Here is a 144,179-nt window from a genome sequence, read left to right as displayed (position 1 = left end):
CCATTCCTGTTTATTGGTGTTAATTAATGTTGAAGACATCACAGTAGGAACTGGGTATTTACTTTAACTTTGTGTATTGTTTGCAACAGTTGTTACTATTGTTTATTTTGCTCCATTCTGTGAGATGCTGAGAACCTACAGGGAAACTAAAAGTTTACAGGTTATAGAGCCTGTGACTGAAAAACATTTCCTGACATTACTGCAACTCAAAGAATTGAGGAGACCAAAACCCAAACCAACAATAAGGACCCAAGGAGGAAACCATCAGAGAGGGACTTCAGGTGCCACCCCTTGGCATTTACTCATACATCAAAACCAGAGAGAGGTCCCAGAATAGATAAGATAATTTCTCACAAAAAGGACACATGCAAAAAAAAGATGGAGAAATCAATCACAACTGATGCAAAAGTTCAAGACCTCTGAAAACATGAGGAAAAAAGGCAAACAAATCTTCCCCCAAAATCCAAAATCCCCCAACAAAGGATCCCACTGATAGAGAGGTGGATGAAAACCCAGAGAAATATTATTTTAAAAACCAATTATCAAAATAGTCAATGAACTAAAAGAAGATCTAAGAAAGGAATTGAGAGAGTAATTACAGGAGGTGAAAGACCACTTAGATAAAGAAATATAAATAATGGAAAAAAGTACTCCTAGAAATGAAAGATACTCCATCACATTAAAATCTCACTTGAAGACATCATTAACAGATTAGAATGCATAAAACCTAGAACTTCAGCGCTTGAAGACAGACCATCAGACCCTAAAAACAGGGTGTATGATCTTGAGTACACAGAATGCGATAAAGAGGGGAAAATATAGAATGTGACCAGAATATACAAGAACTCTGGGACAACATTAAAAGACCAAACCTGAGAATCATTGGGATAGAAGAGAACATGGAGATACAAACTAAAGGCATAAAGAATATTTTTAATGAAATAGTTACAGAAAACTTCTTTATCAGAAATGAAATAGACATCCACATATAGGAGGCTTACAGGAACCCAAATAGACCTAGTCAAATACATATCATAATCACGATGCTTAAGATAGAAAATAAGTAAAGAATGTTAAAAGCCACAAGAGAGAAACGTAAGGTCACATTTGTAGACAAAACAATAAAGCTCACTTCTGATTTCTCAGTTCAGACTCCAAAATCAAGGAGGGCCCAGAATGAGATATTCCAAGTCCTAACAACTGCCAATCAAGATTACTATGCCCAGAAAAGCTCCATTTTAAATTTGAGTGGGAAATAAAAATGTTCCATGACAAAAATAAATTAAAAGAATTCATGAGCACTCAGACAGCACTACAAAGACTACTCAAAGATAACCTGCACACAAAGGAACTAGAAAACAATTCCCAAAGCTCCCATACAGGGGAAGTTCAACAAAAGAATAATCCACTAAATGAGAATCAAGACAGGATAAAACAGTAAAAAAAAAAAAAAAAAAAAAGGCAGGAAACCACAAACACATATCCATACAAATGCTGAGTGTTGATGGTCTCAACTCACCAATTAAAAGACACAAATTGGCAGAATGGGCCAACAAACAAGATTCAACTGTATGTGGTTTACACAAGACTCATCTTATAGGCAAAGACATCCATAGGCTGAAGGGGAAAGGATGGAGATATATATATCTGTGCACATATGGCCCAAGAAAACAAGAAGGATGTGCACATATGGCCCAAGAAAACAAGAAGGAGTAGCTATTCTCATATTGGACAAGGCAGATTTCAAGTAAAAATTAATCAAAAGAGAAAAAAAAGGTCACTACATCTTAGTAAAGTGAACAATCCAACAAGAAGATATAATGATAGTAAACATTTATGCCCTAAATGTTATGCACCCAATTACAGAGAAAAAATACTCCATGACATTAAATCCCACATAGACCATGACACAATAATATTCAGTGATTTCAATACACCCTTATCACCAATAGACAGGTCTTCAGAACATAAAACCAATAAAGATATCTCCAACCTAAACAACACTATTAGTCAAATGGACGTAATGGACATCTACTGAATATTCTACCCCCAAACAGCTGAATTTACCTTCTTCTCAGCTGCACATGGAACTCTTTTCAAAATAGATCATATTCTAAGATTTACAAAGGTCATATTCATAAGATCATATTATGATCATATTCATAGATTTATAAATATCTATGAATAGATCATATTCATAAGATTTATGAAGTAAACCTTAGCAAATAAAAAAAAGATAGAACCCCAGGTATCCTGTCAGATATAATGGAATGAAACTAGAACTCCACAGCAAGAAAAATAATAGAAACCACATAAACACATGGAGACTGAACAATATTCTCTCAAATGAAAGTGGATAAAAGAAGAAATGAGAATAGAAATCAATAAATTCTTAGAAATGAATGAGAACATAGATACAACATATTAAAATCTCTGGAACAGTATGAAAGCAGTTCTAAGAGGAAAATTTATAACACTAAGTGCCTACATTAAAAAATTAGAGTGATACAAAATAAATAATCTTATGCTCCACCTCAAGTCCTTACAAAAAGAAGAGCAAACTAACCCCAAAGCCAGTAGAAGACAGGACATAATTAAGATCAGAGCCAAAATCAATGAAATTGAGAATAAGAAAACAATACAGGATCAATGCAGTGAAGAGTTGGTTCTTTGAAAAGATAAATAAGATTTCTAAACCCTTAGTCAAACTAACCAAAATAAAGAGTGAGAAGACTCAAATTAATAAGATCAGAGATGAAAAAGGAGATATTATCACAGATCTTTCTGAAATTCAGAGGATTATCAGAACCTAGTTAGAAAATTTATACTCAAACTGGAAAATCTGGAAGACATTGATAAATTTCTAGACACATACAACCTGCCTAAATTGAATCAGGAAGATATAGAAAACCTAAACAGACCAATATCAAGTAATGAAATTGAAACAGCAATTAAAAGCCTTCCAAAAAAGGAAAGCCCAGGACCAGATGGATTCTCAGCTGATTTTTACCAGTCTTTTAAAGAAGAACTAACACCAATCTTTCTCAAATTATTTCATGACATTGAAAGGAAAGGAACACTCCCAAATACATTTTTTGAAGCCAGTGTAACCTCGATACCAAAACCAAACAAAGATGCATCAAGGAAAGAATACTACAGATCAATATTCCTGATGAACATAGATGCAAAGATCATTAATAAAACATTATCAAGCCATATTCCAAAAAGTATCAAAAAGATAATATACCATGATCAAGTGGATTTCATTCCAAGGATGCAAGTTTGCTTCAACATACACAAATCAATTAATGCAATTCACAACTTAAACAGAATTAAGGACAAAAATTACATGATCATCTCAATAGATGCAGAAAAGGCCTTTGATAAAATACAGCACCCATTCATGTTAAATATGCTAGAGAAGCTAGGGATCAAAAGAACTTATCTCAACATCATAAAGGCCATTTATGACAAACCCAAAGACAACATCATACTGACTAGAGAAAAACTAAAAGTATTTACTTTAAAATCAGGAACATGACAAGGTTGTCCACTCTCACCACTTCTATTTAATGTAGTCCTTGAAACATTAGACAGAATAATCAGGCAAGATAATGAACTCATAGGGATACAAATAGGAAAAGAAGAAGTCAAACTATCTCTGATTGCCAATGATATGATCCTAAATATATATCCAAGAAGGATAGGATAAGCAAAATCAACATTCTTGGATAGGCAGAATCAATATTTGTCAAAATGTCCATATTACCAAAAACAATATACGAATTCATTGCAATCCCCCATCAAAATACCAATGACATTCTTCACAGAATTAGAAAAAAACAATTCTTAAATTGATTTGGAAGAATACAAGACCCAGAATAGTAAAAACAATACTAAGCAAGAAAAGCAAAGTAGGAGGCATCACAATACCTAACCTAAAATTACATTATAGAGCTATAATTACAAAAACAGCATGGTATTAGCATAAAAATAGACAGGAAGGCCAATGGAATCAAATACAAGACACAAAACAAATCCACAACCCTACAGTCATCTGATATTTGACAAAGGTACCAAAAATATATTTGGAGGAAAGACAGTCTTTTCAACAAATGATTCTGGGAAAACTGGATCACTACATGTAGAAAAATTAAACTAGACCCCTCTCTCTCTCTCCCTGCACAAAACTCAAATTGAAATGGATCAAACACTTAAAAATTAGACCAGTAAACTTACAAGGGCTAGAATAAAACCCCATCGTATAGGTGTTGGCACTGATTTCCTTAACAAGATGCCCAAAGTGCAAGAAATAAAACCAAAAATCAGTAAGTAGGATGCCATCAAACTAGAAAACTTCTGCACAGCAAAGGAAATGATTAAGAGCATGAGAAGTGAGCCTCCAGAATAGGAGAAAATCTTGTCCAGCTTCACCTCCACTAGAGCATTAATATCCAGAGTATATACAAAGAAACACACACCAAAAAAATAAATAAATAAAATAACCCAATCAGTAAATGGGCATAAGAACTAAACAGAAATTTCTCAAAAGAAGAAACACAAATGTCCAATAACATCTGTATCGATCAGGGAAATGCAAATCAAAACTACACTAAGGGGGCTGGGAAGATAGCTCAGTTGGTAGAGTGCTTGCCTTGCAAGCACAAGGCCCTGGGTTCGATCCCCAGTATCAACAAAAAAAAAGAAAAAAGAAAAACTACACTAAGATTTAATCTCACTCCAGTCAGAATGGCAATGATCTAGAATAAAAGCAATAATAGGGCTGGGATTGTGGCTCAGTGGCAGAACACTTGCCTAGCATATATGAGGCACTGGGTTCAATTCTCAGCACCACATATAAATAAATGAATAAAATAAAGGTTTATCAACATCTAAAAATATTTTTAAAAAATAATAATAAACACTGGTGAGGTTGTGGGGGAAAAGGTAACTTGTACATTATTGGTGGGATTGCAGACTAGTACAACCACTCTGAAAAGAAATATGGAGATTCCTCAAAAAACTAGGAGTAGAACCACCATATGACCCAATTATCCCACTCCTTGATATTTTCCCAAAAAATCTAAAATCAGATTACTATAGCAATACAGCCACCTCAATGTTTACAGTAGCACAGTTCACAATAACTAAATTATGAAATCTACCCAGATGCCTGTCAATAGATGAATGGATTAAGAAATTGTGATATATATATATATCACAATTTCTTAATCCATATACACACACACACACACACACACACACACACAATGGAATTCTACTCAGCCATTTAAAAAAATGAAATTATGGCATTTGCTGGTAAGTGCATGGAAATGGAGAATATCTAATTCGAATAAGCCAAATTCAGAAGCTCAAAACTCAAATGTTTTCTCACATATGCAGAAGCTAGAGTAAAATAAAGGAAAGGGGGAGGGAGAATGGGATAACATAAAGAACCAATCAAATATAAATTAATAACTGAGTGAAATGATGTCTAGTAGAGGAAGGAGAAGGGGAGAGAGGAGGGAGGATGGGAGGGAAAATGGGGGGATCATGAAATAAAATCAGTTTCCATGCATGTATGAGTTTCTCAGGATGAACCCAACTACTTACTATATATAACTATAAAGCTCTAATAAAAAATAGTAACTGCTGATTCTGTTAAACATGCAAATCCAAAAGCTACCAACAATAAAGATCCTTAGTAACATCTTACAATAAAACACACACACACACACACACAATGAGCGTCAAGGGTTGTTTGTTTTTTTAAAATAAACCCTGCATTGTGAACTAATGACATAAGACCAAAGTGCAATTCAGTGAGATCACTGGATCTGAGCTGTCTTGGACCATCATCATTCAGTGATCAGAGTAGCAACAATTTCTAATTGGGTGGGGAAGGGCAGTGGGGGATAAGAAGATTTCTCCTCTTCAACAGTCAAAAGCCAAACGATTAATCTCAGCCTCTATATTTAATCTGGGTCTTAGGGGATAAACAGTGCTTGTATCCAGGTGACGCCATCAACTTCAGTTACATGCATATAGAAATGGATGCTTTTGTCTGCTTATTTGTGCACTTTTTTTATTATGGTTCTTTGAAACCATTAACCAGCACTATAATGGACCATGAGTACTTAGAGAAATGCAAGCACTGGGAAAAAGAAAGTACCCTGATTAGAATTAAAGAATTACTTTAGTAATAAAGTAAGTAGGAAAAGTTTTTAAAATATTCTATCTTGTGTCATTTTGATTCATTAAAAATACTATGAAAAATGGTGAGTGAAATTTCAGACTGTAAGTAAAGAAAGTAGAAAACTGTAGATTATCTGGACTTACCAGTAAAAACAAATTTTGAAATCTAAATTTCTCTCTAAATTTCAAGTCCATGAAACATCATTTATAGGTCTATAACCAAAAGGACTATTGAGATTACCCTGGTCCAGTTGATGAGTATTCTGAAATGTGGTCACTAAAACCTGAGAGTTAGTTTTGATTTTACACTCTGTGTTGTTAACATCCAAGAGTCAATAGAAGATTGCCAGAGAGGAAACTTCTTTCAACAGAACTGGCAGCTCTGAAATGGGAGGATAAACAGTGTCTTTTGACAAGCAGCTGATGATGGAGCCCACAACTGAAACGCATCCTCATCCTTTCAGGGAAGTAGTGTTTTGTTGAATATACCTTCCTAACATAGCCTAAAGGAATACAGTATTTACTACAATATTTTAATTCAGAGACTTCTGTGTTTGAGAGTTCAGTTGATTCTACCTGTGACCTCAAAAGGAAGTTGAGATTCAAACTGAGGCAAATACTCAGATCTAACAACTACAAAGATTTTAGAGGAAAATGATTTGCTGTTCTCACTCTGAATCATCCCATTTTCTCCCTTCTTTGTGGCTGTAGGAACAGTGCATTTGCCTTCCTCATAGATATAAAGGAAGGTTTCATGCTTTATCTTATGCCCACTCTGTTTTAATAAAGTGACAGTACTAATTCCAAAATATAATACAGGAAATAAATCAACATTGGTCAGATAAACCAGGCTCCCAGGTGGCAGGATTGGGCCTACCTTCCCCACCCCTAGCCTTTACACATCTCAGTTCACTCTGAAACGATATGAAAAGCAGTGCTTCAAGCCTGATTGTTTTAAGAACTCTGATTAAGAGGACTATTCTTGGTCAATCAAAGAAAATATTCCTCTTCGATTAAGCTCATATTTTGGGAAACTATATCCGTATAGGTTGAATCATGTCTCCCTCCAAATGCATATGCTGAAGTCCTAACCTTCGGTGTGACTATATTTGGAAGTGGAGCCTGTGAGGAAGTAATTAAGGTGAAATAAAATCAAAGACCCTGAGTCAATGAGAGCAGTGAATTATGGGAAGAGACACCAGAGAACTCATTCTCCCTCTCTGCTATGTGAAGAGAGAGAGAAGTTAACCTTTTATAAGCCAGGAAGGCCAGCACCTTGATCTTAACCTGCCCAGACTCCAGAACGATGTTAAACAAAGCTCATTATTTAAGCCGCCCAATCTGCAGAATTTTTTTAAAACCAGCCCAAGCTGACTACAACAAACATGTGTGAGAAGAAAGAAGATCCTGCACTCAACCTGCCCTGGGGCAACACACCCAGATGTCTCCAAAGATGACTAGGACACCAAGAAGCTATGCGCATGTCATCTGATGAGCCATGAGTACCCAGGCATCCTGGCTGCACAGTTGGGCTCCTTGTATCTTGAATGACTCAGCTCTGCTTTTAAGTTTTCACACATTGACTTCCTGTTGACAAAACAGTATCTACTGTGGATTTCTTCAGTCTTTTTGCTGACTTCCATCAGTCAATTCTAGATTGGCAAATGCTCTTCATCACCTCTCCCGCTATCCTGGGAAATGATCCTGTTCATTTTCTGGTTTTAACCATGAACAACTATATAACAGAGTGTTAGGATCAGTATATGTTGCAGCTTCTCTTGAGAATTTAGAAAAATTAGAATAAAATATCTTCTGAGAGCTAAAATTTAAACTCCCCACAGACAAGATCAGAGCAGAGATACACAAAATCATTCTGAAGAGACATGGAGGTTCCTGAGCCTGTGAGCCTCACTGTCATTGGCTTGAAAACTCAGGCCAGAGTGTCCCTCAGGACAGGAGGAGCACACCAAGGGTGCAGGAAAAAGGAGTCAGCACAGGGAGGGCACCTGCCAGGGGCAGGAGGGAGGCCACCCCCAGGGGTTCTCATCCTGTGACAAGCCCATCTTTGTTTTAGCCTGATTGCATTAGACACTCAGCCTCCTTATCTCGTTGTTTCTAATTCCATGTACCCTAGCTAACTTTTGTGAGCATTTTGCTCCCTACCACAGTTTTTCATTGAAAGTCAATAAACATTTTGATTCTCTACATCTATGACTTTTTTTTATCTCTAAATTGGAGAAATTCACATTTCTTTTTGAGAGATGAATTCAATTTCAATGTGCAGAGAAAAAAAAAAATCAAGTTTCAATCCCTGCCATATTGAAAGTTAAATCCTGAACCCTGGCAAATTTAGCAAGATCATGAATACTTGAATACATAAATCCCAGGAGATTTTTCAAGAGATTGACAGTCTGCTTTTCCCTTAGGGAGTATCCTAGCATCCCTGCTTTGGTGTCTATATACAAATGTTCCTTTTCGAGCTCTGATTATCTCATAACTTAAAAGAAACAGCACAGTCCTTTAGCACTGGTCTATTTGGTTGACTCAGTAGCAGAAACTACTGGTTTGCTACTCAGTCATCTCCTCTTTTTCCTCGTAACAAAAATCTAGTCTTATTGGGTGCTAGCACAAAAGGACTGGGTGGGATGAAAACTTCATGGATCAGCAAAAGCTTTTATGCAGAAATGGAGTCATGTCGCTGACAGACCCACTTTCTGCGTGGAAAATGAGCCACTGGTTAAAGGTGGACCATCTAAGTTTCACTGAGAGGTGACTTAATTAATGAGCATGTCAGTCTGGTCACTCAGGAATTTGGAATCTTTTTACTGAGCAAGATGGCTGGGGGTGGGGTTCTCCTGGGGTCAGCAGTCAGTATCTGGGATTTATCTTTATTGGGCCAGATGGAGGGCCTGGGATCAGCAGTCAGGATCTGTTTGGGGAAGGATCAAGGTTTTGGCCTCTTCCAGAGACTTTATTCCAGACTTGATGAATATCTCTTTCCCGGGACCTGTCTTGTCATTGGGAAAGAATGTATTGGGAAAGGATCAATGTATTGCCTTCTCCCTCATCCCCTCCCCCCAGTCCACACTATTTTGGGGTTGTCATTTTCTATATCCAATATTTGGGGTCACAAATGAATACAGCCAAAAGAGATGCCTCTCTCACTGCCCCTAGGGGTCAATGGGAGAACTAAGTGGCTGGTGATTTCTAGGAAGTTCCTTTAAGGATTAATGATTCAGCAGGAAAAAGTGCCCTTTTCCTCTTCCTATTTCCTAACATCTGGATGGCAGATGTGATGGTTAGACCTCCAGCAATAATGCTGAACCATGAGACAAACTTGAATAGGAGTCAAGTACTAGTGAAAGAGAAGGAGCCTGATGACCAAGGAGCCTTCATGCTAATCTTACTCTTTACTGTGGAACTTCTTTTACATGGAAGAAAAAAAATATATTGGAGTCACTATTGTTTGGAGTTTTCTGTTACATACCAGTCCTTCCTTATTTGAGGTTTTACTTTTCATGGTTCCATTTAGCCATGGTCAATCACGATCTGAAACTGTTAAAAGGAAAATTCCAGGAATAAATAGTCCATAAATTTTAAAGTGAATGTTGTTCTAAGTTGTGTGATAAAATCTCACAGTTCCATTCTGTCCTGCCCAGGACATCCCTTTGACCAGCATTTCCGAGTTGTATGTGCTACCCTCCTGGTAGTCACTTTGTAACTGTCTCAGATCAACTATTGGTATTGCTCATATTGCAGTGCTTGGGTCCAAGGAACCTTTATTTTTACTAAATAATGGCCCCAAAGCACATTATTAAAATAATGCTGGCAGGGCAGGGGCTGTAGCTCAGTGGCAGAGCACTTGCATAGCATGTATGAGGCACTGGCTTCAATCCTTAGCACCAAAAAATAAATAAAATAAAAATAATTATTTCTTTTTAAAATTATGCTGGCAATTTGGATGTGCCAAAGAAAAGCCATAAGGTACTTCCTTTAAGTGGAAAGGGAAAAGTTCTCACCTTAAGGAAAGTTCTCACTTTAATGAAACTGCTAAGATCTACAGTAAGAATAGGCACTCTATGAAGTTGTGAAGAAGAAATCCATGTTGATTTTACTGTCACCCACCAAACTACAAGAGTTATAGCCACAGTGCATGGTAAATGCTTAGTTAAGATGAAACAACACCTAGTTATAGTTACTATCAGTAATTTCAGGCATCCATTGGAGTTCTAAAATCAGAAACCTAAAACTTTTGCCCTTAGGTATGTTCCAAGCAATGACAAGCATGTAGCTTTATGTCCTAATGCCCAATTACTTCCAAATCCTAAATGGCTCTAACTTTCTGCCTCGACTTATTTAAATAAGAATTGGTTCAGAAAAAATAATATTTAAATGTTGCATAATCAATAAGCCATTCCACCTGACTGTTCCATCTATGACTTCACATAAAGCAAATGCCCAGGCCTAACTGAGAGAATAATCTTATCTTAATCACATACTGCAGCATGGCAAATGTTTTTGTTCCTATTATAAAAATAATAAATGGCAGTTAGCAGTCTGTAATAGTATTTTCTCCTTTCGTGCATATTTTGTAAGTGGATCTTTTAGGACTGTTTTTTGTAAAGTTCCATGAAGGTAATGTTCTCTGACATTTGAGGTTATTATTTGTTTTATTATTTCACAATCATTTGAAATAATACAGCAGTTTTTCCATTCTAACTACAAAAGTAACTCCATTGGAAGATATAGGACGCAGTGATGTCCTGAAAGTTAAGTTTCATAGGAAATCAAAGCAATTCCACATGTGTTCAGACCAATCAACAGCATGCAGAGTGACCATGGTAACAACCAATCCAAAAAGACTCCAGGGTCACCACTATGTAGCATCTGGAGACAGATAAAGATTCATTCATTCATTTACTGAGTCAACATGTACCAAGATTCGGCACTTACCAAGGACTTCTATCTATCTGTTAGGCACTCTACTGGTCACTGGAGGGTTCAAGAAGAAAAGAGACAACCTGCCCTAAAGAAATTCATAGTCCAGTCATGTCCATATGGACATGCAAATAAACAATGTTACTTTGCTATGATTTTATAACGGAGACAAAAATTACACTGCAGACATGTACATGAAACAGAACCCTCATTCAAGCAGGAGTCATTCAAAATTCCTGAAAGACAAACTGGGCCTATGAAAGTAAGTCCTAATTCAACAATATCCAAGGTAGAGAAAGGGGAACATTGAGATCACCATTTTTGTACTACTCACCTCTGATCCGAGAAAAGCAAACAAGAGCTTTGCAATTGCTGTAGTAAAACCATATTAGTGAATGTGAGCATGTTAACTCCTTTTAAGAACTCAACTCTTTCCCTAATAAACCCATCATAGAGACATCTGAGGCTAAGCAACAGGCAGAGCAGATATGTCTCAGGAGGAGACACTCATCAAGGATGATTCAGTGTTTTCCATGAATCAAGAATAATGATTCATCTGACCTTTATGAAACTTTGAAGACTGGGGGATCAAAAGAACATGTGAACCCCATAACTTGACATTGGAACTCTAGGGTGTACCCATCCCAAACTTTGCTTGAATGCAATCTCTGTTTTCTTAATCATTAAAAACAAAACAAAACCCACGGAGTGGGCTGATGTATTGGTTTCCATGGGCCTCCATCTGCCTCATCAAACAGTGGGGCTGAGACTGTCGGTCTCCCCATTTGCACAGTGAGATCCAACCATGTTAATCTGCACGCATTACAGGTTTGGGTTGGTCAGATTCAGCAGTATTTACCCAAGGCCTCTGTTTTTGCACGGGCTCTCACCTTCAAATCTGTGCAGGTAAAATGTATTACATCTCAAATTAACTGAATTAAGTAGGAAAAACACATTTTAAAAATCATTTTATCTAAAAATAGCATAATCACAGAAAAGTTACTAGAATTTATGTTGTAGAACTTCCTAGACTCTGACTCCACAAGAGTTGAGACCCATATCTGTTTTGGAACCACTGTATAACAAGAACCTCATAAGAAGTAACTAAATAAACATTTGTAAGTGGCTGGCTGGGTGGGTACATGAATTAATAGAAGAACTTATATTCACAAGTGATTGCATGATAAATTAATAAATTTCCTTTATTTATTTATTTATTTATTTATTTATTTATTCACTGGTACCAGGGATTAAACTCAGATGCACTCAGCCACTGAGCGACATCCCCAGCCCTATTTTGTATTTTATTTAGAGACAAAGTCTCACCGAGTTGCTTAGTGCCTCGCTGTTGCTGAGGTTGACTTTGAACTCTTGATCTTCCTCAGCCTCTGAAGCCACTTAAGATTATAGGCTTGCACCACTGCACCTGGCAAATTAATAAATTTCTACTTCTGGAACCATTTAAGAACATAATAATTATTTGCTTAAAATCATCTTTGAAACTTCTCCATAACAACAATAGGTAGGGATTTTGTAGAGTATAAAGTAGGTGACCCAGATTCTCCCCAATCCTAAATGACTTTAACATTCTACCTTGCTTTATTTAAGTAATATTTGATTCCTAAAATGTAACATTTCAATATTATATAATCTGCAGAGCACGGCAGCTCACACCTGTAATCCCAGAGACTTGGGAGGCTGAGGCAGGAGGACTTAAAATGCAAGTTTGAGATCAGCCTCAGCAATTTAGTGAGACCCTGTCTCAAAATCAAAAATAAAAGGACTAAGAGAGGTAGCTCAGTGGTAAATACCCCTGGGTTCAATCCTAGTACCAAAATACAATCAATCAATCAATCAATGTCACATAACCAATAAACCATGATTAGTTGACTTGATGATTTGATAATGCTTGGAACTTCCTAGTGGGAAAAAAAATACCACATAAACATCAAGCATTACTGTTTGTTTGAAGGTTCCAATGAACCATTATCATTGCTTTCTAACAAGGGGGGGAAAAGGTTAGGAAACTAATTAGTACACCTGGTCTAAAAGAGATTACTTTCCAAGTATTTGTTTTGACCTTGTCATCGTTGTCTAAATCCTACAGCAGTAAACTTTTAGACACATTGAGCCCTACACTGTAAATTATTGTTTTACTTTCAGAAAATACTTTTTCTATTTAGATCATTTTATACTTAAGGACTTAGAGATGTTAATATTTTCCAATTCTGTTTAAAACAATAAACTTCAAAAGAGTTTGATGAATTTGATGTGGTCGATGTGGTCTTTTGAATACTGCATCAGGGTGAGTAAGCCTGAGCCTGGATATAGGTGGGAACCTGACACAAGAGATGCCAGGTAACTTACCTGAGTTTTCTGGTTTTGCTTAAGAATTGGTTGTCAAATGGGTTTGAAGTCTTGAGCTCTGCAGAAAAATGACATTTTGACAACTTTTCCCCTTAAATGTCATTTTATGTGGCTCTGATAATTATTAGGTCTGAATATACTATTCCTTACCTAGTCTTAGGAGATTGCCACAGAAATATCTGAGGCCAAGAGGGTGTCTGTTCTACACTGCAATAGGAGCTAAAGAGTTCCTAAGATTAAATAGATAGATGATAGATAGATAGATAGATAGATAGATAGATAGATAGATAGATAGATAGATAGATAGATAGATAATAGATCAGAAAAATGATCTCTCAATTTTGGGATTGGAATTGCATTTGGATATATGGGAAGTAGAGAGAGGCAGAAAGGATGAGAGGCATGGGAGATCCCAGACAATTACTGAAGCCTGCTCTCTTGGTCCAGGTTCCCCAGAAGCAGATTCTGAGGCACAGATTTGAGTGTACATAATCTAGTTGCAAGGTGATAGCAGAAACTTGATAGAGGAATAGGGAAATGAGACAGAAAGCATAAAAAGTCAAGAAAGGTTACATTTTCGTGCCATTCACCACCATGGGCAACTGGAGCTGGTCTCACTGGAGAACTCTGGGAGATAGGACAGAGCACATCTCAGAGTTAAGCCCACCAAGGGACTTGACCTGAGACACTAAGCCACCAACACCCCACCATCATTGTTGGAGAGCCACTCCAGGGTCATTAAGTTTTCAGCGCTCCCAGCACGGGCTGGATGGAGTCCCACGGCTAGGGGTAGGGAATCCCCTCAGACAGAATTGTGGGCTTTTTAGTAAGAAGTTTTAGTTGTACAGAGGTGAATGCCAACTAGCTGTGGGTGTCAATGGAGCCTGCTATGATGGCTTTGCAGACACTCATCAAACCTCCCTCCACGTGCTGGCTCGGGACAGTGTTTCCCACCACAAAGGTTTGGCTAAATGACTAGTTCTCCCAGATGATGAATGAATTGAATGAGATGTGAATGGTTTCCATGATTGCTTTTGTTCCTTTCTAGATAACACATTTGATTTTTACATAGTCTTTAATGTCATAATCCAGAGCAGAGACTTTCAGCTAGCTACTCTATTAGCTCTGGAATGAAGATTATCATACCCTGAAATTACAGTCAGCAAGTAAGTTCTATTTAAAATTTCCAAGACATTTAATGATCTAATATGCAAGCCTAATGGTCATGCCCAGTGGCTGCTTGCATCCAGTGACCCTTCTAAAGTCACAGACAGTATTTACTGAATAGTGCCAGACGGTGGTCTAAGAATTTTATACTTATATTAACTCATTAAATATTCATACTACTTACATTAAATATTTACAATGAGACCATAATGCTATTATTAGCACCATTTAACAGAGAAGGTACAGAGAGATTGTTAAGTAGTCCAAGGTCACACAACTAGGGAATGTCAGAGCACGGGATCAAGTTCAAATAATCCGAATCTAGGACCTGTTTATCCTATCTTCTCCTTCCTGGGGCCTGGGAGCACGGCCTCATGCAGATTTCTTCACTGTCAAGCACAAGGGGAAGACTCAGAAGGTTCTTCAATCGATTGTGCCAGCTACTTTAAAGTCCCGCTGTCCCACCACCCCCAATGCACACCTTACAGTCCCCTCTCTCCTTGTACTAAAAGGATGGGAAACTCCACAGTGCATTAGTATGTGGCTCAGAAAATTAGTGGCGTAGATTATAGAGTTTATACTGAGACCGAAGAAACAAAAGTGCCACCCCCCCTAATGCACTGAGGTGGAAAGAGAACTGGACTCCAAAACACAATGACATATGGGTTCTCATCCCATCTCTGCCATTAGCTCTGCAACTCTGACCCAATCACTTCATTTCACCAGGCTTCTATTTCTTCATCTGCCACACGAGTGATTCAGACTAGAAAAGCTATAAGGCTCCTTACAGCCCTAAAAATCCATGATCCTGGATTCAGAAATGTCCCTCAGTTATTCTGCTGCTAGATGGAGGCAATATTTTCTGCTGCTCATGTTTGAGCAACTGACACAGCCCTGCCGCTGGAGCTCCCTCCTTGTCAGATGCACATCATTTCCAAGCCACAGTCACAGATGGCCGATGAGTATCAGTATCAGAGACCAAATGGCAGAAGCAGAGCCCCAAAGAGCAAGTCAGCAACCACACAAGGCTCCTCACCCCAGTCTCAGTTTCACAGGTTTGGCAGCCCCCAATTTTTCTTACTTTAGGGGAGCATACGGAAAAAGTATCTCAGCAAAGTCATTTTTCTTTTTGTAATAATATTTGTTGGTATCTAAGGAAACCAGAACCAGATGACTGGTCCTAAACATAGACCAAGCCTAAGTGAAATCAGAGAGTAAAACTTGTGTTCAATAGGCTGCCTCCTTTTGGAATTAACCTTTTATTATAAAAAATTTTAATCATATATAAAAGTAGAGAACCCATTCTAATGAGTCACCCAACCCATTACCTCACTTCCATAATTTTTAATTCAAGGCAGATTTTGTCTCATCTCTACCCCACCCTGTTCCCCCTACTCTAGGGATTTGGAAGTAAATCCCCACTGTCAGTCATGTCGCCTGTAAATAATTCAATAAATAGCTCTAAAAGACAAGAACTTTTTTTGAAAGCATAACCATGATACTATTATTGTGGTTTTAAAAAAATCTTAATTAGCATCTTTTTAAAGAATTAACATTGATTCTTCAATATCAAATAATAGTCAATGTCCAAATTTTCTCAATAATCTCATTTCTTGAACAAGTAAGATTCAATTCAGTATTCAAATGTGGCCTATATATTGAAATTGTTCCTTAAGTCTCTTTGAATATATAGACTTTTTGTCATCATTTTTTCTCCTTTTAAAAACTAAGGCATTTTTCTTGTCATTTTCCAAGGTGGATTTTTGCCTTTGGAATTCCATAGTATCACTTACTATGTCCCCTTCTCTGTTCTACTTTCTGTGAAGTGATTGTGGGTTCTGGAGTTCTGATCAGACACAGGTTCGGTTTTTGCCCAGGATGTGGTTCATATTTCTGTTAGAGGCCCTTAGTAACTGTCTCTCCTGGCGAGATGGGAGCAGTTAGATCATTGCCTAGATCTATTAATTCAGTAGACGGCTCCTGGTTCTTGGATTTGACATTGTTTCTAGACCTTTTCTGTGGACAAAACTAGGGAAGGAGTTTGTTTTTGTTGGGGGTGTTTGTTTTTTTAAGAAAACACATAACAAGTTCTGATACTGCCCATTTGAAATCAGGTCCACAGGATGTTTACTTCATTTCATGCTTGCGGTCACATCTCCTTTCTCTCATGTTGAAATCACAGTTCTCTGTGAAAAAAGCATAATTACTCATTTGCCTTTTCACAAAATACACAATATAGTTTATCAAAGATAACATAACACTGTGCTGGTTGGACCTGTAGTTCATTGATGGAGCACTTGCCTAGCACATGTGAGGCACTGGGTTTGATCCTCAGCACCACATAAAAATAAAAAATATAAAACAAAGATTAAAAAAAAAAAAAAAAAAGATAATACTACCACCAAAAATACAATTACTGAAAACAATTGAAGGAGTTTTTTCTTGTTTGAGGGAGGCTTGTCTAATTGTTTTGCAGAATTTTTTTTTCTCTTTACAATATATCCCACTAAGAATTTACAGACAAATTCCTGTGACTTACAGTCACTTAAGTTTCAGATCAAATCTACAAAACAAATTTTTGAAATATCCAGAGAAGTGTAGCTGTGATCACAGTGTTATCCCTTCCCTTTCTACTAGGTAAATATGTTTGTGCATAATTAAAATTTATTTTTATTTTATCCTTTTTAAAGATTTTATTAACATTGGTTTTTGTCCTTTTACTTACACCTTATGTGACAGCATAATTCACACACCTTTACCCAACTGGACTTTTTTTGTTCCCAGTCAACACTATGTTCTAAAGATGACCAACCACGAAGTAGTGTTTGGAGATGTTCCTCATTTCCTTTTATAGCTCCAGGGTACACATTGTATGAGTGTACCAATAATTTATTGAACCACCTGATGGACATTTTGATTGTTTCCAGACTCTTCAAATTCCAAACTGTGCTTAAATAAACAGGATGTCTAGGTATTTAAATTTATTTCATTTTATTAGAAATTTCTCAGTTGAGGGAGAAATTCTACCTCAATTTTCAATCGTTAATATCTTTCTTCCTCACCTCTATGTCCATAGGGTCTGGTACAGAGTCTGACACATAGTAGATGCTCCTTTTGCTAAGAAAAGAACTTAGTCATTCATGTATACAATTTAAAGGTAAACCAGTTAATTATGTGGATGAAAACTGACAAATACAGGTGAGGCTAGTGCAGATAGCATAAGCTTGTGAATATTCTGTCTACTCAAAGATTTTTAGCTTTAAGGAAGGTGGCTTGCCGTATTGTGATTCTGAACCTTTCTAGCTAAAGCCTTGTGAGAATGCATTTTTTAAAAAGTTACTCTCTGCTATGATTTGGGTGTGGTTCAAGTGTGCCCAAAGGATCCACTGATATTAAATGCTTGGTGTCATGGTGGAGCTGTTGGGGAGGTGACTAGAATTTCTGGAAGGTAGGGCCTAGTGAGAAAACCTTAGGACACTGAGGGAGGAGGGGAGTAAGGTACTTCTTGTGTGACTTCTTTGGGAGCTCTCCTGAAAGGGCTGTCATAAAAATAAAAAGGAAAACAAAAATAGAAGAAGAAGAAAGCCTGGCCCCACGTTCACCTCCCTCCACTCTCTCTGCTTTCTGGCTGGAGTCTATGATCATTGTCCAAACATAAGCTCCCACCAATCCATCACCATCCACCATTCACCATAGGGCTCACCAGAACTGTACCAATGCAGGCACCATGTTCTTGAACCTCTAAAAACCACCACGTAAAATAAACCTCTTTTCTTCTAAGAATCCTGTGATGGGAAATGTATTATAGTGACAAAAAATTGATGAATGCACAGTGTGAATCATAGAATCTTGGGTTCCTTTTCTTGGCCAATTTTTTTACTAAGGGGTTGGAAGCGGCAGTCACCAGAGTGGAAGACAGAATAGTGTCTGGTTCCTAGGTAGGTGTTTCTTTTTGAGTCTACAGAGTTTTTGAATATACAAAACATTCATCAAAAGATTAATGATGTTGTGGTTCTCCCATCAAACTCTGCACTACTTAATAACACTCTAATTGTTTCGTTGTGCTATAAATTATTCATTTCTGTGAAGTCTGCCTTCCCTGTTAGATTGTAAGTTCTTCATGGACAGAGGCCATGTTTACATCTGTCTGGTTCTTACCTCTATCCTCCATGTCCCACCCTGAACCTGGCATATGATAGATATGCAATAAAAATTTGTTGGGGGAAAAAAATGGGTGAATCCTTAACTGGAAACATCTCCTTCTGGTAGAAACCAAAGTGTAGCACATCTGACTTAAAACTTTGTGTTTTAACTGGTTGCCTCTGGCACTGCTCCAGCAAGGGAAGAGGAGACACCTGTCATTACTGCCAGGTGAGGGTGGACCTGACCTTCCCCCTCAGCTCCATTGACAACCACAGGAAGGAGGCCCTGCATTACTGCTGGGCACAGGTGTCAGTTCTGGCTCCTGATGGACCTCCATAGATAATCCCAGACTAGGAAGGTTAGGAGTAACCCATTACTGTTCCCTGCACTCCCTCCATAGACACCTCATGGGGGCAGGCAGCTCCCTACCACTCATGGAAGATGAAGATCCCAGCCCCCAGCAGAGGACTTGGGAAAAGTAAGTCCAGTCTGAGCAGAAGTCAATGATCCCCACTTTGTTTTTGCTGACTTGGTGAGGGGCCATGGGGAACATAGTGTTTTTGGTGTTTTGCTAGGGATGAGTAATTATCATCTAAAAGTTTTCTGTCTTGCCAGGCTGTTCCTTTCCTGGCCCTTTGATTAAAGAGTAGGCATTTGATGACACTTTTTCCCTCTCTGAACATTCCTGTTTCAAGGTTGCCAGCTTCTACTGCAATGAGTCTGGAATATATGAGACAGAAAGAAAACCTCAAGAGATCACCATGAACTGCCATAGGTCCTAAGGTCTGACCCAGTCTGTCTTCTCACCAACTTTTCATCTTCTTATGTTTGTGTTTCACATAATATCCAGGGAAGGAATAGGTAAAATATATTTACTTCAGAAGGAATTTTTTGTTCGTTTGTTTGTTTTGCAGTGCTGGGGATCGAACCCAGGGCCTTGGTCCTTGCGAGGCAAGCATTCTACCAACTGAGCTACATCCCCAGCCCTAGAAGGAATGTTTTAAAAAGTGTTATTTGCTCCATTTTCTAGAAGTAGAAGTCTTGCATTGCATTTTTAATCCCTCTTTGCTAACACCGATATGTTGGGTAGCATTTTATCACTGAAATGGTGAGTGTAGATTTATCCATTTGTTAATTCAGTGAGAATTTATTGAGTTCTTACCACCAAACCAATCCCTGAAGGTACAAGATCCCACTGCCACAGTCCAGTGGACAAGACAGTACAAAATGACGCTGGCTCCAACAGAGATCTGGGCAATTCCCTGGGATGAAGTGGAGGTGAGGGTGGGGCAGAGTTAGGGAACAGTAGGTGTGAGGTAGATCATGAAGGAGTGAACAAGAGGACAGAGTCAGTTTTCCTTAAGAAAAATCCCTGCAGAGTTCACCGCATGGATAGAAAATACTGCACACTTCCTCTTGGGTTGAGCAGAATCGAGTTTCCTCCTATGTTTGGTGGTTAGAATTGCTCACTTTAGATATCTAAAATAGAGTCATAGAATCAAAGAATAGAAAGGTGGTGGTCAGTGACTAGGAGGAGTAAATGGGGATTTACTAATCAACAAGCAAAAAATTTAAGTCAAGAAAAATGAATAAGTTCTAAAGATCTTCAGTATAATATGTACCTAAAATCAACACCAATGTATTAGACTCTAAATTGGTTATAAGGGTGGCTCTCATGTTAAGTGTTTTTAACCACAATAATTTTTTTTTAAATAATACCCTTTTTATCCAGCCAAAGCAGTTTCAGTCAACAGTTTGTGAATTTCAGGTTCCCTTAGGCATCACTACAATCACATCCAAAAAAAGAAAGGATCGTTGCACTTCTTTCAACCAATTAGTGGTCCCTTTGGGTCTGCCAGCAATTTAAAGTCCCAGAAACAATTTGCCATGAAGTTTATTTATGTTACTTTGGTCCTGAAAATGAAAACGATAGAATGAAAGTGTGAGAAAACAAGAAAATAAAAATATTAAGGCTGAAAGGAAGACCTTAAACTAAGGCTCCACACTTAATCTTAACATAAGTGGGAGACCCACATATCAAGAATGTGGGCCTGAAACTGACAGGCTTTGGCCAGAACACCATGTTCCTCTGACAGGCCACAGAGACAGGAGCTGTAATCAAGGACAGAATTTGACACTCCAATGCCAATCAACACTGCTGTTGCAGACTCTCCTGGACTGTCTGTCCCCCATCTGTGGGTTATTTGATAACCCTTAACCCTTTGACCCTAAGGCAGTCACAAACTCCACTTCTATTAGATTTACTTTAATGCCATGCTTTGGGGATAGAGGAGAACAACAAAGACTGCAGAGTGGTCTCCCAAGACTGCAGGCTCAACATCTAACTTACAACCATGGTCTTGGAATACTTGTTGTTCGTACTCTCAAAGACTCAAGAGAAGGAAAGTCTATTGCATTCATTCATATTTTTGTTCACTGTGTTCTTTCTTTCTTCCTGTTATTTCAAGATTCTTTCTTTTATCACTGCCATCCTGTTTAAAGAAATTCTTTTAGTCATTGTTTTAGATAGGTCTGCTAACAATAAACTCTTAGTTTTTCTTCATGTGAAAATGGTTCAATTTCCTCTTCATTCCCAAAAGATATTTGTACTGTATAAAGGATTCTTGGCTGAAAGTTTTTTTTCTTTCAGCACTTGAAAAATATGGTACCACTTCCTTCTGCTTTTCATGGTTTTTGATGAGAAGTCATCTGTTGGAATTGTGTTCCTCTCTTAACTGCTTTCAAGATATTGTTCCTTTGCCATTCATTTTAAAAATTTGTAATATGATGAATCTTGGTGTGGATTATTCAGGGTTTATCCTGTTGGGGGATTTCTTAGTTTCTTGAATCTGTATGTTTATGTCTTTCGCCGAATTGGGGGACTTTTGGGGCATTATTTGAGTACTTTTTCAGGCTCACCTTCCACCTCCTCTTCTTCCAAGATCATGATGACACAAATGTTAGGTCTTTCATTATAGTTCCACAGGTACCTGAGGCCTTGCTCTTCCTTTGTCCATGTCTAATTTCTATTGTTCAGATTGTAAAATATCTGTTGTTCTCTATTCCAGTTCACTTATTCTTCCTCTGTCCCCTCCATTCTGCTGGTAAGCCTAGCCACTGAGATTTCTGCTTATTTTCCTATTCAAAAATATCTATTCGATTTTTCTTTATGATATTTATTTCTTCACTAAGATTTTCTATTTATTAATTTCAACTATTTTTGCAATCTCTAGTAGAGGTATTTGTGATGGCTACTTCAGAATTTTTGTCAGATTCAAAATCTTTTTCACCTCAGTGTAGGTATTTTTTGTCTTTTTTTTTTCAACTTGAGATCTTTCAGTTCTTGGTATGCTGAGTGATTTTGAATTGAAATCTCACATTTTGGATATGGGCAGACTTCTTGAGATTTCACTTAGCTTCAAATTATAATACAGAGATGAATGCAGGATACATTTCATGATCCTCTTAACTCTATTATAAGGAAAATAACAGCACAAGCACAGTAAAAAATGGTATTTAGAGTTTGTTCTCATTATTGGGGAACAATAGGGAGTGATGAGAAATGTGACAAACTGGACAATAATTGCTCTCTTTAAAGGTTATAACTGCCACAAGGCTCCTACTGATTATTGATGAATCTGATGGCAGGCTTAAAACAGTCATACATATTCTTGTTTTTCAGGACAAGGTAGACATTCAGATTTTTATATGTAATATTCCTGTTTTTAAATGATGAAAATTAATTTAAATTATTTAAAACAATATTTTGGTCCACACCGTGAAGGTCAAAGCTAAATTCAACAGTGATCAGAAGGTAGTCTATGTGTTGACAATCCCTTTCTTTTCTTTAGAAAAATATTTTTTCCTAAGGAAGGATTTAGTGCCTGAATATGTTTTTTGTTTTGAAAAAAAGATATAGGTTCCCATGTAAGTTGCTTACAGGATACCAACAGTCAAGATGTGAATCTTCATCATTGCTGGAACTGGAAGTAAGTTCCTCCAGTCCAGAGGAAACTCAGCACTGTTTCTTACAAGTGAGGTAATTTAAGAATAAATTATCCAGTCTTGGAGAAAAAGCACCAATAAAGAGCGTGACTAAGCTATTGGGAGTGCTCTTTGGGGACCTAATGGCAAGACCACCCAAAATAACATGCTGGTGGGGTTTTCCCTGAACAGAACAGGCATTGACTCTATCAACCATGCTGGGAATGGAAGATCCCAGAAAAAGAAATGAGGAGTTGGAGGAGAATGAAGATGGGGAAATGTGGCAAGCTGACCTGAGCCAACATGTCCATTGCTCATACATCAGGTTCTAACAGGTAAAGACGTGGAGCCTACAGTTTTGAGATGGAGGGAGCTGGAGCTGCAGCTGTCCTCCTCACAACCTATCAGACAGAATTCTACCACTAGGGTAAATCTTCAGCAAGCAGGGACAAAAATATTCAACCTCTCCTGGAGGTTCAAGGAAACCCTATTTTCCAGAAATTCAAGCAAGCATATTGCATGAATGGTTTCCTCTTAGGCAAAACCAACAATTATTTGGAAAGCAGTATTAGTAAAAACTCGTACCATTAATTGGACTACACTGTTTGGACCCTATAGTTCTGCCTACTCGTTTTAGGCTCCCTCAATTTGTAGTCCTATTCATGCAAGAGCTGGGGGACCTGCACAGTCTTTCTAAACAATCATGTATCTTAACGTGACTCATTTCTTCAATGAAAATGTATTTTTGTCACCTTTAAATTACCTCAACAGCACTTCTGTACTTTAGATAATGAAATCTGAAGCACTCATTGAAGCCATCTCTGACTGATAAGAACTCCTGATTAGAGTCCTTCAAATGGTAATATCCCCTTGAATTGGATGGCCCCAAAATGTGGATTAATGTTAATATTCACATGCGTTTGCACACACACACACACACACACAATACATATGTGCAGTCATTCATCCTCACATTCATGCATACATACAGTTGTACACACAAGTATACATGCGTACTTATGCATGCATGCATTCCCACATACAAACAGACACAGATTTGCATATGCAATCACTGGTGACTGCACAGGCTTCAGAGTCTGCTTTTAAATATGGATGTGCCCTTAGTTGAGGTTTAACCTTAGATCAGTCACTTATCCCTTCTATATTTGTTTCATCTACTCTAAAATTGAGATAACAGTCTATCTTACAGGATTCTTACAAGACTTAGGTGGATTATTATATGCAATGTTTGAAACAAAACCAGGTATGTAGAAAACTCTACAGAAGTATAAAACATGGTTATCATTATCAATGCTAATTTGTTAGTGATTAATTTTAAAGGAAATAAAAGATAATATAATAATAAAGGACTCCTTACTCAACTACAGAGTTTGGGTAGGCAGAAGGTTGCTGAGAACCTGATCCTAAGTATAAATAAGCTTGATAGAGCTCCCAAGTGTGGGGAAGGGGACATTGGTCCCTTCTCCAGGGAGCAGGTTAGATTTGAGAAGGGACCAAGTAGGAGATCCTGGCCTGTGAGTCCCAAGGGTAGCCACATCTAGAAGTAACTTGTTAAGTCATGCTTCATGTTCTAATTTCCTTGCTTACCTATGAGTCATTAATAAAACCTTATTAACAGGCATAGCCCAGCTGAGCAGTTCCATGTGACTTAAGAGAACAGACATGCTCACAGTAAGGCCAAAGAAATGAAAAGGGCAGCAGTAGCTTGAGGAGTTTGCAGGGAGGAGCATCGATACCACAGGCACATTGATTGGCGTGTGACTGAGCCCACCTCCAAGTGACTGTGAAGGCACAGCTGCAGTGGGAACACCCGCCAAACTATCCTCCAGAACATCAGGACGGTGGGAACCTTGAAAAGATAGACTGGAGGTCCTGCTCTCACCCAGTGAGGGCACTCACACGGCAGCAGATCTTCAGTTTACATGCGAATGTAATTTCCTTTATGTATTCAAATAAGTGAGACCTGAGGGCTAGTTGGTTCACACTATTATCTAGAGCAGTAAACTTAGGTTCAAGGATAATGGTAGTAATAACAGCCGGGATTAACAGCCAATAAATAACAGTGGCAGCATTTGCACCAAGCTGGACCTCCAAATCTGAGTTATGTTTACTAGAAGGGGAGATAAAATTCTGGAAAAAAAATGTATGGTGGACAAGTCCTATTTAGTCAGGTTCTATGAACAGTGTGGAGGAAGCTTCTAAAACTGGACACTCTGATGGTGCTACCTGAGGATAAGACACCGGAAGCCCGCAATTCAGGCCTAGAGTGTTACCAGAGAGCTTATGTTCTGTGATCACAGAACAAGATCATGTATGTTGTTTTAAAATGAGGACAGTCCATTAGGATCAAAAAGTTTATGATTGCAGAGAAAGTGAAAAGCACACTGTATAGAAATCTGCTTGCCAGGTGGGCCCTCAAGAGTTTTGATGGACAAGTTTCTCAGCCTAACCTAAGATTGGCCATGTCATCCCTAATTACAGCTTCAGTGTGGAGAAGAAATTACTCTGAACCAGAGAGTTAGTGCCAACCAGTGACCCCAAAATAGTGGTATGAGAAACCACTAAATGCTAAGGTACTACCTTTAAGATGATCCCCAGATCTCATTAGAGGTGAGATGGAAGTTGAATGCCCTTGGAAGCATGGCAGTAATAGAGGTGCTGGTAAGATGGTTAGCAACTGGCTTTTGGGGGAGAAAAGTCCCAATCTGTATTATTTGCCAACTTTCATTGTCAAATAGCAATAGCCAATTCAAGCTACCAACAAGGACATCATTCCATGTGAAGATGGGAAAACACTCAGTAACATAATATTACATGGTACAGATATGAAAGATGCAAATAGCTTCAGCAACATAGTTATTAGTTAAAAAATAAAATATTTAAGAAGTATAAAAATACAAAGCTTTACTACACCACTGGTCAGTGTCTTATTTTATGAAGAAATATTGACTAAAAGTTAAATTAGTGAAAAGATAGGTTTTTTTACAAAGAGGCAAATCATCCAAGGAAGTAACAGGAAAAAAGCAAAGTAGTTTTACAGAAATCTCAAAATACCCCTATCTGAAAGTTTTAAATCTAAAATGCTCCACAACCTGAAACTTTGGGGGCATCAACATGACATCAGTGGAAAACTCCATATGTGACCTCATGCAACAAGTCACAGTAGAAATGCAGTTACTAAAAATATTGTATAAAATTACTTTTAGTCTGTGCATATAAGTTATATTAAATAACATAAATGAAATTTATATTTAGGCTTGGGGACAAGATATATCTATACAAATATTTCAAAATTCAAAAAATGCAAAATCTGAAACACTTCTGGTCTCAAGAATATTGATAAGGGATATTCAACCTGTATCACATCAGCACTGGTTTCTAAATTTTTATCAAATTTTGCTGTATTGATTTACTCAACATTAATGATTTCTTGAATTGTGACTTCTCCTGTCTACTGAGCCCTCTACAAAATATACCAAAGACTCAACCCATTCATCATAAGAAATATTCTGTATTCATCATAAGAAAACATAATAAGTACCACCTTTATAGTTTTATCTGTCTCAAAAATAACTTCAGTTGGGGGACAGAGTCAGAATGGTTTAGCACCACTTCACTCTCAGAAAACTCTATGTTAAAGTTGAATGCTGCTCCTACAGATCAAAGATGCAGCAGGATGTATTGAACATTAACGATCTGCTTCTGAGGATTTTTTTCAGCAGTGCCCTGCACCCAACAGTCTTCAGCATGTGCACAATAGACAGCAGGTGCTCATGCATTGACCAATGATTCTTCCAACATTCAGAAGCAAGCTCAGTGCCCTCAGATGCATCAAGGCCATCAAGGGAGGAATCAACCCCATAGGACAATTTAGCTCTTTGCTGTAGGGATGCCTCTCACCTTTCCAGAGTCCTAAGGAAGAGGTTCTTAGGTTTATCCTATTGAAAGCTTTACAAGGGGCTTTTTAAATTATATACCTCACTTCTAAACATTAAGGGGTTTTTGGTTTGGGGCTTTTTTGTTTGTTTGTTTGTTTGTTTGTTTGTTTGTTTGTTTTTGGTTTTTTGTTTATTTGTTTTTGTACCAAGTATTGAGCCCAGGGGCACTTAACCACTGAACTACATCCCAGCCCTTTTGAATGTGTGTGTGTGTGTGTGTGTGTGTGTGTGTGTGTGTGTGTTATTTAGACACAGGGTCCCCTGAGTTGCTTAGGGCCTCAATAAGTTGTTGAGGCTGGTTTTGAACTTGAGATCCTCCTGCCTCAGCCTCCTGAGCCACTGGGATTACAGGCATGTGCTACTGCACCCAGCTAAACATTCATGAATTTTTAAGGAATATCAGTTTACTCTCATTTATTTCGTAACAACTGAATGAACAACCATACCAAGATCAGTTTCTCCTGAGACTGATAATGACTTCACCACTGATGATTTTAGTTTTTCTGAGTAAATGTTCACGTTAGTTTATAGGATTGATGGCCACAAGCGGTAGTCAGTCACCACCTGACCCCAAAGATTTAAGGGAAATTGTATCTTCCCACCAAAAGTTACCTCTTCAGGATCTAACTTCTGTTTCAAGGAGATCACCTTTCTTGAGCTCCTGGCTATAAATTTCACCTGCTTTAAACTTTTTTAGTGAATCTTCTGTGAAACACATTGACTGCCAACAGCACCAAAAAGTTGAAAATAGCTCCTTGCCCGCATATATTTTATATTCCACAAAAATCCTCCATTAAGAAATATAGAATGCACCAATCTCCCTTATGCACAGTTTCACTTTTCCACAGTTTCAGTTCCTCGTGGTTAACTGCCGTCAGAAAATATTAAATGGAAAATTCCAGAGAGAAACCAGCCACATAACTTTTATTCCAGTGTGTTATAATTTTTCTATTTTATGTTAGTGTGAATATCTTACTGTGCCAACTTTGTAAATTAAACTTTATAATATATTAAAAAAATAACATACTGTTCAGTGCTATCTGTAGGTTCAGGTATGCACTGGAGGTCTGGGAATTTATCCCCCTAAGTAAGGAGGGAATGCTGTACATGACCTATAGTGAGTCAGAATAACTGGGAGCTCTTCTAGTCACATAGCTAGAAGTAGCTCGTCTAGGGATCTTTCAATCTTCTTCTAGGCATTCACTAAAGTATCATTTAGGAATAAGAAATTTGAAGGAAGATCTACCGCAAGAAAATTAAAATACTGCCCATTACAAAGGCAGAGATCTGATGGGGTGAGATTTTCTAAAATTTTGCAAATGAGACTTAATTGTACAAAAAGGAAAGGCAAAAAAATGCTTCTTTATATAGGTAAAGCTAAGAGACAGAACTTCAAGCCCCACTTGCCTTTTGAGGTTGAGCATAGCTGGAAACAATGATGTCCCCAGGAGTAAGCATGAGGCCACCTTTCCACAGTGATGCTCTGCCCGATTCAGACACATGCTCTGTAACCCAAATCATCTCAGAAGGGCACAAGTTGCACTCTAAGGGTAGCAGGGACACAATATTTTCAAATGTTGTCTATAGCAGGAGGATCAAAACCTTGAGATGCTCAAGGAAACCATTTCTATTACATATACAAATAACTCACAAGAAAACATATAGAATACCTCCACGGTGAGTGGGGGAGGCTGTTTAGATAAATGTGTAGTCTATTGTGAAGCATATTTTCACATAAGCATAATTTTAATCTAGGTGTAGTCTTTTTAATGTAACATTATTTAATAAACTCCTCACCATGTTACAACAAAGTTCATATAATCATTACAACTGTTTTAGGTGAGGTTCCTTCTAAAGCAGATGCTGAGACATGGACATGAGTGTAAAACCTTTTCTAAGAAGCGATCACAAAAAGTACTTGTAGAAAATTCAGAAAGTGAAATCAGAAAGGGAAGGAAGCCAGTGAAGGGTGCACCATTGAACCTGTTGGGCCACCAGGGCTCAATCCCCACTGGGACTGCTGGGAGATGGTATAGAACAATAATTTGGCATTAGCTCCACCCAGGAGTGAGGCAGCTGGGGTATTAATCCATGAACTCCTGTCCATCAACAGATGAGTGATGTTAATCCCCAGCACTTTGAGGTCACCCTGCTTGTAGGCTAAGGGGGCTTCAGTAGCTACAGAAAGCTCACAGGCAGAGACTGGCAGATGCTTCCAATTCTTTGCTGGTTAGCAAGCACAAGAAAGGGGAGTCCTGAGAGCCTGTGGTTAGTACACAGAGCATTAGGCATAGTAACCATGATATTTCATCACATTACTATGCTATTATTTTTATACTTGCTTTGAGAGTAGACTTTAATTATTCAATTTTTACAAAGAAACCAGTTAGCGCAATGTCCACATAAAACTTAGAACTGGTGCCTGAGAAAAAGACAAGAGTTTGTTTTACCATCAAATTGTGGGAAGCCAATATATTATTGTTGTTGTTCAAAAAGCGTTCAATCACTTCATATCCCCTAGGAGGGCTATAAATGAAAGAGAGAGAGAGAGGAAGGAAGGAAGGAAGGAAGGAAGGAAGGAAGGAAGGAAGGAAGGAAGGAAGGAAGGAAGGAAGGAAGGGAGGGAGGGAGGGAGGGAGGGAGGGAGGGAGGGAGGGAGGGAGGGAGGGAGGGAGGGACGGAGGGATGGAGGGACAGAGGGAGGGAGGGAAGAAGTACTGTGAAGAATGTGAGGCCATTGGAACCCTGTGCTATGCTGGTGGGGATGTAAAATGGTGTGGCCCTTATGCAAAACAACACAGCAGATCAGCAGAAAATTAAAAATAGAATGAGCACATGACCCAAGAACTCCATTTCTGGGTATGTATTCAAAAGAATTGAAAGTAGGGACTTGAACAGATATTTATACACCCACATTCACAGTGGCATTATTTATAATAACCAAAAGGTAGAAGCAACCTAAGCATGTATGGATGAATGAATGGAATATATTCAGCCTTAAAATGGAAAGGCATTCTGATACATGCTACTACACAAAACTCTGAGGACATTATGCCAGATAATCCAGCCACAAAAGGACATATGGTTCCACTTATATGAGGTACCTGAAGTAATTAAATTGACAGAGACCGAAGAAGGGTGGTTCCCAAGGTCTAGGAGAGGAGGGAATGGAGGACTACTGCTTAGTGGGTATGAAGTTTCAGTTTGGGAAGATAAAAAAATATTCTGGAGATGAATAGTAGTGATGTTTAAGTAACAATGTGGATGTGTTTGATGACATTGAACTATACACTGAAAATGGTTCGAATGATAAATTTTATTGTGTGTATGTTATATATGATGAAAAATCCTGCAAACATTTTTTTTTTAAATGAAAAGAATGGAGCTGTGATTAAAGCTCCATGATAGAGCACTTGCCTAGCACATGCAAGTCCCTGGGTTCAATCCCAGGCACTTGGGGGAAAAAAATTAAAAGAATGAGTAATTTTTGCATGTAACAACATGGATGATTTAAAAACAAAAAGATATACATTAATTTCTCCAACATCTGCCATGCTGTGCAAACTTCGTTTCTGAAAATAGCACTGAGAGTCTGTGAAAATATCTGAGCAACAGCCATTCTGGGGCTCTCTAATGCTCTTGCCATCCTTACTGTAAATTCATACACCCAAGGATTTCCTCATACCAGAATCAAGGCATCATTAGAGACAAGACTGCAACAACTTCACTTTAGGTCTTTCTCCAAGACTCAGGTCACTTTCAGCTGTGTGGTTTCTAGTGGTTGTAAGGAGGAGCCAGATTAAAAGACCAGAAGGGGGTAGCAGCACAGGTTTACCTGAGTTGCCCATGTTGAGAAGAGCTCTCATCCATCTTCAGATGTTTTCAGAATCCCAGGAGAACTCATCAAGGAAGGCAACTTTAAGATGATCTCCATGGCGGAACTCAAAAGACTCCAGGACAGAGATTATTTTGGTCCCCCACTCCTTTCTCTTTATTACCAACTGAAGCAAGGTTTGAGACAGATGCTCTCTTCCATTTGATGTGGAATTCTTGAAGGTGCAGGGAGTGGGCAAGAGGAAACCCTAGATGGATGTATTTAGTCTCCTTGTGTTCCTGTCAAATTGAATCAGTTGGAGAGATCCAAGATGGCAGACTAGAGGGAGACTGCATTCCTTGTCACTCTGTAACTCAGGATTTCCTCAAGCAGAGGAAATGCTGTTTCTCTGCAAGGCAGTCATCACTGCCTTCCAATCCCCTGCTGTTTACCCCATTCCTCCGCTGCAATCACCGGCCATCTGCCAGCCTATCGCCTGCCTTTTGAGTGTGGCTCACTCACTGACCAGGACCTATCATCCTCCATTTCCCCGTTTGCCTGCCTCTTGCCTGCCCATGGCCTGCCTTTCACCTACTCATCACCCACCACCCAATGTCCACTGCAGATCATCCCCCCATAGCCTGTAGACCACCCACAGACCACCAGCGGATCTCCTGCTGCCTGTGGTTGCCTGGAAGTCCATTGTCACAGTACCCTCAGGTTTGGTTACAGGCAGCTGCTGCCATCTTGGGACAACAGCCAGGGCCTGCAGATTTGCTACCATCTCGGGGTGTGACAATCTCAATCTGGGAATTCAGGCCAGGGTCTGGAGATATACTGGGGTGCCTGCAGGTCTGCTTGCACCCGAGGTCTTTCTGCTAGGTGTGGTAGTGGCCGCCATCTGGCTGCCTCTTTGCAGGGTTGCTCCTTTGTGTGAGCACATCCCTGGTGGTCTCTCTGCAAGTTGAAAGGGCATTGAGATCTTGGGACTGCAGTAAGACAGGGCCTGGGGAAGCTGAAGCCCAGATCCATCAGATTGCATTTGGGTTTGCGTGGGCCAGTCTGGGGCTGGCAAGCCTGTGGAAAGCTGGAGACTAGGGAAGTTCCCTGGGGGGAATAGAGATTGAAGAACCTGGAGAAAACTGGGCTCTCTCCAGCTCAGTGAGTGTGCAGGAACAGAAGGGGCTGCTACAACAGGTGGGAAGACTGGAAGAGGGTGTGAGGGTATCTGGCTATCAGCTCACCCAACCAGTCCAGCACCCACTGGACTGGACCTAACATCAAACTTCAGACAGCCCCACCTGTCGGTTGAGAAGGGAAGCTGAGAAATTTTTTGAAAGCCAGTAGAAGCAATTGTTCAATTTTCCATTGCCACTGTCCTCCCTTCTTTTCTTTTTTCGTCCTCTCTCTCAAACCTCTACCATCTTTGAATCCAAATATTTTCATGCACCAATTTATTGCAGAATGGGATGTCTGAATAGTATATGACAGTTTTGTTGTGCATTTTTATATTTAACTCTTTTTTTTTAATCATATGTATTTTTTTCTCTCACCTACTGGTCTCCCTGGATTCTCTTTCTCACTTCTCTCATACTAACAACCAACCTCTATTAATTCCTCCCTCGCTCTTACTGTAAATTTTTACCTCTATCTTCCCTCCCTCTCCTTCATAATATCACATCTTACCCTACTTCTGTTTCCTCATTGTCCATCATTTGAAATGGTAAACCCTTTTAGCAAACTTACTGTTGAAATTGTAGACAATAATTGAACATTCCATTTCTGTCTATTGTGACAAAACTGGAAACGCCTTAATAGGAGCAGTTTGGTTTAAGGTGGTATGTCGTTTTGCATTGGGCAATGTTAATACTGGTCTCCCCCTTAAAGGTGAGGTACTGGAATCCTTGAGGGACACTATAAGACTATAGGGTACAATCTGTACTGCCTCAGCTCCATACCAGTAGATAAGAACATACACAAACAACATGAAAAAACAAGGGAACAAAGTGCCTAAACAAACCAAGATACTCCAACAATAGAATCCATAGACAACACAGTAGAAGAAATATCAGAGAAGGAGTTTAGAAAATACATAATTAGATTGATCTTCAAAATAAAGGATGGTATTGAAGAGAAAATATAGGTAATGAAAGATCACTTCAATAAAGAGGCAGAGATTATAAAAAGGAATCAAGCAGAAATCCTTAAATGAAGGAAACAATAAAACAAAATTTAAAATTCAATGGAAAGTATCACCAACAGACTAGACCACTTGGAAGACAGAACCTCAGACAATGAAGACAAAATATACACTCTTGAAAATAAAGTTGACCACACAGAGAAGATGGTAAGAAACCATGAATAGAACTTCCAAGAAATATGGGGTAACATGAAAAGACCAAATTTAAGATTTATCAGATTTGACAAAGGCAAGGAGATACAAACCAAAGGAATGCACAATCTTTTCAATGACATAATATCAGAAAACTTCCCAACTCTAAAGAATGAAATGGAAAATCAACTACAAGAGGCTTACAGGACCCCACATGCACAAAGTTATGGCAGACCCACACCAAGGCACATTATAAGAGAATGACTAATATATAGAATAAATTGAATCAATTGCTGTGCCTCAGATACTTTCCCAACTCACTGCATTTGTGCATAAGCCTCCCTTCACCAGGAGGGCCTCTGCCCTCTACCCAATCCCTACACACTCAACACTTATACCAGATGCCTTTCCTGCACCATTCCTTTCCAAATGCCCAAGGAAAAGTAATTTCTTCTTCCTCTTACAGAATTCCATAGTGCTTTGGCAATGCCCGGCTTTTAGTAATTACCATTTTCTACCTTGTTTTTGGGAATTGCTATTTCTGTTACCTCCTTTATTAGATTCTGACTTCCTTTAAGGCAAGGTCTTTATCTGATGTATCTTAGTACCCTGCCCCCTGCCTCCAGAATATTACTTCGGCATCTGTCTCATAATAGGAACCTGGTAAATATCTCACAAATGAATGAATAAATGACTAAACCAGTGAATAAATCATTGAAATCCTACCTGGAAAACCCAGCAAGCCTGGAAAGAGCTGTGGCACCAACCATTAGTTACTCAAATATCCCCACGCCACGCCAGCCGTGCCTCGCTCCTCCCCATCTCTGCAGGAACCAGAAGCTGCAATTGAAGGTCATCACTGTCAAACCCCACCTCTGCCCTTCGAGCATGTGGAACGTGGCATGCAGTAAGCTGCAAGGCCTGCTGTCTCTGCACACTCCCATGCCCGTGCTGTACATCTACTTTGAACATGGGAACCCAGATCATTCCAGTCAAGAAACTTGAGGATAGATGTCAAATTTTCTTTCTGTTCCCTGAAGCCCTGTAGTTGTAAGAAGGCAAAAGGGACATAAGGAGGAGGCTGGAATGGCAAGGCCTTCGGATCCCAGGTATACACACACATTCAAGTTGTTTTACGGCCAGAACAGCTCTAGTATTCATCTGTGTCTTATGTTAGTCATCCACAGAAGATTTCATGAGGAGAAAGTTTCCCCCTTAAAAAAAAAAAAAAAAAAAAAAAGACAGCATTGGAAAGTACTAGTCTAACAGGTGAACTGAAAGGCCCTTTGCACTTAACAAATTTGTACCTCACAGGCCATAATAGAAAGGGAATGATTAGTCATTCCCTCTGAAGCTGGTTCTTCAGAGAAGTTTTACCTAGCATTAACTTTTTTTTATTTTAAAATTTTATTTTTTCTTCCTTTTTGGTCCGTTATAGTTGTACATAATGACAAGAATTGTTACATTTTCATGCTTCTAGGTTCGTTTTTCTGTATATTCATTCTTCTGTATGTGGATAACCTGTTTTCCAAGCATCATTTTTATAGCATTTTTTCAAAAAGAATGAGATGAGTATTTCTGGGGGAAAAAAAAGGAAAAAAAGAAAAGTACTAGTGTAGCCACACATTACATTACCATGACCTTCAGGAAGGCAAAAGATCAGAATTATACTACCATCTCCTGGTATCTTGTATGATGCCATAAGCTTAATTAGGAAATGTACTATGGCATCAGGCCAAGGTCCTAGTCTGGCAAGTCCCTTTTCTGACCTTTAAGTTCCTCATTTTCAATAAAAAAAAAAAAAAAAAAAGATTGACCTAGAAGACTCTAGGACAGCACTGTCCAACAGAACTGAGCAGATGACATTTGAAAAGTAATTTGTATTTGCACTGCCCAGTATGAGAGCCACCAACTACATATAGGTGACTGTTGAACACCTGAAATATGGTTATTGCAAGCAAAGAACTGGATTTTAAATTGTAATTAATTTCATTTTAATTTTAGTAGCTGCCTGACATCAGCAGCTACAGGGCACAGCTCTAGAACATTCATTCTCCCTCAGGCTCTAACATTCTAGAACTCTCTAAATAACCTGCTTCAGTCTCATTCCTCCCACCGCCAGGCCTTGGCAATCGCAGTATTCTTTTTTTTTTTTTTTTTTTTTGCAGTGCTGGGGATAATCGCAATGTTCTTTATACCATCACCACCAGTCCACACAAAACACATGCATTTGAATTGAAAGCACTAAATTAGCCTTCCTCAAAACAAACAGTAGGTGTCTCCATTACCCAAAATATCCACCACTACAATTGTGTCAGAAGCTCCAGTGAAAGCAGCAGACAGGCCTTGCCAGTGTGCTATTGCTAGGCTGTAACCAGACGCAAGAATCCATTTGTTCTTCAGGAAAATCCCAATTGATAGACTGATGGGCAGTTTCCCCAAAAGACAGGGAGTCGGGCAACTCACAGAGTCGTAGGCAGCTGCCCACTCAGTAACCTTGATTGGTTCTCCCCCAGCCTCTGGGACTCAGCATCTATTATTTCTTCAGAGATTCCACATTGAGCCCAAGACAAAGTCACAACAAAGATGTACATCAGTATAGATTTGCCCAAAACTGTGTTCTGCTAAGCAATTTTACAAAGCATTTCCCCAGAGTGACTTATATCTAACTACCCTCCTACCAAGAGGCAGAAACTGCAACTGAAAAGCAAAATAAATGGGTTGAAATGGGCAAAGCCCATAGGCACTAAGAGTCAAGACTGGAAATCAGATTTCCTGACGCTGTTGTGTTCACTGCATATACAGGTCAACAGGTTGACCAGCTCCCTCATGTAGAAATATGGCTCAGACATTGCTATTATATCTCTGTCTCTGCTGCACAGGCCTCACTGTACATGTACCCTTGCATAGACATCACCATTCCATACTCTTGCACAGACCTCAGTATTGCACAGAAATTTGCACAGACCTTCCTGTTACATATCCATCACCATTGCACGGACATTGCTAATGCATGGTGGTTAAGAGCATAGGTTTTGGCCAGGTGTGGTGGCATGTACCTGTAATTCCAGCAGTTTAGGAGACTGAAGCAGGAGGAGTCCAAGTTCAAAACCAGCCTCAGCAATTTAGTGAGGCCCTAGGCAATTTAGCAAGACCCTGTCTCAAAATAAAAAAGCAAAAAGGCTGGGGATGTGGCTCAGTGGTTGAGTGGCTGGGGTTCAATCCCTAGTACAAAAATAAAAACAAAAACATAGAGCATAGGCTCTGGAATCAGCCTGGATTTGCATTCTAGATCACAACTCCCTAACTATGTCAAGTCACTTAACCCCTTAATAACCAATAAGTGGACAGATGGAAAACACTGTAAGAGATCACCACAGGTCCAGGTCTATATATGTACATTTATTATTAAAGAAGAGAAGTTCTGAAATAAAATAAAGTCACTCAAAATAGTTTTTTTAAAAAAGTTATTTCTTATAGCTCAGCTCTAGTTTAAATGCTGTTCCATCTTGTTCTTTAAACCATGAATCAAAATGTGTCTGTAAAAATAAAAAATACTTTAATAAAAAAAAAGGGGGTGCCATCCTGGACACTTTCCTGCACTGACCTCTTCTCATGAATCACCTCATTCGTTATTTTCTCAGCTTAGTTGAAACTACATAAGATGTGGTTTTTAGCCTCTGAATATTTATTGCAGTAAAATGTGGTGTATTTAACACAAACAGCTAAGGAGTTATAACTTCCTGCCTAGCAGCTGTGCTTTCGATTGACTCAGTGCATAACACAAAAACATCTATATTGCTTTCTAGAAGCATTATAAAAAGTCAAATATACCTACACATTCCTTCATTCAGACCCAACAAAATCAGCTATCTCACAACTACCAATAAAAAAAGACAAAGTCCAAATAAACATTAAATGGTAAGCTGGACTTTAAAGATTTTTACATTGTAACTCATTGTAGTTAGTCCAATTCTTTTAGTGTGTGGATGTGGAACATTTGATGAACTGACCAAGACCAATATTATCTGTATATAAAAATGACAAAAATATATTACAAGTCACTCTTCTGTCAAAAATACAATTAAAATGTTGACAGCACAGGTAATGTTTTAAAGCACAGAAAACAATGTGGGACCTCCTAGAGATCTATCATTCAGCCCCCATTAAAGTTATCTGGCTGGGGTTGTGACTCAGTGGTAGAGCACTTACCTGGCACATTTGAGGCACTGGGTTCAATCCTTAGCACCACATAAAAATAGATAAATATATACTTTTATATATATAAATATTTAGTTGTCCATCTATAACTAAATATATATATATATAAAAGTTATCAAATGTACAGTCAGAAAAATGAAAAATTATACTCCATTTACGTATGATCTATCAAAATGTATTAATGCATGTACAACTAACTAGAACAAATTTTAAAAATTTTTAAAACAGGAAAAAGAATTTACCAGTTCCAGGACTTTTGATAGGTAGATTTATAAAAATCTTATACTATAACAGATGTATGTGTTTTCACCAAAAATAAATAAATATATAAATACATAAATCAAGCACCTAGTTGTTTAGGGCAGAGGAAAAAAACTAAATTAAGTCTCAGAGAAATGAGAAGAAAGTGCTATCCCCCAGGCCAAGTGGGGTCTTGACTGCAGTAATGATTCTTTGGACTAAAGCTCTTGCTTCAGGTGCTGAGAAAAGCTGGGAAGAAGGAATTACAAAAGCATGATCCCTTTAATCCCTGGGGGAAAAACTTTGGGCAGCTATCTACCATCTTGGATTTGACTCGCTTGACTGTAACTCCATCCCCCACCCCAGTCATAATAAAGACAAAGCCAACTTCACCCTTGAGGACTCATCTGGCAAAGATTTAGAAGTAATTTCAGGTTGAGTTGGTGGGCAAGAAGCGCACTACATGCTGACTGTCAACTGTGTGCCAGGCAACACTTCATAGGAGCGTGGCTCTACCGTGACAGCCACTTTACAATCACCTGGGAACAGGAGGAAATGCTCGGGACCACCCAAGACCAAGTACTTAATAGTCAAGACCATTACTTTACACGGCAGTCCCATAAACTAGCTTCTGTTATGCTCAGAGAGGATGTAGCTGTTAAATTATGGGGCTGGGATTTAGAGCAGGTCTGACTATTTAATGTGAAAATAAGCACACTATCATGAGCACAGCCTAGAAACTTGTAACCATCAAAGCCATTTGGTCAGTAACTCCCAGATCCGTAGTAGATACTACAAAGCCTTTCATTCCTTCACTAGGGATAAAAAACCTTCACCCTGTTAACCATATTTTCAAATATTCTTCTACCCCCTTGCCTTCTTAATGAGATTCCAGTTATATGACTATTAGTTTTATATTGTCCCACAGCTCTTGAATGATCTACTCTGAATTTGTTTTTGTTTGTTTGGAGATTTTGTTTGCTTTGGTTTTTCACTCTTTTTTTTTTCCTCTTTATGTTTCAGTTTCTAGTGACCTGTCTTCAAGTCTTCTATTTCCTCGACTTATTGAATCTACTACTGAGCATATCAAAGTTATTAATTTCTCATCATGTTGTCATCTCCATTTGGTCCCTTCTTACAGTTTTCATCTCTGTGCTGAAATCCTCTTTATGTTCATGCACACTACACACCTTTTCCACTAGAGACTTAATCAATCATAACTATTTTAATTTGCTTTCTAATAATTCTAACATCTAGATCATATTTGTATAAGACTGTTGATGGCTTTGTCTCTTAACTCTGCTGTTATTCCTTGTCTCCATGCATCTTATAATTTGTAAGTAACCACTAAGGTAGTTTCACATCTGTATATGTGACTATCTTTACTTTTTCTAGAACTCTACTGTGAGGAACTGAGTCACTCTACTCTGAAGTTCATCTTGGTTTGCACTTATTCTTGCTGCTGTTACCCTCAGTACACCGCAGGTTTTCAATTTTTAGCACAGGCCCCAAATGGCTATACTTAGGCTCCCTCACTGAGGCTTCCCTCAAGCTATGTTTTTAGTATGTAGCCAAGGTCATGAACACCCTGATTCAGTGTATGTACTCCAGTTTATGAACATTTGCTTATAAGCATGCTTTCATTTAAGTAACCTGTTGGCAATGTGTCTTCTTTATCTAGACTGTGTTTAAAAAAAGAAAAAAACCTACAGGGGCTAAATGGAATTGATGGGCTAAATGAAATTGCCTGGAGCAAAGTGGGACTGGAGCTGGAGGCTGAGGGCTACTGCTGCCTCTGAATAAAGAATGTCTACTATACCAAGTGCATCTTGCACCTTCTTCCACCTTCCAGGATCCTGAATCTGTTTCCTGCCTCCAAGTATTCCCCTGACCCCCAAAACAATTCCTCTAACATGATCTTGTGCTTACAGTGGGGTACGGTTACCAGAGTTTTCCTCAGTCTTCTGGTCCACTTCAGCCTTAGGCTTTCCTTATGAGATTGCACCCCAAAGAAATTCTCTGTGTGTTTTGGACCCTCCCCTCATGGTCAGCTGCTGCTGTTAACCCCTGTTCTTGCTAGCCTGGGGTGGGCCATTTGTGGTGACCCTGGCTCAGCCTCAGTCTTAGGCCTACACTGGGTGCCTTGGTCTCTCAGGTATGGAAAGACCTCATTGATCCTATGCCTCCTCTAGAGGGAGATCTTTTTCTGTCTGTCCACAAGAATGAAAGATTTAGGGTTTTTCTCTACCCATCCCTCAGTCACAATATGTCTTCACATATACCCTAATCCCCACTCCAGTCTGACAGTGAGATCCACAGAGAAAAGTTTGCAGGTGAGATGCATTTCATTTGTGTCTGTAGCTCCCATGGGCACTGTGTTCTCATGCTGACCCTTAAAAACACTGTTCCCTTCAAAATTCACAATTCCCGGTGATCAGCATCTCTTTGATCTCATGTTTCACTCCAGGTCAGCAAGATTCATCTCTCCTGGAGGTGCCTGCCTCTCCTTAATTCTCTGAGAAGTTCAAGAAAAAATATGATTTTATAGATTATTCAGATTTTTCTTTGTTGTAAGGGTGGGATCAACACTCCAATTTTCTGCATCCTAGGTAGAAATCAGAAGACTCGTTTATGTTTTTAAAGGATCAGTATGGTCCTTGTTGAGGAATAACTGATTGTGGGTCAAGCTGGGAACAGAGACCTAGGGGGAGGCTACTTTAGCATCCAAGCAAAAGATCAAAGTGACAGGGAGCATGAAAGCAGCAGAAGGTTGTGGCAAGTGACTTATTCTGGATATACTTTTAATGTACAACCAACAGAATTTCCTCATAGTTGAAGGTGGATACAAAAAGATAAAGGGGAGTTAAAAATGATTTTGTTTCCTAAGCAACTCAAAGGATAAGCTACCATCGGCTAAAATTGGGGCAAACTATGAAAGGAGCAAGTTTGGGGAAGAAATGCAAGAGTTCAGTTTTAGAGTTGCTACATTTGAAATGTTTGGTAGAAATGTCAAGTAAATAGGAGGTCTGAAATGGAAGTATAAATTTAAGGCCACAAGAAGAGATAATAGCAAACAAGGGTAAGTATGAAGGAAACTGCTGGGTCATTACAGGTTTTCAGCAATTTCCTTCTATGTAAAGACCCAAAGGAATTGGAAGCAGAGATCCAGATTCTTACACAGCATTAACCACAATAGTTGAAAGGTGGAAACAGTCCAAATGCCATCAACAGATGACTGCAAAGCAAAGGAATATTATTCAGTCATAAGAAGGAAGATTTTTATTGTTTGTTTGTTTGTTTGTTTGTTGATACTGGGGATTGAACCCAGGGGCAATTAACCACTGAGCCACATTCCCAGATCTTTTTATTTATTTATTTATTTTAAGTTTTGAGACAAGGTCTCATTAAATTGCTTAGGTCTTACTAAGTTGCTGAAGCTGGCTTTGAACTTGCAATTCTCCTGCTTCAGCCTCCTTAGTCGCTAGGATTACAGGCACATGCTACCATGCTCAGCAAAAAAGAAGTTCTTACACATGCTATAACACAAATAAACCTTAAAGACATTGTGTAAGTGAAATAAGTCAGACCAACAGACAAATTCTATACAATTCCACTTACATGAATATCTAGAAGAGGCAAATTCATAAAGACAAAGAACAGATTAGAGGGTTACCAGGGTCTAAAGTCAGAGGAGGGAGGTATTGCTTAATGGTTAGAGTTTCTGTTCAAAGTGATGAAAAGTTTTTAGAAATGCATAGGAATGATGGTTGCACAACATTATGAATATAATCAATACCACTGAGTTGTATGATTAAAAATGGTTAATGTGGTAATTTTGTTTTATGGAAAATAATATTTAAATTATTATTAATATACTCAAAATCATTAAATTGTACATTTTAAATGGGTAAGTTGTATAGTGTGTGAAGAATATATTAATAAAGTCTTTTTTAAAAAATATAGCCAGGTATGGTGGCACACACCTGTAATCCCAGCAGCTCAGGAGGTTGAGGCAGGAGGATCACAAGTTCAAAACAACTTACTGAGGTCCTACGCAACTTATCGAGACCCTGTCTTAATATAAAAACTAAAAGGGGTGGGGATGTGGCTCAGTGGTTGAGTGCCCCTAGGTTCAGTTCCTGGTACCAAAAATAAATTAATTAATTAATTAAATTTTAAAAAGAAATGGAATGAGGGGTCGTCCTTATGGTCACAGTAGATGCAGCAGCAGTGAGAGGTGGTGAATAGTCTAGACAGTGACGAGAAGATGCAGAGCTGCATGCTGGGGCACAGGGGAGGCAGCTGTTACCAAGAAAACCCACCATATAGAAACTTCTAGCAATAGACCACATCTAACTGACCAAACTGACACCAAAGGATTTGGTGAGAACCCCATAAAAGCCTGTTCTCATAACAAAGTTAAATCTGAGTCCATAGTTCAGAAAATCAAACTAATTGTAATTACCCTTCCCCAGCCCCACTAAACTCCATTCCCACACTTGTCTTTTTATTTATTTATTTTTGACAGGGGACTTAATATGTCACTCAGGTTGGCCTCAAACTTGAACTTTGGATCCTCAGCACTCAGCACCACACTCCATTACTGGTCCCACACCACAAAGCAGGAGAGTACAGGAGCCCATTGCCCTCCACTCTCCATTTCAGCCCCTTTTCCTTGGGCTTGGCCTCCCTGTCCCCAAAATCTGTCTTTTTGAAACCCATTATCACCAAATCCTTCCTTCCCACCCCCATGGACTCTGTCAATTCAGACTTTGACTGCCATGTCTATTTCCCACCACTCCGACACTTGACAGAGTTCTGTTGGAATAGAAGATCTGACAATTGACACGGTTCTGTTGGAATTGAGGACTCAACATTTGACACAGATCTGTTGAACAATTATCCTCCCTCTTGGGGTCATAGGCATGGCATATAGCCATATGCAGTTGCTTTTAATCAATATATCGTTAGATTCAGATTATAGAGAAAACTGGGGAGATTTCATGGTGTTGGGACACAAAATAACATACAATAAAGTTTAACATTAATACTTAGATGAAATCATAAATAAGCATTTATGATTTGCTCAAATTTGTAAGGAGTCTGTGATTTCTTTAGTATACAGATCCTCTAAAAGTTATATATAGATATATGAGAATGTATTCCTCTGAGCTTTGATGTGGTGTTTGGTCTTCATTGCTATCTTAGTGTTTATGATTAAGTTTAAGGATATTTTTCCCACTTAATAAAAATAAATAGGTTAATCATAAGTACAATTTGTATTCTTCCTATGTCTAGTTCTTTAAAGATCAAAATAGAGTTTTAGTTCACCATCGAGTACATGAAAGAGAATAAATATTAACTATAAGCTGATTCCTCTATTCTCTGTTAGTAATAACAGAAACTTTCCACTGTTAATAACTAACATTAGAGCTCATAGAAAGGGTAATTTCTACAGAAACTTAATGATGTATTTTTTCTGGGAAATTAAAACTAAATGGACATGTGCCCTCTATCTTCCTGGGAAGTGGGTTGTTTTGATTTAAGCTATCATGCAGTAAGAACGTGTTTCTTGAAAAAGATCATTAATTATACTCCTAAAGATTTTACCTAACATTTCTTTGTATTAACCATGAAATGATGAAATCAATACCAAAGAGAAAACATACAAAAAGATTCTGTGAATTATAAAGATTGGGATTCAGTCTCAGAACACTTGGTGTCTCTGTGTGCTGTTTCTCCACCCTGCCAATGCCTCCCGTCCACCTAGGACCCCTGACCGCTGCTAGGGCTGGTCCCGGGCATTTGACAATAATTCCCAAGCTAATCGCCTTGTCTCTCTCTAGATTCACCGGCTCTTCCTTCACTGAAAACTTTTAGCTTCTCCCCACAATATGAGTTTCTGCCGTCCCCTCTAATAAGCACCCCATTCTAAATAAGTCTTGCTCTAGGTTAAAACTGGATACTGCTATGAAAGAAATTTCCAACTTTCAGCAGATTGCTGTTCCTGAAAACTCAGGAACAGCCATTGCCTCCGCATTGGTACCAGATTGGTCCCTCTTTAATGAAGACATAATCCTGTGCCCCCTTAAAACCCTTCACTGGCTCCTCTTTGTCCTGTGACAATCCATGGACCTCATTTATCATGGTGCTAAAAGTCTCCATGTGTCCAGCTCTCTAACCTCATCTCCAACTACTTCCCACACCGAGGTTCCTGAAACACTCAGCTGATTTTATAGTTCCCCACATAATCTAGGTCCTGAGGGCCAGGATTTATCTTTTTGTATATATGACTATTATTGTGAGGAGGTTTCATCCTATGGCATGGTTGGTCTCCTGCAGCTTTCTTTTACTCCTGGCACTTAGTCCATCAAGGATCTCAGCTGAAAGCCGGAGTGTTTACCAGGGTCTTTTGGCGGGTCTTAAACTCCAACCCCTGTGTTTTCAGAACTATACATCTGTTAAGACTTCTGCTCAGGTTTTTGGTATTGCAATTGCAGCTTTCTGGTATTTCGTGGTTGTCTTTTTGAGAGTTTGTCCTTCCTATGTACAACTCTGGCATCCAAACCTTCCAAGGGAAAACTTCATGCAAAATTTTCAATTAACTTTTCAGCGATTTCCTCTGCTCTATTGCCATCCCTTTGAAAATTCCAAATACAAAGTTTCTGCTTCTTTATTATGGGGAGTGGGAATTGGCTCTTTCTGTACGACTGCACCAATAATTGGCAGATACTCCTAGGTTATAAGCAAAGGTGGACACAAAGCTCATGTTCAGTTGCTTGCATTCTCTCGAGGATCACCAGTCCTCAAATTCTGGCTGTATTAGATGATTCACAGTGCATTCAATAGGTGTTTTCTATTTTGGAATGGTTTTATATTTTTTTTTAGCAGAAAAGTTATTTTTACACAAACTATTTTGTAATAGTCAAACTGGAAGTCTTCCCACTATTATTTTCTTTTTTTTACTGGATGGTGAGATTCTTGAGTGCAGAGAGCATGTCTTACTTCTGACATTTTTCAGAGTTCAAAATAATCTAACAGGGCTGGAGTTGTGGCTCAGTGGTAAAGTGCTTGTCTAGCATGTGTGAGGCACTGGGTTTGAGCCTCAGCATCACATAAAAAATAGATAAAATAAAGTTATAAAAAAATCCTTTAAAAAAGTAGTCTAACACAGAAATTTTCAATAAATATATGAAAAATAAATATATATAATAAATTAATGTGCAATTGGATGAATTATATAAATATTAGTTCCAGTGTAAATCTTGGTTTAACCAACAAAATATTCAGATTAAATATTTTTTGTCAAATAATGTTTTAGATGTAAAAAGTTCAGAGGTAGAAAGTATAATAACAAGAAAAAATGTTTCAGTCATTAAACAGAATCCTCAGCAACCAAAACAGTAAGTCAAAATTACATCTGTTAATTACACCCGTTTTGAGGTACCTGCATTCTAAAAGAAAGAATGACAACATAAATTATCTACATGTTGAAAAAATTAATCATTAATATTTCTTAAAAACACTTTTATTATTATTATTATTAATTTTTGCCCCTTACCATGCATTCATTGTAAAAATGTTAAACTATAATTAAAATTCTAAAAGGAATAAAATAAACCAACAACTGTAATCACCACCCAGAGATAACTCTCCTTAACATCTGGTATTAAATAAAATATGTTCTCAAATTTTTCCTTCTGAATTTTTACATGTATATGTGTATGTATACAATATAAACAAAGTGATATTAGCTAACCTGTTTTTTATTAGCAATTATCTCTAAAGAACAGAGCCTAAGGCACATGCTCAGATGCTGCTATTTTCTTAAGTAGTGTGACCACAGAGAGACAGGAGGGAACAAGAGGCAGGAAAGAAGTCTCTATGGGGTAACCTGCCATGATGGCCTCCTCTGGTGTGAGGTGCAGTGATATTTTATCTCGCAGGATGATTTCTGGGTTCTATTTGAACAACAGTGTCCCAATTTAGTCCACCCAGGGCAAGTAAATGAGAATTTTTACACTGGCTGTCTCACTTGGTGAGTTTCCTCACAGGGCGCTTCTTGCCCCATCTCCACTTCTGGTTTATGTGTGGGTACTAGGAAGATCTTTTGACATCTCACTTCCCAGTGGCAATGGGGAAACCCAGATGCAGATGATGAGGAATACACTACAAGGGTCTAAGTTACAGCAACATTGGATGGCATTTATGTGATGCTGGTTGTAGCCCAGGAAGAGCTGATTTGCTGCAGTAACAGCTCAGAGGAAGTAAATGGCCTAGGCAGATAAGGCAGAGATCACTCAAGCCATATTCAAAAGGTGTGTGATACAGTTTCTTAGTGCCCTTCCATTATGACTGACCTCTATAATACAACATGGCACCTCCGTTTTTAAAAGAATAAGATTCCCTGGTACCTATGAGGAGACAGACGGCGGTATACACGCAGCCAGAGTCTCCTCCAGGTTTGTGATCAGTTGCAATCTCTAAAAGGACTTAAGGTAGGAGAGCGGGAAAAGCTACAATCTCTTCTACACCATCAGTTAATGAAATACCTCATCTCCCTTCTCTGCCACCCATTCCAGAGTTTTATCAACTTTAGCCAGCAACTTGACTGCTTTTGGATTCTTTCCCTGTTTAATGACCCAGACCTTCATCCACAAAGAATCTAAGCCCTTCACCTCCTTGCACTGCAACTGCTCATTCACCACTGTCCTTGGGCAACGAAGTACCAGTGATATCCTGTGAGTGCCCCTGCGTTCCATGCACACTCTTCCATGTTCACCCAGCTCTCTTCTGTCTTCCTTGTGATAAGCAGGTCCTCTTCAATCACCCCAACCCAGTAGAGTAAATTTGTTCTTTGCCTGCTGCTTCACTGGCATGAGAACCCTAAATTAACCCATTATTCTCAGCTTCCAATTCAATGGAGCTCCAAGTGCTTTATTTTGTCCCAACAGAAAATTCACTAGGACCTCTAAACCTATCAGAACCCACTGTTGTAGAGACAGAAAAAATATGTAAAAGGGTCACAGGGAGTCTTGGTGACAGAGGCCATTTCTGTTTCTTCATCCCTAGAGATTCTTATATTCTAGTTTTGGGAGACACTTCATCATATATTGGCCATTGTTTCAACATCTCAAACCCACCAGAAGTTTTTCCTCAGCTGCCACATTTCTTGGCCCTTTTTAGTTCATTCTTCCATTCCATCATGCTGGTTATTTTTGAATGGTGCCTACATCTTAATCCCTAGCACCTGGGAATGTTAGTTCACATGAAAAAAGCAAGATTATAGGTTGGAATTAATATCAGCTCACCTTAAAATAGGAAGATTATTCTATGCTATCACAAGGGTCTTTAATGCAATCTCAAGGACCCTTAAAAGTGGAAGCAGGCTGGGCACGGTGGTGCATGCCTGTAAATCCCAGGAGCTCAGAAGGCTAAGGCAGGAGGATCACAAGTTCAAAGCCAGCCTCGGCAACTTAGTGAGGTCCTAAGCAACTCAGTGAGACCCTGTCTCTAAACAAAAATACAAAAAGAGAGGGAGGGTGGAGGGGGGTATGTGGCTCAGTGGTTAAGCATCAATGATACCAAAATAATAATAATAATAATAATAATAATAATAATGTGGAAACAGTAGGCAGAAGAATCCATGTCAGGGTGATACACAGCAAGAAAGACTCCACTCCACTGGCCATTGCTTTGAAGGTATGATGGGGCCATAAACCAAGGACTGTGGGCAGCCTCTTGAAGCTGGAAAAGGTCCAGGCCTCCAGAAAGGATCTCTGCCTTGCCAACACCTTGATTTGTGAGACCCAAATCAGACTTCTGAACTATAGACTGTAAAATAATAACCTTAAATTGTTTTAAACCACCAAGTTTGTGGTACTTTGTTATAGTAGCCATAGGAAACTAATACACTTACCCAATCCTTTGTTAATCCATTGAGATTGTTTTCAGCTTTCTTTTCATTATTTTTTATTATGAATTGTTAAATAAATTTTAACAATTTATTTAATTGTTAGATTACATGACCAGTGTAACTTCACATCATGTACAACCACAAGAATGGGAAGTCATATTCCATGGATATATGATATATCAAAATATATTCTTCTGTCACATACAACTAAAAGGACAAATAAAAAAATTTTAAAAGACCAAAAAACTTAATAATCCTTTATATGCTACTCTCTTCCACCAAAAAGATATTAGCAGTTTGAAATACAATCGACACACAAGAACTCTCACCTGCAGAAAGGATTCTTTTTGTTTTTTAACTTTTAAAAATTTGACAGACAAATATAATACCTAAGTGTTTTAAATTGCATTTTTTTGCTCTAATTAGTTATACATGACAGTGGGATGCATTCTGACACATCATACATATATGGAGTATAACATCTCATTCTTCAGGTTGTACCTGATGTAGAATCACACCAGTAGTGTAATCATATGTGCACATAGGGCCATAATGTCCAATTCATTCTACTATCCTTCCTATCTCCATACCCCCTCCCCTCCCTTCACTCCCTTCTGCCTAATCCAAAGTACCTTTATTCTTCCCTAGCCCCCCAACCCCATTATAGATTAACATCCAAACATCAGAGATAACATTCAGTCTCTGGTTTTGGGGGGATTGGCTTATTTTGCTTAGCATGATATTCTCCAGCTCCATCCTTTACCTGCAAATGCCACAATTTCATTCTTCTTTAAGGTAGATAATATTTCATTGTATATACATACAACATTTTCTTTATCCATTCGTTTAGCTGGAGGGCATTTAGGTTGGTTCCATAGTTTGGCTATTGTGAATTGAGCTGCTATAAACATTCATGTGGCAGCATCACTATAGTATGCTGATATTAAGTCCGTTGGGTATAAACTGAGGAATGGGATAGTTGAGTCAAATGGTGGTTCCATTCCAAGTTTTCTGAGAAATCTTCATTCTGCTTTCCATAGTGGCTGCACCAATTTACAGCCCCACCAGCAATGTATGAGTGTACCTTTTCCCCCACATCCTCACCAACATTTACTGTTGTTTGTATTCTTGATAATTGCCATTCTGACTGAAGTGAGATGAAATCTTAGTTTGATTTGCATTTCTCTAATTGCTAGAGATGTTGAACATTTTTTCATATATTTGTTGATTGATTATATTTCTTCTTCTGTGAAGTATCTGTTCAGTTCCTTAAATTCATATTTAGCAAAATGAAATTAAATCCCTCTAATCCTGCACAAAACTAAACTCAACATGGATCAAAGACTTAGGCACTAGAACAGAGACTCTGCACCTAATAGAAGAAAAAGTAGACCCAAATCTTTATCATGTCTGCTTATGACCTGACTTCCTCAACAAGCCTCCTAAAGCCCAAGAAGTAAAATCAAGACTCAATAAATGTGATGGAATCAAACTAAAAAGCTTCTTCACAGGAAAGGAAACAATCAATAACCTGAAGAGATACCCCACAGAATGGGAGAAAATCTTTGTCACCTGCACCTCAAATAGAGCACTAACCTCCAGGATATATAAAGAACTCAAAAAACTTAACACCAAAAACAAACAAATAAGTAACCCAATCAATAAAGGGGTTAAATTGCATTTTTATTGCACAAGGTTTTCTCCAGAAAAGTGATGTTTCCCACTGTGTTATGATGCAGCAAGAAGACCCTTGATAGATAAGGGCCCTTGACCTTGGACTTCCCAGCCTTCAGGAATGTAGGAAATAAGTCTTCATTCTTTACAAATCAACCAGTCTCCAGCATCCTATAAGCAGCACAAAACATGCTAAGACAACTTGAATTCTCAGCTCTGAAATAAGGTCTTATTTGATAGTGAAAAAGTTGTCAAAGGAGAGCAATGTTCTTTTTTGGCCATTTTTTATTGAAACATATTCTTTATACATCTTTATGATTTATATTATAATATTATACATGTCTACAATGTGTAATAATCAAATCAGGATTAAAAAGCACTTCCATTTCTTCAAACATTAATCATTTTTGTGTTAGGAATTTCATACTCTTCTAGTCATTTTTAAATACATAACAGATTGTTTTAACCAGTATTACTCTAGTTGGCTATAGAAAATCAGAACTAATTCCTCCTGTGTTTTGGTGCCTCTAACTAACTTCATTCTGTGTCCTTCCAGTCTCTAATGAACACTTTCTACTCCATTCTGTGAAATTCATTTTTTGTTTCCACAAATGTAAACATGAAGTATTTGTCTTTCTGTATCTGGGTTATTTCACTTAACATAATAACCTCCATTTCCATCCATGTTGTTGCAAATGACAGGATTCCACTGTTTTTATGGCTGAATAATATTTCAGTGTGTGTTTATGCCACATTTTCTTTATCCATTCATCCACTGATGGGCATCAGGGTTGATTCCTTATTTTAGCTATTGTGGTAGTGTTGCAGTAAATGTGAGTGCAGGTATTCCTTTGGTAGCATATCATCTTTGGATGAATACCCATTGCCAGAGCATATGGTATTCTATTTTTAGTTTTTAAGAATTCTCCAGCCCGCTCGCGCGCGCTCTCTCTCTCTCTCTCTCTCTCTTTCTCTCTTTCTCACATACACACACACACACACACACACACACACACACACACACACTGCAGCCTTCTGCACATCCTTCCACCATGATGTTCTGCCTCACTTCAGCCATCTAGCAATGGAGTTGGCCATCTAAGGATGGAGACCTATGAAAATGGGTGATAGCCTTTAGGAAAGCCAGGAGCACTGGAGGACGTTTTCAAAGCAGCACCTTAGGCTATGAGTGAACCAGCAGAGAAACTGGCATCATCCTGGACTGAATTGTTTATGAAACAGCCTTATTCTTCACCTCCTTCTGACCTGGTCACGTTTTCTCTCTGCAGACCAAAGGCTTGGACTCAGGCTTGCTATTTGAGGGTCAGGCAAACTCACCTTCGCCAGACTCCAGACTCCAACCTCTGTTTTCCAGCTGACTCCAACAAAATGCAGATTCTCGACTCCAGGAGGATCCCACCAGGCATCTAATTTTCACCCAGGAATAGTTCAAACTCCCTGAGTCAATGTGCCTGATAATGTTATACATTTACATCTCATTATTTTATACTAAAAACAAACAACATTCCTTCATAGAAATTAGTCATTCTTGAGTGAGTAATACTGCAAAGATCTCAGGGAGCACTGCCTTTAAGGATTTTGTCAGTCTGAATGTCAGAGTAGTTGTCACTGGCTTATGAAATGCAATCACAATTTGCCAATAAACTCTTCAATGCATGCAAAAAAAAAAGAATTCTCCATACCGTTTTCCATAATGACTATACTAATTTATATTTCTACAAACAGTGTGTAAGAATTTTTCTTTCCTCGCATCCTTGACCCCCTTTGTTATTTCTTGTCTTTTTGATGATAGTCATTCTGAGGTGAGATGATATTTCATTGTAGTTTTGATTTGCATTTCCCGGATGACTTGTGATATTGAGCATGTTTTCACATGATTGTTAGCCATGTATGTGTCTTCTTTTGACACGTGTCTGTTCAGATCCTTGGCTCATTTTTTAAAATATTTTTTAGTTGTTGATGGACCTTTATTTTATTCACTTATTTATATGTGGTGCTGAAAATCAAACACAGTGCCTCACACGTGCCAGGCAAGTGCTCTACCACTGAGCCACAACCCCAGACCCTTAGCCCATTTTTAATTGGATGATTTCATTTGAAGAACAGTTTTGTTTTGAATGTTCTTAAGTTGACACAGTCTCATCACTTCACATTTGCCCTTTTATGTCAGAGACATCTAAACCCAAAGGAAATGACCTTTCTTGTGAAACAAATAAGTAATCATACCACAGATTAAGTTTTGTTTTCCAGTAATAAAACATCAAAATCTTCAGCACCACAGCAAAGAAGGAAAGAGAGAGAGATAAAGAACCACATCCTGGTTGTTAATTGTGTTTTACTAAAATCTATACCTGAAACCGAATGCTCTCTATAGTGTGGATAACAGAAACATTGAAAATGCCTTTTCCTTTCTTTCCCTATGATCATCTCTCTTCTTCTACTTCCTGGAGGTAAGATATATTTTCATATGCTTTTTAGTTTCACTCAGGAGAAAGTACGTATCTGTATTGGTTTAATTTATGCTCTATAAAAAGGAAAAATAAATCATAACTTCCAACCATTCTAATGCAACCATTTGTCTTTGCTGTCTAAAAATCACTTCGACTTTTTAAGAAAATGTATCCTATGTATTATAGCAAAAATATGAAAAAGTTAACTGTATCTGGTAGCTCTCATAAATCCATGTCAGATCTACAGAGCAAAGTCTTTAAGAAAAATTGATGAAGCCATTACATTGGGTATGAATAGTTTACTTATTAACTGGACCTCCCAATCATACAAATACAATTACATGGTCATAGCTATCAAATAAACATTAAAACATTTTATTTCAAGATTTGTTTGTAGATATGTCCATTTCTAGCAGAGAAGCAGCATCCATGAAGAAAAACATCAGTATAAAATTATCTACTAAAATATGTGTGTTAATGTTTAATAAAACTCACAATTAAAAATGGTAATATTCTAATATTAGTAATATTCTTTTTGATTTTCATATATTAATTAATCTAATCCTCTTAAGTATTGTTATCAGTCCTATTTTACCTACAAGGAAACTAAGACCAGGGAGGTTAAATAAATGTGCTAATGTTACCAGCTAGCAATTAGTAGGGCTGGGATTTGAACTCAGAATTCACATTCTTTTTTTTTTTTTTTTTTTTTTTTTAGAATTCACATTCTTAACCACATACTATGATATAGTTCAGTGAACCTTCAGAACTGGGATTCCTAATGTGGGATCTATAATTCATTCAAAGCCATGCTTAGGCATTGAAAATTCTGAGTCTCCACAATGAATGCAAATACTTACTTGCATATGTGTATTTTATTTTATCAGATTCTCACAACCTGTATTAAAATGAAAAAAAAAAAAAAAAGAGCCACTACTTTAAGAGACAGTGCTTCACAAGGGAGAAAAATGTGGTGGATTTTGCACTATATACAAGTGGGTTAGAACACCACTTTGCCATCACTAGCTATATGAACTTGGGATAGTTAATTGCCCTGTCTAAACTTCATCTTTTTTATCTACATGAAAATAATAACACCCACTTTCCATTGTAGTAAGTATTATAGCAAGTGTCTAACACTAAGGGGTGTCTGGCATATCTTAGATGTCTTCATTATTATCATTACCATAGTTGCTGATTTTTTTATTTTAATATAACTTAGTAAACTATCATTCCAAATAATAACCTTGCCCTGGAATAGTGAGATTTTAAGGCCAATAACACAGTGTCCAGCCTGAGACTGAGACATTGCTGTCCCTAGAGGGAAATGACAAGCTATGAATGTCAGGATAAGAGGGTTCCTTCCCATTCTGCCCTATGTGATACTGGGTCTTTAATCCTTTGGTTTCTTGATGTTTAAGAAATTCCTGGATGAGCCAGGCAAGGTGGTGCAAGGCTATAATCCCAGCACTAGGGAAGCTGAAGCAGGAGGACAGAAAGTTCAAAGTCAGCCTCAGCAGTTTAGCAAGACCCTAAGCAACTTAGCAAGACCCTGTCTCAAAATAAAACGTAAAAAGGGCTGGGGATGTGGCTTAATGGTTAAGTGCCACTGGGGGTTTGATCCAAAGAAAGAAAGAGAGAGAGAGGGAGAGAGAAAGGGAGAGGGGGAGAGAGAGAGAGAGAGAGGGAGGGAGGGAGGGAGGGAGGGAGGGAGGAGGAAAGAAAGAAAAGAAAGGTCCATTGACAACTAAAATATATTTTAAAAAAAACAAAAAGAACAAAAAAAGCAAAACAGAAAAAAGGGACTGGGAATGTGGCTCAGGGGTTAAGCACTCCTGGGTTCAATACCCAGTTTAAAAAAGAGAGAGAGATAGAAAGGAGATAAATATTACATTAAAGGTGCTTGAATTATTAAGGTACAATTTAAACTGGAGCTTAAAAACAAAAATCACTTTGCTAATAGTTAAAATGTTAAAAACTTGCTGTATTACATAAGGCAAGTCTATCCCTCAAAAGCATCTAAACATGATGAATTATTAAATTCAGTTTAATGTTTCTTGGGCATGATCTGCTTCATTCTCATAATCTCTGACCATGATAACTTTTATTTACATCACACCTAACTTGAAATTTCCTCTAGTTCCACCTGCTGAAGTTTTAAATCACTTTCCAATCTCCTTCAGGGGATAAACAGTTCTCATAAAGACCTCACAACCTCCCTGCCAACAGCATTTTCTAAGCCCTGCAGCTGCCCCAGGGACCCTCTCCAGGCACTTTGAGCATTGCCATTCTTTGTGTATTCGTCCACAGCTTTGTTCTTTGCATGTTTCTACTACCAAAGCTCTTCAACGGCAAGTAGAACGTTTCATTTATCTTCGCACCATTTTAACAGTAGTTACTCAACAACTGTTGTGGAATAATTGCACAGAAAAAATTGAGTGTGAAAATTGCTTAGAAAGGAGGTCCAAGAGTGAATCCTGCCTGGATTAAAAGTGCAGGAGGAAGTGCAGTTAATGAATATGCTATTTGTCTTTCCCTGTTGGTGGCATTCATACACATCTGTTCTTTAGCTACAACATACATCTTATGAACCTACCCCTTAGTTTTAGTTCATCTGCCTTGCCCCAATTTCTGCCTATATAATAGCAAAAAGGGAAAAATTATAAATGTAAGTAAAAGTCATTAAAAACTTACAGCCTTAGTACGAATAAATGGACCATTGTTGGCAGTGCAGATTCAGATTGCTCAGGGAGCTAGACCTACATGGAGCTCAGGAAACCAACACAGTGCTTCAGTTTCTTTATGGACTGATTGTCCCAAAGGACACTTTTTCTTTTTTCAGGTATTAAGATGCAAAGGTGCCTTTACTTACACAAGTACATGTTTTACTAATATGGAATTTTTTAAATCTGCAACGGTCCAAGGAAGTTCTCAATATCTTGGACTCTGAATCAGGGAGTAGAAAGTTAGTTCTCATGCTACTGAGGATCAGAAAGGTCGAGTTTGGGGGCCACAGCCAAGTTATGGATGCCCTACCCAACCCCTTCTAGTCCCTTCCTTCCCTCTAACCTCGGGCCACATGGTCATCTGGTGTCCACACCATGTATCAAGTGGCTCTCATGTGAAATTCCCTTTGCCGATAATGGCGGCAGAAAGGGCAAAAACAGTATAAATCATTGCTTTCCTAGACTTAGTCACAGCCTTATAAAGCCCATAACTACTCTGAGGACCACCTGCATCAGAATCACCTGGAGTGCTTATTAAAAATGCCAACCTAGAAGCCCTTCAATAGATGATTGGATAAAGAAACTGTGGTATATACACATAATGGAATATTACTCAGCCTTAAAGGAGAATAAAATTATGGCATTTGCAGGTAAATGAATGGAATTGGAGAACATCATGCTAAGCAAAATAAGCCAATCCCAGAAAACCAAAGGTCAAATGTTTTCTCTGATATGTGAATACTGATCCACAATGGGGAAGAAGGCAAGGGAAGAATGGAGGAACTTTGGATTGGGCAGAGGGGAGTGTCGAGAGGGGAGGGGGCATGGGAGTAGAAAAGATAGTGGAATGAGGCAGACATCATTACCCTTGGTACATATATGTTAAAACTCTACATCATGTACAACCAGAGAAATGAAAAGTTGTGCTCCATTCTTATGCAATGAATTGAAATGCATTCTACTGTCATGTATAACTAATTATAATAAATAAATAAATAAATAAAAATGCATGTTCCAGCTGGAAGTGATGATGCACATCTGTAATCCCAGCAGCTGAGGCAGGAGAATCACAAGTTCAAAGCTAGCCTCAGCAATTTAGCCAGGCTCTAAACAACTTAGGAAGACTCTATCTCAAAATATAAAAACAATAAACAGGACTGGGGATGTGGCTCAGTGGTTGGGCACCCTTGGGTTCAAACCCCAGTACCAAGAAAAAAAAGAAAAAGAAAAGGAGGAAAACATGAAATGCAGGTTTCCTGTTACTAAACCAAACTCTCTGGGGATAGGTCTAAATAATCTAGATTTTATGAAATATTCAATTATTATTACACTAACGTTTGAGAACATAATATGGAAAAAGGAACATTTCTATATGTTTACCATTTTTACCCTAACATGACAGAGATCAATTTGAATATGTGGCAGCAAAAATAATTTAAAAGTCTAACATAATAGGAACATATGCTATAATAAAATTAACCCCAAAACCAAGTGCAATACTCAGTTTACAAACACTGTCGCACATGAAGTGCTGTGGGGAACATAATCACAGAGCAGAGTGCTGCAGAAAAAAGCACCTTCCACCACCACCTGGATTGCTTGGTCCTCTTAGGAGAGGACCAAGTGCATGTCTATGAACTCGCACGGAATCTGTTCCTTATGGCCAAGTTTTCTCAGGATAAGGATGACCGTGCAAGGTAACATTTCACTCTGGATCACTCTTTCAGTTTTTCTGAACCCTGCCAGGGAATCATAGGAGGAAATGAAGTATCACCTCATGCAAGATGCTATGTGACTCTAATCAAAGGGTTGGAAATCTGTGCAGGGGCTTTGATCAAAGAGAGCTGGGTGCTGATAGCTGCTCACTGTGATCTGTAAATAATCTCAGTCCCTCTCATCCTCAAGCTGATGTGGAGAAGTGGCAATGACTGTCAAGTCCAAAACCAAAATTACATTAGGATGGAGAAGAAAGCAGGCAAGCACATTCAGTGTTATGTCTTATTCTGATATTTAACTCTGAGCAAAAGCCAGAATCTATAGAATAAGAATGAAATGCCTGACCATTTTCTCATATTATGTTATTTTAAAATTATAAATAACAGCATTATTAAACTATTTTAAATAGGAAAGGTTTAAAAAAAAAACACTCAATCTCATCAACCCCACACAATTACTGTCAGTATTTTGCTATATTTTGTCCCAGACTTTTTTCATTAGCATAATTTACAAGGTTGAACAAATTAAATGCCATCTACGATTACAGCTGGTTTACTTACTATTATGTCATTGGTATTCATCCCTTGGTGTTATGACATTTACAGTGATCCATACGAAATTACTGCTATTTGACTGTTCAACTTTAAGAAAACAGTAATTTCCTATATTTTTCCTAGTCATAATTGGAAAGGCAGAGTAGTGTTCATCATGTGGATATGCTGCTGTTTTCTTAATCAGTACCTGTTATTGGTACTGATTAAGTACCAATAACCAATACCTGTCATTAAGTACCAGTAACCAGTGCCTGTCACTTCCCTCTTCAATCCTACACAAATTCCATGAACAAAAAAGAAGGCAGGAAGGTTTCAAGATGGCGGCCTAGAGGGTGGCTGCATTTCATGTTGCTCCAGGACTCAGGATTCAAAAGAGGAGATATTGAGAGACTTGGGACCAACTCAAAGCAGCCGGGTGAGTCTCTCCCGTTGGGGAGGCGTCCCGGATGGGGTGGTAGCCCCGGAACGCAGGGAACTTTGTGAAGTAGAGCTGCCGGCGAGACACCCTCCCCCCGCTGGAGCAGTGAACTCGGACAACTGGGAGCGTCATAGAGGAGGCCGCTCAGCACAGCGCTGGGACTCGTAGCAACCACTGGGGCTCCGGTGGCTGCCCAGGGGAGGAGCGGCGAGGAGAGCTGTGTGGACTCAGAACACCGGGGCCTGCCCTGAGGAGGAGGAGCGTGGCCGCTTGGATTTGGAGTGACTATACCAGACCTACAGGCGGTTGCCAGAGGAGAAGCTGCGCGGCGAGCTGTTTGGACTTACAGCGACCACTTCTGAACACCGGACCTGCCCTGAGGACGAGGAGGAGGAGGAGCGCGGCTGCTTGGATTCGGAGTGACTATACCAGAGCTACAGGCGGTTGCTGGAGGAGAAGCCACGCAGTGAGCTGTTTGGACTCTGAGCGACTGCTTCTGAACACTGGGGCCTGCCCTGAGGACGAAGAGGAGGAGGAGCGCGGCCGATTGGATTCGGAGTGGTTATACCAGAGCAACAGCCAGAGGAGGGGCTGCGTGGCGAGCTGTTTAGACTCAGACCACTTCTGAACACCGGGGCCTACCCGGAGGAGTAGGAGGAGGAGGAGGAGGAACGCAGCGGGTCGTTTGGACTCGCAGTGACTGCATTACAGCTCCATGCGGCTGCTCAGAGGAGGAGGCGATTGGTGAGTTGTTTGGACTTAAAGCGACCGCTCCTGAACACAGGGGGGCTGCCTGGAGGAGAAGCCCGGTGGGTCGCTTGGTCTCGAGTGGCCGCACCAGAGCTCCGGTCGGTTGCCCAGAGGACCCGTGCAGCGGGTCACGTGGATTCAGAGCCACTCAGAGTGACTGCTCCTGAACACCTGGGGGGTTACCTGGAGGAGGAGGAGGAACAGGGAGGGTCATTTCGACTCGGAGTGATTGATTGCCCCGGGCTACGGGTGGTTGGTGGGAGGAGGAGGCACGCAGTGAGTTGCTTGGACTCCTAGTGACCGCACCGGAATACTGGGCGACTGTCTGGAGGAAGAGGCGTGTGGCGGGTCTCTGGGACTCAGAGCGATTGTACGGGGCCCCAGGTGGCCGCTCAGAGGAGGGGCCGCATAGCCCGGCGATTAGGTGCAGAGCAGGGTCCCAGGATCTAGGAGGCTTCTTGGTGGAAGAGCCCCACAGAGACACACTAAGGGGCTGAGCGAAGGTTCCAGGACTGCGGGCAGATTCTCTGAGGAGGGGCAGCCTAAGGAGACTCGTCTGCGAATGGTGAGGCTCCCAGGCCCAGGAGGTAGGGCCGGCCCCTGGGAACTTTGCAGAGGAAGGCAACCCAGCCCAGGCGGTAGCTGTAAATTGAGGGGAACCTCTAGGAGCGAACTGAAGAGCGAGACCTCCCCACCGGGTGAGTCTTCCCTGCCGGGTGAGGTTTCCCCACAAGGACGGTAAAACCAGAGACTCAGGCCCAAACAGGCCTTGCCTCAGCCCGCAGCCTAGTTCCCCTTTGGATGACCATTGGTCAACAACTGGAGGCACCTCTGCCCACTAGCAGGGAATATACACCACCGGAAGGCCACCACTCCTAGAGAGGCAACTTCCTTGTGGAGCACCGCATTATCAACTTCCTCCAAGACTTCAGCCTACTGAAGGCTAAGAGGGGATATATATAGAAATCTTCAGGGACATTGTAAGTCAATAGAGGAAATCTGCAATATCTCAGTGGTCCACTGATACCTGAACAATATGAGAAAACAAGGAAAGAAAATGCTGCAAACAAATCTAGATGTTACATCAATAAAACCCAATGACAGCATGGCAGAAGAAATGACAGAAAAGGAGTTCAGAATGTACATAATTAAAATGATCAGGGAAGCAAACGATGAGATGAAAGAACAAATGCACGCACTGAATGATGAGATGAAAGAGCAAATGCAGGCATTGAATGATCGCACCAATCGACAGTTAAAAGAGCAAATACAGGAAGCAAAAGATCATTTCAATAAAGAGTTAGAGATATTGAAAAAAAACCAAACAGAAATCCTTGACATGAAGGAAACAATAAACCAAATTAAGAACTCCATAGAAAGCATATCCAGTAGGATAGAACACCTGGAAGACAGAACCTCAGACATTGAAGACAAAATATTTAACCTTGAAAACAAAGTTGAACAAACAGAGAAGATGGTAAGAAATCATGAACAGAATCTACAAGAACTATGGGATATCATGAAAAGGCCTAATTTAAGAATTATTGGGATTGAGGAAGGCTTAGAGAAACAAACCAAAGGAATGAACAATCTATTCAATGAAATAATATCAGAAAATTTCCCAAATCTGAAGAATGAAATGGAAAAGCAAGTTCAAGAGGCTTATAGGACTCCAAATACACAAAATTACAACAGACCCACACCAAGGCACATTATAATGAAAATGCCTAACATACAAAATAAAGACAGAATTTTAAAGGCTGTGAGAGAAAAGAACCAAATTACATTCAGGGGGAAACCAATACGGATATCAGCAGATTTTTCAATCCACACCCTAAAAGCTAGAAGGGCCTGGAACAACATTTTTCAAGCCCTGAAAGAAAATGGATGCCAACCAAGAATCTTATACCCAGCAAAACTTACCTTCAAATTTGACGATGAAATAAAATCCTTCCATGATAAACAAAAGCTAAAAGAATTTACAAAAAGAAAGCCAGCATTACAGAACATTCTCAGCAAAATATTCCATGAGGAAGAGATGAAAAACAAAGAAGCAAATCAGCAAAGGGAGGAATTATCCTAAAGGAATTGTCAAATAAAGGAGGAAACAAGTTGTGTCAAACAAATAAATAAATAAAATTTAAAAAATGAACCAAATGACCGGGAAACCAAATCATATCTCTATAATAACCCTGAATATTAATGGCCTGAACTCATCAATCAAAAGACATAGACTGGCAGATTGGATCAAAAAGAAAGATCCAACAATATGTTGCCTGCAAGAGACTCACCTCATAGAAAAAGATACCCATAGACTAAAGGTGAAAGGATGGGGAAAAACATACCATGCACATGGACTCAGCAAAAAAGCTGGAGTATCCATCCTCATTTCCGATAATGTGGACTTCAAGCCAAAGTTAGACAGAAGGGATAAAGAAGGTCATTTCATACTGCTTAAGGGAAGCATAAATCAGCAAGATATAACAATCATAAACCTCTATGCCCCAAACAGTGGCTCATCCATGTATGTCAAACAAATCCTTCTCAATTTCAGAAACCAAATAGACCATAACACAATAATACTAGGTGATTTTAACACGCCTCTCTCACCACTGGACAGATCTTCCAGACAAAAATTGAACAAAGAAACCATAGATCTCAATAACACAATCAATAATTTAGACTTAACGGACATTTATAGAATATACCATCCAACCAAGAGCGAATACACCTTCTTCTCAGCAGCACATGGATCCTTCTCTAAAATAGACCATATATTATGCCACAAAGCTAATGTTAGCAAATACAAGAAGATAGAGACACTACCATGTATTCTATCAGATCATAATGGATTGAAGTTAGAAATAAATGAAAGAGTAAAACACAGAAACTATTCCAACATCTGGAGATTAAACAATATGCTATTATATGATGAATGGATAACAGAAGATATTAGGAAGGAAATTAAAAAATTCTTAGAGGTAAATGAGAACAAAGAAACATCATATCAAAATCTCTGGGACACTATGAAAGCAGTACTTAGAGGGAAATTTATTTTATGGAGCGCATTTAATCAAAGAAGTAAAACTCAACAAATAAACGACCTCACACTACAGCTCAAAGCCCTAGAAAAAGAAGAACAGAACAGCACCAAAAGTAGTAGAAGACAGGAAATAGTTAAACTCAGAGCTGAAATCAATGAAATTGAAACAAAACAAACAATACAAAAAATTGACAAAATAAATAGTTGGTTCTTCGAAAAAATAAACAAAATTGATAAACCTTTAGCCACACTAACAAAGAGAAGACGAGAGAAAACCCAAATCACTAAAATTCGGAATGAACAAGGAAATACCACAACAGACATGATTGAAATACAAAACATAATTAGAAGCTATTTTGAAAATCTATACTCCAACAAAATAGAAAATTTCGAAGACATCAACAGGTTTCTAGAGACATATGAATTGCCTAAACTGAACGAGGAGGACATACACAATTTAAATAGACCAATTTCAAGTACTGAAATAGAAGAAGTCATCAAAAGCCTACCAACAAAGAAAAGTCCAGGACCAGATGGGTTCTCAGTCGAGTTCTACAAAACCTTTAAAGAAGAGCTCATTCCAATACTTCTCAAAGTATTCCATAAAATAGAAGAGGAGGGAACCCTCTCAAACTCATTCTATGAAGCCAATATCACACTGATACCTAAACCTTACAGAGACTCATCAAGGAAAGAAAATTTCAGACCAATATCCTTAATGAACATCGACGCAAAAATTCTCAACAAAATTTTAGCAAATCGCATACAAAAACATATTAAAAAGATAGTGCACCATGATCAAGTGGGTTTCATCCCAGGGATGCAAGATTGGTTCAACATCAGGAAATCAATAAATGTCATTCACCATATCAATAGACTTAAAGTCAAGAATCACATGATTATTTCAATAGATGCAGAAAAAGCATTTGATAAAATACAGCACCCCTTCATGCTCAAAACACTAGAAAAAATAGGGATAGTGGGAACATTCCTTAACATTGTAAAGGCCATTTATGCTAAGCTCATGGCTAATATCATTCTAAATGGTGAAAAACTGAAAGCATTCCCCCTAAAAACTGGAACAAGGCAGGGATGCCCTCTTTCACCACTTCTATTCAACATCGTTCTTGAGACTCTAGCCACAGCAATTAGACAAACCAAAGAAATTAAAGGGATACGAATTGGAAAAGAAGAACTCAAACTATCCCTGTTCACTGATGACATGATTATATATTTAGAGGAACCTGGAAATTCCACCAGAAAACTCTTAGAACTCATAAGTGAATTTAGTAAAGTAGCAGGTTACAAGATCAGTGCTCATAAATCCAACGCATTTTTATACATAAGTGATGAATCTTCAGAAAGAGAAATTAGGAAAACTACCCCATTCACAATAGCCTCGAAAAAAATAAAATACTTGGGAATCAATCTCACAAAAGAGGTGAAAGACCTCTACAATGAGAACTATACAACACTAAAGAAAGAAATTAAAGAACACCTTAGAAGATGGAAAGATCTTCCATGTTCTTGGATAGGAAGAATTAATATTGTCAAAATGGCCAAACTACCTAAAGTGCTCTACAAATTCAATGCGATTTCAATTAAAATCCCAATGATGTACCTTACAGAAATAGAGCAAGCAATTATGAAATTCATCTGGAAGAATAAGAAACCCAGAATAGCTAAAGCAATCCTTAGCAGGAAGAGTGAAACAGGGGGTATTGCAATACCAGATCTTCAACTCTACTACAAAGCAATAGTAACAAAAACGGCATGGTATTGGTACCAAAATAGAAAGGTAGATCAATGGTACAGAATAGAGGACACGGACACAAACCCAAATAAATACAATTTTCTCATACTAGACAAAGGGGCCAAAAATATGCAATGGAGAAAAGATAGCCTCTTCAACAAATGGTGCTGGGAGAATTGGAAATCCATATGCAACAGAATGAAACTGAACCCATATCTCTCACCATGCACGAAACTAAACTCAAAATGGATTAAGGACCTTGGAATCAGACCACAGACCCTGCAGATTATAGAAGAAAATGTAGGTCCAGATCTTCAACATGTCGGCTTAGGACCAGACTTCCTTAACAGGACTCCCATAGCACAAGAAATAAAAGCAAGAATCAATAACTGGGATAGATTCAAACTAAAAAGCTTTCTCTCAGCAAAGGAAACTATCAGCAATGCGAAGAAAGAGCCTACAGAGTGGGAGAATATCTTTGCCAATCATACTTCAGATAGAGCACTAATCTCCAGAATCTATAAAGAACTCAAAAAACTCTACTCCAAGAATTCAAATAATCCAGTCGACAAATGGGCTAAGGAAATGAATAGACACTTCACAGAAGATCTACAAGCAATCAACAAACATATGGGAAAATGTTCAACATCTGTAGTAATAAGAGAAATGCAAATCAAAACCACCCTAAGATTCCATCTCACCTCAATTCGAATGGCAATTATCAAGAATACGAGCAACAACAGGTGTTGGCGAGGATGTGGGGAGAAAGGTACACTCATACATTGCTGGTGGGGCTGCAAATTAGTGCAGCCACTCTGGAAAGCAGTGTGGAGATTCCTTAGAAAACTTGGAATGGACCCTCCATTTGACCCAGCTATCCCACTCCTTGGCCTATACCCAAAGGACTTAAAATCAGCATACTACAGAGATACAGCCACATCAATGTTCATAGCTGCTCAATTCACAATAGCCAGACTGTGGAACCAACCTAGATGCCCTTCAATTGATGAGTGGATAAAGAAACTGTGGTATATATACACAATGGAATATTACTCAGCCATAAAGAATGATAAAATGATGGCATTTGCAGGCAAATGGATGAAATTGGAGAATATCATGCTAAGTGAGATAAGCCAATCTCAAAAAGCCAAAGGACGAATGATATCGCTAATAAGTGGATGATGACACATAATGGGGGGAGGGAAGCGTTAGTGTTAGGTTTAGAGTTAGGGTTAGGGAGGGGGACAAGAATGGAGGAAGGAAGGACTGTATAGAGGGAAAAGAGGGGTGGGAGGGGTGGGGGGAAGGGAAAAAATAACAGAATGAATCAAACAACATTACTCTATGTAAATTTATGATTACACAAATGGTATGCCTTTACGCCATGTACGGAGAAACAACATGTATCCCATTTGTTTACAATAAAAAATAATAATAAAATAAAAAAAAGAAAAATAATTATAAACATAAAAAAAAAGACGGCAGGGGGTTGGGGCAATAAGAAAGAACAGAAGTACTTTGGCTTAGACTAAGGGGAAAGAAGGGAAGAGAGGGGTAATGGGAATAGGAAAGACAGTAGAATGAATCGGAGATTGCTATCCTATGTGCATATATGATTGCACAACCAACATAATTCTATATCATGTACAACCAGAAGAATGAGTAGTAATATTCCACATATATATAATATGTCAAAATACATTCTACTGTCATGTATAACCAAATTTTAAAAATATTTTTTTAAAAAAGCACTAGTAACGCACCCAGAGTCAAACAGCTTTATATGTACTGATGCTAGCAAGGGCACAATCCCCTCAGAAACTGTTGGGGGTGGGTACTCAGTAAAAGATTGTGAGAAGGGGCTTAGCATAGGATTTGAGCTTGTGTCTAGCAATCTGGGGGAAGGTTCAAGGAAGTAGCAGTTTTCTCTGAACTTCAGGGTCTCAGCAAGTGGGACTATTCTATGATTATGCATCTCAATAAATCTTACTTATCCAGGAGGCAAAAAGAACAGAAGAAAGCTAACGCTGTAATTGGTAAAGATGCAATAGTCATGAATTTCAACCGAGAGTGGCGTTTGGTCATTTTTATGATGTGGACAATGATGTCATTTCTGCCCATAACTCAACTATGACAGCTTTTTTTTTTTCCTCCTATTTTTCTTAGGGTCACCTTGTTTGATAGTGACGATCTGTGAGTGGTTATGAGCAATCAGAAAAGCAGAGATCCAGTTCTGAGTGTTTATCTCTTCCTCAGGAGATAAATAGTAATCAGAACTTCCCCTGAAGGCACTCAAATCTAGAGGGAAAGAGAGACTAATGAATCACCTGCTCTGATCTGATGATTCTGATGGCATTTTCATCAGCAGTGATATAGTTAGAGGGCTCTATGGGGGTATCTGGAGAGAGCAGGGGGTCAGAGAAACTTCCTAGGCAGCCAGGAAAAAGGGGAAGAGGGCCTTCGAGGCAGGAAGAACAGCATTATAAGTGGGGTCAATTGGAAGAAGAGGAGAGAAAAGGGAGTCAAACTTTTGAGAAAAGGGAGTTAGTAGAATATAGACCACAAAGCCAAGCCTTGAAAACCTTGGTAAGAGTCTGAAAGTTATGGGGAAGGAAATGGGAAGGTGTTTCAAGCAGGGCAGTGACATGGTCAGTCTTGTTAAAATAATTGTTCTGGCTGCTGTGCAGAAATTGGAACCAAAGACAGCCCTGGAAGATGCAGCGTGGTTAGCCGGGGGCTGTGCACCCTCATCCTCAGGATCATAGAGGGCACTGGGCTCGTGCACCTCTGACAAAACTTCCACATTCCTTGCCCCCAGTCCTGACAGCCTAGCCCTCCTCGCTACCTGCCTGGAGACCATCAGACCTGGCCTCGCCCTAGGGCCTCTGCTCCTCCTCTATTGCCCCCCAGATGCTAACTCCCACCAGGCTTCTTGGCTAGCAAAGACAGCTTCCTCCCCTCCCACAACTGGTGTCAATCCTGCTGCATTTTTACCCAAGTATTTAATACCCTCTGTTAGAGTTTAGGCCGTGTTGTTCCTCTGCCTCTGTCACTGGAGCATAAGCAGCTCCATCTCCTGTCTGTTTTCTAGCTGGAAGGTAAAGCAACCCTGAGCAAAGCTGTGGGAATACTTCAGCTACCCAAGAGAAGACATCAATCCCCACACCAAGTGTCATGTGGCAGGATGGGGAAGCACCAAAAAAGACTCTTGCAAAATTTCACATGTCTTGAGAGATGTCAATGTCACCGTGACAGACCGGAAAATATGCAGTGATGCAGAGCACTATAATTTCAAACCAGTTATTCAAAACAGCATGATCTGTGCTGGTGGTAGCAAAGGTGAAGATGATTCATGTGAAGTAAGTAAATTAATGATTTTTACCAGGAAATAAAAGGGTAAAAGACTGCCTAGGAAGGATGAGGGAGACAGTTGTTACTACCTTTAATGTACAAGGCCTGAGGACTGTGGTTTGGCACTGGTTTGGTAGTGTGCTCCTTTGGTGCATTGTGAAACCCTCTGCTTAGAGGGTGTTCCCTGCTTACTAATCATCACTTTCAGTATATGGTTTAACCACCTCTGTGGATGTTCTCCAGCCATTCCAGTAATAATCATGACAGGGAACATTTTTTTCTCCTAGGGAACAGTTCAGGTGAAAGAGCAAAGAACTATACCAAATTCGATAACACTTTTGTTATGTCACTTAATTCTCACATAACACCATAAGATAGGCACTAATATCATCTGTGATTTAAGATGAAGAAACAGGAGTAGAAAGTTACTTAACTTCCCCAAGTTAAATAGCCCAGCTATCAGAGGAGCTGCACCTGGACTTGACCAAGGTTGTCCATCTCCTGGCTCCTGCTCTGTCCTGCCTCTCACTGTGCCAAGAACAGACGTGACCCATGTTTCAACCTATTTAGAACTCACCATTCACAAGTGCTTGTCATGTCAGAAAGAATATGTAAATGGGAGCTAACAAATCTCCAGACAATTCCTAAAAATTGTCTAAAATATCACAAGTACTCTCTGTCTGAGCTGGCTTAGCTAGTGCCCTCCTCAGAACAGGAAGTAGTTGAGGCTCCAACTCAAGCCTCCTAGTAGCTTCAGATTCCTTCTCCAGACATCTGTTGACCAAGAAAAAAGGATATGCGTTAACTGAAGGAAACACTTATTTTTCACCACTAAAGGATTCCTTTGTTTTTCTTTCTTGGTTTTACTGATGAAAATGAGTTTGCCCATCTCCAGAAATGCCTTCTTCAAAAGGAAAAATGATTGGGTAAAATAAGTATATTTATGTTAATTGATGCTGAGGACAGGCAGGTAATAAGAGATTTAAATTAGGTTTAAATAGGAAAGAGAAATAGAAGGTATGGGTGAAGTGTGAATGAATGAATAAAATAAATACCTACCTCAGAAAAGCACTTGCATTTAATACATGACTTTCTGTTTCAGGGGGATTCTGGAAGTCCTCTGATACGCAATAACATTTTCAGCAGTGTCACTTCCTTTGGGAAATGTGATAACCCCAAGAAACCTGGTGTCTACAATTCTCCTTAAAAACAAATATCTCAACTGAATAAGGAAAACCATTGCAGGAGTCATATGACGTAGCTTCTTCAAATCAGACACCTGAGGTGGCCTCCAGGAGACTCCAAGCAAAGGGGGCTAAGCCAACTTGACCTGTCCCAAGAAGCACTGCCAACTTTGTGCACAAATTATAATCTGTCTGAACAGCCACTGATGAAAGAAGTGACTTCCTGCCGTCGCTCCTATATGCTTTGCTGAAACTGCATCTTCTTCACACTTATTCTCTTTCCATAGCAAAAAACATACCCTTGGGGAAAAGTTCCTCTATTCAGGAACTCTGCTTTACTCAAACTTTGAGGGCTATCACTATTGTGTTTGCCGTTGAAAAGAATCTGATTCCAGAAAAAGTCAGAATATACTTCCACTTTCCAAAATATCTGTGACCCTTAGAATTTATAGTTTGAGATTCTATTCCATATGAAAGAATGGAAGAGAGGGAGGGGATTTTTATTTCTTACTATATACTTCTATATATTTAAACTTTTTATGGAAAATTCTAAATATAAGACAATGAGAAAGATTCAGTGTATGTTTAAGATATTTGAAAAACGTGAAGTTTCAGGCTAGCATTAGTTCAGGGAAATTGCATCATTTATTCATTACAGATAGACTAAAGTTTCATCTGCCAGTAGATCTCAGTTTATTCAACCTGTAGAAGTGCATTGTGTCTTGCGTCTACACGTGAACACCACACTTTGTTCTGTTATTCTTAGTAAATTGATACACAGCAAAGAAAACTGACTTCTATTACCATCTAACATTTGTACCTCGTCTTTTCGATTTGTTTTTTTTTTCCAAAGAGCTGAATTACAATAAAGTTATACTTTAATGATTCTGATTTGTCCTATTTAATTCATCAAACATTTCTTAAGGGCCCATGTGTACCAGGCACTGTGCCCAGCACTGTAAATACAGAGGGGGCTAAGTCATGATCACCGTCCTCGAAGTTCTCGGGCTAGCAGAAGATGAGGGGGAAGTCATAAATAAGAGGATACCTACTTCAGCTTCTGAAGAACATATAGCAAAACATTGCATTCACTTCCTCAGATCATATATGTTATAATGGACTTATATGTGAGATGTAATCATATATAAATAAAGAACACAGAATATGTAAAAAAGAGTATACAATAATAAAAAGACAAAAAACCCAATTCTGAAACAGACAGATGATTTGAATAGACATTTCACCATAGATATCTGAATGCAAATAAACACATGAGAAGAAGCTCAACATCATTACTTATCAGGGAAATGTAAATCAAAACCACAATGAAATACTCTTTCACACCCTGTAGAATAGCAATTATCAAAAAAATTTTAAAATAGTGGTAATGATGTAGGGAAATTAGAATCTTCATAGATTGTTGATAAGAATGTAATATTATCAGTCACTTTGGAAATCAGAAGTTCCTCAAAACACTAAACATATACTCACTATGCAATTACTCATATACCCAGTAATTCTATTCCTAGATATAGACCCAAGAGAAATAAAAACAGTCTTCATTATAAACTTGTACATGATTTGCATTTCTCTAATTACTAGAGATGTTGAACACTTTTTCATATATTTATTAATAGCCTGTATATCTTCTTCTTAAAGTGTCTGTCCAGTTCCTTGGCCCATTTATTGATTGGGTTCTTTGTATTTTTGGTGTAAAGTTTTGTAAGTTCTTTATAAATTTTGGAGATAAGTGCTCAATCTGAAGTGCGTGTGGAAAAGATTTTCTCCCACTCTGTGGGCTCTCTTTTCACATTATTGATTGTATCCTTTGCTGAGAAAAAGCTTTAAAATTAGCATACTACAGTAACACAGCCACATCAATGTTTATAGCAGCTCAATTCACAATAGGGAGATTGTGGAACCAACCTAGATGCCCGTCAACAGATGAATGGATAAAGAAACTGTGGTATATATACACAATGGAATATTATTCAGCCATAAATAAGAATATTATGATGTTATTTGCAGATAAATGGGTAGAATTAGAGAAAATTATGCTAAGTGAAATAGCCAATCCCAAAAAACCAAAGGCCAAATGTTTTCCCTGATAAGTGAATGATGATATATAATGGGGGGGCAGAGGTGGGGGATGAGAAAAGAATGGAGGAACTTTGTATTGTGTAGAGGGAAATGAGAGGCAGGGGGGATATGAAAAATGGTGGAATGAGGTGGACACCGTTGCCTGGTGTATATATATGATTACACAAATGGTATGAATCTAAATGGTGTACAACCAAAGAAACAAAATGATAAAAAAAATATTTTTTTAAAGCAGACCATTTTTCTAAAGCATTCTTTGAGATTTGAAAGACTCCTTGAATTGTAATGCTAAATGTTTGGATGTTTGGATTAAAGTTTATTAGCTTAGGTCAGTAAAGCTGATCACATCAAGTTAAAAAAAAAAAAATGACTATCACACTAAGTGAAATAAGTCAGTCCCAAAAAGTCAAAGGCCAAATGTTTTCTCTGATATGCAAAAGTTAATCCAAAATAAGGTGGGTAAGGAATAAAAGAAAGAGAAAGAAAAGGACAGAAAAGGGAGAAGGAAGTTCATCCAAATAGAGGAAAATTCAATAGAGTGGATGAAGGGAGTTAAGAAGGAGGAGGAGGAAGAACAGGAAAAGGGAAAATCAGTGGAATGGTTCTTACTGAACTTTCACATGTACATGCATGGATGTGACACAGTGGATCGTGGCACTGGGTGCATCCACAGTACACAAATTTTTAAAAACAATTAAATTGTAAATGGATAAAAGAGGGATTGGTGAAGTGGAGGGAAGGGAGCAGGAGGCAGGGAAGTGCTGAGGACTGAATTGGGATGGGTCGTGTTTCATGGTTTTGTGATCATGGCAGGGTATGTCCTGGTGTTGTATATAACTAAAAATATTTTTCAAATGGAAAAAATATTTGTCCATGAATGTTCACAGAGGCAGATTCATAATAACTAAAAAGTAGAAATAAGCCAAACATTCATCAACTGAAGAATGAAGAAATAAAATGATGTTTCTATACAGTGGAATATTATTTGTCAACAAAAGGAAATGTAGTGATACATGTTACAATATGAATTAACCTCAAAAACATTATGCTAAGTGAAAAAAGTCAGTCACAGAAGACTACACACTATATGATTCTATTTATCTGAAATGTCCGAACAGGCATATCTACAAAATGGTAGGTTAGAGGTTGCCTAACAAGAGTGACCACAAATAGGTGCAAGGCTTCTTTGCCATAATGAAAATGTTCTAGAATTAGATGATGGTGTTTCCGTATATTTACACAACTCTGCAAATATACTAAAGTCCATTGAAATGTGCACTTTAAATGGATGGACTTTATGGTATGCAAATCATATCATAAAGCTGTTCAAATCAATGTAAACTGAAGAATGGCAACCACAATCACATAAAAACAAGATTGTCAATGTTTCCTTTAAGAAATTTTTAGTAGGGACAGTCAATTAAAGTTTGACTTCTTTAAAGGTGCACTAAAATTACTCATCAAAACCAGAAGAAGGGTATCCCACTGCTTTTACTGAAAATGATTAAACTTTGATACCATAGTAAGATCTGGGAAAAGGAAACAGGGGTCTCAGAAGGGCTCCCTTGTAAGGTCATGGTTTCTGAAAAAGGAACCACTAGATCTGAAGTCATGAGGGTGTTGATTTCTTTATGAGAGAGAAGAAAGAATTAAGAAATGAAAGAAAGAAGGGGAGTGACCACTGGGTCTGAGGTCGAGGGTGCTAGCTCGACATCAGCAGACCTGACAGAACACAACCACAGGTATCACAGTAGAGACCACATCCTCAGCCTAGAAAAGGCATATTCCAGATGGTTCCTCCAGGCACTGAAGTTGATTCTTTTTAGAGCGAGACATTCTTCAATACTGAAACAAAATACTCATTTCTCCCATTTTCCTTCTCAGCTAAATCTGGAAAGAAGGAGGGAGGGAGGACAGAAATGAGAAAGAGGGAGGGATGAAAACTCAACATACCTTCGATATCTAGAGTTGTGACAGTAAACAACCAGGGGACACACAACAGGAGGGCTGAAAAGGACCAGCAGTCCCTATGCCACCATCCCATGACCCGTGCCTGCGGCAACTCCAGGTGGAAGCACAATAAACCATTACCTACAAAGCAGGGGAGGGAAATAGAGGCAAGAGCTTAAGTGTACGTTAAGTCTCCCCCTGACCTCCTCTTGCACTTGACCTACTAATTGTTATATAACCTAAGGAGATAAATAGGGAAAAAATTGATTAATGACCAATTTAAGGATTTTTTTTAAAGCTCTGATTTTTAAGTCATTAAAAAAAAGTATCATTCTTGGATACTGAAGTTAATATTGCTGCTGATGGAAAAGACCTTAAAATCTTAGCTGGGACATTTTAAAGTCCCTTCTGGTGTACTGCATTCTGATGGGAACACAGCTCCCTGACCACCCCCACCCCTCTGTGGAGTTTCCATGCTCTCCCTTGGCAGCGTGACCACTGGCCACCATCACTGGCTGCTCTCACTTGGGTTTCATTTTCTAATGTAAACTTCGAAATTTCAAAGAAAGAGAAGGAAGGAAACCACATCCTTTGTACTCTTCTATATAAGATAGAGGCAGTCGAGAGCTGATAACAGATTTTCGTGTTGATTGATGTGGGACACCTGCCACAATGAGCAACTCCCATACCTTTCTCGCAACTTCTCTCTCAATTGTCACCTTTCTCCTGCTAATTTCTGAAGGTAAGATTGATTCTTGTCATTTCCATCATAACCATTAAGCTAAATGAAGCAGAGAGCCTTTGATAATATTACCTAATATATTATGCTGAGAAAAATAATTCCCCCAAGTTCTTAATGTTTAGCATTCTTGTGTGTGTGGGTGCATGTGTGTATTCTAAATATTTCTTTATTTTGAAGAAAAAAATTATTTCCTCTTTATAATTTCTTTTAAAAAAATGAGACAGACCCACTAATGTTTATTGCTGCCAATTTATAGTTTGGAAATTGCCAAAACTGACAATGTAAAAATGAGCAAACAACTAAACAAAATACTCTAGAATTAGGAAAACAAGTTGTGTCTTTTGGGAAAAGAATAGTGGTACATTAGACAGTTCAGCCTTTCTGCAGAAAAAGCACAGATTAGTCTTAAAGACAATTAAGACAAAGCTGCCCTACACACAGAGGTGAATCAGGACTGATTAGAATTTGGTAGTTATTTCTCTAGACTAGTCTCCAAGGTAAGAGATCAGGATGTTGGGAAAGTTCTTGCATCAGCTGTTCTGGAGAGCTGCAGTGTTCTATTTAGTACACCTCTTTGGTAATCAATATTAATGGTTTTGCATGAGTTCCACACACATTGGTGGTAATGCTGTAAAAAGTATAGTGTTGTCACTGAAAGGCTAATTGCTCCTGAGTAGTTCTGTTGCCAAAAGCTCAGTCCTTGTCCCTGATACCAATTCAATTACAACAACACAGTTTTGAGAAAAAGAAGTTTTATTGCTTTGCTAGCAAAGAAGAAGCACAAGGGACTCCTGTCCCAGACTGTGATTCTCCCCATCAGGAGGAACGGGGATTTTAAAGGAGCTCTTCAGAGGCTACATTCAGGGTGTGCCCTGACAGGGGGTCCCAGGACCACCTGATGGTGTGTTAACATTCACTTGTTAATCTGGGAGATATTCACTTCCTCGATCCCCAGGCAGATATCTCCTTCCTGTGGAGCACAGATAACTCAAGGTCATCTTGTTCCCCACCCACAGGTTAGGGAGGGGGAGAGGAAGAACAGGAAAAGCAAAACAAGTCCCTTTTGAAAACAAGCCTCAGCGCTATACTCAGAAGGTGAAGTGGACCACTGGTAGAGTTCTAGATGTTCTCTGAGGAACCGAAGTGAGGACTACCCCAGGGCCATTGGCAAATATGGAGGCAGCCAGTTTTACCCCAAAGTCCATCAGCTTCTGGAGGAAGATATGGGGAGGAGGGGCTCATGTAACAACCTGAATGCCAGGAATTCCCAGAGAAGTTCTCTGGTTTATCTTACACCTAAAAATGGAAAGAAAAAAAAAAAAAAAATCAAAGATAGCATAGTTGCAGAACATTTGGGACCACACAGTAGGCATATTAAAAGAATGGGATAGTATGACCACACTCATGTTGCATGTTTTAAGCATGCAACAGTGAAAGCAGGACAGATTTTTTTGAATCCATTTCTTTTCTTCAAAGGAAATAACAGAAGCAACTTTCTCTACTCCACTCTGTTTCCTGTGTTTACAGAGCATAGTATTGTGTGCCTGTAGAGGGAACAGATACAGCAGAGCAAACCAGTGGTCTCAACCCTCCTACACATTAGAACAATCTGAAGGGTTTTTTAAAAATATTGACTTCAGGGGCTGGGGCTGGGGCTCAGTGGTGGAGCACTTGACTCGCACATGTGAAGCACTGGGTTCAATCCTCAGCACCACATAGAAAAAAAATAAATAAATGGATAAAGATATGTCCATCTACAACTAAAAAAATATTTTAAAAAAATACTGACTTCATACCTGCAGTCTCATAAATTCTAATTTAATTCATTCTGAGAGGACAGAGATTCCAGTATTTTAAAACTTCCCACCTACTTTAACCCCCACCCCATATCCTTCTAAGAATTGGTGGTTGCAGAAGAGGATATACAGTCGATCAACAAATATATGAAAAAGTGTTCATTATCTTTAGCAAGTAGAGAAATGCAAATTCAAACTACACTGAGATTTCATCTCACTCCAGTCAGAATGGCAATTATCAAGAATACAAGCAACAATAAATGTTGGTGAGGCTGTGGGGGAAAGGTACACTCATACATTGCTGGTGGGACTGCAAATTGATACAACCACTATAGAAAGCAGTATGGAGATTCCTCAGAAAACTTGAAATGGAACCACCATTTGACCCAGTTATCCCACTCCTCAGTTTACGACCAAAGGACTTAAAATCAGCATACTACAGTGATGTAGTCACATCAATGTTTACAGTAGCTCAGTTCACAATAGCCAAGCTATGAAACCAACCTAGATGTTCCTCAACATATGAATGAATAAAGAAAATATGGTATATATATATATATACACACACCATGGAATATTACTCAACCTTAAAGAAGACTGAAATTATGGCATTTGTCAGTAAATGGATGGAGCTGGAGAATAGCATGCTAAGTGAAATAAGCCAATCCCAAAGAACCAAAGGCCAAATGTTTTCTCTGATATGCAGATCCTAATTCACAATGGGGGTGGTACCTAGGAAAGAATAGAAGTACTTTGGATTAGACAGAGGGGAGTGAAAAGAGGGGAGGGGGTACGGGAGTAGGAAAGATAGTAGAGTGAATCAGACATTATGACCCTATGATTTCTAATTACAAGACCAGTGTGATCCTACATCATGTACAACCACAAGAATAGGAAACTATACTCCATGTAGGTATGATATGCCAAAATGCATTCTAATGTCAAGTATAACTAATTAGAACAAATGAAAGATTTTTTTAAAAAGAATGGGTGGCTATAGATATGACATGTTTCTGAGGCTGGTATATGTGTCACCAAACAATCACAGAATTTTTCAAAGGGGAGTATTTATTGAGTTTGTGATTTTTGCAGCCCAGAAAATCCAAAAGTGCACCTCTGAAATCTATATCTGACTCACCCTAGGGAAATAAAGGGAATGTGATTGAAGTTCTTCTGAAGCTCCCTCATCCTCTTATTTCTAAAGCTTAGAATTTTGGCTTCCTGTTTTCCCTGTGGAAAACAGAGGCCTGTGGGCATTCCTTTTCCCTTACCTTCACTCTCATCAAGCCTTATGGAAAGTTTCTGTCTATCATTGTTACCTTTCTGTGAATTTGGCAGTGAATCAACTTTAGTTACGGAATAAGAGGCACTGTGCTTTATTCAAGAAAATCCGAGTCTCAGCCAACAGTTAGGAGAAATATTTTAGAATTCAAGAACATCTGGTGTAGAAAGTGGAGAGCCAAGAGTATGTCACAAAGACACAAGGTCCTCTGGACCAGCGTGTATGATTTGCCTTGTGTTTAGGTCTCGTCCTTCTGTAACAATGGGTCTTTACTCCTAACCTACCATTATGGAAATTTTACTAAGGCAGAATTTTTTACTTGTGGCATTTCTCCTCCTTTCCCCTTGCCTCATTGGAAAGATCTTAGATTAAACCATGTGAGTTGGTCTTGAGATTGAAGAGGATCCCTAAGTATAATAGATGTTATTCTCTCAACCCATGAATGAGCGCAGTACAATTCAATATCCAAAAGTCTCACAGTGACCAAAGACCATGGCTAAAAGGTGGTGATATGAGGTTGTATGCTGTGGGTCGAAAAGGGAAGTCCTCAGGTTTCTGAAAGCGCCCCCTGCTTCCCCAAACTAATACTCAGCCCGCAGGTCAACATCACCACTAGCATTTTCTATAGCAACTGTTGCTGGAATAGACCAAAACCTAGCTCTTTGCCCTCTTCAAGGCCTGAGGTTCAAGGTTGGTAATAGATTTCCAACCTGTGATCCCTGGAACACCAACGGCACGGCTTCTGGGGCCATAACAGCAGAGAACTCTCAGATAGTTCAACAGGACAGGATTTATAGTCAGATGTCTGCAGGTCTACATGGAGAAAATCCAGAGGGCAAATGCCCTCATACGTGCTTTCTCTCCAAGTGGGAAAAGTATGACTGGTCTCAGAAACACAGCTTTATGAAGAGCTCTTTGGGATAGGCATGGATCTGATTTGCCTTTTTCTTTTGAACAGATGGCTGTGTAAGAATTATTGGAGGAAACGAAGTAACTCCTCATTCAAGACCTTACATGGTCCTACTTAAACTTGACAAAAACAACATCTGTGCTGGCTCTTTGATTGCAAAAGATTGGGTGTTGACTGCAGCCCACTGTACACTGTAAGTGCTCAAGTTTTAAAACACATTTGTGCAGATATTCTAATTTGGATAAACAATAAAAATCTCACTAAGCCATAGGAGATTCACATATATTTTCATATCACATAAGTCTTTGGGTGTTTGCTTTAGCCCTAAAGGAAAATTGAGCCCAGACTTTCCACAAAGAATCAAGTCAATGCACAAACAGTATCCACAAACTCTTTCTGAAGGTGTCCACTATAGCCACTGGGTACAGGTACTGCAAAACATTAACCACGGCAGGGAAGGGTTGAAGTTCCAGTGCCCAAGGGCCTGCACAGAATCATCAAGTAAAGAAAATCTGTTTCCAACACCTTCCTGGTTCCCTCAGGGACCCTCTCATTCCTTCAGCCATCCCTTAGCCCTTGTCAGCTACTACCTTGAAACCTCTTCTCAGGCCTCCTCCTCTCTCCACTCTCCAAACCAAGCCTCTAAACCTGGCTGTATAATATGAGAGTCACATGGAGCTGTGCAAACTTAAATTAATTGAAGCTGAAGATAATTGCAAATTTACTTCCTCGGTCCCACCCTAACCACATTTCAAGTCCTCATCTGCCACGTGTGGCTATTGGCTACCATCCAGGTCCATGCAGATTTACAAATATTTCACCATCTCCAATGAAAAGCACAGTTCTAATGTCTTAAGTGAGACCAATCCCAGCTGACGGGATAGGAAAAGGATAGTGTGAATATCAGTGGGCATGATTTATAACAGATGTGAATGATAAGAGCATTAAGCATTAATACTTAAGAGAGTATTTTGATTTTTGTTAACCAAAATGAAACTCGGGCCCCTCGTTCAGATCACCATCCCTGCAATATACACCTGCTCAGCACCATTCAAACAGGGGCCTTTGCAGAGCCATCTGCTACTAGAAGTTGTTCTATTTATGATGAGTTCATTTTTCTTTTATAAAGATCCTTCCATGCATTAATCTACAACTATTCAGTGCCTTTTGCTTCTGTCACAGGATTACTGAAATTTTTCCTTTCTTGTAATGTGCAGGCTAATTCTCCAACACAGCTAAACAGGGTGAGGGGAGAGGGCAGATTAGAACACAATTTAGCTGTCCTGTCGTGGAATGCTCATTTGTTTTCAATGAACCTAGTTCAGCTTTTTATAAATAAGCTGATGGATGATGAAGACTGCCATGGTTTGATCCAGTTTGTTCCCCAAAGTTTTGGGTGCTGGAAACTTGGTCCCCAAAGTAACCATATTGAGAGGTGGTGGGACTCTTAAGAGGTTCTTAGGTGATAGGGTTTCCACCCTCATGAAGAGATTAATGCCGCCTTAGAGTGGTTTACTTACCATGAGAGCAGTTATTACACAGCAGGTTCAGCTTCCTCGACTCACTTTCTTGCTTCCTCCACTCTATACCTACTCTTCCACACTCAAGCACATCTGCACATGCCTGCTTTCTCCCACTTTCCTGCCATGAGTTGACATGGCATGAGGCCCTCATCAGAAGCCAAGCCAATGCCAGCACCATGCTCTTGGACTCCAAAACTGTGAGTCAAAGGAAACCTCTTTTCTTTATAAGTCAACCAGCTGCAGGTGTTTCATTACAGCAACATAAAACTAAGATGACAATGGATTCATAAACATCTTACTTTTAACTGTTTAAAGCACACCTTTTCTTTTGAGCCAAAAAGTATCTCCACAAGAAGTATATTTACAAATGATACAATGAAATTGGTGAACATATAATATGCTCTGGTCCTGATTAAAGACTAAACCCAGTAAATAGTGTTGTTTCTATTCTAGGACCAAAAGTTCTCAGGTCATTGTTGGGGCTCACTCAATTACCAAGAATGAGCCAGAAAAACAGTTAATGTATGTCAAGAAAGAATTTCCCTACCCATGCTATGATCAAGAGACACATGAGGGTGATCTTAAACTTCTACAGGTATGTACCTTTGAACGTGTTCTTTCATTATATAACTGCCTTCAATCTGGCCACCTTCATAAAAGCCTTTCCTCAGTGCCTCTACTGTACAATATCATGCAAGGGGATCACAGTGAGTTGGGCTAGAATTTAAGTTTAAAAAGTCAATTTTGTCAGGTACAGTAGCACATGCCCATAATCCTAGCAGCTGGGGAAGCTGAGGCAGAAGGATCACAAGTTCAAGGTCATCCTCAGTAATTTAGCAAGGCCTTAAGGAACTTACTGAGATCCTCTCTCAAAATTAAAAATAAAAAGGGTTGGGGATGTGACTCAATGGTAAATCATCCCTGGGTCCAATCCTTGGTACCAAAAAAAAAAAAAAAAAGGCAATGTTTATCTCATTCTATTAACTCATTATGCTTTGCATTCAACAGCTGAAGAAACAAGCAACAATTAACAAAAATGTGGCTATTCTTCAACTACCTAAAATGGGGGTTGATGTGGAACCAGGCACCATGTGTCGAGTTGCAGGGTGGGGTATGGTTCGCAATAAGTCACCTCCCTCTGATACTTTGAGAGAAGTCAATGTCACCATCATAGACAGAAAAATCTGCAATGATAAAAAGCACTATGATTTTAAACCTGTGATTGGAATGAACATGATTTGTGCTGGAAGCCTCCGTGGTGGAAAAGATTCATGCGATGTAAGTAAAATAAGATCCCACATGTTAGCTATCAAGCAAGGCTTGCTTTGTCTTGTCACAACTTCTACAGGGTTTTAGTGCTTTTTCAAAGAGTTTGATAAAACCCCAGTGAAATAAATTAATGTTCTCAGTTTAAATGAGTCATTGAAAATAAGAATTTCACAGCTAGTGCCTGGTTGACCTACAACATCTTCCTGATTTTGTATCAAAACCCACTAAGAAGAATGCTTTTTTTCTCATTTTTTCATATTACCCTAAATAGATCTAAAGTTGGGATATACACAACTGAGGAGAGCTTAAATCAGGACTCTTCAAGAGCCTTCAGTCTCCTCTCCCTCCTCAGTACCACCCCAAAAGTTCCTCTGTCATTTAACCTGAGCATCCTTGAAAGTCTATCATTCCCCAGCCTGTCTGAGGACTCGGACTAAACCCCAGAGCTTCTTAGAACTGAGCAAATCCCCAGCAAACAACTTCCAAGTCTGACCCACACCAGAAAAAATGTAAGCTTCTCTCCCAGGGTCCTCTGAGAAAAAGAGGGACAGAGCTCTCCTTAAAGACAGGAACAGAAAAAAATACTTTCCAGATTTTTAAGCTCTAAGTACCAGTTTGTCATTTCCCACTTTTTACCCAGACCCTATGAAGTCTCATCAGAAGTGTGCACAGTGCATGACTGCAGAGTTATCAGAGACTGAGGATCAGGGGTCTCTGTCCCTCCCGGCTGCCATAGCCTGCCTTCAGGAGCAAGGGTAGCCAAATCCCAGCGAAAGGTTGCATTTGTCTTTAGTGCTCTTCTGTGCTCTCTTCTTTACCCTCCCTCCCACATACTCCCAAATACTCCCCTTTGGGCACCCAGGAACCCAGACTTCCTACTTTGGGATCCTGAGGCCACAGCAGCATCACCAAGTGCTAGTCCCCTCCTCCCAGCCACTCTCTGCCACTGGCACTAAGCCATCCTGTCCTACTCTCTCAATGCCCTGGACTGCTTGTTGATAAGTTAAGCATAAAAGACTAATTCTGAAAATTTCAGGTGTTAATAACAGGCAGGGGAAATCAATCCATTTAGGGAGTAATCCAGTTTCTCAGATGGTTCCTTATGTTATACATTCATAAATCCAAGTTTCCAAGAAAGGAGTTACTTTGTCTTTGTTTCTTTGTGAAGACAGTTGTCTTCTAGAGAACCAGAAAACATAGCTTTTATTTTTTGCCTTATTGTATCATTTGCATTTGAAAATTGTATCCCTTGAGTCACTAAGCTTTTAGGGGAAATGACAAACAGGAGGGTGGCCTTTCTGGAAGTAGAGAATCAATCTCAGAATTTCCATTTTCATTGGTCTATAAATAAACCAAGTGAGACAGTTTTAAAATATTAAAATATTTCTAAGCATTTTGATTTTTTAAGCACCAATTTTCAGTTGTCAAAGTTGTTCTTAACTCTATAATAAATGCTGTAGAATTTCCTCCATTCCTCTAGTCATGTTCCACACTGACCCCACTCCCAACCCCTCTTGTCTTCCCCCAGGGAGATTCTGGAAGCCCTTTGCTATGCAACGGCATTTTCAGAGGCACCACTGCCTTTGGCCTTCAGGGGAGATGTGGAGACCCTCAAGGGCCTGGCGTCTACACTCTTCTCTCACAGAAACACCTCAAATGGATAATTAAGACTATTAAGGGAGAAGTTTAAGTGATCATAATTCATTTTACTTGCTGTCCCTTTTTACTCATATTGCAAATAAAATCAATTTGTATGACTATTTCTCTCCCACAATGTTAATGAGCAGACCTCTGGATGCGAAGTGAAAGAGTCATAAGGCAACCTCTGGGCTGATACAAGGGGGAGGTTGGGCAAGTGTTTCCAGCATTAGCCCCATGTCAAGGGACATGGGAATTTCTCCCTGAATTACTCACTTTACTATCTCAGTGGGACCCAGCAGGAGTGACACTAAGACCAGGTCTGTCTAATAACAAGTGCAGTAAAGGACTCAGTAATTCTGCAGGACAGAGACAGTCTAGAGCATTCAGGTAAAAAGAAAGCAAGTCTGCCATTCAAAGGCCACTGCTCCACACCATACCTGCTCCTTTTCTTTACATGTAAGATCTTGAATCTACAGGACAAACAGAAGTACGAAAGGACATGCAGTATTTTCAAAAGGCAGATAAGGAATAGAAATTTAAATTCTAGGAAATACACATGTCCAACCAAGAAAATTACACAACAGAAAGTCAACCTCTTTTCTCAGTAGTATGCATTTTAGTCTTGGATTACCTAGGTTGTTTCTTGATTCTCCTTGTACTTGAACCTGAGTAGGTCTAATCAATATGGTGGTTACAGTGGCTGCCATTCCACAGCAGGGAGTAAGTGCTGAACTGCAGCCAGCAAGTTTTCTTGGAAAAAAAAACACGATGTTTATTCATCATTTTGAATTAAGTAGACCATGATCATCCCAGCAGCAACTTCAGGATGGGATCATGTGAAGATTCTTTCCATTTCCATCAGATCCTTTATATTTATATATGTACACATGTATATGTACACACAAAAACATACAAGCACATATACATACATTCACAACATAGGTCCAAACCAAGAACATATAGCAACAATATGAGACCACCTCTTAAAACAAAGGAAGGAACATAACTTAGACTAAAATACTAGTCACTGATTTTCAATTATGGCTGCCAATCAGACTCACTAAACTCTAAAATTACTAATTATCACTAGAGAATGACTTAATTGATGGGATCCAGGACATATTTTTTTGTCTTTTATTTTTCCTTTTGGTACCAGGGTTTGAACCCAGGAGTGTTTAACCACTGAGCTATATCCCCAGCCCTTTTAACTTTTTATTTTGAGACAGGGTCTCACTAAGTTGCTTAGGGCCTCACCAAATTACTGAGACTAGCTTTGAACTTTTGATCCTCCTGCCTCAATCTCTAGAGTTGCTGGGATTACAGGCATGTGCCACCACACCCAGCACATAGTATTCTTCATATAAGCTCCTCAATGATACTAATATGCAGCCAAGGATGAGAATGTCTAATTTCTTAGAAGTCATCAGATCCAAGGTCCTATTCTTGCTGACGCTATAACAATTCAAGGTCAGATCATTGGCTTATGGCACAGCCAAGGCAAGAATAAGTCTCCTAACTTCAGGTCCTAGGCTCAGAACTCCAGAAGTTGAGGTCAGGGTTTAAGTAATGGAGTGTCATTGAGAGTTTACGAGCAGGGGACTGACAGCATTAGTATGGTACTTTTAGAAGTTTTAACCTAGCAGTGGGAACAGGAGACTCCATCAGAGGCAATTACAACAGACTTTGTGGAGAGTGGTGACTTGAATCATGGTCTGTCCAACTGCCTCCTGGCTGCACTACACTGGAAACTTCCTGTGCAAAGGAGCAGATCAAGATGGTGCATTGCTATGGTGACACCCAGCCCAAGGAGGCTCTGTGCAAAGGTGCAGAGCTGTATCAGTCTGGATCTTGAGCTCAGGCACAAACTCCCAGGGATAGGGAATTCTGAGCATAACAAGATAACCCTAAAGTCTCTCCAGTCCTATGTCCTTCAGATTTCCTGCTTTGCTGAAACTTTCCCATAAATAACCTTTTGATGAGAAAATCTATATAATAAACATACTGTACTAGCTCTGGGTCATTATTTCTCCATCAGAGGTTAGTGTCCCACCTTGCCCCAGCCTTTTCTCTCTCTATGTGTGTCTGTTTGTCTTTTTTCAATCCCCCATTGCCCCTTACTGGCATTTTCTGAATTGATGGCCTCAGCTAAGAGATGGGGACACGGCAAGACAGGCGAGCAGGTATTCCGACTTGACAAGGTGAAATGAACAAGAGCAAGGGGTAAACCAAGGAAGAACGGAGCAGAAAACTCAAGAGGCTGGGTGATCAGAAGATGAAACCATTCAGAGGGTGCTATGGTTTGAATGTCCCCAAAATTCATATGTTGGAAATCTCCAATTCAACTGGGTTGGGAGCTATGGCCTAATAAAAGGTGATTGGATAATCATACAAAGGCCCTTACCAGATGGCAGTGCCATGAATTTGGACCTCCCAGCCCCCAAAACCATAAGTTAGATGAACTTCTATTGTTTATAAGTTATCCAGTTTCTTGTATTCTGTTATAGCAGCAGAAACCAGACTAAGACATGGAGAAAAAGGAAATGCTACAGAAGAGCTATTTTAAAGGAAACAATATGCACACTTAATATAACACATAGCTTGTAGGAGAATTTTAATAAGAGTTTTTCAAGTAAGTGAGTTATGTTTTCAATGAATTGAGTTTGAGCTAAAGATGGAAAGGGATCTCCAAAGGGAAATATCTAGAGGCAATAAGAAATATGAGGTTGGAACTTAATGGAAAAGTCAGGTAGAAAAGAACAAAGTTTTGCTATAGATATTATTCTGACTTCAGCAGTGAAAATAGATCTTTAAAAAGGAAGAGATAAAGAGAAGGAAGAGAGGGAGGAAGTGGGGGAAGAGGAGAGAAGAGAAGGAAGGAGGGAGAAGGAAGCAGAGAGAAGAGATCAAGATGATCTCTAGGAGATTCGAAGGAAGAAGCAGGGCTAATAAAGTAGCCAGAGAGAGGTCAGAGGGGCTGGTATTTACACTGGGAAGAGCACCTCATCTAATTGGATACTCATAACAATCACATGGAGAAGAAAAGTCAGTATCACTACCTCACTTAAAATGGAAGAAACTGCATTTAGGAGGGGCTGGATTACTGGCAGCACTTCCACATGGAGGCCATCCCATCAGCTGCAGCAGATAACACCCGGGTCTGGTCTGGACTCAAAGCCAGGTGCAGCACTCTGCCTCTGTGACCTGGGGGAAGAAGAACAGTTCATATTCTACGTGTCTGGGGCTGTTGCTAAAGACTGTAGGCAGCCTCAGGTGGGGTCATACATTCCACCATTCAGAGCTGGCTCCTGCCAAGGCATGCTAGGAAACACCAGCCAGGTCTGACTCAGAGGTAGCTCCAAGTGTCTAAGGTTTTGACAAGCATTTCTCCTCTAGTGGTCCTCCCTGGTTATCAGTGTCCTGTGGCTACCATAATGAATGGCCACAAACTGTGTGGCTGAGAACAAGAGAAACTGATCCTCTCACAGTCTGGAGATGGAAAGTCTGACAGACAGGGGTCAGCAGGCTGCACTCCCTCAAGGGCTGGAAGGCAGCTTCTGTGCCTTGGCATTCTTAGTTTCTGGCAGCCGTTGGCAATCCCTGATTTGTGGCCACATTGCTCCAGTCTCTGCCTCCGAGTTCATGTCATTCTTCTTCTGTGTGTCTGTCCTCTATTTCTCTTATAAGAACACTTATTATTTGATTTAGGGTCCACCTGTATAATCTAGGATGAACTCACAGTAATTACATCTATCTACTTACTGGATAGTTTGGAAATGCCATCTTTATCTAAGATGAAGATCCTCTTTTAGTGCTTACCTCCCAAGTTCTAAGAATACTGTCACTAGAAGCCTTGAAATGTTGTTTTTTTTCATGTAGTTGTGGTCATAAATGAGACAACATACTGGCACATTTGCTATGGATTGCAGAAACCAAAGGCCAGGTCTCACCCTGAACTAGAAACTGACTACTCCTGTTTGAAAGCTCAGGAGTTACAATTATTTTGTAGGTAGGAACAATTATAAATTATCTTTCTCCTGTAGGCAGGTGAGTGGGGCCTCTTTAAAATTACCCCCTAGAGAATCATGACTGTGGTTAACAGGGTGAGGCTTAGTAAAGGCGTGAATAACTTTTTTCCTCCCTGACCACAACCCACAGTCAGAATTACATTACATGCAGCAATCCTACATATGTGTATATTTAATGCACATCTAAAACAAAAGTTTCACAAACCAACACCTATTTTTCTACTTTTTTCCATTCTGTTTATATTATCATATTCTATTTTATAGTATTCTTTTTCATTTTTTGATTCTGGCATTATTACATTCATAGTCCAGTGATTCACAACCCCCTAGCTTAGAAGTCCCTGATCCAGGTCTCACTCATGGACTCAAGATGAAAATACACGGAAATTAAACGCCAGAGAAGTTCCACGCCAGAAGGATGTGATTCTTAGAGTGGTTCATGGAACAAGTTCCTCAGGATGCTCCCCAATTTTATTTGTAAAAAATACCAGAACCTCCTCTGAAAGAATCATAGTACATATGATATACCCAAGACTTTGAGACATCCTTAGGAAAGAAGTTTTCTCGTTTAACCCAGAATTCCAAACTCATCTGACTATGTGCATGTTTGTGTAACAATCATTCTGCGAGACACTTTTGGGAAATATTCCATGTAAAAAGAAGAACCAGGTTAGGCATGAAAATTAGTGACTCAGAACTCAAAAGTAATCACATATTCAACCACCACCAATGCTTTAGGAGAAGAAAAGGTTAAACAAACTATTTGGAGTTCTTTCTGATATTAGTAAAAGAAATCTCAAGGAGTTAAAACTAACATACTCAACAGTTTGTTAAAGCCAAAAAAAAAAAAAAAAAAAAAAAAACAAGGAAATGCACCTGTATGTAATTTTTATTCCAAGAATAGGCAAATTGATTCAAGGATCTATCCCATACTTCCACCTAGCTAAGGCCCGATCAGCTACCGGAACTGTAAAGAACCTGGTTTTAAGGCTTTATTGGAAATATTTCTCTGAACAGGCCCAGGTAATTGCATATCTTATGATTTAAAATACGGAAGGGATCAATTCATTCAACTCCTACATTTGTACCTGGTCACCAAAGTGGCTCTGTCAAAAGTTGCCCTTCTTGTTTATCAGACCACACAGTGTGAGAACTAAAGAATATAATGTTCATTTTGAGGTTAACCAGAGGTCTGCAGGGCTGACCAGCAGAGGCAGGAAGTCTATCTGATAAGGACATTTTGTTATTGCCAAATAACATTCTCAGAATCTCCAAAGAGAGGTGTGGTACTAGTACTATCTAATTTTGCATATATTTGTTTTCTATATGTCTCCTTCCACTAAAGTACAGGTTCCATGAGAGCCTATACTGTATGTCTCCTTTACTTGTGTATCCTCTGCATCCCACAAAGCACGTGGCATGCAGTAGGATTGACCAAGAGGCAAGGTTGAGTGGAGAGAGGAAGAAGATGAGGTACGCCCTAAGAGTTCTAGAAGAACCAGTGCTCTGTCCCTTCTTCAGCCTCCACTTTTGTCTTCCTGTCTCCCAGGGCTGGGTAGAAGAAGATACCTACTTCCCCTGAGCCCACTTTAACAATCCAGATTCAACACCCTGAGGACAGGGCCTGGTTCTTTCCTCCATCATAGGTCTGTCTCTCGAAAAAGACCCAGTAAGGCAGTCATCAAGAATACAAATAATAATAAATGCTGGGGAAGATGTGGGGGAAAAGAAACACTTTTACACCGTTGGTGGGATTGTAAATTAGTACAATCACTATAAAAATCAGCATGGAGGTTCCTCTAAAGGCTAGGAATGGAACCACCATATGATCTAGCTATACCACTCCTTTGTACTTATCCTAAAGAATTAAAGTCATCATACTACAGAGGGGAAAAAAGAGACCCAATAAAAAAAGTTTGTAGAACTAAATTGAGAAAGAATAAAGGTCTGGGTCTGGGGGTTTGGCTCAGAGGTAGAACACATGCTTAGTATACACCAAAACCATGGGTTCAAATCCCAGCACCAAGATTAAAAAAGTTAAAACAACAACAACAACAACAAAAAAAAATAGCAGTCTGCCTTGAAAGGACAGATGTTCACAGAGGAAGCCTCATGAGCTTTAGTGGTCTCCCTGCATATATCAATGTCTCACTCTTTCAGATTTCCTTGATTCCACACTGCTGTGCTTTCTTCAATAAGATATTATGGTGCTAAACATATAAACCATACACAGACACAAAAAGGAGAAGTCTTGACAATTTCAAATGATTAATAATCATAATTAAGTTCAGAAACACTAATCTATACACTCTCTAAGGTGGGGTAGGTGTAGGACTTTTTCCCCTTTTGAAATATTTACATTGACAAGTCAGAAGGAGAAAAATCCTTCAATCGGGGCTTTTTCCACCAATGATAACTCACTTTGCCATAGGTACACAGCATTTACTGGCCCATTCACTTACCAAAAAACCCACCTGACCTGGACAGAGTGGGATAGGTCCACAGAGTCACATCATTCTTAGGAGTACCTTGGCCTGTTGCAATCTCTTTTGTTTTAGGTAGCCAGATTAGGGAACAAATCTGTAATGATGACCATAAAATTTTAGCCGCTTCTGATTCACTTTGAATGTACTTTAGTTGATTTTAGACAGTGTGCTCTGTCTACCACCCATCATCCATTCACAGATGGTGTGAGGATATTACAGGAATTGTATTAGTTCGAAGAAAGTTTAGCACAAGGCAACCAAGGACCAAGTGTATAAATCGGTTTAGGCACAATGAACTGACGAATTTACATGAACCAGGATCACTGCCCAGGAAGAGCCAGACTACTGTCAAGTTTCACAAAGCAGCAGTGAAAAAGAAGGGAAATGTAGGGGGTGGGGGAGCGGGGGTGCCAGCAGTGAGAAAAGAAAAAAATAATGAATTAAACTAACTTTGTACTTACTGATTAGGAGGTTATACTAAAAAGAAACTCTCGAAGACTCAAAGTTCCTATGGACTCAGTAGGTAAGGAGAAGTATGTTTGGGTTCTATGCTCTATCAAAAATTATTTTCACCAGATTCAAGATGATTGGGTTGAAAGTGACCTCCAGAGGAGATTTTTACCTGTGATTTTGTGCTTGGGGTCTGGATGCTTTCCCCAGTATTTATATCCAAGATATGCAGGCTTCCATCTTTCATTCCTCCTCCAACAGCAAGGACCTCAGACTGCCAGGGACACCAATCCATGGCCTTTAAAGTTTTGAATAATAGCACAGACAGGTCAGGCCCCAGGGGTCTGCAGCCATAGCTGCTCTCCTGGTCCTCCCACCAAAAGGCAGGAGAAACAGCACCCTCCAGAGGTTACTTCTCAGGCACTAAAAGTCACTTCTGAAAGAGAAGGCACCCATTAGGACTCTTCCTCAAATTATGCTAACAGTCACGGATATTTTTACCATAGAAAGATTACATTGATAACATGTGGGAAAAACTACATGCAACACATCCTATGGGGCAAAAATCTGCTAATGGAGTAGATCATGTGTGCCCCTAGAATGTGGTTCTGAAATGCAGTCTTTCCCTGGTTTGTTTACCTGAATCCTTGGGTTCCAGGTAGTGGTCAGATCCCTCCCAACCCAAAAATCTCAAAATGCATTTCAAATCCTAATACATTTCAGAAAAGAAAATTTATTTTATAAATGGCTATAATTAACTCTGAAAAATAGGATTTGGTATCTCACATTTATATTGATTATTGATATGACTAGTAACAATAACTTTAAAATTTAATAAATATTATAGTTATATTTATCTACATATCTTTATCAATCATCTTATAACTAATCTCATTTTTGCATATTACCTTTTATACATGAAAATATTTTATAAAGTAACAAACTTTGGGTTTATGCTATTTTATTTTTATGTTGTTTATTTGATAAATAGTTTTCCATGTTTTAACATACTTTTCATAATTATTCTAATAATCTCATTCTACTCAATCCTATACACTGATTATTGTCCTTCTAATGCTGGACCCAGGTTGGTTTTTTATTTTATTTTGGTTTGGTTTTATAGGGTTGTGCTGATTTTTTTAAAGAAGAGTGGGATTTTTTTTATTGTTGTTTTTGTGTGTTTCATTTGTTGTTTGCTATTTTTTTTAATGTAATGTAGTTCATATGTCTTTTGTTTCTGACATTTTTAGGTAAATTCCAAGATTCAAAAGTATTAACAAAATGTTTTCCAAAGAGTTACAACTTTTAGCAATACCAACATCAAATGAGTATACTAATTCTTCCTGGTTAAACGTTAGTTGGATTTTAAATTATTACCTTATATCTAATAATTATGAAACAGATAAGGGAGATTTATTTTGCATTTCTCTTCTTATTAACCATAATGAGTTTCTTCCTGAGCAATTGTGTTCCTCTAGCATGAATTACTTTTTCTTTTGTCCATCTAAATACCTGTACCTAAATGTTTTTCTTATAAATTTGTTTACATTTTTCAAAGACACCCATCTAAGTATACAGTAGATGTTCTCTTCACCAGTCTGCATTTCACCAACTTGCTAAATTTACAAAGTTCTCCATAACTTTTATAAAAGGTATTTATTCCTACCTTTGACAAGCTTGTAGTTTATTCTCTAGAATGCTCCATACCCCTGTTACCACTGATAAGGTCATAAGTGTATCCAGTCTACTGTATTTTTCCAAACCTGTCTATGACAGGGGAGCTTGTCATATTTGTGTGATTTAATTGTCATATGGAAATATGTTAGTAAATCACCTACTTTATTTGGTAATTAAAGATAATTGTCATTTCTATGAAAACTAAGTTGAATATTCAAGAAGCTCTTTTTAAGGCCTAGTCCCAACTTAGACATGAGAAGGTGATCAAAGGCAGCCCAGAGTCTTCCCTGGCATTTTTCCACTGGAGTCACAGGAAAGGTGGCTTATCCAGAGCCCATGTGGGAGAACCTGAGCCAGAAACTGCAAAAACCAGGTCGCCCACAAAACAGAGGCTGAAGAAAAACTGGAACTAAACAGAGACAAGCAGATCCAAGAACCAAAAAGTAAGGACTCAGATGACAATGCTCAAGATTATCTTAGATCCAACCAAGATTTGAAAGAGCTGCATGTATCCAGGACTTCACAGTTACATGAGAAAATAAATTTGCTTTTTTACTTATGCTTGAGCTTGACTTTGGTTTCAGTCACCTACAACCAAAAAGGCTGATATATGAGAAATATAAATAGCATTGTCTTTCAGGAGAGTGATGACAAAATCCAAAACAAATTCTGGAAGAAGAAAAAAATTTCAAAGTATTGGCTTAATGGTTTTTTATTTTTTTATATTTAAAGGAATGGTGTTGGATTTTTTACCTTGACTGCTGTAGACTGAGGCATTACTTTCAGTGGTTGGCCCCGTGCACTGGCACCTGGATCATGGGGCCATATCGTCAGCAGCCCGTCGCTACAGCCGCTAGAAAGCAACCTGCCATCCAGGGACCATTTCAGAGCACACACAGCTCGCTTGTGGCAAAGTGTTCCAACATGATGCTGGGCTACACGAACATCGTGATGATAAACACGCCCCAGTCTTGACCCACTGCATGGGAGGTAAAGTAGCAGGTTTACATGACAGAAAAATCAAGCCCTGATGTTACATAAGCATTTAAAACATGAAGGAAGGCATAGTTCAAAGTAAAACTACTGAAAGACCCTTTAGGACTGTTCCAAACAGAGATGGAAATTCTTTGGCTTAATAAAGATGAAATAGTCTGTCCCAATGATTCTTTTCACAAGTGAAATAGGTTTGACTGGCAAAGTTTCACTGGCATCAAAAGTATCTTTTGATAGATGTCTCTAATGGTTTTAACATAATGTAGGCAGCCATGGAAAAGATAAATTTAGGCTACTGAATCTTCCCAGGAAGTAATTTATATACTGGAGCTAGGAAGTATTACTTTTCTGAAACTCAGAATATTTCATTCTATCTTAGCAAAGTGGTTTTAGTATATATTTATAGTAAAGCATTAGGCATAAAATTTTATTATTTCCTTTTTCTAAAACATATATTCCTACTTATCAATAGATCTACTCTTAGTTTTGACAATGCTACTAAAATTAAATGGAATTTAAAACTAACAATGTCACTATAAACTGCAAAGATTCAAAATCAGTGGATAAAGTACATATTCCCAGTGAGTTAGATCCAAATAATGACAAAGATCATACCACTTTTTCAAAGATAATGAACTCTTTCAAGGCCAATTTTATGATCTCTTAGGAGCAGGAAAATAAGTCCCTACAATTATATTTGAAATTTTCTCAAATCCCAATGTTACTCTTTAAAATTTATTTAGGCACAACACTGAATAGCATTCTTATTTACAGTGTGGGCTCTGGAATCAATAAGTGGATTCAAACCCCAACTCTGTCCCATACTAAATATGTTACTTCCATCCAGTGTCTCAGCTTATTCAACTAAAAAAATAGGGATTAGAAACCAATTTATAGCTGGGAGTGATGGTGCACACCTGTAATCCCACTAGCTTGGGAGGCTGAGGCAGGAGGATCACAAGTCCAAAGCCAGCCTCAGCAATTTAGTGAGACTCTGTGCAACTCAGCAAGACCTTGTCTCTAAATAAAATATATTTTTTAAAAGGGATTGGGTACATGGCTTGGTGGTTAAGTGCCTCTGGGTTTAATCCCTAGTACCAAAAAAAAAAAAAAAAAAAAAAGAAAGAAAGAAAAAGAAACCACCTTATATTGTTATAAGGATTAAATCAAGATTTCACACATTAAAAATGTAGCACAGTGCCTGGCACAGAGAAGTCCAAAATATTTGCTATCATTATAAGAAAGAATCTATTTATGCTCTTTATGAATAATGAAACTAATCTTTAACAATGAAGACTACAAAAGGAACTTGAGTATGGAATTGAACTGACTACAACAGCTACTTAAATTGTTAAAGGCTTTGTAACTTAAGTCTACCTTGGGAAATATGTACAGAAATGAATGGCTACTGTTAAAAGCAAATATATTTAAGCTCTATTCCATAGGAACAAGTCACTTTACTCTTCTAGTTAAAAATCAGCAATGAGACTACATCAGCAGTTCCCAAAATGATGCATCATCAGCATTACTTGGGGAACTAGAAATGTAAATGATCAGTCCCCTCTAATAGCTAATGAATGAGGAATTCCTGTAGTGAAACGAGTAATCGAGTAATCAAGTAATCAGTGTTTTAAGAAGCCCTCTAGGTGATTCTGATGCACACTCAAGTTTGAGAACCACTGAACAGGGTCATCTGTGAGGTTCTTTCCAACTCAGTCTCTGTTGACTTTACCTGAAAGGGTGGAATCAGAACTGATAAAAAGCCTAATGTCTCATTTTGTTCCATTTGGTTAGGGTTCTCTTCACTCAGTCCCCGTAATCAATTGGTGATATAAACACAGCTGACTCAAATAAGACACTTCTTACCTGCTGAGAAGACAATGATTCCAGCTCAGGGCCCCAACTACTGACAAGTGACCAAGCATATTTCTCAGTCGTTTTTTAGCTACCACATCCCATAACTGAAAAAAATGAATGACCAGAGTTACACAGCATTGACTTTCTTGCAGCCTACTGTCTTCTTAAAGACCCGACAGCCCATTACTCTCAACACAGTCAGTCTGTCATCAGATAAGTGAAATTCAGCACCCTAACTCTAACCAGCAGTTCTCAGCTCTGACTGCATGCGAGGACCACCTGTGGATTTTGTTAAATATTCTGGATGCTGGCACTTCTGATTTAATGGGTGGAGTAGGGCATAGGGATATGGCCTTTATTTTTAAAACTTCCTGAATAAACTTAATGTACAACCAAGGATCCATAATCATCATACTCCCAGCTTCTACTAAACTGTGGGACTTCCAAACTTGGGAATCCACCTTCAGTTACCAAAAAAATACACAGGTTGAACATAGAATTTTACCACCTGAGGATCCCAAATCCAAAAATCCAAAATCCAAATTCTCCAAAATCTGAAGTTTTTGATTAATAGTATAAATAAAATTTTGGTGCCTGAATACCTACTAGAGTCAGAAATTCAATTTACTGCTAAGAGACTCCTTTTCTACTGATGATACTGTGACCCATATGAGGAAGGACAACTTTGAAGTAAGAAATCGTGACAAGACCTCCACAGCATCCTCTATCATTGCAGAGATGAGGAGCAAGGTAAGCCCTCTGTGGCCCTCCTAGATCACCTAGCACATGGGCAGCATCGTGTAAGCCATTGCTAATAAACAATAAGAATGATACATGAAAAATTAAATTGATGAAAACCTAATAAATTCTCATCTTAGCCTATCAGAAAAAAAAAAAAAATTCATTCATTTCACATAGCTCTACTCCAAACCACAGCTTCAGGTGAAAAAGAAGTGGAAGGGCTTTCTCTCTCCAAAGTTCTGAAACAAAGGAGTCTACAAGCCCAACTTCAGTTTGAAAGAAAGTATTTTTCAAAAACAACAATAAATTAAAAAAGACAGAAAGATTGTGGAGGAAACTAAGCAGAGTATCCTTAAATACTCATGAAATGCCATTCAGCGAAAAAAGGAAAAAAAATCAGAATAGTACCTCCTCTTGATTCCCACATCCCTAAGTGCCACCATAAGCTGGTTTCTCTATACACCAGTGACATGCTGTTAAAAGTGGATTTTAGTTATCTGGTAATCACACAAGAACTTTACGAGAAGAGAAACTATCCCGTACTTGCACTTCTCCCTCACTGGTGCCAACTGCCAGGCACGTTCCCTCTTTTATCCAGGATACAGAAGATACATAATTGCAAGTAAGACTCAAGTCTATGTTCTCAACTCCATTGTGATTTTCCCCATTCCAGATGTACACAGCAGATCCAAGGGCTATAGCAACAACATTTTTAAAACTCCAGTCCAGGATATTCAGATCTATTAAAAAAAAAAAAAAAAAAACAAGAAAGAAAGAAAAGAAAAGCACTTAAAATTAGGGTGATTATACAGCCAAAGAAAAAATTTTCAAATAAACAATTTTATTTATAGGTTAGGGAAGAAATATTAAGATCTTCTCCATGGTTGGTCAGAAAACAAAATCATATATCCAAGCAGATTATTAGAAGTTCAAAAATAACAACTGGAATAGAATTTGATTCAAGACTTCCTGTAGTGCAGGGAGTGATAATGGCCAAATGATAGTATTATACTGTGTGCATGTATGACTATGTAACAACAAATCCCACCATCCCACCATTATATACAACTGTTATGCACCAATACAAAATAATGTTAAAAATTACACACACACACACACACAAAGGCTTACTGTCTAATAAGCAATAACACTTATCACTTATGCTCAAACATACCAATTTAGAGGCATTTAAAGAACTTCATCTACCATTATTAGTACACATTAGTACACATTCTAACACATAACTAAAAATTGAAAGCATACAATTATTATGGAGTAATCCCTGAACCTAGGATATCTATGTGGGAAATGCAATTATCATTTCTAACCAAATTCACCAGCGACTGAAGTACATCTAGATGAGATGGTGGCTCGTTTGTGGCACCTGTAAGTTCTCTGCAGCATCCTCCAGCTCTTACTAACAAGAACTCTGACTGCTAAAAGAAACTATATTTTTATGACCATTTATTTAAATGTGTTCTTATTTCTTTTAAGGTAGAAACTCTTACCCTGCCCAATACATTATCAGTACAAAGCTATGAAGCACGCCAGTTCCATTACAGCGGACTAAGCCCCCTACAATATCCCTCCCATTAAAACAACTATGAACTCTGGACAAAATGTAAAACACAAACACCTGAGGACCTTACAAAGGAAGTAAAATCAGGTAAACTAAGTAAGGGAGTCAAACCTTAGAGAACCTACCCAAGGGAGAGTGTCCCACATTTTTCCTTACCTGGCTTTGACCTGAGGGCAGATGCTCTAGAGTCATGGAGCACCACCTGCAGCAAAGACTCTGATAGAGAGCCTACTATCTTTCTTGTCAGGGAAATCAGGGAAAGGAGTTTAGGGAGGCCAAAGGGTGAGGGGAAGTTCTAGAGGGAAGAGAACCAGAGAAAAATGCCCTCCAGCTGTGAGTATATGAACTCACAGACACCTCACTCTAACCCCTAAGTCATGCAAGTACAGGGGAAACTCAACATAGCCCAGCAGAGACTTTCAGAACTGAGCAGAGATTTGAAACATCCATAGAAGTCTCAACCTAGACTCAGGTTCACATGTGAAGGCAGACCCAAACCAGCACAGTCAATGCTTAAGAAACTGATCTGAGATTTATACTACAACTCATAGATGGCAAGATAAACTTTAAGGTGTAGACCTAACTATGACAAGACATCAACATTCTACACAATACATAACATGTTTAATGTCCAGGACATAATTTAAAATTACTGGACACATACAAAGGAGAAGCATAATCAATAGAGGAAAACTCCAAGAAAGAACAATTATCAGACAAAGACACTAAAGCAGCTATTATATTTTACATAAAGTAACACACATTGAAATTGATGAAGACAGAAAACCTCAGCAGAAAAATAGAAAAATAGTTTTCTATATAAAGAAAATCTAAACTATTAAGCAAAACAATAGAAATGGAAGATACAAAAACCATAAAATAGAAATTTTAAAACTGAAAAATATAACATCTGAAAAATTCCTTGAACAAGCTCATTAGCAAAATGGAAATGACAGAGGAAAGAGTGAGTGGATTTAAATACAGACCAACATAAATCAATCAAATGAAAAGGCAAAAAAATGAATGAAGCCCCAGGATCTTGTGGAATATTATCTAAGATCTGTGAAGTTGGAACCAAACCTTGAAAGCAGGAGAACAAGGCTTTAAGCGACCATGAGTTCTCATCAGAAGCCATGGAAACTGGAAGTCAATAGAACAACATCTTTAAAATGTTGGAAGGAAAATCTTCCAACTTGAATCTTCAAGAATGAAGAACATTGGAATCGGTAAATATTTTTCCCTCTTAAGAAATTTAAAATACTTTTTAAATTTTTACTGTTTAAAGTGAAAGTTATAAAGTGAGGTTTTCAGTGGATATAAGTGTAAAATACATGACAACTACAGTAACCTAGAAAAGTGGAAGTAGGAGAGACCTGTGTGACTGCAAGATCTTTATATGCATCTTGCAATAAGTGTACAATAGTAACTATAAGTAGACTTGAGAAAGTTTAGACTACACTGTGATTCCTCCAGCGACAACTAAAACCACAATGCAAAGAAAAGTAGCCCAAAAAGATAATAAATCAGTAAAAATACAAGTAGAAAAGATGTCTAAGAAATGAGCCTTGGGCACTCCAACATTTAGAGTTTAGGGAGACAGAAGAAAGAGAGAGAGAGAGAGAGAGAGAGAGAAAGGAGGGAAGGGAAGGGAAGAGAAGGGAAGGGAGACAAAAAAGACCAAACATAAAACTAGGAATTTTATGTGTCAATTAAAAACAGAATAAAGGAACTAGGGTTGTGGCTCAGTGGTAAAGTGCTTGCCTAGCACATGTGAGGTACTGGGTTTGATCCTCAGTACCACATAAAAAATAAATAAAGTAAAGGTATTGAAAAACCTAGGGGCAACCCAAGAGAGAGGAATATCAAAGAGGAGGCACTGATCAACTGTCTCAGTTGTGGATAATAGGGTGCAGTGAGCTCTAAGAAGTAACTGGTGGACTTACCAAGGATGGGTTCTTTTGTGATATTTGGAATAGCAGTTTCAGTATAATAGTGAGATTTAAAACCTGGCTACAGTGGGCTCAGGACAATGTAGAGAAATGGGAAACAGTATAAACACCTTTTGACAAATTTTGCTCTGAGGGGAGAAAAGAAAGGGGTTATGGCTTGAAGGAAAAATGGGAATGGAAGTGGGTGTTTCATTTTATAATGTTGTGGTTCAACATTTCTTGAAAATTTATCCTCCTTAGGTGATCCTGACAACAAATTCTCTTGGAGAAGGAACTACAAGAGAAGGAGGATAGAAATGTGCTCCCTTTAGTGATTTTGCTTCTTTCTACTCATTCTTCTCTGTAGATGTTTCTTTCTATTCTTCTCTCTGTTCCTCATTCCCCCACACTGGCACTTGCCTTCGACCTTAATTATCTGACTTGTATGCTAGTTCATTCTCTCTTCCAACTTCATTTCTCATGCTGCTGCCTCCTCTAATGCGACATTCCAAGAACAGTCCCCACCAACCTCCTGAGCCCCTCCCTCTACCCTTTCAGCGACACTACCCTCTCCTGCTTCAAAAACATGGAATCATCTTAAATTCATCCATCTTGCCAAGTATTTTTACTCATAGAAGGTAAATAGACCCTTACTCTTTAGTAGCTCTCTCCTGCTAATTGCTTTCTGTATACTCTGCCATGAACCTTCCTTTATATTTTTCCTGGTCAACAGCTCCCCAGACAAGTCTAGGTTTCTATACCTGACTTTTTAATTTCTCCATGATCTGCATACATTCCAATCCCCAATGTAGCCTCTTCATTGCAATTAATCATCATTAATTACCAATATCTTTTCTTTGCTCATGCTGTTAACAGTACCAAAATTTCTCTTTCTCCCCTCCACCCTTACAAATACTACCCATCTTTGAAGACCCCACTGAAATCTAAATATCTCCATAGCATCTTCCTAGACAGCTGTAGAGCTCACTGAGCCCACTATAGCTCATACTCCATGGTTCAGTGTTTATATTCCACACTGGCATGTTGGTATCAGTTTCATGTGAGTTAGTACTGTCTTTCTAACTAGATTACAAGTTAGGTACTTAATAAGTGCACCCAACATGGTAACTGATTTGATTTACCCATGTTTAAAATATATGCATAAGAATAGGTCAACATTAGTGCAGTACATTCTAATACGATAAAACAAGATGTACATTAGTACATTCTAATACGATAAAACAAAAATGTATTTATGATCCGGGCACTATGGCACACATCTGGAATACTCCCAGTGAATCACCTGGCAGAAGCAGAAGAATCACAAATTCAAAGCCAGACTCAGCAACTTAGTAAGGCTCAAAAATATTTTTTTTAAAAGGTCTTTGGATATAACTCAGTGGTACAGTGGATCTGGGCTCAATCCCCCATATGGGAAAAAAAAATTTATGAGTAACAATCCTCATGTTCTTCCACCAATAAAATAACACCCATTGCTGAACATGAAAATTGCACAAGGAAAAACCAACTACATTACTACATTAACCACAGTTGTGTAGTATGTCATTCAAACTTGAGACACAAGGACCATCTGGTTCTTTCAGAATCAAACTTCTAGTTTATGCCAAAGCACGGGATATACTTTGTCATTTCAACACTGTTTTCTTCTGTTTGTTTGTTTTTATTTTTTTGGTTTGTTTGTTTGTTTGGTACCAGGGACTGAACCCAGGGGCATTTAACTGCTGAGCCACATCCTTCATTCTTTCTTATATTTTATTTAGAGACTGGGTCTCCCTGAGTTGCTTAGAGCCTTGCTGAGTTGCTGAGGCTGGCTTTGAACTCTTGATTCTCCTGCCTCAGCCTCTCTAGCCGCTGGGATTATAGGCCTGCACCACCACAGCTGGCTCATTTCAGCTTTTTAATTCACAATCTAAACAATAACTTACAGTAGTCATTTTGAAGACCAGTAAGATGAATCTTCACCTCTGGAGGGCATACAGGATAGTTTTCATCACAGAACCTTTCAAGATGAAAGAATTCATCTCTGGTTCCATATTGGCAACCTACAAAGATTGAACAGTTCTAAATATCTCTAAGATTCTGAAAATGTAATGTTTATCCTTGTGGGTGTTAAGAGAATACAAAGCAAAAATAAGAAAGTGGTCATCATGATTAAAACTGTAATACAAAGAACTGGGGAGAGAAAGAAATGAAGAGGACTTCGGTATTAATTTAAACAAGAACATTAGAAATTACCTGATGGCATGCTTTGATAAAAAGTACATGAGTGCCAGACCTAAATGTAGATGACAAGTCTTATGGGGAACACACAGGGACATACACCAGGCTTGAATATTTTATTCGGTCACATGAGATTTTAAAACCATGCTTACCTGGTAGGTGTATATCCTCCTTTAAGTGTTTGTCAATAAATATTTGTTGATTCATTGATTTTTTAGCTTTTTCTCTATTTCTGCACCAGAGCACACCCAGTCATCACTGGTACCATATGTAAATGTATGATTTTTTTTTACCATATGTAAATGTATGATTACGAAAATGGTATGCTGTTACTCCATGTACAAACAGAAACAACATGTATCCCATTTGTTTACAATAAAAAAAAAAAAATAGGACTGGAGATACGGTTCAGTGGTTGAGTGCCCCAAGTTCAATTCGCAGTACCCTCCCACCCCATGCCCCTGCAAAAAAAGATTGTTCTGGATGACCTTGGGGTAGGACCTACATAATCATAAGGGTCCTTAAACAGGGAAGAGAGGCAGATGATTTAGAACCAAGACCTCTGCTGGGAGCCTCTATGGACTACTGCTAGCTTTGAGGATGTTTTGAGGCCAAAAGCCAAGCAATGTTTGTGAACAGCTTTCAGAAGCCATGCAAGGATTTCCCCTAGGGTTTCTGGAAAAGAACACAGCCCTGCCAACACCTTGAATTTAGCTCAGGGAGACCCATTTGGGACCTCTGACTTCTAGAACTGTAAAATAATAAACCACAACGTTTGTGGCAATTTGTTATAGGAGCAAATAGGAAATTCATATAAGGACTGAGAAGAAGGAATCATCTCTTTGAGACTCAGTTTCTTCATCTGAAAAAAGGGGATGGGCACCTGCCCTTTAACTATGACATACTTTTGTAAGCTTTAATGAACTGCATAAAGTTGTTTTTTTTTTGTTTTTTTTTTTTTCCTTTCTTTTTTTGGTACTGGCAATTGAACCAAGGGGTGATCTACCACTAAGCTATAGCCCCAGCCATTTAATTTTGTATTTTATTTTTATTTTTTTGTACCAGGGAGTAAACTCAGGGGCACTCGGCCACTGAGCCACATCCCAGCCCTATTTTGTAATTCATTTAGAGGCAGGGTCTCACTGAGTTGCTTATTAGCCCTTTGCTTTTGCTGAGGCTGGCTTTGAACTTGAAATCTTCCTATCTCAGCCTCCCTAGCTGCTAGGATTACAGCACCACCACAGGCATATGCAACACCACGCCTAAGCAGCTTTATTTTAAGACAAGGCCTTGCTAAATTGTCTAGCCTGGCCTTGAACTTGTGATCAGCCTGCCTCAGGCTCCCAAGTAGCTGGGATTATTGGTGTGTACCACCACGCCCGGCTATAAGTTTCTTAAAATCAGTGGGACATAATACAAACATGAGCACTTACTCACTTGCTGCCATTATCAAGAATTTACTGAGCTGGTGTCCCCATGGAGGTGTCTGTTCCCGGCTCATCGCCTGCCTATTCTCTTGACCCCTGTTCGAACTGCTGATAGCCCCCATTTGGGCTCCTCCTCCGTCAGGGAAAGGTGGGTATCTCAGGTTCCAGCTCAAGTCAGTTTCGTGTGGAGATGGGTGAGGCTTTTGGAGAACACTGGCGTAGCCCAACCTGATGACCAACTCCAGGAATTTCCTAAGGAGCACTCGGGAGTGCTCAGCTTTCTGGCCGGTCTCCCTGGTCATTCAAATCCTGTTGCCCTTATCCTGTCTCCTGGGCACCAGCCTCTTTTCTGGGCTCCAGGGCCGCACAGCCTCAGAGACCGGATGACCAACTTCCCCGTCCCTCCCTCAGGAGGGCTCACCTGGAGTGGGGCTTTCTGGCTGGAGAAGGCCTTCTGCTGCTTTGCCCTCCTTGGGCGAGTCCTTACTGTCGGTGGCCCTGAGCTGGGTATGGGAGAAGAGCTGGAGGACAAAGCCAGGGGGAAAGCTGCCATCGGTGAAGTGTCGGACTTCAGCTGGTGCTGCAAAGGTCTCTTTGGGGAGTCAGGGGATGGCGGGTCTGGGTCAGGGTTCAAGTTTTTGGTCATAGGTCTGCCTCTCTTCTTCCTGACAGGCTCTTCCCCAGGGGGCTCCTTCCATCTCTGACCACGGGGCTTCCTACTTCCAGGTTCTGGGGCAGGGGGAACAGGCAGCTCGAGGGGGCGGAGTCCCCTGGGCCGGCTCCTTTTCGGGAGGGACGCGTTGTCCTCAGAGTCCAGGAGGACCACAATCTCTGCTGGCATCCCGGCAGAGTCTGCATTGGCGTTGGGGTCTGGTTAGGCATCCCGGCTTGACTCTGAGCTGGGTGGGGATGGTTGCTCAGCATGAACATCTTGCAAAAGGGCCACCCCTTCACTCCAGGCCTCCAGGATGTTGCTCTTCTCAGAGGGGCTCAGGTCCAGGGTATGGGGATGCTGTTCCAGGATGTGCGTTCGAGCTGTCTCGGCTGACGGGGAGCGGATCTCGGCCCCACACACCATGCACAGGGCCCGCCCGCTGCCTCCCCGCTGCCTCCCGGGCTATTCCCCACCAGGAACTCCTGCTCCCAAGACACTTGCTGCTTGGGCTTCTCGCAGCCATCAGCTCCTGCCTCCAGTAGGCTGGGCGGAGGTGGTGGGGTCTTCTCCTGTTGGGTCACTCTGAGCATCGGCTCCGGCCGCGGGATTACCGCCACCACCACGGCCTCATCGTCGTCCTCCCCTTCCTCGCACTTGAGCGTCACCTCGAAGCAGTCCAGCACGGCGCCCTCGGCCTTCAGAGCCATGGTGCGGCCGGGGGCGACTGCGGTGACCGGCGGGCAGGCCTCGGCGCGCCACCCGCGGCCCGCCCCGCGCACCCGCCTGCGCAGCCCCATCCCCGCCGCCTGGGGCTCGCCCGCCCCGCCTGCGACACACCTCAGCGCGAGGGGAGCGCGGGCGGGCAGGTCTCAATCCCTCTTTTCTCATTAAAAGACTTCATTAAATCAAAACCACAGACCACTGTCATTTCATCTCCAACCACTTATTTATGATCAAACTGAGAATGCAAAAATCAATAGGAACCAAGACAAATCAGGTGACTTGTGGTCTCTGGACCCAAATGGTTTCTAATAAAGGCATGAGAGCTTCATAAAGCTGAACCAGGAAACCAAATTATTACTCATAAATTCCTACCTCAGGAACACAGATAGTCCCCAACTTACAATGATTCCACTTGACAATTTTTCACCTTTACAATGATGCAAGAGTATACCCACATCACTTTTGTTTTTCATTTCAGTACAGTATTCTAAATAAATTACACGAGATTTTCAACACTATTTATAAGATAGGTTTTGTGTTAGATGATTTGCCCAACTGTGGGCTAACTTAAGGGTTCTGAGCATGTTTAAAGTAAGGCAGACTAATTGATGATATTCAGTGTATTAAATGTATTTTCAACTTACAATGGGTTTATTGGGACATAGCCACATCACAAGTAAAGGAACATCTATACTCCCAAAAACCTAAAAAATAATGTTATTAGAGAAATGAGAAAAGACAAATTATCCATGAAACATGAATAGAATGCTGTCAAGAAGGGACATTGCAAAAAAAAATTCTCTTTAAAAATTAAAACTAGGATAACCAAAATTAAAAATTTAATAAGGTGTTTGGACAGGACTGAGGTAATAATCCAGAAGAGAGAGAAAAAAGATGAAAAAATAGAACAGAAAAGATAGAAAAGTGAGAAAATCAATCCATAAAAATCAACATAATAATTTCAGAAAGAAATAAAAATGTGAAGAAATTATTAAAGAATAATTCAAGATACTTTCTAAGAACTATAGACTATGCATCTCTAAGATTGAAAAGGTTCACCAATAGAACTTTTAAACTACAAGGAGTATTATAGTCTGCATATGAGGTGTTCCCCCCAAAAAGCTCATGGTGTTAGGCAATATAGGAATGTTCTAAAATGAAATTATTAGATTATGAGAATTGTCACCTAATCAGTGGATCAACCCACTGACAGATTAATAATTTGAATGGATTCCTAAGTAGTAACTAAAGGCAGGTAAGGTATGGCTAGAGAAGGTAGGTCACTAGTGGTGTGCCCTTGGGGATTATATATATGGTCCTTGGTCTTTGCTTCCTTGCATATTTGAATATTCGTGTTTCTCTCTCTCTCTCTCTCTCTCTCTCTCTCTCTCTCTCTCTCTCTCTCTCTCTCTCTCTCTCTCTCTCTCTCTCTCTCTCTCTCTCCTCCCCCTGCTTCCTTGCTGTAGTAAACTGAGAAACTTTCCTTTACCATGCCCTTCCATCATGATATTCTGCCTCAACTCAAACCCAGAACAATGGAGTCAGCCAACCAAGAACTGAACTTCCGAAACTTATCCTCCTCTAAGTTGTCAGGTGTTTTGGTCACAGCAACTGAAAGCTGAGTAACATGGAGAAATAGGTACCAAGAAGTAGGTCATTATTATAACTAACCTGACCATGTGGTTCAGAAGCCTTTGGAACTAATTGTTGAAGAAGTTTGGAAAAGTTTGGAAATGCAAGCTGGAGAAGACAGACTACTGTGAGCAGAGCTTAATACCAGTTCCGGTGTGAGTTTAGAAGAATGAATTACTCTGATGGAGAAAATTTCAAGGTAGCACAGAATTCAGGGGGTAGCATGGGTATTGCTGGTGGCTTTTAGCTAGGTTTACTGTGATAATCAGGAGCAGAAAGTAGATAAGAAACTTACAGTTTGACCAGAAAAAAGATGTATAAAACTGGGACCAAAGAAGGTGTGATTGTCAAAGAAATTAATGTCACTGCTGGTTCTACAGGAATGCAAGATGCTAGAGATACAGATTTCAAAGAAAGGCCTGGGAGGCCAGGCAGAGTGTGGCAGGGTTGTAATCCCTGCAGGTAGCCCCTGAGAGGGCAATGCATAAAGAAAGAAGCAAAGCCTGGAACAGAGACTCCAGGGTTAAGAGAGGCCAGTAAAGTGAAAAATCTACCAAGGAAAGCTGCTGGCTGGGAACAGAGCTAGACTAGGGGAGAGGCCAGGTGGTCTGTGACTGGCAAGATCAAAGTAGTGGGGCTGCCAAAGCCCTTTGGAGATCACGTCTTGCCACTATGTGTCTCAAAAGCCAGACATGGAGCTACAGAATTTGTTTGCCCTGCTGTGTTTCAGTTTTGCTTTGATTCCATCCCTTCTTTTTATGTCCCTATTCCTCAGTCTTAAAATGGAAATGTTTACTCTTTGCCATTGAATATTGAATATATAACTTACTTTTTGATTTTTACAGAGAATGGCCTTGAGTCTCAGAAGAGACTTTGGATTTGGACTTTAGGGCAATGCTGGAACTGTTAAAAATATTTGGACTCCTGGAGATGGACTGAATGCATTTTGCATTGTGAGATGGACCTGAGCTTCTGGGGTCCAGAGGTGAAATGTTATGATTTGGACATGAGGCATTCCTTAAAAGCAGGAGGTGAAATGATTTGATTATGAGTGTCATAAACTAATAAGTAGATTAATCCATTTGGTGAACTAATAATATGCATGGATTAGTGATTGATAACTGTAAGCAGGTGAGGCAAGACTGGAGGAAGTAAATCACTGGTGGTGTGCCCTTGGGGATTTTATGTTTTATATGTTGTCCCTGGTGTGTGTGTGTGTGTGTGTGTGTGTTTCCCCGGTGTGTGTGTGTGTGTGTGTGTGTGTGTGTCTGTGTCTCTCTCTCTTTCTCTTTTTCTCTCCCCTCTCCCTGGCTACTATGAGCTGACAGCTGTCTTCTACCATGCCTTTCTGCCATGAGGCTCTGCCTCACTGTGGACCCAGAGCAATGGAGTTGGTTGACCATGGACTGAACCTCTAAAACCATGAGCCCAAAATAAAATTTTCCTCCTCAAAATTGTTCATGTCAGGTATTTTGATGATAGCAATGAAAATCAAACCAACACAATGAGTAATTTTCTTAATGCCAAGCTTTATCATTCTGAAATTTTAGAGCACTGGTGATAAAAGATTCCTAAGAGCATCCAGGGAGAAAATACCAATGGCATACCAAGTATTGGAAATCAAAATAATACATGACTGTTCATCAGCAACAATGAATGCTAGAAAACAATAAAGCAATATCTTCAAATTTCTGAGCAAAACTAGAATTTATAGACACTTGAACTATGGATCAGATATAATAGTAGAAAAAGGACATTCTCAGAAATAGCAGACTTAATATCAAAGAAGATAAGTCCAAGGATTATAACCATACAATTGGCCAAGGGAACAAGCAGCCTGTTTAGCAGGCTCAGAGGGAGGTTACCAAGGAAAACAGAATGATGTGAGTGCATGGAAAACATTATCAGTAGTTGTAGAGAAAACACTGGAGCATTTAGAGGAAACATTGATAGTTTTATGGATATCTGTTAAATGAAACAAGTAGGAAAAACAAAGTTATAGGAAAAAAGAATTTATATGGTACACTACTTGGCTTGGTGGTGAATATACTTTTATAGGAATATGATATAAACACCAACTACTAATTTTACTTTTTAAAAGTATGCTATGACCATGTCCAGAAACCAAAGAAACAATGAGGCAGGAAGAGAACCAAGTTTGTATCTACTATACTAGGAAGTCATGGTAAAGTCCAAAATTATAAGAAATAAAAGTTTGCCAATATTATGCAAAAATATATGTAAATAGCAGAAGAATCACTGGAAAAATTAAAGTGTGGTAGCCTCTAGACAATAGGACTTGGGGGCTGGGGTTGTGTCTCAGAGGTAGAGCGCTTGACTGGCACATGTGAGGCACTGGGTTCCATACTCAGTACCACATAACACATAAAATGAAGTTAAAAAGAGAGAGAGAGAGATTTGCTCTCATACTTTAAAAAAAAAAAAAAGAAAAGAAGACTTGTGGTGGAGGTGGTTAAGGCAGAGGATTATGAGAAGTATACAAATCTTTCAATCATATTTAGTCTGATATATTTTAAAATAAGGAAGAATTGAAAGATGCAAGGTAAGAGAAGGATAAATGAAAAGTTTTTGCCCCATACCTTTCCAAATACATTGAGATTTATCACAGAGCTGCATTTTCCCATCAATTTTCTGAATCACTTTTTGGGTGGAAAATAGCTGGTTTAGGCATTTCTGAAAACAAACACATATAAAGAGAATGCATCTTTAGAAACATACTTGTACATCTCAGATGTGATAAATGAATATAGAGTTATAACTGATGATTCACTTGGAAGTTCAAAGATTCCACCTTGCTAAAGCCAAAATCACAATAATTGCTATTATTTATTAACAAATCACTGTTCAATAATCAGTGCTGAGGATTAATCAAAATATATATTGCTTATATATTTATATACTATTTATAATCTCAACAAATCCTTATAGCAGATATTACTCAGCTAAAATAAAATCCTTTTTTTTATTCTTTTAGCCTCAACATCTATTTAGCCTATAAACCAACCATAGGTCATTAACACCTTTATCAACTAAAATGCAGACAGCAAGTCACAGAGATCTTAAGAAACTTGCCTAAATTTTCATGAGCACAAAAATATGACTATTATCTCACTGGGCCACCATATAAAGCACACTTCTGACATTCCTTCACCCAACTTAGATCAAAACCAGCTAGGAAAATTAGGAATAAATGGAAAGAAAAAAGTTATTAGAATTTTCTAAAAACATACTAATGAATAGTTAAGGCAGAGACTATTCTTTTTTGTTCCTTCCCAACAACATATTTAATCTAATGTGTATGGTATTCCCTGAATTTCCAATGGTTCAGACAAAAATCTCTCCAACAGGCATCATTGTCATATTTTGGTTTCTTCCTCAATGTTATGGGACATAATAAACATTGTCCATCAATGAATCATGGTTTTCTTAATGTGTCCAAGGTAGAAAGATGTGCTATGAACATTTGGGGCAAATGATTCATTGTTGTAGAACCTATTCTATGCACTGTAGGATGCTTAGCAGTATACTGACCTTTACCCACTAGAGGCTTCTCTCTGAATTGTGACAATCAAAAACATTCTCAGACGTTGCCAAATGCCCCCTGGGGCACAAGATCATCTCAGTTGAGAGTCACTCATATAAAATAGAATTTCTAAAATGGCCTGCTGTTCAGTAGCTCAATGTAACTCTTTACAGATTCACTTATTCAGAATCCCATAGAACCCTCAAAGCCGAACAAGGCATTGTCCAGCACATGCTTCTGTTCTCCCTTCTCAGAGGTGCTCATTACTGGTGAGATTTACTTGTTACTTTAATTAACAACACAGAGCTATTGATATGAAGTCTCAAAGTCTCCACAGTTAGGCAGGCCCCCGTTGTAGAAACTCTCCAGATGATCAGTGAAGACTGCATGAAAACCACAGTTCACTGGAATCTTACCACACTTGGTGCTATTTGATTTCCAACTAGTCATGACAACAGATGCTCTACATAAAACTGAAAAATAGTTTCCACTATCCCCTGCCCATGTCCCTCAATGATGTTCTAGCTAGCGTGACAATTGCTATAAGAAGCATCTTTCCAACACCATTGTGAGCCCACAGAGCCACCGACCTACCAGATAGGAAACAGGGAAGAAAAAGGGAATTTCTGAGGGGCAGGTGAGTAAAATTTTCAAGCATCAATGGAGGGTGTAAATGATCTAGTCCAGGGTGATTTCAAAACACCTCTCTAACCATGAGATAGACTTAGATAGGTCACCGACACACAAAATAAGTAAGGACTCTTCAAAACTAAAAAATACGATTAGTCAAATGGACCTAACAGACATCAAAGAATATTACACACATCAACAACTGAATTCACTATCTTTTCAGCAGCACATGGAACTTTCTGTAAAATAGATCATGTTGTAGGAAACAAAGGAAGTCTTAGCAAATACAATAAAAGACTGATTCCTTGCATCCTATCAGATGATAATGGAATGAAATTAGAAATCAACAAGATAAAAAACAGAAATCATTTTAACACCTAGAGATTAAATAATAGACTTTTGAATGAGAAATGGATCATAGAAGAAATCAGGGGAGAAACCAAAATATTCTTAGAAACAAATGAGAGCAGAGATACAACTTATCCAAAATCTCTAGGACAGTGTGAAAGCAGTTCTAAAATGAAAGTTTACAGCATTGGTTGCATCCATTTAAAAGAAAAAGAAAAAGAAAGATCCCAAATAAATAATCTAACACAAAAATCAGTAGAAGACAGAAAATAGTTAACATTAGAACCAAAAATTAATGAAATTGAGAATAAAAAATTAACACAAAGGATCAGTGCAATGATGAAGAGCTAGTTTTTTGAAAAGGTAAAAAAGACTGATAAAACAGTAATCAAACTAACCAATAGAAAGGGAGAGAAGAACGAAATCAATGGAATTAGAGATGAAAAGGGAGATATTACCACAGATGCTTCTGAAATCCAGAGCATCTGTAGAAACTATTTTGAAAATGTATACTCCAATAATCTGGAAAATCTAGAGGATGTTGATAAATTTCTGGACACATATGACCTATCCAAATTGAACCATAAGGATATAGAATACCTAAATATATTAGTATCAAGAATAATACTAAAGCAGCTATTAAAACCTTCCAATTGGGCTGCGGATATAACTCAGTTGGTAGAGTGCTTGCCTTACATGCACAAAGTCCTTCAATCCCCAGCACCACAAAAAAAAAAAAAAAAAAAAAAAAAAAAAAAAAAAACCTTCCAACAAAGAAAAGCCCAGTACAAGACCTTTAAAGAAAAAATAACAATAATCCCCATCAAATTATTCCAAGAAATAGAAATAAATTTTATAAAGCTGGTATCACCCTGACACCAAACCAAAGACACATCAAGGAAAGGAAACTATAGACCAATATTCCTGATAAATAAATATCATTAATAAATTATTAATAAATTTAATAAACTGCATCCAAAAACATATTAAAAAGATAATGCACCATGATCAAGTGGATTTCAACCCAAGGATGCAAGTTTGGTTCAACGTATGCAAATCACTAAATTCACCACATAAATAGAATTAAGGACAAGAATCATATGATCATCTCAATAGAAGCAGAAAAGGCCTTTGACAAAATCCAGCACCCATTCATGTTAAAAATTCTGGAGAAATTAGAGGTAGAAGGAACTTATCTCAACATTATAAAGGCTATATAAGACAAACCCAAAGTCACCATTATGCTGACTAGAGAAAAACTAAACACATTTCCTCTAAAATCAGAAACAAGACAAAGATGTCTACTCTCACCACTCCTATTTAATAAAGCTCTTAAAAACTATAACCAGAGCAAACAGGCAAGAGAAGGAAATTAAAGGGATACAAACAGGAAAAGAGGAAGTCAAATTATGTTTGCTGATGACATGATCCTAAATCTAGAAGACTCAAAAAAATCTACTAGAAGACTTCTAAAGCCAAATTCAGCAAAGTAGTAAGATACAAGATCAATACCCATAAGTCAATAACTTTACTATACTCCAATAATGAACCTGATAAGAAAGAAATTGGGAAAACAATCCCATTTATAATAATCTAAAAAAATAATATACCTAGGAACAAATCTAACAAAGGAGATGTAAGACCTCTACAATGAAAACTATAAAACATTGAAGAAAGAAACTGAAGACCTCAGAAGGTGGAAAGACCTCCCTGGGTTCTTACATAAGCATATTTAATATTGTCAAAATGGCCACACTACCAAAAGCATTATACCGATTCAATGCAAGTCCATCAAAACACCAATGACATCTTTCACATAACCATAAAAAAAGCCCTAAAATTCATTTGGAAGAATAAAAGACCCAGAATAGTCAAAGAAATACTGAGCAAGAAGAGCAGTGCACAATACCTGATCTCAAATTATATTACAGAGTTATAATAACAGAAACAGCATGATATCAGTATTAAAACACACATGAAGATCAATGAAATAAAAGCCACAGAGACAAACCCATACAGATACAGTCATCTGATACTTGACAAAGGTGCCAAAAACATATGCTAGGGAAAAGATAGACTTTTTAACAAATGGTGATGCGAACACTAGTTATCCTATGTAGATGCATGAAACTAGGTCCTTATCTTTAATGCTACATAAAAGTTAACTCAAAGTGAATCAAAGATCTAGAAATTAGCCCAGAAACTTTGCAACTACTAGAAGAAAGCAGAGTTCAACACTCCCACATATTGGTGCAGGCACCAATTTCCTTAATAAGACCCTTATAAAGTTCAAGAAATAAAACCAAGAATCAATAATGGGATGATGCTAAATTCAAAAGTTTTTCCACAGCAAAGAAAATGGTTGAGCATTGAGAGACCCTGCAGAATGGGAGAAAAATCTTAGCCAGCTATTCCTCCAACAGAAGATTAATATCTAAAATACATAAAAGAACTCAAAAAACTTAACACCAAATTAAAACAAATAACCCAACCAATAAATGGGCAAAGAGCTAAGCAGACATTTCTCAAAAAAAGAAATACTAATGGCCCACAAATATATGAAAAAGTGTTCAACATCCCTAGCAATCAAAGAAATGCAAATCAAAACTGCATTGAGATTTCATCTCACTCCAGTTAAAATGGCAGTCATCAAGAATACAAATAATAATAAATGCTAAGGTATATATACACAATGGAGTTTTACTCAATCATAAATAGGAACAAAATTATGGTATTTGTTGGTAAATAAATGGAACTAGAGAAAAGCATGCTAAGTGAAATAAGTCAGACACAGAAATTCAAGAATCAAGTGTTTTCTGTCATATGTGGAAGCCAAAGCAAAATAAAAGAGAAAAAAATGGGGTGAGAAATCCCATGAAAATAGAAGGGAGATCAGGAGAGTAGAGGGAAGGGAAGAAGGGGAGGGGGGAGGGACAGAAAAAGAGCTGAACTGTGGAATGAAATTGACCAAATTTATGCTATGGATATATATGGACATTCCATGGTGAATTTCACCTTTATGTATATCTATAAAGCACCAATTAAAAAGTAATAAATAAACAGAAGGAATACTAGTAGAATAGAGGAAGGGAAAAGGAAATACTAGGGACTGAAATGGAGCAAATTATATTCCATGCATGTGTGTTTACATCAAAATGAACCCCACTATCATGTATAACTATAATGCACTAATAAAAACATTTTAAAAAAATAACCTGGTCTAGTCATGAGGCCAACAGCATCCCTAATTACCTCAGTAGAACTCTCTAACCATCCCCCACTCCATAAACCCATGCCCAACAATAAGGCATCCAACAAAAGACCTGCTCTATTACATTGATACAGATACATTTATTTATATATATATATTTTTTTGTTACCTCTCTGATTTTCATTTGCACTTTTTTGACTGTTCCTAACAACATGATCTCGTGTGTTTGTTGGATTTTTTTTTTCTTATGAAGTGTCTCTATTCACATTCATTTGCTCATTTTTTCTGTCAAGAATCTATCATTTTCCTACTGATTTATAAGGGCAGCTAAACAGCTCTTTCTCACATTTGAGACTCAATTATCCAAGCTTCTTAAGATGTGGGATCTTTGCTTCTCTCTCTTACCTACCTGACCTCTTGAGGCAACATCTTCCTTCATATCTCTCTCCAGAGCATGAGGTGCCTTGCAGACACAGAGAGCAGAATCATTCCTTTCACAGCTGTCTTTGATGGGGACCTTCAGTGGCTCTTTGAGGGTTCCTGCAAGAAAGACACTTAACTTGAAATTTGGTTTTTAATAGAATACAATCACTTTGCAGGTCTAGCCACAGAATCTTCCACAGCAGAACAGAATGTGAGGTCCAGCCCCTTGTACCAAAATCCGGAATGGGAGTGGGAGCAAGGAGGAGAGATAGGCCCTTATCCAGAGCTCTGGGTTCATAAGCGAACCCTCATGAGAAACTGCCTCAGTAGCCTCTGGAACAGGGAGGAAAGGCTGAATTAAAGGTCTGATTCCAATGGCAGCAGCAACTGTGGAAATGCTTTACCTCTTCATGGAGAAAACAAATCTGCACATTTGAAGAATGGATAGAAAGAATTCAATAATTTAAAAAGATGATGCAAAGAAGATCCTGTTTGCCCATACTATGATCATCCTGCAGGAAATCACTACAGGATGTTTGTGTTGCCAGTCACTGGCATTCACTGCATGATCATGATCAAGTCACTGTGCCTCTCCCCCTTACTACTGTAGAGAGATGCTGTGAAGGTCAAGTATCAATGAAATACTACATTAAAATAACAGGAGTCAATGTTATTTGCATTAATTTTTTTCACATCTATTTCCTTCTCAAGATTGAGAATGCCTTTTAACAGATTTTTAACTGCACTGGAAACCTGTCAAGACATCCTCTAAAACTAAATATCTGCCATATCACTTGTTTATCAGAGGGGCCAAGAGACCACTGGAAAATCTTGGCTTTTTGCAAGTGACAATCCCTTCTTCATTTGAACAGTCATAGACTTGGTAAGCTGTTGCTAATGTTCCCAGAGCCTGGCATCGCGAGTCCCTTGATATTCAAAATCTAAGAGGTGTATGTTACATTAAAGGAGGAGGAGGGTTGAAAACATAAAATGTTCCTCAAAGCTTTATATCCTGTTCCTTGTCCTGAGAAATTATGCAAGCTTGCTTCCTTGTGCTATTTATACAAGAGTATAAAGTAGAAAAGGTCAGCTCTTAGAACCTCAAATGAGAAAGGATAAATGAACCTGAATGCAAGTACTGACAATCATCCCAATCATAAACAAAGAGGTCAATTCCACCAGCCAAAGAAAGCAGGGACATCTCAGGTTTCCTGTGGCAAGCATAACTGCAAATGAACCTCTCTGTATGTGCCCCTTACACTTCTGACATCAAGAAAAGAAACATCACCAGCAAAATACTGAGAAACCAATGAATCTGGTTAATGCCCAATACTAAATTAAGTAGAAAATAAAATGGACTTCCTTGTAAAATCCTCTTGGCCAAAGCCTATTGCCTAAAATTTAAATTTCTCATGTAAGGTTTTACTAAGAAACAACCAATAAATTGATTTAGGACCTAAAAAAGAAAAGGAAGCCCCTAATTTTAGCCAGAGATGCCTCAAAACAATCAACATAAAAATTGCTCCTCAATTACAATGGGCTACAAAAGATTTCTTTCAGAAGATAGTAGAACCAAAGGCAAATGTTTTCTCTGATATGTAGATGCTAATTCACAATAAGGCATGTGGGGGCAGGGGGAGAGAGGTACTTTATTTTGGGTAGAGGAGAGTGAAGGGAGGGGAGGGGGTATGGGAGAAAGAATGATGGTGGAGTGAAACAGACTTTATTGCCTCACGTACATATATGACTGCATGACCCATGTGATCTTACAATATGTATAATCAGAGGGGTGTGAGGTCACACTCCATATCTGTATGATCTATCAAAATGTATAAATGTAATTCTACTGTCATGTATGAATAATTATAATAAAATTTTTAAAAATTAATAAAAGAAGATAGTCATAACACTGATCTTTCTTAAACCTGAATCTCCTACTACTGCATTCAACTGACTTCAGAATTGGTACTTATCATTACAGGGGAATTTCATTGGTTTAAAAAGATTTGGGTTCCATTTCAATCTGTAGAACTACAGCGCCTCACTGAGAAAAGCTGGCACAACATTTGTCTTAATAAACAAGCTGACAGTCAAAAAAGTATGTCCCCTAGGATTTCTAAAAGAAAGAACAGAAATTAAGTAACTATACGAGAGGTGGCAAATTTTGCTTATCAATTTATTACTCAAAGGGAGGAAAAGGCCAGGTGTGATGGTGCATGCCTGTAATCCTAGCAACACACAAGGCTGAGGTAGGAGCATCACGAGTTCTAAGCCAGCCTCAGCAACTTAGCAAGACCCTGCCTCATAATAAAAAATAGAAAATGAGCTGGGGATGTGGCTCAGTGTTTAAGCACACTGGGTTTAATACCTAGTACCCCAAAAAAACAGAGGGGAGGGGGAAGGGAAAAGCTGTTGACTAAATATGACATTAGATAGTTCTATAAGACAAAGATTCTCTCAGGAATACATTCCTTTTAACATTCAAAACTGGGCTTACCTGGAGTCAAGGTGTCTTTCTCAGGCATTCCCAGCACTGATCCAACAGGTTCAGGGAGGTCAATGGTGGAAAGCTCATCTCCAAAAGAACAGGCCAAGTCCAGGGGTTGACTTTGCTGCCATCTTGCGGCAATTGGGCTACTGGCAACAGGAAGCTTTGTTGACAACCGTTTCAAAAAGTTGCTCTTGAAGTTAGAATATGTAGTAGTAACTGAATCCAAGACCTGTTTAACAACAAAGTCATAATTTATAGCGGCCTCAATGATGAAAAAGTAAGAATTCCTTACAAGAGAATTACAAATGAGTTATCTAGCACAGCACAGAATATGTGTATATAAGATGTTTTGATTTTTGTGGCCTGGTAGACAGACAGACAGACTTAAAACACCATTACAAGCCAGACACAGCGGTGCACATCTGTAACCCTAGCTACTTGGGAATGTAAGTCAGGAGGATCACAAGTCCAAGGCCAGCCTGGTCAGCTGAGACCCTGTCTCAAATGAAAATCAAAAGGACTTGGAGAGTAGTTGAGTGGTAGAGAGTCACTGGGTTTAATCTCTAGTACAAAAAAAAAATTACATATTTAGAAACTGTACTGAATTAGAACCTCTGCTGAAGAATCTGTAGGCAAACCAAAATAGTTTAGAAAGTAATTATATTTTAGGTTATTAATGTAAAATATAACATGAAATAACACTATATTCTGAAATTCAGACTTTTCATATCAATTACCCCACTTTACCAAGTTTTTGGCTGATTCTAGTTTTTTAAGACACTGTGGGACCAAGTGGAGGATGTCTATGGGCCTCCATAAGACTCACCAAGCAGCCCCTCCCTGCCCTTGCAGGTGGAGGAGCCACCATCTTCAAAATGTAGTTATTTTGAAAAAAAAAAAAAAAAAAAAAAAAAAAAAAAAAAACATACACACATAACAGAAGAAGACACTTGCTCAAGAGTTTCCTTGGCATCCTAGAACTTAAGTATTCATTTTTAAAAAATGATCCTGAATTGAAAGAGGGAAAATAGGTCCATGCTCCTCTGGCCCAGCTACTATCACTCTGTCAATCTTGAATGTTCCCTGTTTTTGGATCTCTTCCACAGTTCTCTCCCAGGGTGACTCCTAGCCCATCTTCACCAATAATTTCACCAACACCTCCTTCAGGAAAGTGTCTCTGACTTCCCTTCCTACCTATTCGAATTTTATCAGGCAACCTGTTGTGGGCCATGTAATGGTCCCCAAGGATATCCAGATCCTAGTTTCTGGAACTTGTTAATGTCACCTTACATGATAAAGGGGGCTTTGCATATGTGATTAAGGACTAATCTAAATGGAGATGGGGATACTAAATCCTAAATTATCTTGTTAAGCCCTAAATGCAATTACATGTCCTTCTAAGAGGAAGGCAGAGGGAGATTTGCCTATGCACAGACAGGAAGATGGCAAAATGATCACAGATGCAGAGGCCTGAGTGATAACATTCCCAAGTCAAGAAATGTTGGCAGTCATTATTACCCTCTGTACGGGTATGAATGCACTAATGGTGTGATTCTGCATCACATACTAGAGAAATGAAAAGTTGTGCTCCATTTGTGTACCATGAGTCGAAATGCATTCTGCTGTTGTGTATAACTAATTAGAACAAACTTTAAAAAAAAAAGAAGTGTTGGCAGTCATGTGAATCTGGATGACCAGGCATGGATCCTCCCCAGGAGCTCCTGGGTGAAGCAAGGCCCTGTAGACACCTTGGCTTCTGCCCAGTGAAACCGATCTCAGAACTCTAGCCTCCATAAGAGAATAAGTTGTGTTTTAAACCACCAGGTTTATAGTAATTTGTTACAGCAGTTATAGGGAACCAGTGTGCAGCCTACATTGGACTTCCACAGCTGACCATGTGTGCCTCCAAAACAGCATCACCACATTATATTAATAACAATAACATTTATCAAGTGCTCAATGAGCAAGAATGTAGAGCTAAGTAGTGTATTCAAGATTCAGCCTACTGCATACAGTTGTACACATATTACCTCCATGAGTGGTAGCCTTTGGAATATGCAGTGTTCAATATTCACAACCAACCAGAGCAACCCTACCAAGGTTTGAACTCTGACAAATCCATCTAATCCCTGTGCTTTGAGCATCTGTGCTCATCTTCCCACTTTTCTGCTTATTTTTATTTCTCTTCTACTATATTATGCACTTCTGAAGACCAGGGACTTTGTCTTTTACCTTAATAGCTCCAGGGCATAGCACATTTATTAGTATCTAGGAACTCTATAATGAATAAAGAAATGAACCTCTTCTCTTAGAAGCCATTGATGCTAAAAAGGCACAAGGCACAAGGGGGTCAAGAAAGAATCCAGAGGCCAGAAAATAAGGCTATTTTTCTTTCTCCTCCATTAAGAATAATTTTCAAATAAACATTTCTGTAGAAACTAGAGAATTATATAAATGAAGCAATAAGATGCATCTGGGCATTTAAATAAGGGCAAGTCTCTAAAGCAGATAAGTGTCACCCCACAGTACTGACAACACTTCCAAAACCAATACTTATTAGTGATCTATGAAAAAAACATGACAAAGAAGAAAATGCCCCTCATATGCACGAACATTTTTCATAGTCTTCAAATAGGAGGAATAAGCAACAAAATAAACTTGTAGCCACAGTCCTAAATTGCATGTTTTCCTGGAGCCATGTTATCCTGAGTACATCCCCTGTGAGGGGCTGCAGATTTTGTCCCTGTCCTTACACCATTCAACTTTATCAGTGGCTTAAGTGGACATTTATTTATCAAAATGGTGGATTAGTTTAAGTTAAAATATTAAATGACAGAAATGGGATTCAGAATAAAGTCTGAGACAAAGATCAAAACCAACAAAAATAAATGTACAGTTCTTTACACTGTACAAGCAAAAGATGGGAGAGAACTGATATGCAGTGAAAGTTCAGAGAAGCACCACTAGAGCCTAGGTCAAGAGTGTGGTGAAATTGCCTTTAAAAAAAAAAAAAAAGAGCAGTATAATTTTAGGAAATTTAAGGGGAAAATAGCATTTGAAACAGTAGCAAGCAAAATCCCGCTGTTTTTGGACCAATCAGAACTCATCTGGAGAACTGTTTCTGGACTCTGAACTGTATGGTTCAAGAAGGGAGATGGACATGACAGGATTCAAAACCCAAGTTTATTTGGAGAAAAGGGACCACAATCAGGGATCAGAGTGATGGCAATAACAGAGTAGCACCCCAACATGTGTAAGGGTCCTTCTCACGTGAGTCAGAAAATCCAGTGCATTTAATTTAGAAGAAAGAAGATTCAAAAGGAGCTGTCTTCACCTATTAAAGGGATGTAACTTATGAAAACAAGAAAAACTTACTCTGTATTGCCACCTATGGCAAAACCAGGACCAATGAATGGAGGAGATAAATTGTTATTCAACACAAAGAACTTTCAAAGAATAAAGCACAATTTCTCTTAACACTCTGAATATAAAGTAAAATTCTCAGTCCTTCCACAGGTATATATGGTTTGTAGTAATACAGATAAAATTTTCTTTCAAGTTTCTTAATTTAGTTGTCAATGGACCTTTATTTATTTTTTTTAATATGTGATGCTGAGAATTGAACCCTCACACATGCTAGGGAATTGCTCTAGCCACCAAGCTACAACCCCAGCCCCTAAAAATGTTTTCATAATTGCATATTTCAATGAAAATTTTTTGTTTTAAATTTTCAGTTTAATATAAAGTTTTCCCTTACCAAAAAATTGAGTAAAATATGTGAATATATTCAAATTAAATGTTAAGTAAATAAATAATACACTATTATTGAAAAATTCACAGAGGAGTCATGCAAATGACCACAGCTCAGGAAACCCTGCTGTGGAATATGCTATTTCATCTTCAATGTTTTTAAACTTTTGTTCCAGGATCTATCTCCTGCTGAGGAAATGCCTGTTGCATAGTTTCAAATGACTCAAGTATTTATTAATAGAGAGGAAGAGGAAGATAAGAAAAATAAGACAAAGGAGGGAAAAAGGATGAATGACTCCAGACTGGAGGCTCATGGGTTCAGCTTGTTTACCTTGAGATTCACATCACATTGACACTGTACCAGGAGGAATTCAGAGCCCGGTGGCCAACAAATAAATAGAAAGGAACCTAGAGAGGTTAAAAATAAGGTCAGGAAGTAACAAAATGAAACAACTAAGAAAACAGAAACAAATGCATCTGTCTAATCTGACCATGAACACTTCAGTGGGTGGGAGAAACCTGGACATTCCAGAGGAGACAAGCTGGTGTTGACAGTCTGTGAGAACCTCACCACACAGTGGAAAGCAAGAAGATGGCCTGTGAGCTCATGCATAACCCCACCTGCCTTTCCTAACCTCTAGATGTCTGCCCCTTCTGTCACCCACCACCAACCACTCCAGAAGCAGCATACTGTCCATGCGACATCTCAAATTTAGGATCTCAAAATGTCTGACTATTTTGATAAGTCCAAAAGACCAAAATATTCATCTTTTCATTTTTTAATCCCTAATTACCTTGGGATCCTGTTGGATGGGCTCAGTAAAACACAAGCCAAAACTGTCAAGATCTATAGATAACAATAACGTGCTATGCTTTTCAAACGGCTAAAAGAAAGGATTCTGAATGTTTTCACCATAATGAAATAATAATTGAGGAAACAGAAATGTTTACTGATTTAAACATTATACAACAGATATATGTATTGAAGCATCATATGGGTCCACAAAAGTGAATATTTTAAAGTTTTTTTTATAATTTTAGCTGTAGATGGACACAATACCTTTATTTATTTATTTATTTTTATGTGGTGCTGAGGCTAGAACCCAGTGCCTCACACATGCCAGGTAAGGGCTCTACCACTGAGCTACAGCCCCAGCCCAGTTTTTAAGTTTTTAAGTATCAGTTTAAAAATAAATTTAAATCAAAACCAGCAAGACCATTTTCAGGTGGTGGGACTATTGTGCTCCATTGCCAATGCCTGCCATGGGGGCTCCAGAGCATCTTTAGCATCCTTCCCTTTTCTTGCATCTCACTGGCAAAGGCTGCCTTCATTGACACTGTCCTCTTGTATCTGGACTTGTTGCTCTGCAGACTCCCTGTGACACCTTCCAGGTAACTTCAGTACACATGCACTAGTTTTTTGCTGTTTTGCTCTTTCTCCCCTCTCTGAGCCCCTACAGTGATTTCTTATAAAACTAGATGTCTCCAGATGAACATAACTCCTTCACCAACTACTCCATCAATCTTGCCTCCTGTTTTTTTTTTCTAAACATATTTTATCAATTACAAAGAATGCTTTAATACAGATGAAATAATTTGGGTTATGAAGTTGAAAGTCCTAAATACTATTCCATTCTCTAGTTCTGTAATCTTGGCTGAGTTATCAACTTCTTATTTCAAATAATTATCACAAGGGAAATAATATGTATACTAAAGTAGATTACATACATTATAAAGCTCATAAGGAAAAGTAATTTTGTGCGAGGTTCAGCATAAAGCTAAAATGTAAGTTATCTAGTGCACTCACTTTATTTGTTGCCTTATAATTCTTTCTTGTCTCATGTATGTTCTCATATCTCCAAAATCACTTTTAATTTGTAGAGAACTGGCTCATTCACTAACACTTTATTTGTATCCTCTACAAAACCTGAGTTGGTTAGTTAAGTCAATTGCTTTATCCCACTATGGACCCCATGGCTTCCTCCAGACTTGACATTCAACACATCAATCTCTTCCTCTCCTTTAGGTAGTTTTCCTTTATCTACAAAAGAGTATTTGTGGATTTTCTAGCGTACTATCCCTATACAGAGAAATCTGCAATTATGATATATTTATAGTTTAAGGTGAGTCTTCCTATTAAAAAAAAAAAAAAACATGGAAAATGAGAACAGATCACCAGAAATTGAGAAACATCAAAACATATTCAGAAAAAGATTCTGCCAAATGAACAAAGAGGCATATGGTGTATGCAGGGGCCAAAATTTGTCTGTATCCAGAACAAGAATTCTCCAAACCATCGTTGAGAATGATTGTTTAACAGGCCCAAGTGGGAATTCACATATTATGCTTTCATTGTTTGAGGTTCTTATGCCTTAGGATCACTAAATTACACACTGATTCTTATGTTGCCCTTCACAAGAGATGTATACTTAAGCTTTCAGAGTAGTGTTCATATTTAGTGAATCTTCTGATCAGCCTACCTAAGTATCAGACCTACATAATCATCCTTATTTAGCAGGCATGCTGGCTTATATGGCAATCACCTGCAAGTTTATATCGCCTAAGTTTGGATCTGTCAGATTTATTCACTCTGGGTCACTCAAGATGCTTTTACAACAATGGACCAGCAGCTATCATAATGAGTTTATCAAACCAATATCATTCTGTGGGGCCCTGCCTGGGGAAAGGTCAGTCAACACCCCTCCCAGGCATAAGAACTTTGTCTCCTCATCTCAAAGCACAGTTATAATGGGACAGGTTTACATGTATAGCAGGTGTTCAATGAATTAACTTTTAAAGTGCAAGTCCTGAGCCATTTGCTTGGGCCGCCCAAGGAGTTAATTCAAGCGTCTAGTGTATTTGTGGAGACCTGCAACATATCTACTGTAGAATCCAACAAGATTGCAGTGTAAAGGCTCTCAAACTCAAATGTACAAAATCTATAAAAATGCAGGTTCTGAATCAGGAAGCCAGTAGGGTGGGGCCTACAAGCCACATTACAAAAACTCCCCAGGTAATAGCCATGCTGAAGCCCCATGGATCTCACCTGGAAAGCAAGATCAGACAGTTACCAGAGCAGTTCTTGTGGAACACATAACCCAGGGACATTAACAATTTAAACAACTCAGAACTCCCCAAAATAAAATGAGCACAGTTGAGAAGTGGCACAACAGTTTGTGTACATTTCTGTTCTTTACTAGAAAAAAATGTTTAAAAGAAATACTAAGGTTTGGGATTTTCTTATTTGTTTAGGTTTGGGGTTTTTGTTTGTTTTGTTTGTTTGTTTGTTTGTTTGTTCGTTTCTATTCATTCTTAGGCCATGAAGGAAGGAGTAAAGCAGTTCCTCTTACAGGTTTTACCTAAGGTTAAGCCCAAGCTATGGACTTTGCTCAGCTACCCCCAAACACACAACACAGGAGGGACCAGAGGAAGAGCAGGGTATCCACCTGAGCTCATGCTCTAAAACTCCAACAACCCAAAGGAAATAGGAAGGGCACTCCCACAAGCTTCTCAGCTCACTCTGCACAGTTTCTGGAAACACAACATCACACACCTTAGTTCAGAACTTGCAGATTCTTAGTGCAGAATAGTGCAGATTCTAAAGTGACTGATGAACCATGAATTTTAGGCCATGCAACTGTCAATTGCCTCCCCATTTCTACCCTTAAAATCTATGATCTTTAGCAACTGAAAGTTAGGCCTCCTGAAACAGGCAACAGTCAAAAGAAAAAATAGATAAAAAGTAAAGCAAAGATGAGACAGAAGCACTCTCTGGAGCTGGGGCGCGAAGCTTACTCAAGAGCTGCCCAGGCCAGGCCTGCTATCTCCTCTGGGACTACAGTTCAACAAACGGTAGGGAGAAGCCGGTCTGTTGGGGGTTAGACTCCTGTTGCCCTGCTCTCCTCCATTCCACACAGCGCTCCAAATGATCTAAGGCTGATCCACTCACCCATCTCGTTTTAAAGGCAGAACAAACCAGAAGCTTCCCAGTTTTATGAAAAGAGCACTTTTGAAGAAACATGTCCATACTGTTGCCAGCTGTTGGTTCTGGATAACTCTGGAGTGTGCCTCAAACCCAAGGCCAAATTGACACCCAAAATACAGAAACCTCTTAATCAAAAAGCAAGAAGTAATACACTTAAAGAAGCAAAAATAGAGAAAAAGTATAAAGACTCCAAAAGTGTATTGTTGATTACTTGTAAACATGCTACAGAACAGTTAGACATCATGGGAAAAGCAGAAGTTTTCTGTCAGCATTGAAGAGCAGTCATACTACTACAAACTCAGTCCCAAGAGACCAGAGAGGCAGACTCCAAGTTATGCAAACTTCAATCCTAATATGCCTGGCTCCAAAGGCAAGAGAGCAGCATTGATTATTAGAACACCTACATCTGGACGATCAACACCTATTTTCTCCTCAAAGAGTGTGAAAAAAAAGAGAAACTTCTCTCAGCTGAAAATTTGCTTAGTCAGAATGAATCCCAAAAGAATCCAAAGGTAGACTTCAGAAATTTCTTATCCTCTCTATGAAATCTCTTGAACTTCGAGAATAAGAAATTTTTCTGATACAATTTCTGAAACTAAGTTAATAAAATGACTTTTTTAAAAACTAAAGCAAATACTTGAAGTACCCAAGTAGAGGTGGGATTTTTGATAGAATTATTTTTTAAATATATATTTTTAGTTGTTGGACAATTATTTTATTCATTTATTTATAAGCAATGCTAAAAATCAAACCCAGTGCTTCACACATGCTACAACCTCAGCCCTGATAGAACTATTTATAACTGTGAAATAGCTGTATTATTATAGAGTTCATTATTTTTCCATCTACAGGTAATAGCTGTTGGTGAATCGTGAAATCATTTTCATGGCCAGAATCAGGCTGTTTAAAAATGCAACAGACACAGGTGTCTTGCAGTTCGAAGGAGATGTATTGCTTCAGGAAAATTCTCAGGGCTGTGTGTATATGTGTGTGTTCAGTTATGCTGTAAAGCACTTTTTTTTTTTTTAACTGCAGTCATGTTTAAAATCTTGCAAAAAAACACCCAACTATATTTTACTTTATGAGAAGGGGGTTTTAATGTCTTGTTTTCAACCTATTTACTTTTACTGCATTCATCTGGCATTTGATTGCCTTAACTAGAAGCGGCCGGAGTTAATAGCCTTTTCAAATATTTGTGTTTTCCACCATAAATTCCTTGAACTTGTGTGTATGTTTAATGCATACAGATAACATGAAGTTCCTTGGGGTCACACATCATGTTCACAGTTCACACTTAATCTACTCTCTATTCCTGGGCATCATACCCAGTCCTCAACTGTTCAGTAATGACAGGATGCTGACCAGGGCAGTGAAGATTTCTTGTAATTTTCTAGGTTACAAGAGCACCACCTTCTGGTGAGATACTTTCTTTGCAGAAAGGGAGTTCGGAAACTATCAAAAATGTCCTGATTTTTCTGACAAAAATTGCAGTTTTATCAGTAATAGATTGAAATTCTGTAGGACTCTTTATTTCATTTGGGAGTTTCACTACATCTGTCTTCTGAGAAGGAGACTTCTACCCCTCAGCACTGAAAGGAGCTAGTCTGTCCTTCCTGGTTTTCCGTTAGATGAAGCAGGTTTCAAGTTTCAGCTCCTCCTTTGAATTCCAGCCTGATGAAACTTCCCTCTAGAATCAACCAAAATGGAGCCTCTTGCTGCTCACCCGTTAAAATGTTCCGGGCCCAAAGCAAAGGTATTTGCAGTTTTGCTCTCTATGGTTCTATGCACAGTGATGCTATTTCTCCTACAACTAAAATTCCTAAAACCTAAAATCAACAGCTTTTATACCTTTGAAGTGAAGGACGCAAAAGGAAGAACTGTTTCTCTGGAAAAGTTTAAAGGCAAAGTAAGTTGCATTTTCTGATTTTATTTCTATTGATTTTCCATGTTTCTGTTTTTTTCTCTTAGTAGAATCAATGTCTTGCCATTGCATAGTTATAAAATTTGGTCTTCAACCTAATGTTATTAGCACATCACTTTAGTTCTCAGTTCTGAGAGTTTATAAACTTTTCTAATCTTATTTTTCTCAAAAATGTTTTAACTTTTGTGCTTTGTCTAGAAAATGCTTATGGTTAATTTGAATATGTGATGCTTACTAATAAAAATATTCTATAAAAATAAAAAGCACTCTATTAATGATCATATTAGCATTTATTTTTAAATTTTCATGTGTCCCTAATGCTTTCCACCGGCAATAATACATCAGTCTTAACTCATACATTTATGATTAAAATTGGGTATGTCTAAGTTAAAGTATGAAATCATCATTCATCAGAGGTTATATTCCCCCAAAATGGCCTAGGATTTTAACTACATGCAGGAGGGGTTTTTTTTGGTTTTGGGTTTTTTGGTTTTTTTTTTTTTTTTTTTTTTTTTTCTTTTTAATCTTCTGCTTCACTTTCCGGTTGGATGTTTTTCTTTTTCCGGGAGGTTTCACTAGTTGTAAACGTGGCTAGTGACTGCCAACTCACAGACAGAAATTACTTAGCACTGAAGGAACTGCACAAAGAGTTTGGACCATTCCACTTCAGCGTCCTGGCGTTTCCGTGCAATCAGTTTGGAGAATCGGAACCCCGTTCAAGCAAGGAAGTAGAATCTTTTGCAAGAAAAAACTACGGAGTAACATTCCCCATCTTCCACAAGATTAAGATCCTAGGATCTGAAGCAGAACCCGCATTTAGATTTCTTGTTGGTAAATATACTTGCCTCACCAGTATAATGTTTTAAATTATTTTTCATTCTTACACAAATATACCAAGACTATACTCTTCTATTTCATTTGAAATGTTTTATTGAGAAAATTTCATAAAACTATGATGGTCATAAGAAATTAAATACATTGGAGTAAAATTCTTTTGCCATCTAAGAACACTGATTTCAGGGGAGCATAACTTATAGAAAGTTACAAAGAATTTGGCTCTTTGATAGATTGAAGCATGGCTGTGACTTTTTTCACAAATTATTGTAATTCTCCTTTTAACTAGCATTTGGGGTAAATATCCCTCCCCATTATTAAAGCTGCACATTTCATGTCTATTGCTGAGCATTATCAACTGAACATATCTTCATGGTTAATTTTGTTTCCTTATCTGGAATAGAAGCTTTGGTCTTACTTGGTACAAACTCCTGCTCGGTTGCTTCAGGCACATGACTTAACTTCTCTGGACCTGTCTCCTCTTTTGTAAAATGGGCTTATAAATAGTACCTACTTAGTAATTTTTTTTGGAGGATTAAGAGTATTCATAGTCAAACATCTACAGTGTCTGGTTCACTCTCTGCCAGACTCTAAAGGATTTTCAGCTAATGTTCTCTCACCTAACTTACTCTGATGTCATCTTCTGTCTTATTTACACTGTAAATAATTTGAGTTTTGACAAAACTATGACCTCAGGCATATCAAGCTTCAATTCAACAAATAAGATGTTCAATAATATTTTATATAAGTGTGTAACAAGAAACTTCTAAAACCATTACATTCAATTTCTAGGGAAAGTTGGTTTAGGGCCTAACACCATGGTTACCAACCAGAGAAGTCTTTATTCCTTTTATTTAGGAGGTTTATTGAAAAAAGAAATCCAGAATACATGTCCTTGAAATAATTATTCCTCAATTATAGTAGCCAAATGCTTGGACATAATAGCTCATAGATTATTCCTTTTTATCACTAAAAAAGTTTGTGAAACCTCACTTAATCTATGTAATTAAAAAGATAGGGGCTGGGGAGATAGCTCAGTCAGTAGAGTGTTTGCCTTGCAAGCACAAGGCCCTGGGTTCGATCCCCAGCACCAAAAAAAAAAAAAAAAAAAAAAAGATAGTAGCACTGGGTTCGATCCTCAGCACTGCATATAAATAAATAAAAATAAAGGTCCATTGACAACTAAAACAATATTCATAAAAAAGATAATAGTTCACAATGAAACCCATTATTCTGTATAATTAAAATGCACTATTCACTAATAAAAAAGTTAGCAGTGACTAAACTTTCACCGTACTTGGATGGGAAGGTAATAGTGCCCAGAGGTTAAAAGCACAGGCACTGGAGGAAGGCTTGCTATCAACCCTGGCCCTACCACTCGCTAACCACATCATCCTGGGTCTAGGCCTCCTTTTCCCTAACTCAGAATGGGGTTAATAATAGTAATGCCCATCTTGGAGGGGTTCTGTGAAGGTTAAATGAGAGGTCAGGCACTGTGACCATGCCTGTAATCCTAGCAACTTGAGAGGCTGACAAGGAGGATGGCAAGTTCAAGGCCCACCTCAGCAACTTGGTGAGAACCTGGTCTCACAGTGAAAAATAGAAAGGGCTTGGGATTTAGCTCAGTGGTAGAGCACCTCTGAGTTCAATCCCCAGTACTGAAAAAAAAAAAAAAAAAAGAGGAAAAAGTTTTAAGTAAGAGGATTCATATTCAAAGCACTGAGCATACTTTACTAGGCACATAAAAGCACTTGATAAATTTTAGTTTTACTTAATATATCTTGTTCTGATGTTCATCAATAATATGAACATAAATCTTGGATGATATATGTGGAAAAAAATCCACATTTCTTACATTAGATTTATCAAAAGATATAATTTCTCAGAATAAAATGGCTAATAAAATTCCTTATCATTTTCAGCTATGTAATAGTATTAAAAACATTCATATATTTAACATGAAAATTCTTACATTTCCATTACCAAGGACTCATTTTTAAAAAAGTATTTTGAAACAAAGTTTTGAGTTAGTGACAAGGTAAAATTCTTGTTTAGATCAATAAATCTAAAATAGACCACTTTGGGGGATGGGGGTGTAGCTCAGTGGTGGAGAGCTTGCCAAGCATGCACAAGGTCCTAAGTTCAATTCCCAGAACTAAAAAAAATTAAAAATTAAACAACTTTGTTTCATTTTATAGTTACAGATCAGTAGAGTCATCAGTAAATCCATCAAGTATATTAAAACTTGATTACTCAAACTTGTGCTCTGCTTGGTTAGGGAGTTTTGTTGTGTTTTGCTTTTGATATTATGACAATTCTAGAACCTGTCACTTATGCAGATACTAACAAATGAAAAAAGCTATGTTCATGAAAATATGTTGTGTATATTTTAGATTCTTCAAAGAAGGAACCAAGGTGGAATTTTTGGAAGTATCTAGTCAACCCTGAGGGTCAAGTCGTGAAGTTCTGGAGGCCAGAGGAGCCCATTGAAGTCATCAGGCCTGATGTAGCAAATCTGGTTAGACAACTCATCCTTAAAAAGAAAGAGGACCTGTGAAAATACCACTGAGCCACTCTAATGCAATAGCCGGCACAGAGAAATATCTCCATGAGGATTTGATCTCTTTTTAGATACTCTGACAATTAAATACAGCACTGAAGAGTTTTTTTTTTTTTTTTTTTTTTTTTAATGTTGTCTTACTAGTCAATGGTAATGAATGTCCTCAGGACAGAGATGTAACACAAAGTCAAAAAAAAAAAAAAAAAAAAAAAAAAAACAATAGAACAATAGTAGCCAAAGAATCCAAAGGAAATATATTAAATGCTCCATCTGACATACTAAAAATTTCAGAATACACAGTCACCAGTGTGTTTCCATATCCCGTTGTTCAAATTGACATTTTCTTGGATTGTACTTTATGGAAATGCCAACACTGTAGACCACTGTTTGGATTCACAAATTCTGTGTGTGACTGAAATTTTTGATGTAACTAACTACAAATGGCCATATTGATGCAATAAAACATAAATACCAAAAATGTAAAATATATATATATACATACATTCAAATCCTTACATACCTGTTTCATGTACAGAATTTTGTGTTTTTTTAAGTATAGGTTTCTAATGTGTTTTACTATACATAGTCATTTATAAATGATAGTATTTGAAAAAGTCTTCATCATTTTCAACATCTCTCTCTCCCCCCACTGCTTTCTGGTCAAATTCCAGACAGAACAGTTGAATCTGCCTTATTTTTGAGTGAAAATCCCAAGTATAGGAAAAAGACCATGAGTATATGATCATTTAGCATGATTTCTTATAAGTTGATTTGGCTGCCAATATTTTCAGACTATTGGTCATCTGAAAAGAATTTATGTGACATCATTCTGATAGATAAGTAGTGAAAATTAACTGCAAATAAGCAAACTTCTACTGTCAGGAACAGAAAGGGTTGATTGCAAGATAGACATTTTAATAGAGACACAACATACTTATTCTCCCAAAGTCATGACTTATATTTTGCCAGCCTTATAATTATTGACTAACAAAACAACCTGCCAAGTTGGTGAAGGTTAATTATAACCTCATGAAATATGTATTCATTGTGTAAAAGAAAGAGGAAGACTGAAGCAAACTGTATGTGTGAGGGAGAGAGAAAAAATGCACTCATGTAAAATTTGGTTAAGGAGGAAAACAACCTAATTTAAATAGTTTGTAGCTTGACTCCCAAATTCTGACTTGATAGGTAAAATGATAATTTTGTGGTGAATTCAGTAACACCACCAAAACATATAGTTCTAGGTTTGGACTAAGTTCTTAGGAAATCAAAAAATATTTCCTGGAGTACGTTCTGCTTCAAAGTATCCATGCAACTACTCAGCTTCAAGTGTGTTCAGTGTGATATTTGGTGGTGATGGAGGCATAGTTTCCATCCTAGGTGTTTTACAGGAATAGCATAAAGTATGCCAGATTAGTGTAACAGCAAACCTGCTCCCCCCTCAGCTGCTACATGACTTTAGAGTCACTTTAACTTCAGTTTCCTCACCTACAAATTAAGTGGGGGATGGAAAGGAACAGAGAGCTCCTTCCAGCTCTAAAAGTCAATGAACATACTTATCAGGAAAGAAATCAGAACTAACCTAGACTGTTGGCAAAGACACAGGAGCCACCTAACAAATCTAATAGGTGTCCTTCGCAATTTACCCCAGCAGTCTTAGCAATTGAATTCCAAGCCTCTAAGCAAAATTGTGATCCAGGAGAACCCCTCCAAGTGTTGCTTCCAGAGCATTCTTGCTTCATGCTCCCACTTATTTCCTTGAGCTCCCCACAGCACTGGCACTATCAGGGTGTTTTGGTGTGCTCACAACTGCATATGTCAGCCCCACACAAACATGAGTCAGATGCTCATCCTGTCTTAAGTCACTAGTTCTTTCCAAAGCCATTCAAAATGTGCTTCTCATTTAAAAATCTCCAACCTAGTGCCTCTTCAATCGCCAGTCTCCCCTTGTACTTTGGCTATCCACAGCAGGCAGGTGGGGCTTTGAAAATGTGTCCCATGTATTCCCTTGAAAGGAAATGTGTCCATTCAGGATTCCCTAAGTATGAGGATATGTGTGCTAAAAAAGAAAGGAGTCATTTGCTGATGTGCTGCTACTCATAAGTCCAGTGTCTCTCACAAATACTGCAGACAATGACATGCTGAGAAAAAGTTGTATCTTTCTTAAATGAAGCAGTCCTCCTTGAATCTTGTCTGGAATACAGAATGCTATAGTATCCTAAACTGAAGAGTATAACAGAAAAGTATCAGGCATTACATAAAAGAGTGTTTAGCTCTTATCTTCATGACAAAGGAAAAGGGCAAAATCAAATGTGTTTTAACTGAGGTAAAGAATTTTTTGACTTAAAGCTTGGTTTTATTGGATGGCGAATTCATAATAACTCCTGATTATCATTTCTTGGCAGATGTAATGAGAGAGTATTAGGGGCTGGAATAAATATGAATTTACTTGAAAGTGTACTTCATTTTCTTAATGTTTAATAATTTTAGTGTATCTATAGTATGTGGATATGTACATATATAAAATTCTTAACAATTCTAGCATATATAGCACATCTGGAGTGGTGGCTGGTAAATGTTAAACAATAGATTCTGGAGGAGAAAGGAATCCTGACTTGTGACATTAGCCAATTTCCATGGTATAAATGCTCCCCTGTGGCCAATTTCAATCTACCAATGGTTTAATAACTAGGTTGTAAATTTTCTGAAAATGTAATAATTTATTCTCATAGGCCAATACAAACTGACTCTAGCACATCAAAATTCCTAAAAATTAGACTTGATCAAGGAATCATAAGGATTTCCAAAGAGAAAACTCTAGAGCAAAAAAATGTATCATATATACTCTATTTTTGTCATATACTATTTTGACAGGTTATATAAAAATGTGGAAGTACATGAAGCTTACACCAAGATCTTTCACTTAACTAGGCGATCTGCAGATAACCTTAAAAAAAAAGCTCCAAAAGAACGGAAGGAAGGGAGGGAGAAAAGAAAGGAAAGACAAAAGCCCCCCCCCCAAAAAAATCAATAACTATTTCACTATATTTTCTTTAAAAATATGAACTGTGTTTCAGAAGACTGCCTTCTGTTAGGTGGCCCTTGGTTTCTTTGAAAGAAAAATGACAGACCCTTGGGTAGAACTGATAAGGGGATGCTCTGTCCATGTTTATTCCTCAGACTGATTTATCTTTTCCATGGAATAATAAAAGTCCACTAACTGTTACACATCAGGACAAACCCATCAAGCTTTCCCCCTTTCCCTCCCTTTCTCCTGCTAGACTATTAGGGCCATACCTTGCAGAGTGAGACACATTCTCTTTGGGAGGAATAAAGAGCAGTAAGGAGCAGGGATGATGAAGCCACTCAGAGGTCAATAAGTGGAGCATTTACGTTCCCAGCTATGACAACAGCACAGTGGCTTCGTCAAGAGCAAACACTTCCCCATCAGCAGAGCTCCTTCCACCCCATCAATCCCTTTTCCCTCTACTTATCCCTTGTCTTCCCAGCATGTATCCCTGGCTTCCTCTCACACCTTTGGAAACATTTTCTTTTTTAATTAATATTTTCATCTTTCTCATTACCCATTGATCTGTTTAACTTATTTTTATTTCATTCTGTTCCTTTCTTCCTTTCTCATCATCTCAAAAATATGGAACTAAAGAACAGTTTGAAATGTGTATTCTGCTTATGGAGTACAAATACTGGTGTTTTGTGTCTTGCTCTTTAAAAAGGAAAAAACACAAATGACAACTCTTCCAAATTCAGTAGATCTTATTTTTATTGATAGGTCAGTGACTATCTATAGAAAATAACATGTTAAAATGTAACCTTTAAAAAAGATGAAAAGAAGCCATGGAGGCGTGGTGGTGCATGTCTATATTCCCAGGGACCTGGAGGTTGAGGCGGGAGGATTGCAAGTTCAAGACCAGCCTCAACAACTTAGTGAGACCCTAAACAACTTAGTGAGATCCCATTTCAAAATAAAAAGTTTTAAAAAGCAGGAGCTGGGGAATGTAGTTGACGATAAAGCAACCCTGGGTTAAAACCCGGGGTGGGGGGGGGAGATGAAAACAAACTATTTACATATTAGGAATCCTTAAACACAAAGACCCTAAAAATAGAATCATATTGGGCAAACAAGAAAAATGAAATTTCAAAGTAGTAAAATGCACAAAAATCAAATTATAGTACCTCTTTAACCTATGTTCTAGAAATATGTTTAAATAAGCACAAAAATTACTTCACCAACTAAGTTATAATACAGTAAAGTAGACATTGTATATATTTCTTGTATCTCTTTTAGGGTGCAATTAATAAACCAGAACATGAAAGTCAGTTGGACTAACTTGCTGCAAATGTTCACATTAGGATATTGTAGGTCAGAGATCTTACATACATCTGACCCTGATCCACAGATCAAAATGGCCTCCAAGGGAATGAGAAAATATTTAAAATAATATTTATGGTCAGTTCTTCCTACTTCACAAGCTAGATCTCATGCTGTCTTCCAAACATTATATATCTGAAATATAAAATTTATTTAAAATGGAGTGAAGAATTGAGGTAAACATTCCAAATTCAATCCATTTTCCAGCAAAACAAAAAAATCCTCAGTTTTCCTCATATTTTAAGTCAAAATGTTTTAGTCAACTGACTCATTAGGACATTACTTCAATTCTCCCTTCAGCTGTATGTACACATGGTCTTAGAGACCTATTCTACTGCCACATTAAGAAACTGATGGCCCAGAAAGAATACCAAGGACTCAGTTGAAAACTTGGGAAAGACAAAATTGTCTTTAAATCTTTTATTTAAAAAAAAAACATAATTACAAAATTACTTTAATACTATTTAGGTAAGACTCTAGCCAAAAATATTTGAAATGTTTAAAGTAACTATGGTACTTTCTTCACCCTTATGAGGCTGCCCATTGTATTATAACTAAGTAACCCTAAAGCAATAACTATTATGGTAAATAGTGCACTGCTTCATAACAAAACAACACACACACATCAATTACAGATTTAATCACACTCTGATGTGCATTGTATATGCAATAAGATAGCAGTTGCATGTTAGCTGATGTCATTTACATAACCAGCTAACAATACACTGCCAACCCATCACACACAGGTCACCAAGGTACTTCATTAACAAGGGGGATTTATCCAGAAGCAAGTGGCAGGGTAGCTGTGGCTGCTGACTTGACTCAAAGCAGCCAGCTAACAATACACTGCCTACCTGATTCAGGTCATTGCTGCTTTTCATGGTTCATGAAGTCAATGAGGCTAAATTCACAATATGACACGGTGCAGAACTTTAATCTTACATATTAAATTTATATGCAAAATTTACTTCTCATAACCATTACAAGAAATAGTCATTATTTACGTTAATCTAGATAAAAACAAAGTTATGAAAAAAATTTTTTAGACTTTCAGAATACTTATGTTTTTCAAATTAAAAGATCAGATATTGAAGACACATTATTGCAATACACACAAATTAACCAAGATACTTACTATAACTTTTAAAATTATTTCCACTTACTAACCAAAAATTCAGTTGTCTATAATAGGCAGTAAAATATCTAGGAGTCATGTGAATACATAAGCTGGGAGTGAGACACAGCTTCAGCAAACTGGGGGGTGGAAATCAATATTAAAGTATTTAAGGTGGAATATTCAAGTATTTAATGTTAAAGTATTTAAGAAATTTAAGTTTAAATGTCATTAGTTGTCTTCCATTATAAATAACACTAGTCATTACATCTTGAAAGTTCAGCTGTGTGTTCAATTTGAGTGTTACACTTGAATATAGAAAAAATTTAAATTATCTAGAAATTTTTCTTAAAAGAGTGATAGGTTTGAAACTAGAATCTAGGGGTAAAGCTTAAAGAATGATGAACTATTTAGTTCAGAGAGAAACATGGTCATAATTAGAGACCTAAAGCATATGTGGGGAGATTTTTAATTTTTTAGATTTTTATGATTAATCTTAATGATTATAAGAGAAACTAAAAGCCTTTGGACTGGGTCTTTCAAGGGCAGAAGTACTACTTTGGATCAACTTTAAAATCGCCAAGAGCCATGCATTATGCCACTTCTCCGCATTGTCCACAGGATGGCACCATTTACACTTCTTTGGAAGCAGTTTCTGAATGCAGCAGAGGGGAGTGCAACTAGCAACTGTTAACGATGAAATTCTAACAGCCAGCTAGCAATGCACTGCCTACCCGACACATCCAAGCTTCATCCTTTGCCGTTGAGGCAAAACTAGACAGCACCAGATAAAAAATTAGCACCATTCAGATACCATTATTTGCCAGGGATCTTCGGTTTCTTGAATGTTTAAAGGTATATAATAAGATATGTATTTGAGGAGACTGATTTTTTTTTTTAACTTTCATGTTTCCTGATGCCTTTTTTAGCAAGAATTAGTTTGTTCGAGATCAGAATGAAGACAGAGAACAAGGCAAGTCATGGACACATACCTTGGGAGTAACTTGATTTCTCTGCTGCTTCATGTCACTGGCGAGCACCCTCATGACGTTCTCCTTTGAAAACAGATAACACATTGAGAGAGAAAACTGTTTAGGAAAATCATTCCAGGTGTGGAATTTTTCTAGCTTATGAGTTTGTCAAACCACATTCACCTTTTTATAAGCAACCAGACACCTCCAGAATTACAAAACTCAAAATTAAGTAGTTTCTTGGTTCTAAGCAGCTTTCAAAGGGTGCCTCTGTCGAGAAGCCCCTTTAAAGCGTTGGGCGAGGCACGAGGGCATTACTCACCCACAGCATCTCTTCGTCTGTCCGGATCCTGCGCCGGGCGGTGCGCTCCAGCTTCCACTCCATCTCCCCACGGACTTTGCCCTACCTGTAGTTCGGCCTCTTCTCGACCACTTCTGGTTTTCCCCGGGGCTAACACAGACTTAATGCACAATCGTCAATCCCCTGGAGTCTTGTCCCCCAGGTCCATCATATTTCACCACCTACCTTCATTTCCCCCATTTTTCCCACAGCTCCAGAAGTGTTCCCCAGAGTACCATTTAAAAAGCTGGCGGGGCGGCAGCAGGAGCGGGAATCCCCGTCTCGGGCTTCTCATTGGCCAGCGCTGCGGTGACGTCAAGCCCGGGAGGGATTCCCTCCGCGCTCGCCCCGGCCCCGCCCCGCCGCCGCCGGCGCTGCGGCAGCTGAGGCGCGCGCAAGGGAGCGCCAAGCTCTGCCGCGGGAAGTGGCGGGCCAGAGCCTGGGCCAGGCGCGTAGGGCTGTTACCACCGCAGGAGGCCAGGGGGTTGGCGGGCCAAGAAGCGGGTTCCAGCAACTCACCTGTCCTTTTTCAAAAACAAAAATATTTCGTTCTAATGGGCTCTGATCCCTTTTCCTCAGCTCCCACCTTTCTCCAGCCCCATCTTGCCTTTGAGGGATCGTAGTGTCCCAATTAAACCGGGGCCTTCTGTCTTTTGGTAATGATCACCGTTTGTGAAAGCTATTGATTTCTTAGACCTGTTTTCCCAACGTGCTCATCAGCTTTTCCTCTATTTCAAGAAGACAAAACGTAGCAAGACTTATTAGCTGATGAGAAGGGAAAACATTGACATATATGTATTCAATAAATTCTCAGCTCCATCCATTGGGAAGGGGTCAGGTTCTGTCACTGGAGCTTTTGAGCTATCTTCTTAAACTGGAGATTTGTGAGAGGGGAAAGAGCCGGTGACTGTGATAAGGAGCGAAGAACCAGTAAGAAAGCTGAGCACAGTGGGGGCTCAGGGATAAAGGGGGAGAGGATGGTACTGGGGGCTGAGAAAGGATCTAGAGGGGAATGGCGAGGAGCCAGATGGGCTGTTGTAGCATTAGCTGCCCATCTGAGCTGCCGAGGAAGGCAAACTGTGCCATATGGCAGGAGTGTAAAGAGTGTTCTGGGAAACTCCACGGTCTGGCAGCCCACTTTTCACTCCTCCATCACACACACACACATACACACACAATTTGACATCAGATTGCATTTTGCTGTAATGCAATATGTGGGTTTGTGCATTTTCTGGGAAAAGGGTTCACGATTAAAAAAAAAAAAAAAAGTTAAACTCATTCTAATGCTTTCCTTGGTAGCAAAAATAAGAAAAATTGGCATCAAGACTTAAGACCCAATATTAGATCAGTTTCCCATATACAGTGACAAAGGTTAAGGAAACTGCTTCACAGGGTAATTTAATCTTCAAATAAGAATTTATCAAAATGCTTGATAGTCAAACAACTCAGATCAAAAGACCTCTAAGTTTCACCCACAAAAATTCTACTTTCCTTGCAGTACATTCAAAAGTGTACTCATTCCAACTTCCAGTAAATCCTTTCAGCAAACATTGAAGCTAAATAAAGTGAACAATCATTGCATGAGACAGATGCATTGTTAATTTAAATTTTGCAAAAACCAACTAAAATTAATAGATTGAAAATAATATGATTTTTTTGTCTTTGTTCAATTTAAGTATATTTTACACCTACATATTTTGTACAAAGAATAAAACCAATTCATTAATGAGCTCTTAAATCTATGTAAATTGAGATTTTTAGAATCCAAGGTCTTACAAATACTAAGAACAGTGAATTATTCCCTTAGAATGAAGTTATCAATAATACATTTATAAATTACATTTTAGTCATTAATTCCACAGCACACCTATGAGTCTCCAAATGCCTTTTCTTTCAAGTGCAAAAGAGGAAAAATATCAGTCAAAAATCATCCTTGAAAAATTATTGTGCAGGGGCTAAGGTTGTGGCTCAGTGGTAGAGGGCTTGCCTAGCATGTGTGAGGCACTGGGCTCCATCCTCAGCACCACATATAAATAATAAAATAAAGGCCCATCAACAACTAAAAAATTTTTTTAAATCATTGTGCACTTAAATATTCAGATTAAATTTTCCATCACAGTGACAGAAATAGAAGAATCACCATTTGACAAATACCTTAGTAATAACTATTGCAATCAAGAATCATGAATGGGGCTGGGGATATAGCTCAGTTGGTAGAGTGCTAGTCTTGAAAGCACAAGGCCCTGGGTTCAATCCTCAGCACTACAGCAGGGGAAAATCATGAATGGGAAGCTAGGGTTGTAACTCAGCAGTAGACTGTTTGCCTAGCACTGGTAGACTGCTTGCCTAGCACATGTGAGGCACTGGATTCAATCCTCAGCAGCACATAAAAATAAAGTTATTGTGTCCATCACAATAACTTAAGGTCTAAACAGACCTTAAAGAATCATGAGTGCTAAAATTATGGTGCATATAATATTTGACCTCTCTGATTAAATACAAAAAGGAAACTCACAACTTTTCAATAAACAAATCTAGGAGACACTACCTTAACCAAATGATCAAAGTTAGCATCACCATTAATGAGACCTACTGGCATTGTGTACCTCCTGATATGGTGCACCAAGAAGGGAACAACTCAGTTCTGTAGTATTCTTACCCAAAATGCCTAATCTGGATTTAATAGTAAGAAAGTACTAGACAAATCCAAGTTGAGGGACATTCCACAAAATAATTGACCAGTACTCTTCAAAAAGTGTCAGTCATGAAAAAAAAAAAAAAAAAAAAAGATTAAGAACTGTCAGATTAGAAGAAACTAGACATGCCAACTGCATGCACTGTGAGGTTCTGATTGAATCCTGGATCAAGAGGAGGGAAAGGACACTGGTTAGTTGGAAAACTGTAGACATTTGAATAACATCTGTAAACTAGTTAATACAGTAATAGTCATGTTAATTTCCTAGTTATGATCATCCTACTGTAGTTATGTAAATTGTCAACATTTGGGGAAGCCCTGGGAAGAATATAATGGAATTCTTTGTCCTATTTCTGTAACTTTTCTCTAAGCCTGAAAGGGTTTCAAAATGAGGAAACTTTTAGCATCATGTGGTCATTTTAATAAAAACATTATGGTACACTGTTTAGGGGGAATGAAAATATCCTGTAAACATTTTATCTCAATTTCTATCAAATATGGTTTAGGAACAAAGTCCAATTCAAATGTTTATGTGCCTGTAATTAACTAGCTTCAGAATCTTTCCTCTTTTGAGAGTAGGATTTTCAGGGAGGATATGTGAGGTCCGGCTGTGAGGGAGACTCCTTGGCGAAGGGGAAGGATTTTTCAGTGTCGGGAGAAGAGGTGGAGCGGTGAGGAAGGGAGATAAAGTGCGGAAAAGTTTTTCTTGACTTTCAAAGTTGCTTTGCTCTGAGAGTCTAAGCAGGTCCCGATGGATGAGAACCAAGAGGATATCCAAAGTTCCCAAATGCAGATTTTTTTTAACGACATAATTCTACTTTCATTCTCAATAATAAAGTTCAAGGTGTCCCAAATACACAATGTAAAACGCGAACTCCCTTCATCCGCTCTCGGGACCGCCTTCCTCCCCCTTCTCAGAGCCTCTGCACACAGAGTTTGGCCCTATGACTCTTCCTACATAGAATGGGATCCGTTATACTTATCGTCCTGCCACTGGCTTTTTCTACTTCACTGTGTTCAATTACTCTTCCAGAAAAGCAAACCGAAGAGCTCCCGACCCGCGACTCCAACGGCCGCCGGCGCGCCCCTCCTGCGCGCGGCTCGTCCCGCGGCCGGCCCCGCGCGCACCCGCCGGCCCGCGGGCTCCCGCCCCCGACCCCGCGCCCGCCCGGCCCACGCCCGGCTCCCGCGCCCCCAGCTCGCGCGCGCCAGCCCGCCCCGCCCGCGCGGGCCTACTGGACAAAAGGGACGGTTGAGTTTGCTTCAACGGTCCGGGGCACGTGCCCCGCCTGGTGGGGGTTGGGGGAGCGGAGCCCGGGGTGTCGGAGGGAAAGGGCCTCGTGGCTGGGTTGGTACAGGGGCAGCGGGTGCGGGGCAGGGAAGGACGGGGTGCAGGGGAAGGCTGCGGGCAGCTGCTCTCGGTGAAGAGAGGAGGTCGCCAACAAGGGACCAGGAGGGAAAGGAAACCTCAGACTACCAAATTCTCAGAGCTTGTCTGCTCCCCAAAGTAATACAGCTCAAAGTAGAGCCAAGAAAGGACCGATCCCCTGTTCCAGACTGCCCGGAGATCTCCAGACGCTGAACTCGAGTGGAAACGCTTCGGTCAAAAGAGCAGTCAATAAAGTAATCGGTCGCCTCTGGTTACATGGTTTATTTTATGGTTGTTGCTATTGTTGTTGTTGTAGTTCGTGTATATGCTATTTTTCCATTGCTCCCTGATTCCTAAGTACAGGGTTTGCCCTTTAAACTTTATCTCTATGTCCATACTCCAATTAAACAAGACAGTCAAGTTGCCCAGTTTTTAAAGCATGAAAATCAGCACTTCACCTCCAATCACTTGTTTTCTTTAATGCTTTTCCCCCGCTTTCTCATTAGGGTAGTGCTTGCATAGGGTACTACCCAAATTAGTTCCCCATAATTTTAAGGCAATGTGAGGAAAACATCAAATTGGTTTTTACTACAGTAGATGAAATCAGACATATGAAGAGAACTTCCTCAAAGAAAAACTGACTGGTGAAAGCTCTAGACCTGAAAAATCTACATTACTACCAACTGCCAGAAAAACTACATATTCTACTAGCACTTCAAAAACAAGGTAATCCAGAGCAAAAGGGAAGAGTCAAGTCTTTTCCTATTCTGCCCAGACCATCTATGTATACCTCCTCTCTGCACCCTGTTGCCAATAGCCGATGTAACTATCTTTCTGATGGGCCAGATTCAATCAGCCTTCTTTAACTGTCTTTCCCATATGTCCTAATCAGAGACAGTCATTTTTCCTTCTGTGGTGTTGATTACATCTGCCATCTTCTCAGGCAATAACAATAACCTGATAATTCAAACTTCAGTCTATCCCCCCTCCAGGCCATTCACTTAACATATTTGCATCTAGAAAGTACCATCCACTATGCAAAGCAGTGGAGATTCAGGAGAAAAAGTATTTTGAGCTATCTTCCCCTGCCCAGTATCCCTTCCTTACACATAGAATAAGTTCCAAGTTCTCTAGCTCACACATACGCCCTCTATAACTGAACTTATCTCTCCATTCTCATCTCCCACAATGCCCCAAATACCTCCTATGATGTCCAGTACCCTCCTACCTTCAGGTCTTTGCTGAGGCTGCCTCACTTTTTGACTCTTTTTTTCTCTATATTCTCCTGGCAAAATCTTTTTCTTCAATTTCAGCTACCTTTTCCAAAAAGTCTCAAATTCTACTACTTAGATTTTTTTTTCTTTTCTTTATGCTCTCATAGCCTATTATTTGACCTCTAGTCTGCTTATCCCAGTGTGTGTGTGTGTGTACATCCCCCACTATATTGCAAGGTCCAAGAACACAAGGATCTTGTCTTTTACCCATTGTGTCCTCTTCAGAGATTGGCTCAGTACTTTGCACATAGTAGCGAGGTTTGCATTTGGTTGGTGCTCAATAATTTGTTCCCTGAATCAATCTGGATCTTTTCTAACTCATGAAAGTAGGATAATTAAGTCATTGAAGAAAGACATTAATATGGTTATACTTAGAATGTGACAAATTCAATTTTTAGAAATTTGAGAGTTAAGAAGTGATGCCGGTGCAGCTTGGGAGGCTGAGGCAGGAGGATCTCGAGTTCAAAGCCAGCCTCAGCAAAAGCAAGGCACTAAGCAATTCATTGAAGGCTGGGGATGTGGCTCAGTGGTCAAGTGCCTCTGAGTTCAATCCCTGGTACACCCTACCCCCAAAAAGTGTAATGTAGAAAGCAAAGTTTCCAAGAGTAAGGCAGGTCCCAGGACTGCTACCTGCTAATTGTGTAACTTGAAACATGTTATTTCACCCCTTTAAGTTTCTAGTTCCTCAACTATAATATGAGATGATTATTATATACTATGCAGATTCATGATGAGGATCAAGAGAAAATATGAAGCCCCTAAAAGTAATTTTTTTCTTTGGAAATGAAATAATGTTGCCTAAATGCACCTAAAAAGGGCATTTGGATTATAAATATGTCATTATAAAGCACTTGTTCAGAAGACAGTATCTGCACATTCAGAACCTACATGTAATTTAGGCATCTGACCCATAATAGGTTGTCAATAAATATGAGTGAATTCTTAACTTCCACCCCAGTTCTTTAAGTGGAAATTTAGTAAATCAAGAGGAATCCGTGTGGTTGCTTTAGTTAGATGGTTTTGTCACTATAGGGAGTACACATTTACACAAAAGTGTGTTCAGTTCTGTGCTCACCAAGCAACCTTTTGACTTATGACTTGAGCTGAATCCTGGGAAGACTTGCCCCTAACAGGGAAGTGCCCCTACTCTAGATAGCTATATATTTCTAATTGCAAATGAATTTATTCTGACTTTTTCACCAGACTTGAGCTTACTTAATGTAAGCATCCCATAATTGGCATGAATTAAGAACACTTCTGGAAAACTAGTATTGAACTGAAGTGGCTCCAGGACACAACCTTGCTCTGCTATTAACTTTTTTGCAGTGTGATACTGGTCTAGTATGGTTACTTATAAAGTAAGAAGAAAAGAGAGAAGGAGCTCTACTGTGTCATTGCAACCCACAAATTACCAAGCAGTTTTTCCTCACAGTACTACCTGAATAAGAATCTGTCAGGTATCAGTCAGTCAACCTCTCAATGTGTCTGATCATGGCAACACTGAGATCCACCAGGAAAGTGCCCTCAACACATGGGAACACAATGTTCCTAAGCTTCACATACAGGGAGCAAAGTACCACCAGAGCAATTTGGAGCCTGAAACCCTATAACAGACTTCTTTTTATAAAGCCAGAGGGTGAAGATTTCAAGGGGCAATTTAGATAAACCCATGCCAGAAGTTGACTAATTTAAAATTTATACTTAACTATCCCGTGACTGCTAGGTTATATACCTTCTTTTTCCAAGTACAAACTTTTGGGTCTGTGATTTGATTTTATCTTATTTATAATCTAATAAATTGGCCTATTACTGTTTCATGGAAGCTAGCAGAAGATACACGAATTCTGAGTCAGAGACAAACTGCTTTATTACAGCACAGCAAGAGGTGCAAGCATCTGTTTACATCAATTCACTTTGCTCCCACCCACAGAGGCTATGCAGAAGGCCCAAATATATGCCTATTGTGTACTGCATTAGAGAAGAGAGGTACACTTAGCTTGGAGAACCCACTGCTTTTATAGCAAGCAACAACAAAGTCGGTCTTTGTCCCAGGTTACCTCAGCCCTCAATGAGACTTGCTGCAAGCTGATTGTGAGAAACAACTCAGATAAAGGATCATCCTTAGCATATCCAGCAAGACATGTATGAATGCTAGAGACCCTGGAAGAACATCTTCCAAAACATGTTAGGTTTCTGCTTTTATTTCTCTAAAATTGTATTACCTCCTTTAAGCCTAGTCTGATATAAAATACATACCCTCTGCCCTTTTGCTCTTTTGTAGCATAGACTTATAGAAAGAAAATAGGCTTTGGAGTCAGAGGACCTGTTGGAATCCTAGCTTCTCCTCTACTAGCTTTGTGAATTTGGTCAAGTCATTTAACAATTCCTTCTAGAGCCTCAGTTTCCTCATCTGCAAAATAACAATAATAATAATATACATGTTGGTATGAATATCAAGTGGAAAAGAAATTTAGGGGAAAACTTTGCAAAAGATAAGAGCCAATCACCAAAAACTGGAAACAATGCCAAAATTTCCTTCCTCTCTTTAAAAATTAGCTGGAAGTTATTTGTAATAGGCACAAGCTGGCTACAGCCCAGGGGTCCTCCAACAAGTGACTGGTAACAGTGTATATCCATAGCATGGAATACTATTCAATAATAAAAAGGACAAGCTATCTTTAATTTCTAGGAAATATGCTGAGTTTAAAAAAGACAATCCCAAAGTTTACATACTGTATGACTCCTCTTGGATAGCACTTTTGAAAAGACAAAATTTTGGAAATGGAAAGCAGATTGGTGGTTGCCAGGGATTAGGGATGAAGGTGATGACAAGAGGAGGTGATGGGGATTTAAAAAGGCAACATGGGGTATCCTTGTGGTGGCAGAATGATTCCGAATATTGAATTTGGTGGCAAATGCATAGAACCTACCCATGTAAAAGAATGTATAAACTAAATGCATGCACACAAAAACAAGTAAAACTGGGCAAGACTTGAATAAAGTCATTGGATTGTATTGATGCCAATGGTTATCATGTTGCACTATAGTATTGCAAGATGTTATCATTGAAGAAACTGAGTAACAGATGAACAGAATCACACCATATTTCTTTAAAACTGCATGTGAATCTACAATTATCTCAATTAAATGTTTTATTTAAAGGTAGTCAATGAAAATGATTAAGCATTTTGCTTTCTAGGAATGAATATTATCCATACCCTTAGGTGACACAATATCATGAGAGAGCAGGGAACTGAGTCCTATATAGCCACGGAATTTTTGTTTCCCTTTATATCAATTTCACAGTCTGATTTCAAAATATCTACAGACAGCTAGAAATGTATTTGTTTTAAAGACAAAGTCTTCTAAATTGGTGAAGTCAGCCTCAAATTTACAAACTCTCCTGCCTCAGCCTCCTGAGGAAATGGGATTACATGCGTGCACCACCACACAGGTAGAAATCTAGATGTCAGAGAAATTTTGTTAACCCACAGGGTTTGTAAAATATTAGCAACATCAAAATCGCTGCTTCAATTTCCTGACTATTCAGTTAATTAAACTTATTCCTAAGTTGTAAAATTATTTGACTACCCTCATTAAAATTCAGTTAATTCAAATATGACACATAATCAAAAAGCCCCCAAAATGCATTAAAATTTTGCATCCTAAATAGATAGAACTTATATTGCTGAGGTTTTTATAATTCCATTTAAGCCACTGTATCTCCTTTATTCTAATTGAAATAATGTGGTCAAAGTACAACTGGCTGTAATGTTCTGATTTCTGATGCAAAAATTATGTTCACTTATATTTTGCTTACTACATTTTAGCATTAATGAAATATGTCATATTCAAGAAATTGCATTTCCCCTTGATTTTTGTTTTAAATTCTGTACAATCTTACTAGGCAAACTAAGGCATTTTCAAAGAATAAACCTTGGTCTTTTATTCTTTTAATAATTTGTGGAAAGTAGTGATATGAAGACGGAAAAGATGAAAACTTAGTCTTAAGTGAAGGAGAAAATCTCACTCTGAAATCTCTAGACTGATCATCTCCATGGTCTGTGAGAACTTCACTAATTCATTCTCACTTCATTTCCAATTTGTTTCACTATATCTTCATCTTCACTCTTACCAATACTCAGATCCAGAAAAATCAGAATGTATTATGTGTTTTATCATTTCTTCTGTTTTTGGCATACTAAATGAGGTTTTTCCCTTATGAGGATATTAACTATTTTCTTAATTTGTTTTAGTTGCTGTTCTTTTTGAAATTGAAATTTTTAAAACTATAAGTTTACCTTTATTAATTTGAACATGAGAATATCTCATATCTTTGAAAAAACTTAATCCATACATAGTACTTAAGTTTTTAAATGTTCACTCAAATACATAAATCTACATGAAGCACAACATAAATTAAACATGACTTTTTTCCACTAAATATCTTAAGCACTCTAAAAAACCTTATTATTTGAGATCAAATGAGGTATGTGGAATAATTAATGGTCCAAATTTTACCCTTAGGACTGGGGATGTAGCTCAGTGGTAGAGCTCTTGCCTAACATGCATGAGGGCCTGGGTTCAATCTCCAGAAACACACACACACACACACAACCTAAAAATTAAACAAATTTTATCATTTTTTTGGTACTGGGGATTGAACCCAGAGATGCTTCACCACTGAGCCACACCCCCAACTCTTTTTACCTTTTAGAGACAGGGTCTTGCTGAGTTGCTTAGGGCCTCACTAAGTTGCTGAAGCTGGCTTTGAACTCACGATCCTCCTGCATTAGCCTCCAGAGCTGATAGGATTACAAGTGTGTGCTGCTGTACCTGGCCAAATTTTATCTTTGAACAATTATGTGCAGAATATTTTATAGAGTCCATCTTTTCAATTTAGTATGTAGTCAATGAGTTGTTATAGCTTATCATTTGTATTTTATTGAGTATTTATTGTTTTTAATAAATCTGTCTATTATCCCAAATATTTATATAATTTGAAAAAGAATCAACATGTCTAGAAGCATTTATCAGCAATATCAAAGTCTAAAATGACTTTCACAGGCTTCATGACTTTTCAATTCATTGGGTCAAATATAAAATCTGTATGTATCCCAAAAAAACTCAAAAACATATTCTTCCAAATGTGGTTATGGTGGAAAAAGAGAGATAATAATTAAAAAGCACCACCATATGTCCATATTCAGAACAGTAAAACTACACCCCTATTGCTCTCTCATCAGTTACAAAACTCTGAGACTGTGTCCCAGTGTGTGGCATCTTCCCTTAAGTCCAAGCCATGAAACTGCAGAGATGCTGCTAGAAGTGAAAATCACCTGCTCCTAACAACAGTAACAGCAGCCTGACTGCTTTGTCTCTATTTTTTACAGTAAAGCCATAGTGATCACTTTGAAGAGTAGATGAATAAGACCATGTCACTTTGCTGCTTCTAGCTTCCTAAAAGCCAGAATCTTTGGTAGAGCACAAGGCTCTGCGGTCAGCCCCCAGGACAGAAAAAAAAAAAAAAAAAAAACAGACAAAAAACCAGAATCTTAGCAAGACTTTTAAGCCTGCCTCAGCAGCCTTCCTGGACCCACACCTGCCCTTGCATTCTATTTACCTTGACCTTTCCTTTCCTTAAAGGAGCCATACTCCTTTTCACCTTGAGTTTGTTGTATATTTTTCCCTCTTATTTTCCCTCCTCCTTGACCTAGCTAATTTCTGCTCTTATCCTGGATCTCAATGCAAACATCACTTCTTTTCTTGACCTTTCAGTCATATTC

General features: G+C 38.7%; 3 protein-coding genes and 3 pseudogenes across 9 annotated transcripts; 4 read left to right on the top strand and 2 right to left on the bottom strand.

The window, feature by feature from the left end:
• Positions 1-51,332: 51,332 nt before the first annotated feature.
• Positions 51,333-66,988, top strand: LOC306664355 (granzyme A-like; annotated as a pseudogene). Its single transcript has 5 exons — positions 51,333-51,421; positions 55,875-56,021; positions 64,380-64,461; positions 65,473-65,740; positions 66,835-66,988. The product of its transcript is annotated as a granzyme A-like (transcript).
• Positions 66,989-71,575: 4,587 nt separating this feature from the next.
• On the top strand, positions 71,576-80,246 carry GZMA (granzyme A). The gene is made up of 5 exons (XM_079145287.1): positions 71,576-71,708; positions 75,745-75,889; positions 77,673-77,814; positions 78,228-78,497; positions 80,017-80,246. The coding sequence occupies exons 1-5, from the start codon at positions 71,639-71,641 to the stop codon at positions 80,176-80,178; spliced, it is 789 nt and encodes a 262-aa protein (XP_079001413.1). The 5' UTR covers positions 71,576-71,638; the 3' UTR covers positions 80,179-80,246.
• Positions 72,393-135,338, bottom strand: CDC20B (cell division cycle 20B). Of its 3 annotated transcripts, XM_079145278.1 has the most exons (13): positions 133,038-135,338; positions 132,737-132,799; positions 113,197-113,419; positions 110,686-110,816; positions 105,144-105,237; positions 97,812-97,928; positions 92,902-93,098; positions 91,627-91,721; positions 89,521-89,746; positions 87,263-87,388; positions 86,617-86,734; positions 83,186-83,330; positions 72,393-73,004 (listed from the first exon to the last, which is right to left on the bottom strand). In XM_079145278.1, exons 1-12 carry the CDS (start codon positions 133,098-133,100, stop codon positions 83,227-83,229), a joined length of 1,557 nt encoding a protein of 518 aa, XP_079001404.1. In that variant the 5' UTR covers positions 133,101-135,338; the 3' UTR covers positions 72,393-73,004; positions 83,186-83,226. The 3 variants fall into 3 exon arrangements, with proteins under 3 accessions (XP_079001404.1, XP_079001403.1, XP_079001405.1); XM_079145277.1 differs by lacking the exon at positions 72,393-73,004 and having other exon boundaries at positions 82,784-83,330; XM_079145279.1 differs by lacking the exons at positions 72,393-73,004; positions 133,038-135,338 and adding an exon at positions 132,899-132,998 and having other exon boundaries at positions 82,784-83,330.
• Positions 99,175-100,919, bottom strand: LOC306664424 (spindlin interactor and repressor of chromatin-binding protein-like; annotated as a pseudogene). The gene has a single exon. The product of its transcript is annotated as a spindlin interactor and repressor of chromatin-binding protein-like (transcript).
• LOC306664428 (UPF0711 protein C18orf21 homolog) lies at positions 120,694-121,470 on the top strand (annotated as a pseudogene). Its single transcript has 2 exons — positions 120,694-120,792; positions 120,920-121,470. The product of its transcript is annotated as a UPF0711 protein C18orf21 homolog (transcript).
• On the top strand, positions 122,495-126,727 carry GPX8 (glutathione peroxidase 8 (putative)). Of its 2 annotated transcripts, XM_079145289.1 has the most exons (3): positions 122,584-122,831; positions 123,416-123,677; positions 126,074-126,727. In XM_079145289.1, exons 1-3 carry the CDS (start codon positions 122,628-122,630, stop codon positions 126,235-126,237), a joined length of 630 nt encoding a protein of 209 aa, XP_079001415.1. In that variant the 5' UTR covers positions 122,584-122,627; the 3' UTR covers positions 126,238-126,727. The 2 variants fall into 2 exon arrangements, with proteins under 2 accessions (XP_079001416.1, XP_079001415.1); XM_079145290.1 differs by lacking the exon at positions 123,416-123,677 and having other exon boundaries at positions 122,495-122,831.
• Positions 135,339-144,179: the final 8,841 nt, after the last annotated feature.

The sequence above is a fragment of the Sciurus vulgaris genome, assembly GCF_902686455.1.
Source record: "Sciurus vulgaris genome assembly, chromosome: 6".
NCBI classification, from domain to species: domain Eukaryota; kingdom Metazoa; phylum Chordata; class Mammalia; order Rodentia; family Sciuridae; genus Sciurus; species Sciurus vulgaris.
The sequence above is the reverse complement of the archived record's forward strand: the minus strand, read 5'-3'. Positions and strand labels throughout refer to the sequence as shown.

Coding starts and splice junctions, on each gene's coding strand:
- GZMA (XM_079145287.1), top strand. CDS start 71,639: ATGAGCAACTCCCATACCTTTCTCGCAACTTCTCTCTCAATTGTCACC. Junction 77,815..78,227: donor GTGATCTTAAACTTCTACAG/GTATGTACCTTT, acceptor TGCATTCAACAG/CTGAAGAAACAAGCAACAAT. Junction 78,498..80,016: donor GTGGAAAAGATTCATGCGAT/GTAAGTAAAATA, acceptor GTCTTCCCCCAG/GGAGATTCTGGAAGCCCTTT.
- CDC20B (XM_079145278.1), bottom strand. CDS start 133,100: ATGGAGTGGAAGCTGGAGCGCACCGCCCGGCGCAGGATCCGGACAGAC. Junction 105,238..110,685: donor ATGTTGCCTCAAGAGGTCAG/GTAGGTAAGAGA, acceptor GTTTGTTTTCAG/AAATGCCTAAACCAGCTATT. Junction 89,747..91,626: donor AATCATTGTCTTCTCAGCAG/GTAAGAAGTGTC, acceptor CCTCCCATGCAG/TGGGTCAAGACTGGGGCGTG.
- GPX8 (XM_079145289.1), top strand. CDS start 122,628: ATGGAGCCTCTTGCTGCTCACCCGTTAAAATGTTCCGGGCCCAAAGCA. Junction 122,832..123,415: donor TGGAAAAGTTTAAAGGCAAA/GTAAGTTGCATT, acceptor TTTTTCCGGGAG/GTTTCACTAGTTGTAAACGT. Junction 123,678..126,073: donor CGCATTTAGATTTCTTGTTG/GTAAATATACTT, acceptor TGTATATTTTAG/ATTCTTCAAAGAAGGAACCA.